General features: G+C 43.1%; 1 protein-coding gene and 2 long non-coding RNA genes across 4 annotated transcripts; 2 read left to right on the top strand and 1 right to left on the bottom strand.

Moving 5' to 3' along the window:
* The first annotated feature begins 1,798 nt into the window (after positions 1-1,798).
* LOC132326302 (uncharacterized) lies at positions 1,799-10,408 on the top strand. Of its 2 annotated transcripts, XR_009486204.1 has the most exons (5): positions 1,799-1,969; positions 2,114-2,225; positions 3,992-4,137; positions 4,345-4,712; positions 7,584-10,408. It is a non-coding gene; the product is annotated as an uncharacterized LOC132326302 (long non-coding RNA). The 2 variants fall into 2 exon arrangements; XR_009486205.1 differs by lacking the exon at positions 4,345-4,712.
* Positions 10,409-13,842: 3,434 nt separating this feature from the next.
* On the bottom strand, positions 13,843-89,136 carry ELOVL6 (ELOVL fatty acid elongase 6). The gene is made up of 4 exons (XM_059844269.1): positions 88,864-89,136; positions 39,227-39,358; positions 18,145-18,296; positions 13,843-16,243 (listed from the first exon to the last, which is right to left on the bottom strand). The coding sequence occupies exons 1-4, from the start codon at positions 88,950-88,952 to the stop codon at positions 15,819-15,821; spliced, it is 798 nt and encodes a 265-aa protein (XP_059700252.1). The 5' UTR covers positions 88,953-89,136; the 3' UTR covers positions 13,843-15,818.
* On the top strand, positions 21,797-33,834 carry LOC132326303 (uncharacterized). The gene is made up of 3 exons (XR_009486206.1): positions 21,797-22,962; positions 23,182-23,741; positions 32,623-33,834. It is a non-coding gene; the product is annotated as an uncharacterized LOC132326303 (long non-coding RNA).
* Positions 89,137-115,236: the final 26,100 nt, after the last annotated feature.

Genomic DNA, 115,236 nt, shown 5'->3' on the forward strand with positions numbered 1-115,236 from the left:
CACTTGTGGAAAAGAACAACAGAGCAGCTGTCACGTTTCAGACCCACATTTAGCAGGGTCGCTTACACTCAGGCTGGTGTCCCACGGAGTATCCAAATTACTTTGGTGCTTTCTTTTGCATTTCAGTCAGGTCAGACATGGCAGGACTGACAGTGCTGCTGTAACAGAGCAGGGCTGTGGCTGCACTGCAGCTCAGATGGGAGCTTCCCACCTTTCTTGGGGAGAGCCTTCAGGTGGCCACCAGGCTGTGCAAGGCAGAAGTCCAGAACTACAACACACATCCTCCACTGGTTTTCATTTTTAATTTCCATGGCAGAGTAAAATCAAGATTCCTTCTCTCTTGAAGTGTCCCCTGAGCTCCTCTTGAGGGCTTCCTACTTGGACAATTAAAGAAAGCCCCAGAGACATTCACTTTCTTCCCATGATACATGTCTTCTTGGCACAGATATTTGTTTTTCACTCATTTGCCATCACTTCCTAGCTCCTGCCTGATCTCAGCTCTCTTGTTTAGAAAGCAGGAGATTTTGGGAATGGGAGGTTTTCCCCTTTATTAGAGGGACTGAGAGGGTTGTCAAACAGGTGTTTTTCCCTGGAAGCTATGCAGCATTAAGCAGTCAGGTACTGTGCCAGTCATTTTCTCTCCCAGTTTTGGCACATGCCTTACAGCGAGCTTTGCTCATGGGTCTCAGAGAGCCGTGGCTGCACAGTGGACACATGCTTAGAATTATTCTCACTCACAGCCTCTCAGGACAGCTTCATCAAAACCCAGTCCTGGTGGAAACTTGTTTCTTTTCCTTTCCTTTAGATTCTACCCAGAAAATCTCAGGTAGTCTTACATGTGAAGGAAGAAAAGGAGCACATGAGAGAAAATACTCCTTCTTCCCTGCTGTGCTCCCAGGGAGTGTCCATATTTTCTTCCATCAGGGCTGACTTTTCACATGAAAATCCCTTTACCTGCTTGAATGTTTGAACAAATGCAAACATACAACAGTCCCTTTCCAGATCCTGAGGAAATCTTTCCTCTGTCCTGTGACTGAGTATGATGACACAGAGTAAGAAATTACATCAGGGCAGGCAAACTAAAGCCCATTTAATGCCTGCTGCAGAGGGTTCAGCACGGGCTTGCTTGTCTCCCCTTGCAGACTGGCCTGCCCAAGCTACTGCATTTCCCTCTCTGTCTGCAAACCCTGGCCTCCTGGCTCCTGCACAGTAACTACCTCCAGAGCTCGGCTGGAACACACTCCCTCTCCTCCTGAGCTGCAACAGCAAGAGCCCAGGCACACTGTGATTTTAGGGTTGGTGCTCTCTGCTCTTAGCCTGGAGTTGGGTAGCAAAATGTATTTCTAGGGAGAAAAAGTACTGCCTGATCAAACCAAGGGCTGCTGTTGCAGCCCACGGTGCCCCTCCCAGCTGCAAGGTGCCCAGCTGCTGCTGCTGTGCCCTCCCTGCCCAGGGACCCAGTGGCACAGGCTCTGCCTGCAGGCGCTGCACCAAGAGGCAAAGCTTTCCCAGCACCAAGGCACATCCCCGTGCTGACCTGCTCATCCAGGTCAGCACAATCCATGTGCTGCCAACAGCTGATGGAAGGCTGGCACAGAGGTTTCACCTTCATGCTGTGTGCCAAAAAGGAAGCTGAAGCTGGGAAGGGCATGGTGTTGCTCAGTTGGGAAGCAACTCAGGAAAAAAAAAAAAATTGGAAGGCCAACGTCTTCCACATACTTTGTGTTTGAAGTGAGTCCTTTGTCTACAAATCTGTCACCCCTCTGGTTAGCTGATCACCCAGTCATGCTCTCTTTTGGCAAGAAAATCCCAGGAGCTACTTGATGGCTTCCTTCATGGGAATAAAGTTTGTTCCAAGAAGGAGTAGAGACAGTTTTTCCTTGACTTTTAAACAAAGACAATTTTTTCTAAGTTTCCTTTAAATCCTGGTGCCAGAGGAAGGGGAAGGAGAATTATCACAAGAACAAAAGTAAGCTTCTCATAGAGTTCAAGCTGAGAAAGAAAACCTACTAGCTTAGGCTCCAAGCTTGTGATGAAAGCTGGGAAGTGTTTTTCCTGAAATGGCAGATTCCGGAAATTTTTAAGGTGAAAAAAAGTCTTTTATTTTTTCCAGGTCCAGCTGGTAGAAGGAAGATAAATAATTCCTCATCCCTCAAAACACCTTCTCTGGAGAGAAGGAACTTGTGAAGAGCAGCAGTCACTGGCCAGCCAGGTGCAATGCAAATGTAGGATCACAGACCATCCCAGCACCCACTGCCCCCTTGGCTAAGCATGTGAGCAGGCAGGCTGCAGCAGCCACAGTGCCTTTGACCCTCAAATCCCATCTTTGGGAGGACTGGAAGAAACAGAGAAAGGCAGAGCAGTAGAGGGTCTGCAGAAGGACACTGCACCTGTGGTAATTTTGTACTGCAGAGCAGAGAGTGGAAACACCAGCACGGCCTCTCATAAATCAGGAGAGGTTCTTTGAGGCATTTTTTGTGCATCTCTTCTAACTCCTCTCCAGACGGAGAGCTGACAGGCTAAGTGAGGGCATTTGTGTCCACGAGAAACATGAGTAAAGTAATGAGTGCTGAGAACTTTGTTAAAAGATGGTTCATGCCTAGAGAGTAGGTCACACAAATCCCCTGCCCTCTAATTAGGACATCAAGATTTTCATTTTGTGTCTTTCGAAATGTTTTCAAGGTCCAAGGGTCCTGATGCAATAATTACCCAAAAGCATAGAATTCATGACAGTCCTGCTGGTGAAATATCTATTTTTAAGAAAAGCACTGGCTCCCATTCTGCCATTGACATGACCAATGAGGAGATTAGCTTCAGCTAAAATACAAAATTATGTTTGTCTGGATCTTTCTTTATATTTGTTTTGGAAGCTTTCCCATTTAATTATAGCAGTATTCAGCTCAAACTGTAAATGGGGACATAAAGAAAGAACTAATGAGTCATTCTTTACTGAATGCTCCTTGCTAAAGATAAAGGTCTACAGTTTAAATTGATTTTTTTATTCTAACTATTCCACCCTCTACAAAGCTGAAATCCCTGTAAGGTATATATTGCTCAACAGTATAAATAGTCTTTGTGAATGCAAGAAGAGCTATTTGTATTCCTCTTGCACAATTTATGACTATTGCTATGGAACAGCTCAACCAAATAGCAAGCAGGCCTGGAAGTTTCACGTTTGCAGCTCTTGTAAAGGATTTTGAAAGGTGGTAGATAATATTACCTTACTTTGTGGAACCAGAGAAAGGCATCTAATTGGAGCATGCCAAGAAAAAGAGTAACAAATGGTGAAACAAAGAAATATCTTGCAGATACCTGACCAGAACTTTGAGGAAGTTAAATAAGTTCTGGAGGCACGTAGAATGACTACTACTGCCTTACCCAGATAAGTGTCTGTTTTATCTAGGCAATCTTAAAATAAATACAAATTAGAACTTTTACCTATCTAATTAACACTGATTGTGAGGATAAAGATTGGGTTCAGTACAAAACAGGACCATCAATGTTGAGAGCTCATCAAAAGTGCACTTAAGCCCAGTGGTATCAGGGGGAGAAATAGAAAGAAAATAACTTATCAACAAACATATTGTGGCTAACAGCAGGTTCACAACTGACCAGCCACAAGCACTTAAAGGCATCTCACCAAGCAGACAGTCACTGGATAGAAATAATCCTAAATGGAGAGTTTGGTAGAGGGTTCAGTACATCACAATACCACAGTCACATCTCTGCAGGCTGCTGCCTGTGCAAAGCCTTTCCTTGTTGTTATTCTTAGTGCTTCCATTTCTGTGGCTTGTTTGGGGGCACACCTGAGACTCACATTTTCTAACTCTTGCAGCAGAGAGGAGCCAAGTGCCCAGCCATCCTGAGCTTTTGGCAGTCCTGGCATTGGTAGCAACAAAGTGGCTGTGAGTGTCTCCTCAGGCATGTGGTGAGTTAAAAGGACTCTCTGGAAAAATAATTCATGTCCTTTCCCTCTTTTCTCCTCTTTTAGGCTTGCCAGTGTATTAGAGAGGAGCTGCACAAGGAGAAAGGTTTGCTCAGAGTAGTGGACACAAAGCCAGAGGTGACCTGTGTGCTTCACTCCAACTCAGAAGGGGATGACTCAGGAACAGGCAGCCCTGTGTAGAATTACAGCAGGTAAGAATTTACAAAAAGAAAAAAGATCCACAAAAAATGCATTACAGATCTTAAACCCAGAGTGTCTGCCATACTGAAGGATGAAGCTTATCAATACAAGTACAGAACAATTTGCTTCAAACATTATTGCTTAATTTCCCAATTTAAAAGTGTCAACTGCAGAATTACCAACTTGCTGGTGTCTGATACACACACTTCACTCTGCAGGCAGCTGACCAGCACTGTGGGGTTGTGACTGCTGAGAACTCCCACTGAAGAATGGATTAATGAAGGACTGGCAAGTGCATGCTGCATACGGAGTTATACAAGTCCTTTTGAAGGCAGAATCAGGAACAAAACTGTATTCTCTAAACTTACTTTTTAGCTGGTTGCCATTTCACAGCACTGCCTGTAACACTGCAAGTTCAAAGTTTGCATGGGATACTTTCAAGCTGTGAGCTGTTATTCATAATGAGTTTTATGTTTTCAAAATCTCCTGATTTTAAGAAAAAAACTCCATTGCTGCATTTTAAGAAAATGACTCCAGGAAGTTCTATACATCAAATATTCACCTGGGAGACCTTTGCAGTTAAAATGTTGGTATTTTATATATATAAATGCACACATACTTTTGATGAGTTTTCTAGAGTTCTACAGAATTTGAGCAGCAAGATTAGCTCCTGGTTCCTCTTACTCTCTTACTGCCACTATTATACACAAAGGAGTTTCAGAAAGCAAAAAAAAAATTAAAAAGACTCTACACAGTTGAGAGCAATTGAGTTTTCGAGAGAGACTTGTAGAGTTTGGAGTTACTGAAGCTGTACATGGTTGAAGTTCAGTTCTTTAAAAGAGTGGAAAGCTCTCTCTGCTCAGCCTCTCTGGGACTCAGGGGTCAGCAGGTGGCTCTGGCTGTGCTGATGTACCAGAGACATCACAGCATGTCCTGGATTGCCAAGCTGTGCCAGAGGCTTTTGGTCAGATGTGCAGTGTCTGCAGTTATAAAAAAGACAGGCTTGGGGAATTCTGGCTGGGTAATGATGGTAACCAGTTTGTCCTCTTTCAAATACCAACAACTTTTTCTTTCTGTTTTACATCTGAAGTTAATTTTTTAGAAGTAAAGTGCTTTTATTTTCTAACCTCAGACCCTCAAGTTCATTAGCATTACCCTACTGAGGGAGGTGGATGGAAAAGGAGCCTTTTTGTTGTCCAGTTTTTGCTGGCTCCTTCACTGAATCCTCCCTGTGGTGCTGTATGATTTCAGAAGACAGAGATGTCTTTGTTCTGAGGCTTCCATGCAATGTTGCCTTGCCAAGCTTGCTCTCTCTGAGCCATGCCATTTTGTGTGGTGCCATTTTGTCCCATGGGCAGCATGCAGGACCTGCCAGTGGCATTTCTGCTGCCCTGCAGGACAGCACATGGCCTTAAAACAGCAGCTACCTCCTTCTCTGCTAGAAATTAATCATTTCCTCTGCTCAGGGAAAAGCCCTTTGCCTCATTTACTTATACACATACTGAGGCCACACCATGGGGTGGCAGAGCAGGGAGTAAACAATATTTTGTCAAGGCAGTGCAAGAAGTGAGCAGCCCCTGAGCACCAGAGTGCTGCTGCAGGTTGCCCACCACTTCCCACTGCACCAGGGATGGGCAATTTAGTGAAGGGAGGTCAAAAGTGCTTAACAGCTGCATGGAAGAGAGCAACCCAGTGCCAAGGCTGTGTAAGCCCATGGTAGCTGTCTACTTGGGATTTCTGCATGGTTTCCTCACACTGAGCAAGCCAGGTCAGTGTGGATCTGCTCCCAGCCTCTGGATGCAGATCCACACAAGCCACCAACATTTTACATGCATACAATGGTCCTGGCCAGCTGCCACATCTCATTTCTTGTGTTCTTCTTTTGCTTGAAGGAAAAGGTGTCCTGATTTAATTCAAATGAGTCTGGGATAAAGCAGGGAAAATAGCAGCTCAAAGGTGTTCTCTCAAAGACACATATATTGCATAGGAGCAGATATTCTGAAATTTTGTTCCCTGGGTGTAGTTCATGCTTACAACTCTTTAGCTCATGCAAATTTTTCTCCTGGCCCACATAGAGTATTACATCGGATGGTTTTGTACTGACAGGGCTGGCTGCAAAATCAGGATGGAAGTTCACAGAGGACCTCAGATAAGACCAAAACCTTAAGCTGGAGTCTTTGAGATTCTTCCCAGTTTTCTCTTGAATGTTCCATCAGCTAAAAACAGCAGACTTTTACAGAAGCCAAGTTTCCTGTGTGTTTTGTCCTTTTCTGATTTAAATTAGGCCTGTGAAGTTCTTAGTGCTATCCTTGTATGACTTTCATTACCAGCCACACAGCTCCAGACAGCGTCTCCCAGCTCCAGGCACTCTGCATGGCTGGGCCAAGGTCCTCTCCTGCCAGCCTGAGCCAGCAGCTGCCCGGGGCAAGCTGAGGGGCAGAAACCCCACCAAGAGTAGCCCACAGACCGTGTCTTGTGGTCAGCCCGTGGTCCAAGGCTGACTAGACCTTCTCCAAGCTCCCTGGGAGCACTGGCACCCCTTTGTGTGAGACTCACTGCCCACAGAGAGGGCCAGGGACCCGTCAGGATTGCCCCCAGGGCATTTCTCACAGCTGCAGGATGCCAGCCCAGCACACCTGCAGATGCACCCTCCAGCTTCTGTGTGTGGGCTCAAGCCCCGTGCCTGCATCATGCTGATTGCCAGGTGGGACAAAAGAGTTCCCATCTGCTTGGGGCTTGCAAAACTCCACCTGAAGCAACAGTTTCACAAGATATACTTGGAGTGAATTAACATCCTTCCAGCCTAAAACTCCATGGACATCAACAGCTGTGAATTAAACACTGAAATGGTACAGAGTTGCCACCATGAAATGCACAAGTGATGAGTGTTACCACTCTTTAATGATAACAGGCCTGAACAGTTTTTCTCTCCCTAGAAAAAGACTCCATTACACAACAGAAAAAACATTCCCAAGCAGACAGTACAGCCCCAAACAGCCATGATCTTACCTACCCTACAGACAGATACCCTTAATGCAGATCAGCCTCTGTGGGCTCAGCTTATCTTACATGGATAAAGCCATGTTGGAAGAAAAGCTGTAGTGAGAAAGCAGAAGAGGTGAACAGCAAAGTCTTTGTTAACTGTATTTTGCTGTCTGTCTAACAAATACTCAGGAAAAATGGTTTAAATGCTCTTAGCAGTTCTAGTGGCACCATTTGTATTCAAGTGCCAGCATTGCATGGGACAAACCTCAGATCCCTGGCATTTCTATTAAAATTTTAAAGGAAAAAATACTGACCAAAAAAATCCTTTACGTGTGACCTTTAAGGTCCTTTCAGCAAAAGCAAATTATTCTAATAATTCTAATTATTCTAATAAAATACCAGTTCAAAAACTGGTAGTTTCTATTACTGTTTCCTTTACTGTAACTTCACCTCCTGCCATTTCTGTGGTTAGATTTTCTTCATCCCCCACCCTGTGGAGGTGCCAGCTGTGCTGGGGGGCAGCAGCTGAGATGTGATGCATGAAGAATATGAAGAATTTCAGTGACCACAGCAGCAGAAAGGATTCGAGCATTGCACTGCAAACTGCAGCTGGCAACAGTGGGATGGGGACTGGAGCAGGTGGACAGAAAAGTCATCCCCTGTTACACAAAGCAATGGATTTCAGCCTGGGCTGAACAGACTGTCAGAATCCTTGAAGCAGCAGGACCCGGGGCTGTGTAAAGCAGAGAGGAAATGTGAAGAGTAGTGTAGATGAGAGGCAAGACAGAGCACTGTGCTCCAGAAGAATTCATCTGGCTTCACCTGTCTCCCCCAGATCAATAATTTAGGCAACAGAGCCTGCTCCATCGCTGTAAAAGTCATTAAAAATAACTCCTTTTAAGCCTTCTCTGGTGAGCCTCTGACAGAGCAGCAGCGAGGGTTTGCTGCCTGACAAGTTCTCAGGCCTCCAAAGGGCTGGAAGGTGGAAGAGAGGCACAGCTGAAGGTGTTTATGTGGGGGTTTCTGGCAGGGATTTTGTGGGCCCATCACTCTGAGGGAGCACAGAGGTCACCAAGCTACTTGGAGGAGAATGGATGAAGAATGTTTTTTCAGCATTTTGACATTAAGCAATGTGGCAAAGACTCAAGAAACTTCTTGGCCAAGTCCAACATCACTGTAGAATCTGTGTTTGCTTGTATTGACTTAATGTGACCTTTGTGAAGAGCTTCACCTTTGTCTCTGAGGCAGTCGCTGTGCATGAGGGACAGAGCAGGGATCAAGGTGAGGCTGCACCCTGCTCCCTGCACAAGCTGGCAGGAGAGCATCAGCTACAGCTCCACGGCTCCCCTCCACTGTGGCTGGGCTCCTGCATGTGCTCAGCTTAGGAAAATGTTTCTTGCTGGGATGGCAATAAACAGAGCACTGCTAGAGCCACGTGGTGATGGACGCCTGCGTGTCCACTCAGTGCCGAAGGACAAGCACGACACAATTTCTTTCATCCTGGTATCACCTTTCTGGGTAAGCAGCAGCCCATGTTTAGCGGGATGCCAGGATGACTAATTCTGCTGCGGACTTCCAAGCACAAGCTCACTGCAAGCCACAGCAGCCTGACAGAAGAAACTAGAAAGAAGAGCTGACTTTCATGCTTGAGGGCATAGACAGTGTCACAGGTACTTATCAGAAGCATAGAGAGCTGGAGGAAAGAAAATGTAGTTTCTGCCAAAAGCCTGAAGCAATCCTATACTGCTCACATCCTGGTTTTTTTCTGCTTGGTTTTTGAACCAGTTATTGAGCCGCACCTACCTTGTAAACCTCCTTCTGCTTTGCTACATTACATTACTCTTTCACTCTCCCTGTGATAATACTGAAGATGGTAGACAGCACTTCCCAGTCCACATGTGCAATTGCCTCTTCTTGCTGTTTCATTTTCAGACTGCTCCTTGGGCTGATTCCCAAGCCAGTGCTCAGGAAGGTCACCAGGTCTCTCACATCCCCAAGTGTCCCCACTGTTGGCTTCCCACTCCACTTTACCCTCCTCCCTCTGCCTCCAGCTTCTGCTGTCTTTGCTCAGAAAGCTGCTGTGGGGCTGGAAGGCAGCAGGGAGTGGTAAAGGTTTAGCAGGGTGATGATGCAGCCCAAACATTTTTCACCTTTGGATCTTGTCTCAGATTTTGGTTAGTCCTGCAATAGATGCCAGATGCCAAGTCACTTCATTGATTTGTGTATATAGGGCAACAAAGCTTTTCCTTTATAGCCTGCTTTAGCCTAACTCCAAAAAAAGAGCAAAACCAGCCATGAACTGCTCTTGCTGTGCAGAGCAGAGCTGGCTGTGTGTCCATCACTCAGCAGGGGTGCTTGTCTGCACAAGCCATGCTGCTGGCAGAGGGATGGGTAGGTGGGACGTCCAGGGAACAACAGATACAGGATTATCCAGAAAATGGCTGGTGAGAGATGCTGCAGAGCATTCAGCACCATCAGTACAAGAGCACAGTGCTGGCAGGGCTCACTGGCAAGTGCTGCTCTGCTCTCATGGTCTCCCTGCACAGATGGTACCATGGTGGACAGGGATTCTGTTTCTTACCACAGATGCAAAGATTAGGATTCCCAAAATGTAGGCGTGTACAGTCAGGACATTTAAGCACCTGTATGATACTCACTCTCATCACACAGATGCATGTGATGAACACAGAAAAAAACCCAAGTGATACTTCTGTGTGGTGCACAAAAACATGAACTTGGTAGGGATCTGCTGGGAAGTGACACAGTAGTCATGCTGTAGTCTCATATCTGGAGAATGACTTCTCTTTTTCAATAGATGGACTTGGTGCCAGTAGGGAGAAAAAAATGGATGCTACAGATTAATAAGACACAGAGACTGATTTTATTTTGAACCAAAAGTTAAAATTTATTTGGAATATCAATATACCCCCAAAAAATAAAAATAAAAACTTCCTTTTATGTAATGAAATAGCCATTTGAAAATGGTAAAATAAAGATATTTATCATACTATTCTCTTCTAGTTATTGTACACATATTAAGGTTGTTTTTCTTTTTCTGAATATAAATCTAGCTTGAGCTTTAAGGCTCCAAAAAGCCTAAAGCATGTAGTGGCCCTTTTGAGAAAGCAGATAAGTCAATCAGAGCTGCATTTTTTCAGCAGACAGGCCTGTTTGAAGCTGTCCAGGACCGGACAGAAGGGAGATTTCTCAGGAAGGTCACTGTTTCAGGGAAGTATTATTTTATACCCATTGGGAAATACACTCTAACCCCTCTTCATGCAGCATTTTACATTATGATGTCCTGGGGAGGGCCCTGGTTACCCTTAGCTGTCAAGTTAATGTGCAGATCCAATCTTATTTGCGTTGGTACAGTTGATTCAATTTAAGAAATCAAATCCTACCCTGTGGTGTTTGCTCTGCTAGAAATTAAGTCAGTAACAAGACCCTGGTCCTGCCTTTGCCCCTGTAAGCAAAAGCCTGTGCATGGTGCACTGGCTGCAAGGGAGCGTTCATGATAGCAGGATCAGGGACTTGTCCTTTAGCTTGCTTTTAATATAATAAATGGAATGGAAAATGTATTGAAATAAAACAGTGGAAACCCACCAACAATTCCGAGTTACAATTCTTCCCTTGTAGAGGGGTCATTGATGCTGGGCTGGAAAATATGACTGAAGACCCACGTCAGAGCTGAGCAATGCCCCAGATGGTTCATGTCACCACTAAGCAAAAAGGGAATTTAGGTCTTACATCACCCTCTGCAACTGGACTCCAGTGGGCTGAAGCAAAGCCACCTGAAGTCACTGGACATCTCACCAACAATCTCACTTTAAGCAGGCATTGGAATAAGTCCTGAACTAACGCAGTATCATCTGAAATTTGTTTTGACTTCTTCCTTGATCAAAGCCATCTTCATTACTTTATGTCTGTGTTTATGGTTTCTACACAAAGATGCTGTACTTCTGCTTCTGGTTCAGAAGTACACGATGGGCTACGACTACTAGAGATATTACAGCACCACTGCATTGTATCTGGCACTCCTTACAAAGGCTGCTGTTTCACAGTCACAATAATTGTTTTCTTATGCTCTTTGTTGCCTGAAACCACCTAAATGTTGCCTGAACCCTAAGGTACCATTGTTTTCAACTAGAACGTGCAAAGTTTTTACTTTCAGATGAAAAAAATAAAGTACACCCAGGACTTGAACAAGTTATCAAACCATGGATGTTCCTCCAAACAAATCCACAGATCCACCTTCGCAATCAGGGAGCAACTGCCTAATTAACTTCTCCAGGAGGGACCCCTACATGGAAGCTTTATTCCACCAGCCACCCCATCCTGAGCACCTGGCACTGTGCAGCCCACCCTCCTTCCACACTGCCTTTCCTCATCTTGGAAAGGAGTGAGTGTTCACCCTGGAAATACTTTGCCCTGGGATACGGAATAGATCTCCCTCTGTGTCTCTCCTGCAACTTGAGTGCAATATTCCATTCCTGCTACCTTGCCTGACTCTTTTGAGTGATTCCTTTTGCACACTTTGGCCCTTATCTTGAAAAAAACCTGAATCATTTTACTGTGAGATGCTGGTGAGAGGTCTCTTTTGGAGGCAGCTGCTCCTAGTTGGGTGTTATCGCTGAGCCCAGACATAAATCATTTGTGATTCAGTTACAGAAGGTCTGTAAGAACCAGGGGTTTCCTTCTCATCACAGGCAGTTTAAGGAGGCTGCAGAATTATCCAAGCTTTTGTTCTTTCACTAACTAGTTTAAAATATTTTCCTTAAAGTGTTTACTACACAGAAGTAGTTTTAAGGAAGAGCCAAATTCTGCTGGCAGCTGCCTAAGCATAAATCCATACTGACCTTTCTGGTTTTATTTCAGTACATTGGATTAATGAATCAAAACATAAAACACAGACATTGACCCAAGAAGGGTGACCTCATCACCAGTGGAACTTTCCTGACTTTAACAATGGATCCCATAACAGCATTTCTAGCATCTCTCACGGCTGTCACAGGTCCTATAATCCTGGGTAAATTTATATGAAGTTTAAGTTCCCCATGGCATGTGTGAATGATTTACAGATGTCTTTAAAATAATTAGGGAAAAAAGAGTTCTGGTACTGGACAGAAAAATCTGAAAATATGACTCCAAGACTCAAGCCAGGGGAAATAAGCAGGACCCAATTAGCTCTGTTTGTGTCTTGTGGCTCAAAGGCTGGAACAGCAGGAGTACTGCTGAGGTGTCATTACATGACAAGCTCAGTGTTTAAGAATTTGGAAGTGGATTAAATGTGATGTCTAAATATGATGCATGTATATTTCAGGGGAACAAAAGTAAGAAAAACAATGTCAGCTGTATTTTGCCTTTGCATCAAATTCTTTAATGCCAGTTAGGCCACTGGGCTCCAGTGGGAAACCTCAGAGGAAAAGCCCAGCGGTACAGTGGGCCATAGGACCTGTGCAAATGTGTGTGTGATGTTATAATTTCCTGAAGCAAATGGCAGTGTCACAGCCAGCTCCCAGTGTGATAACAAATGCTCCCTAAGTTGTCACTGTGCCTTACACGTCTGATCCTGCTGCCACATCCCTGTAAGCACGCTTGTCTGCAGCCCAGTCACCTGCCAGGATGCCCCCTGCAATTGGTGCTCAGCTTCCCCTGCACACCAGGGGCACATCTGCACTGCCTGCTGAGGTCACTCTCACAAGGCTGGTGACTGCACTGGAGCTGCTTCCCAGGCAGCAGGGAAGTTGCACCAGGGAAGCTGCAGCAGGGAAGCTGCCTCCCTCACACCCAGCCTTGTCTGGGAGGGCAGTGGGCATGATGAGGAGCAAATGCTGGGAATGTTGCAGAGGTACCCATGAGGGCTTTGGGACATTGGGAAAGAGCAGGTGAATTTCTTGCTCTGTTGAAATCAGTGTTGGCATTGCCAGCATTGCAATCCAGCACCTAGAAATGTGGGGGTTTATCCTATGCAATTAAGGAAAACAGAGTATGAAAGAGGGCAGATTGTTGTTTGCAACCCACCCTGTTTCATGCCCGTGTTAAAGTGGAGCAGCAAGTTCTTGCCATGCTGTGATGTCACTTGCCATCAATAAAAGTTTTGAGTCATGAGCCATAAGCCTCAAATTCACAGGAGATGTGCAGGGCTCCTTCCCCTCTGCTCAGATAAAGGCAGCCAGGCACACCGGCTCTGTTAAAAGCACAGCAAAGCCTCCACTGACTTCAGGGAGTCCAAGAGGTCTGCTCCAGCTTCAGCTTCAGACACTGGACCACTTTCCAGCCCCTCTTGCTCTGTCTGAGAGACTTAAGACACAAAGGACTAAGACTCTAAATGGCACAATGGTGGGCTCCTACTAACACTTTATCAGCTAATTGTAGTTAACTTTAATTTTGCCTTTTCCACTCTTTACCGGTCTTCTTAACCTGCTTTTTAGCCAGGGCAAAATTAAACATGAGGAAAAAGGCTTATTCAGCATTATAATTATCTACTCCCAAGCTGTATAACAAAATGGTTTACACATTTAATTGGTTTTGTCTAATATTTCCACGTATACAGTAGTCCTATTAATGAATATCATAGCTTCATTACTGCATATCACATTTTGCGATGGTTTGTACCATAAAATAATGTCAGCACATCAATAACTTAAATAACACAAATGTAAACTCATTTTCTGCTTGTTATAATTACGATTTGAGCCTGAAAAGGCCTTTGATTTGTAAGACCATTCACATAATATGGAATGTAACTTTATTTGTTTTTCTTTTGTATATAATGAGACACCGAAAGCCCTTGTCATCTCTTAACAGGATACTAAAGCAGCTCCGTTTCATGAATGACAGCACAATTAAAGCTAAAAATCATAATTAAAAAAACCCTTTGTACTGTACAATCTCAAATTAAAGCAAGAAAGATAATGACAATCTTTTGCATTAGCCAGGAAATGTGATTCTCTGCCACTGGGCTGTTTTTTCTTGTTGACAATTCACAGAATGTGGATATGGGTGTAGTTATAGGTGTGTGTATATTCTATGCAGAACAGCAGTCCCTATTTTGTTGATCTAGTTCTTCTAATTGTTTAGTTAAACTACCTAGCTGTTACAATTTAGAATACTACATTAACACATTTAACATCAAGTTTACATACTTGCGTCTTTGAAATACTAGGAACTTTTACACATTTTATTTGGCTTTGTAAGGACTGGAATATCACATATAATGCAATCTACTTGTCTTTGAAAGAATATGGCTGTTCTCAACTAACTCTCTAAGGTTCAGAGTGAAATACATTTCTCTTTGTATCTGTAGCTGACTTCAGAGAAGAAAGAGTGTCTTCTTAAGCAGTCAGTCTGATGTTACAGTACAGATTCTGCAGAGATATATTTATTTAATGAAAGATTACTCTCTCTGGACTTTAGAGTCAAGCTGTTGCAGCAAAATTACTTGATTTAGACTAATTCTTTTCTACACAAATTTCAAGAAAAACCTATTCCAGGTATGTTTTGTAGTAGTATCTCCACATGACCAGAGGAGGGCACTTTGAACATCTTTGCACTGCCCAGGAGGCAGATGCAGAAGCACAGTGATACCCAATGTCACACAGTCCTGCCACCTCTCCCAACTCAGGCAGGCATTCTAGTGTCTGCAAAAACACAGAATCCAGACTGTACCACAGGGCTCTGTTCTGAAAACAGTGGGCAGATAAATCACTCTCTTCTTGCTAACTGTGATTTCTCCCGATTTCCCCGATTTAATTTGGTGTTGCTGCGGGCTAAATTAAGAGCAATGGATAATTCCTAAAAATCTTGCGAGGGGAGCTGTCTCCCTCTCCTTTCTTAATATCCCTCCGCTATTAGCCCCTGGTTATTTAGCAAATATTGATTGATTTAACCCTCTATGACTTATCCTGCTGCAGAAATTCCTTGCCTTTAACTGAAAAATGCACTTGGAAATGCACTCTCTGAGATATGTATTGCAACAGTGCATCTTTTCACATTAAACTCTTGTAATACTGCTCCTTTCCACCTTCTGAGGGAGGTCACTCTGTATCCCAGATCTGCTCTCCTGGCAGAGTACATAGCAGAGAAATCAATCTCTTCCATACATAACCACAGTGTGGAGTTCAGCCAGTTTCCATGCAGGAAACATCTTTTTGGGCTTCATTTTGGCTGAAGGTATTAACCTTCTATGGAAAAGATTTTAATTCTGCAATCCTGGTGTTATTATAGACAGATTTTTTTGTCACCTCTGCTTTTTTTTGTTTGTTTGTTTAATGCAGAGAAATTATTAGAAAGGATTTAGAAACCTTTTTTCTTTTTTTAAATAAAAGTCTCTACTCCACCTTGGGGAAACTCACTGCTTATTAAATGTACTTTTTTCTCCCCCCTTAACATTATTCCATTTCTCTTTTCTTCTCTCTTTTTTTCTTTCTTTTTCTTGATTTTTCTCTTCTTTTTTCCTTCTTTTCTAGAGCAGAGAGGTACAAGAAGGAAGTTGCCTTTCATCAGCAGTCCTTTGAGATAGAGTAGAATTCAGTGAGTCCTCACCATGATAGGATCATAAACTTACTGGGTTAAACCATGCTAACTTTCCCTAAGCTGCCAAGTTTTAGCTGCACCATACATATATGTGTTTCCTTGTGCCTTTTTTTTTTTTCTTATAATTTTGTTTTTCTTGATGACCCTGAGCTATGGCTTCTCGTTTCTACCTCTAGTCAACCTTCCTTTCTTTTCTGGTTTTGCCGATATAGGCCTCAAAGAAAAAATGGCAGAAGAGCACAAAGTAGCTGAGGTACATGAGAGAGGACCAGATGATGTTCTGCACGTGGGAATGGCACTGGCCATGCTGCATCCAGGAGAAGACCAGGTAATTGATCACGCAACCGATCAACATCTGAGTGATCTGCGACAGGGTGATGAACATGGCGAACTTGCGCGAGACCCTGAAGCCGGCAGCCCGCAAGGCATAGTACGAGTACATGACGGCGTGCACTCCATAGTTCATGGTCATGAACCAGCCCCCGCCAGCCACCATGTCCTTGTAGGAGTACCAAGAGTAAAGTAACACAGTAATGTGATGGTACCAGTGTAAGAAGATGAGCTTCTGCTTCCTAAGAATAATGAATATTGTATCACCTGTAACGAAAACAAAACACACACAAAAGGAAAAAAGAAGAAGGAGAAGAGGGGGAGGAAATGAGAAACATATCAAACAATTCCATACTTAACACAGTGCTCTCTTGCCTTTGCTTTTGCTGGAGTATGTACTACTTTAGAACATGAAATCCACTTCAGCTCTAGATCTGAGAGCCTGTCTGAGAGCCAGTTGGGCTCCTAATCCCTATGCAATCTTTAGCAAACCAATGCATCGACATTTTCCTGTATAGATAACCCCACCTGAAAACTCCACAGGTTGACTTGGTAGCCCTTTGCTGCAAACATTATCCACAAAGGTCTGGGGTGAGGTAGGCAGATGTATGTGTATCATCTCTTACTGTGAGACCGCCCATTATATACTGTGACTGGAAGAAAAATGCAGCTTGACAGAGAGCAGAAAACCCAGAGGAAGCAGCACAGTGTCCTCTGGCTCAAATGCCTATGTGCAAACTGAACCCGGTTAAAATCAGTAGAGCCTTTTGAAATAATACACAAAAAAGCTGTTGCATATGCAACTTACCATACTGAAAGAGATACTTCCAGGAAGAAATTTGGGTTATGTTGAAACATTCCTTTTCTGCAAATCAATCTCACTGTTGTAGAAAAGTATTATTCATCTTTCCTGCTTTTTTTCCTTCTGTCTGCTTCTCTTGATTGCAATGAGCATCTCAATTAGCTATCTGGATATATATGTATGCTACTTGTTTTCCACTGTTGTACACACAGTGGAAAAGTGGAAAAATCTCAGGGATCCAAAAGGATCCCTGAGATTTGAACTGGGGGACTTAGTTTGATGTGTAAGTATCCCAGGAAATCTAAGACTTGAATATTAGTCATGGATGGAAGCAAAATTGCAGTGTCTTCACAAGGTCTGTAATAAACTGTAACGCTGCTATTCACTTCATTAACTACAAGATGTTGACTCATATTTTAATGACTAATCATACGTTCAATGTATTGTTGCTGTGCAGTTCTAGCTGATGTTCCCCATTTTTAACAACTAAATTTCTGTGGGTTTGCAGCAATTTAAGCAGCAGGAAACCCAGGGATCCTGACACAGTAAGGCAACTGGTGTCTGTCTCATTCTAATTTTAATGCTGATGAATCGCTGTCCTCTAATTTGCTGAATTAAATTACCTGCTGAAAGGTACAGTCTCATTTTTTGCTGTACACCTGAACACAGTGTGCAGTCCTTTGGGGTTTAATAAGGGCATCCTCTGAAATGAAAGTTGGAGGGCTGCTCCTTTCCATTAAAACAATCCTTTCTTACACTGATAAGCCATGGATGAGAACACATGAAGCCTGACTTTCAAGTCGGCTTTCACATGGTAAGTACCCTTATCTAGAAACCGCTGGAGAGATATAAGTTTACAAAAATCAAGACTGGAAAAGCTAGGGATATTATGGGAAATTGGTTTCTACTTGGAGGAAGCAGACAGCCACAGCGTTCATAGTCTAGGGAGGAAGCACCTTACTGCTCATAATTGTACACTTAGATGTGTATTAAAGAACGAAAGCTGCAGAATGGAGGCAGAGCCTGACTCAAAGCTTCTTGCTGACACAGCTGCTCTAGCCCACCCTCCACTTCTGTAGGCACAGGGTGTGTGACTGCTGATTATGCCACTCCTATTTGCCTGCAAGTAGCTCAGGAAAAGGTATGGACCAGATTGCTTTTACTTCTTGACTGCCCTGCTGTGTATAATCACTGCAGTTTATTCCTGGGCTAAAACATGTCGTTTGGGCTTGGTTATGCTTACTCAGTTTGTCTGAGACTTATATGGGATTTTGACAGTGAAGAGACCCTTCTTGTGCTGTCTGCATGGACATTTCTTCTCTAAAAATACACAAATGCATATGGGAGAAAGAGAGAGGGTACTCACCTAGTTCGGGTGCTTTGCTTAGCACAAATGCATATGCCCAGAATTTGCTGACAGGTCCAATGTAAAAACTCTGGTCACACACTGACTGTTTCAGGCCTTTGGTCATCAAAATGTACAGCATATAAGCACCAGTTCGAACAGCACCGAATATACTTTAAAAACAAAAAGAGAAAATTAGGAAAGGTCAGTGGACATTTGAAATCACAATGCCGTCACTTCAAACCATTATGAGGAAAAGGCCAAAACGTTGCTGAAAGAGTAAGTTTGAGACAGCTTGAAAGTTGAAGAAGCTCTGCTGGCTTCTTGGAAGTGACTCTGAACTCAGACCTGTAAACTGGACTGCAGCCACATCTCCTGGTGCAAGTCTAACATCATGGAATGCTAACATCAGTGTTTTTTATTGCATTACCACAGGAATGATCCTTCAGCTTTCAGGAGCAGGGAAACATTCTATTTCAGCTCAAAACAACATGCAGAGTTTTAATGCTGATGGCTGGGAAAGTACAAGAAATGGGTTGACAAAATGTTGTATTAGCAATATAATCAGGACCAATTCACTCTTCTGGTTTCCTTGGAGTTTCCTCTCATCTCTCCCTGTACTAGTTACATCCACAGGAGCTCTGAGCACAGCCATACCTAGGCACACAGATTTTGATGAGGAATCTCAGTCAGAGCCAGTGTTTTGGAGCACATGCTTGACTTCATCCCTGAACAGGTCATTGCTAATAGAGGAAACAGGTGGTTAAATCAAGCTGTAAACAGCAGATTCACCTTCACCTCGTCAAAGTGAGATGCAAGATGACAATGTTCTGTAAATGAGAAACTTCAACAGATTTGTAGTATTAATTACTGCAATTACAGAGGGCATAGGTTGACATCCAGCTCATATCAGGAACAAAGGCTTCTGTCTCACTAGCAAGGAGCTTTGCAGAAAGAGTTTTGTCTCATTGTTTCATGGCAAGAACATGCCTGCCCATTGTCTATTACTGCAGCTTGGTGGCCCTGCACAAGTTGTGATGAATACTGGGTGAGGGAAGTAGCTTTCAAAAAGGAATAGAGCAAAGACAGACACAATCTGTTTAGGGGTTGAGTATATCTTACTTTATGCCTACATCATACATCCTCATCCCTCTACCCAGCTGCATCTTATTTCCCCTCTAACTTCTTTGTGACCTTGACCTAACCTGGTTCCCACTCTGCCTCACTGTCTTTCATGACTATTACATGGCGTCAGGCAAAACAACCCACCTAAAACTGGTGTATAAACACATGTGGGTAATGCAAGCTACTATTTATGTACAGTGTGTGAAAGAAGGAACAGCTCCTCAGAAACTGTAGATTCTCTGTTACTTGCCCTTGTCTTGTGAAGTCAATATTCTGTAAAGAACTACTGTTTTACAATCATCAAGGCAACCTCAAAAGCTGAGTTTGATGGCAGTTTTTATGCTTCTTGGTCAGACTAGATGGTTCTAGCAAGCCTACTGCACATTAAAACTGCTACCTAACTAATATATAATATGCACAGAGTATTCAGATTTCCAAATCTGCAGCATTGCTACACCCAGTCAAATCTGCCTGCTGCTAAGGAACAATGCAACTTGCTCTCCCCTGTCCACTGCATGGAATCTGCAGCCCAGTGGAGTGCCACAGTGCCTGCTGCTCCTTGGGCTGTCAGTGGCACCACAGATGAAGCTCTAGAGCCAGGTCATACCCATGGAGGAGTGCTGCATCCTGGCTCCTGCACCATTTCCTTCTGATGCCTGAGGTTTCACTGCACCATAAGGAAATTCAGATGACTGTGAGCACTTACAAAGCTACTATTATTATCTGCTATTTGCACAGTGGTATTTGCTCATTGGCTCTGCTGCCAGATGAGTCTTCTTGTGCTCTGTGCAAGTACAAAACCACCCTGCTGTGGTTTCCAGGTGTGCTGAAGAAGTTTAGCTGAGTCTGTGTTTCCCATTAGCATTGCCCAAAGCAACGCACATATTCCCAGGCTTAGGCAAGAGAGCCACTGCAGTCTCCCACATTCACCCACCCTGCATGCAGAGGAGGCAGTGCAGAGCTCTGAGTATCCACACAGCTCTAGTGCATCCTCTCCATGTAGGGTAGTTTCCTCCCAGAAATGTTCTCTTAGCACACTTTTCTCACGTCTTTCAGGCATCAGTCATTTAAACTCAGCAGAGTGCCAAAACCTGCAGGAAGAGTTTTGAAATGAGGTACAACTCATTCTGTGTCTTCTCTTTGGTGTTTAAAACAAGCCTTTTTTTTTTTTTTTCTTTTTTTTTCTTTTTTCTCAGGATCTGCATTTCTCATTCCCAAGAAGACAGGAGATCCTGACAGAGATGTGATCTGATCACTTCCTGAGGCAGTGAACTCAGGCTAGGCAGGGCATGCTGCTGCCTGTTCCTATGTTTTGGGTGGTTGCAAAACTGGGTGGAGGAAGATCAGGCAGAATACCTAATGATACACTGGTTTCTCCCACTAGCAAGTATCTCAGTGCTGACATTAAAATGGGGGGAGAAAAGGAAATTTTAAATAATGAAATCAAATAGCTGCAAACAATATGTCTTTCTCTATAAAGAAGCTGTATTGCTTTTTTAAAAAATTGTTTGCTACTAAAGTTTTAAAACCAAAGAGAATTCTGTGCCATGAACAAATATGCAAATAAGAAGAACACTTGTTGGAGCAGCAGGCAAACAATGATCTAACTGTGATTGGGTATGGACACCCAGGGATCTAACTCAGACTGATAACAGAGCCACAGAGTCTGTGCCTGGGGGCATTACAGTGTCCCTTTGCTGTCTTTGAGATTACATTAATGTAATTCTGCCTGTCTTTCCATTTTGCAGCTACTGCAGAGCTCTCCTTGGAGCACACACACGCTGATGCACACTCACACACTTTTCCACAATTCCACAGGATGGTGGCATCCTCTAGTTCCATGACTCTAGAAGGGACCCCAATTACAGTTCTACACGGTGCGAGTCAGACTGATCTGTATTTTTTCCCTCAAAATAGAAATCAAGTTACCTTTTCCCATAATTCACCAAGGAATGCTTTATGCAAAAGAAGGACAGCAAACTCCAAGTAACTGATTCAATTACCTAAACAGACACCATGAGCAGGTAGAAGCTTATGAGAAGCGGTGCATGCCAAAACACTGCCTTGCCAAAAAGTATGCACCAGCTGAGACTGAAAAAGATCTAATGCATGCCTGCAAATGTGTCTTGGAGCCAGAGAAATAAGCCTGCTTTCTGTGCCTCTGCCACTTAATCTTGCTTGTTCTGTAAGTAAAATCAACCAACAAATTTCTATCTTGCAAAGACATGATGTGCAGCAGAGTGATGACATTGCTTACTCAGTAAATCACTTCTGCTTCATTCTGTCCTCGCCCTGCTCTCTGCTGTAGCTTTTGTGAGGTATTGAAATGAACTGCTTACCAAAGCAGTCTGTCTGGTGGGAATCATCTGCAGGGATTTTCAAAATAAGGTAGCAGTGAATTACTGTACAATTACAGTCTTTTACAACTAGAGAGACTGATCAGAAACTGCATCATCTAATGCAGCTTTCTTATCTATTCAGGCTCAAAGTGCCCTACATTCTCCTCCCTCCAGGCAGTGACCTCTCTGGTAAGTTAAAAAATTGGTATTTTACTGTCCATGGTATTATCAAAATATATCCATGGGTAAAGTACAAATGAATATTTTTCCATCTCAAACTTGTTTTCAAATGGGGGTTGGTGGGTTGACCGTGGCTTGCCAGGTGCCCACTAAAGCTGCTCTATCAATCCCCTCCACAACTGGACATGGGAGAGAAAATATATCAAAAGGTTCCTGGGCTGAGATAAAGGCACAGAGAAATCATTTACCAGTTACCATCGGGGCAAAACAGAGTCAACTTGGGGAAATTCCTTTATCACCAATCAAAACAGGGTAGCACAATGAGAAATAAAAACTAAATCTTAAAAACCCCCCCTGCCTTCTCTTCCTGGGTTTAGCTTTACTCCTGAATTCTCTACCTCTTCTTCCCCAGTGGCAAGGGGAGGAGGGAGATGAGGAATGGTCATCCTGATACCAAAACCTGGCCAGAGAAATCCAGTACTCAGAGGGCCTCAAAACACATCCCATGCATGGGTTAAGTGCAGAATTAAGAAGGGCTGGAGAGCTGGCTGATGGGAAGACAATGCAGGTGTTATTGTATGAAGCCTATCGCTACTTTCTGCTGTCTCCATCCTACATGCCAGTAGGGAGTGAAGTATGTTTTTGTCAAAAGCCCAAGTGAGTAGCAGGTACCTCAAGCCTTCAGACCAACACCAGGTGGCATTTTAGCAGGCTGAGCTTCTCCTCACAGTGGAGGAGCACTTTTTTGCTAGGGCTGCTTTCTATGGAGACCCATCCTTGCACTTGGCTCCTGACACCTCTGGACACCCCAGTCCAGCATCAACACTGCAGAACTGAGCAGGGAATGTGACTTCCAAATATGAACAAATTTAGAAGTGCAGCACGGAATATAGCAATAGGTCCTAAAGGATAATCACAGAGTGGAAGGTCTCTGCTCTGGTTTTAAAAAAACTTAACCAAACAAACCATGCAAACTGTATATACAGTGCCCAGCTTGTTCAACAAGTTTCTGAGGTGCTGGACTACAGTGTGCAGTGAGTGTGCTGGGCCAGTCCAGCAGCGAGCCAGCCAGCCACCCAGACAGAGCTCCCACAGGTCCAGCTCCAGCTCCCAGCCTGAGGCCCAGCTGGAAAAGAAAAAAAATATGAATTCTGTCTCATTCTGCTTACATGGTGACTCACGGGAGTTCTGGCAGGTAAGTCTGTGCCCTGGAAGCACAAGGCTATGGCAAAAAGAACAATGTCCTCCTTTGTGAAAGCCACATTGAGCAGACAGTGGTCCTGGGAAAGCAGCTGAGATGACCACACTGACTGCAGCCTGCTTGTACCATAACAGCAGTAAAAGCAAGGAAGCAGGTTCTTTAGTTGTTTGGTGACTAATTTTTTTTTTTTTTTACCATGTGAAATATTTACAGAGGCAGAACTCTGAAATGTCTAAAGGGCAGCAGGTGAAGAACGTGGAGCTTCCTACACCTTCCTTCATGACAAATCAAACCATGTTCACCTTCCTGTTCAGGTCAGCAGCAGTACCTTGGCAGTCATTCCAAGCTTCCCTTCTGCTGCTGAAGAGTTATCTCGTAACATAATAAAATGGCCCTGCTGTGCCCTCCTGATTTACATCCCACAGTCCTCAGGAGAGAGGAAGGAGTTGCACTGCTTCAGCACAGGAGGTGGGAAGCACAGCAACCCCTCAGTCTGTCAGTTCCAAGCAGCAAGACGGTCCTGAGAGCACACCTGCAGACAGCAGTATCTGTACAAAGGGGCAGCAGAGTCCTTCTGTGCTTAGCCAAGCAACAGAACACACACAAACCATGAACCAGTGCTGGGATAATGCAGGGAGGAAGCACGTATCAGAAACAACTCTCTGAAAAGAAATGTGGCTTCATCAAACACTGCTGAAGTCTCCCACGGGACAGTAGTCAAACGAGTAAAGAAACTCAGGAACTCCTGGTATTACCAAGCACCAGGTACTAAGGTGGGTGCATCTCCATGTCAAAGAACACCTCACATCACTCAGTCATTCACTTGCTGTGCTTTTAACTTGTTCCTAAAAATAAGTTTGTATTTTCAACATGAGTGGTAGGTTTGTTTTGCAGTCCTCTGGAAGTACTTATAATTTTTCTTCTCTGCCTGGTAAGGGTGAGCTTCTTTCCAATCACTCTCTTCTGCAGTCGCATAGTACCAGCCCATCAAAGACGTGCACCACAAAAATAACACAGCAGACAGGGCTAGGTGACAGACCTCTTAAGAAACTGACAGATTCTGTTGCTGGAAATTAAGCTGTTTGTAGGAGATTTCTATTGGTCTCCCATAAGACCCTGCTTTGGCCATGTGAGAAATAACAGCAGTTTTGGCTGACTCAATAGACACTGGGGCACCTCCAGAGGATGCTGGCATTGAAGGGGGCACTTGCCAACCAGCAGAGGAAAGGGTTTTTTCCAAATTTGTATTATTTTTTCCAGGGTGACTACAGATAAAGTTGGCAGACCAGTGCTGGGAAATGGCCTATTCCAGGGAGGAAGGAGCTGATGACAGTTCCTACCTAGCAAACAGGGCAGTTCTGGGAATGTGCATTTGTATGGCAACCACATACTAAATATATATTTACAGCTGTACTGTAGAAAGATAAACCTAAACTATAACCTGTGTAGACAGGTGAGATTGTCAGATCACAGTGTGCTTGCTGTATTGCTATTGCTGTGGTGATTACACTATCAGCTCAGTGGGAAAGATGGAAGATTTAATGAACCATTGGCCTGCTCCTAATCTAAAATCTGTCTTTATATTTTGTGGTAGTTTCAGGTCCCCTAGGAGCAAAGCACTCTGTGAAACTTCCAACCTTAATGGCAAAAAGAGAAGGCAGTCAAACAAAATTTTAGCAGTTAAATCAGAATGCTTCTGGGAGTCTGCCCTCATCATCTGAAAAAAAAAAAAGGAACTGCATTTTTTTCAGTTCTCCCAGGATGTGGCTATAGAGAGGCTAGTTTCTTTTTAAAGTTGAGCAATACCAAAAGGTAATGTCCACGTTAAAGCTGTTGTTTATCTGGGTAACAACAAGTGAGGAAAGGATACACTACAGCCTGTTTGTGATGACCAGAATTATGGACCAACAGCCTACTGACTTTTACTGGTGCCTGGGTGCTTATTCAAAGACTACTGTTCCAAAAACTTTTGTGGGCAGACGTGCCAGACTGTTTCAAGGCTGGGGAATGAATTAAGACCACAAGAGTAGCCTCCTTAAGAGTCTGTCTGACAGAGACAGCATTCCTTCCTCCATTGCTAAGGGATGGTGAAAAACCCAATCGCACACCAGCCTTCCAGTGTACTGAAGCAAAGGACAAGTGAGAAATATGTTTCCTGGCTAATTAAGTTTCCGTAAACTTTTGTGTCCATGGGCACATGTTTACAGGGTATGACAGAGAGAATGTGGGTTCTGTGGGCCCCACTTTCTGGGGGATTGACATGTGCAGGAAACATGGTACAGAGGCAACACAACCCACCAGAACTTGCAATTGTTTTGATCTTATTTCTGATACCCAAGCTGCTCTTGGGTATTTGTGGATTGTCTGGTTAGATTTCATTGTAGCTGTTCCTCCACTTCTTTTTTTTTTTAATGATCACCTCTTATGTCTTGTTATGACTTTTTTTCTACTGATGGACATATTTGTCCACATCTGGCCAGCTCTGCAGGGGGAAGAGAAGAGCAGCACCAACTTCACTGGACAATGTGCAATATATGATAGTGCAGTACTAAAAATAAAAAAAAAAAGTTGGATTTTCCAGAGAGGAAAAAATCTTGGAACAAAAAAATCTATGGAACATATCTTCTAAAAGAGAGAATGATCCGATTATGCCTACAAAAATCTTAATATATAGTGCCACAAAAAGGTTGTCAGACCACCAAAATGTTATCTCAGATGTGACTCCTCTCTTAGTTTGTCTTGATGGTATTCAATAAGATTTAGGTTACATAAATTCCATGAACTGCCATAAGTCCTGCATCTTCCTCTATTTTAACTGGTGTAGAAACTATATGGTTTCTTTAGACTTACCTTTGATTGCAAAATCATGGTATTTGTACTGTATGGTGAAAAGCTGACCACCAAGCACAAATTAAATGTGATCAATGACTGACTGAAAGCTATCATTTGACTGTTGTTTCACATAGTGACCTACATGGCATTAATGGCTCTTATTTTGATTTCACAGAGTTAATGAGATCTGTTGTTAAGTCACTGCAAAATACTGAGCCCTCAAAACTCACAAAAAACAGCCTAGAAAAGGATCAGGCACCCAACATCCTAAAAGGTCAATGTGACACAAGGGCAGCCTATACAAAATATTCATTTGTATTAATAACTGACTAGAAGAACCAGCTTTGTAAGTCTGTGCCTAGTTATTAAAAATATTTTGCTAGGTTTGTGGGAGAGTGTTTAACTTTCCAAATTAAATTAATCAGTCTCTTGGTCCATGAAGGATACACAGCGATATGGTACTCACAAAAAAGTCTGAAAAGAACGGTACTGGGTATTGATTTGGTCACTCTTAACTCTAAATGTAATATTTTTGAGGTGTTTTATAAGCATTTAAAAGATAGGACTTTGTAACAGTGAGTTCTGGTGAAATCCTAGAGAGACACTTGTTCAAATCACAGCCGCTGAACTCAGCCCAACTGTTATTTTGTAAGAAATGGCAAACAAAATTAATGCAATTAGGCTATTGTTTCATCGCCTTTCAGCATTTCCAAAGTGCTTTCAAGCAATGCCAAGGTTAGTGATGAAGAGGGAGACCTGATCCTGCAGAAAGGCTGCTGTTTTAAGACATTCGTAAAGCACTTCTCTGTTTTACCTCCTAGAACTGATCCAGGTACCTCCCCAGAAGGCTCTGCCTCCTTACTGAATCCACTTCAGATGAAAAGAGCATCTCCATTGTCTCCACAGAGCAGATCTTTCTCTGCCATTCCAAAATCTTGGCCTTCTCTGCTTTCCAACAGCCAAGACCTACCACCTCCAGCCTGGGCTGTCCCAGAGTTACCAACCTAAATAATATTCAGGCCAGCAACTGCTTTAAGTCAGATGGTCCTGTGTGAAGAACTGCTAAGTACAAAGCTGTTCATAAGCTGGGGTCTATTCAGGTAACTTCCTTCCGACTTCTGTCTGTGTTGGCATCTCCAAGGCCCTTAAAATTTTATGCAGGAATTCCTCACAGAACTTTATGGCCTTCACTTATGTGATAGCCTTGTAAGGTGGTTAAGCATAAAATCCATTTCAAAGAGAGGTGAGGCAAACTGAATTTTAATTGTCCTGTCAAAAATCTGTATCCGAGTTGGGATAAGAAATGATGTGCAACTTCATGAGTCCAAGGCTGTGGGTTCAATCCCCATATGGGCCATTTGCTTAAGAGTTAGACTTGATGAACCTTATGGGTCCCTCCCAACTTGCTTAATCTGTGAATCTGTGAGTTGTGGTTCACTGCCCTACCTATGAGGTCTGTTTGATGTAAGCAGAAAGAGGTCTGACCTCACTCTGTATCACTGAAAACAGCATAGCTGAAATAACAGTAAACACACTCCACTAGGAGGAATTTTCTTCAGAGTTCTTTGACCTACTGCAGATTTTCTTTTAACTTTTTGAAGTTGCTCTATAAACCGTCAAGTCCAAAGTCCTTCATCTTAATCACCCGAGGTACACCTATACCTTTCAAGATAAATAGTTTATAGACATAAAAGCGATTGGCACACCTCTTAACAACACTTCATTGCTTGTACATTTGATATTTTGGCAGCACACTTTCAAGACCTAAAAATACAGAGTGATGTGCAGAGACATACAGTGCAAATTTACGAAGTTGTGCTGTCCTAGAAACACCTAACAACTGAAAACGTTCTGACCTAGCCTGAACACCAGATGTGCCTTCCACAGAGGCAGTCAGACCCTTGCCTTCCCTCTGTTTTCCCTTAGGGAAGGACGTTAGGCAAACACCAGGGTAGATTTGGACTGACACAGCCGGACAGAAGTGACAGAATATGTGAACCTACGAAATGAGATTCAAGGGCATCCATGCTTCTACCTCCTCCCCACTGTCACACCTCCTGAGTTTGCACAGGACCAGACTGCAGCAACTGATCTTAACTGTAGCAGAAAATACTTGGATTTTCTCTCTCGTGGAAGTTTTGCAGCTGTTTTAACTACTGTCATTGTTTTGCACCAGTCAGCTGCAGAATTAAATCGGGTACAGATCAGAATCCATGACGGGGTGCTTTACTGCTTGTGACATGAGCAGATACAAAAGTGAGGTGGAAAATTCAATGGCAATATTCTAAAAAACTCCTTTACTTATGCCTTCAATTGATAAAACCACAAAAATTGAGTTTTAATCCTATTCATCAGCAACGGAGTATGTGAAAAATCCATTTTTAAAAGGCTTCTATCCAACCAAATCTATGAAGGAAAAGCCTGAAGACACAACCAGTTTGCAAAAACAGAACCCTAAACTTTCACCATAAAATGAAAAAATCTAATGATTTCTTTCAGAGGACTGCAATGCTTCTTTTTGTATGTTTGGGATTTAGGACCATCATAACTTTACCAAGCACCTAAACTGAACTCTCTTCTGCTCTACATTGTTTGCATTTCACTGGGGAAAAAAAAAAATCACACTGGCTATAATTTTCTCACATTTTCCTTTAAGAAAAGTAATTTTGGGCACAGATGTGAGAAAATGTTACCAAGTTTTCTCTGCTGCTGATGAATTATGTAACTATTTACATGCACATTCTATATCTAGCAATTTTAGTGTAAAACTGTCAAAACAAAGAAAGAAGTTTTTGCCACCATATTTTACCCCTCGTTAACTGTGTTTAGACAACACCTTATTAACTGTGTTTAGACAACCATGGGCTCAGTTACTACAATTCAGTTGCAGCAGATAATTGAAAGCACAGGAACAACTCCCTCATGCCTGTGTCCTTCAAGACCTAGCCTATATATAAAATAATTTGGGACCATTATTTATTCTCTTACAACAGGCAGAAAAAATAAAAAATAAGGGAATAAGCACCTGGCTCCATGATACACTTTTTTCATATGGTAATTGAACACCTTTAAAAACACTTATTCAAAAATTAACATAACAGTCATTTAACAACACTTATTTTAATCTCATTCTTTAAAAAGAAGACAGTATGCATCCTTTTCATCCCATGCGTCTCAAAGGCTACAAGGTATCTTTAAAATGACTAAATCATTATAATCAAGAGCACTATTTTCACAAATGTTTCTGACTAGAAAATGTCTTTAACTTCCTAAACTGCCTGAAAGCTTGCAATGACTAATGCCTTTGTTCCCACTTGCAATTTTACCTTTCCAGTTGAGAGAGGAGAGGGAATGCACTATTAGAAAATGTTGGCTTTCTTTGGGGAAGTGAATGTGGTTACTAGCAATGGGCATTCTCCGTGGCTCTCCTCTGCTCTAAGCTCCTGGATCCATGCACTCCATCCATCCAGCCCTCTCCTGCTGGAGCTCTCCGATCCCTCCACCCATCCTGCAAGCAGGTGCTGCCTGCAGTGCCCTGCTGCCCACCCCGCTGTGCTGCTCTGGCTGGCTCCATGGCCATGCCATCTGCCTGGACTGGTGAATGATGCAGCTAAAAGAGTCTCTCCTCCACTTCTTCATGACATGATTTCATTGCTCTCATTCATTGTGGGGAAAAAAAGACTGCCACTATCCAATCTTGGCACTAGAGAGTTCAAAATGTGGTGCCGTGCTCTGAGCAGCTCTCTGCTCTAGGAAGCCACTGAAAAGGAATTCAAGACAGTGGTTGGCATCTCTGATGGATCTTGTTTTAAATATGCTCCTTTACAGGGTGACAGAAAATCCCAGGAGTGACTCCAAAGCTCAGAAATACATGGGCTACAGTTGAGAATGCAGCAGGAATTGTACCAATGCTGTATTAGGTACCATTATGTTTATTACAGACTCTTAGCTCTATAAACCACTGTTCTGAATAAGAGAAATGGGTCCCTCCAAAACATACACAAATGCAAAGGCATGAAAACACCAAGAATTTAACAAGCCCCAACAGCGAAACCTTCCTTCTGATGTTTTGCTGCCCAGCTGCTCCTCAGCCTCTCCTCCTGACCACCTCCTAACTGGAAAGGAGAACAAATCAATCTTGTAGTTCACTCACACAGTCATCCTTTATCAGACTTGAAGGTGAAGGAGACTCATTCAGGGCAAAGTCCAAGCCACAGCAATGTTTAAAAAAAAAAAAAAAAAAGGTAGGAATAGGGGAAGATGAGGAATAACACTTTTTTCAATATGGTGTCTGCTTATCCTAAAACCTGCTGGTTAGCAGTACTGGAAGTACTTTATAATGAGGTTCTCTGGCTCTCAAGACCATGTGTGTGAGCACAACTTGTGCTGATCTTTGCAGTTATCATCAGTCTTCCTGGCAGAAAATTTCTTGTTGCATAAACTCACACATACTTTGAGGTTTGGGCTCAGTCCTATCAAAACCCCAAAGCAAATTTGAGAGAATTCCTCTTCCATTTCTAAAAAAGATCCCTAGCACTGAACCAAGCACACAAGCCTTGCTTTTCAGACCTGTCTACTGTAGTGATCCAGATGCCTTTCTAGAAAGCTTTTCAATGAAAATCAACTGAGTTTTCAGATGGGATCAAAATCTGAAGTCAGGCCAGCTCTGACTGATTTAGAAATTGTGCAAATATTTTACAGGGCTCCAAGAAATAATATATCATGTGTACAGCTATAGAGACCCATAAGCATATGCATGCATTCCTGGGTGGTGTTAGGATTCCATGTGATAAATTTTGGGGAAGGTAATGAGGTCTATCAAAGTGATGGCTTGCTCTGTGGTTTCCAAGCGAGGGCAGTTACTGTGCATCCTGCATCAGCCCTTTTTTTTTCTTCTCGCAATAAATTCCTCATTGCGGGGCCACTCCCTTCAGCCCTTCCCTCTTGTCAGCAGATTTCTTAGTCACAACTCACCTGGCTACCCAAACCATTTCTTTGTCCTTTTTATTGACAAAACTGGAAGGAAAGCCAGACCTAACTCATTTCTTCCCTCCCCAGGGACCTTATTAAGCATAGCAATCAGTGACATCTCTGCAGGGCTCCCGATCAATGGACACTGTCATCTGGAGATTTTAATCACATTAACACCACAGCAGAGGAAAATCCATCTGACTCTCCCTTGCTAAAGCAGCAAACTCAACAATTCTGCCAATTGCTGCAACTACTACTTGTAAGGCTTATTTGTATGTGGGGAAAAAAAATCAATCTGCCACAGGTACTGCCTTCCAGTCTCTCGTCATGGAGCCTGAATAAATGTAGTTTGATTCTCCAGATCTGCCTTCCTTATGACTGGGAAAAATCAGTAAGTGAAGCATTGTGAGCTGTTGGAAGAACTTGTTAAAAACTTGCTTAAAAAGCACAGAAGAAAAAAAAAAAAGCTGGGGCATAGATCCCTACCCGTATTCTGTGCAACAGAGGGGAGGATAGCTGGTAAAAGTCAAGAGAGTTATTCTTGCATGGAGAGCCTTACCCAGAGCACTCAGCAGCTATGCAAGGCCCACTGGGTTTTGGCAGACATAAGCAGGGATCAGTGGTCACGCTGAAGGGCAGCTGCACTCAATCATCACCCGAGGAACACCAGAGGGACACTCTTGTACCCATACACTGCCAAAAAACACATAACTCTTTTCTTTCAGAGGATGAAAAATAATTTTCCAGCTCTAAGCATGCATCCTTGCATCTTCTCTGCTTTCCAAAGAGTCAGTTATAAACTAATCAGTAGTAATTACCTATCACCTGGTTTTACCCATTCAGTGTGCTGCTACCTGACATTGCTTCCTGGTGATCTAGCACATGGAGGGTAGGAACTTACAGGAACAATACTTCCTGATGAAAGTTGTTACTTGTTGAGCAATACCATCACTAAATAATAACTGGACTTTGTTGTAGCTGAAATTCTCTGGCACCCTGTGAAGGCTGCATACTCAATGAGATATTTTTCTTTCAAGAAGTATTTCCTAGTTCTTGGATATTTATTTTGACAAGTTTAGACTGTGGCTCAACTACCAAAAAGGAAAAAAAAAATCAATTTTTGACTTAAGCCTTGTGTTTGGTGCAAAGTCTCATAGGAATTAAGGAATCCATTTGAGGATTTCTAAAGTAGCCCATGAAGATTCATAAGCACAGTGTGCCTCTTAAGTAGTCCTTAATGAATGCATCAGGGGCATTTGCACTTGTTCCTGTGTTGTTACTGAAATTATTCTCAGCATCCAACATCATCTCAAGGCAATCTTAGAGTAGGTACAGAATTGCAGTGATTTAAATGATAATCCAAAAAAGTGGCATTATCTAGTTCTGCAGGATAAATTAAAGATACTTACAGGATCAAAAGTATCAAGTTGGCAGAGTAACTGTCATGTATAGCACTGAAATTTATGTATTCAGGAGTTTGAAATTATCCTATGCAAATATAGCCAAACAGTAATAAAGTGAAAGATTTAGCAAAGAATCAAGCCAACAAATGAAGCTAGCCATCAGTAAAGCTGTAAAACTGGCAGATAACAAAGTAAGAAAAATCTAAGTTACAGGGAGACACCAGCATTTGACAGAATAAAGGAGGCTTAAAGAAGCTAGAAGTTATAATACAATTGTAATGAGCTGCTCAGATCCATAAATTTAATACCAATTGCTGGCCTGCAGCCACTGATCTTTTCCATTCTGTCCTCAGTGGGGTGATGCTCCTGCAAGCACCTAAAGAAGTTCACATCTCAGGGATTCGCCTACAGTTGGCAAATAATGCATTTTTCTTTTTTAATCCAACAGCCTGGGGGGAGGATGCTGGATGGCACGGGCACAAGGAGACACATTTGCTTAGAAGAAGCTGAACTTGTGACAAAACCATGACTCTGCTACACCGTGGGCCAACACCCGTGTGCAGCCCAGCGCTGCGTGCGAGCCCTGCTGGCTCTGGCAGGGTTTACTGACAGCCCAGCCACGGACAAAGCGCTGGATTTGATAGGTCATGCAAGTGAACACCTCTCAGGGCTGTATTCCCGCTGCCTCCAACAAACACAAGCTGTCAGGGACTTACTCAGAAGGAAACACATGGAGATGCCAGTTCCCCAGGGATTTCTGCAACCACGCTCATGAACCGAGTGTTAAGGCTGAATAAAATGCAAAGTGCCACCACATGAGCAGAGAAGTTGACTGATGGATTTGATTGATTCCTTTTAAATTAATCACATACTTTCTCTCTAGTACAATTCCCTGCCTAAGCCACCAGACAGATGTTCTTTATTCTTCAAATGTGCACTTCAGTCTGATCCCTGTATAAAATTGAGAAGCAAAATTTCACTCTCAGGAGCTTTGCTTTGGGTATTATTCATGCTGGCTGGTGGGTGACCTGTGAGGGCTCCTGTGCGCTGGGACAGGGTGAGCCCATGGGAAAGGGGTAATTCAAGGTGATACACTGAGTGTCAACACACTCATTGATTGTGAGAGAGGGGAAGGAACAGGGGCAAAATGCACACAACAACAGTTTTTCAAATGATGTACTGAATTTGCTTTGCTAAGATGTCCATTTTCCAGCAATAAAGGCAAGCAAGCTAAGTCAGAGAAAAAGAAAAGGTCTTAAAGAAAGGAGGCCCAGCTTAGCACTGAGAAGAGATTTTTCATAATAATTTTTAGACAGTCCTATCCATATCTCCTGTAAAGTAGAATCAGCCAGGTCTCACAGTTACGCCTTGGTTTACTTCTAATTAGGCATGAGTAGGTAAAAACAGTAAAATCAGCTTTACATTCAAAATTACTTTGATGGACACAGGAGTCCACAGGAGTAACAGCAGAGTGAACAAAGGGGTAAGATTTTAGAAGATGGGCACAGCATTTTGTCACATGGCATCAGTTACAAATCTGGAATAAGGTTAGTTAGAATAAATAAGGTAGATATTGGAGATACATCTTCTTGGCAGTTCTTTGTGACAGTCTATTGTTCTTAGTCTGTACATTTTTATCACCTCCACACAGTTTGTTTAATGCCAGCTAGCATCTGTCTTGCACTGTATAAATTCACTCTACACAATGCTGTTTCTCTTTTCCTACTAGAATTACAATAACTTACGGAAAAGAAACTTTTCTTCTTAAACTGTTAAATCTTATCCAATGGATTTTTGTCTTCTCTTCAATCATTCTGAATTTCTACTGTTCACCCAACATTCAACTTCATCTCCAAAATGGTAATTATAAAGATGTTTCTTTATCTGTCATGTAAGAAAATCAGGTAAGTATGTAAAGATGAACATGGTCCTATAGAAGTAAATTGTTAAGTAGGTGTATATTAAGCCTTTTACTGATTTGGGTTCTGAGAAATGTCCTGAGAATAAGCACTACAAATACTTTACAAATATAGGGAATGTTTCACTTTGAATTAACTCACTGTTAAATTTATAAGTGAGAAGATTATTAATTCACCTTAAATGTGCTTATTAATTTTAACGTTATTTGGCAAACACTCCTCTTTTCAGTAATGAATTTTCTCTTTGAATGTACTGTCAGGACCTTATAAAATTTCAGAGTATTTTAAGATTTTGATGTGTTGCTCAGCAACATGTGAAATTAGGTTGTGCTTAAATCTCCACAGCAAGAATCTGTGAACAGCAGTTCTTACGATGGGACACAAATCTCAATCATGGTTGATCGATTTTCCCACTTACATGCATATAACTAGAATGTATTTCAGAGTCACAAATCCAAACAACTGAAATCTTTTCTTTAAATATATGCTTTGTCTTTTCTGTTTAATTCAGCTCAGAATTGAGCTCTTCACATAAAGGCATGTCTCAGATTCCCTTGTCAGGAGCCCTCTGTGGCTACAAACCCCTCTACACGTGCTGCGTACTTTCAGTAGGAAATCAGTCAACACCAGTTCTGTAAAGGCAAAGTGAGTCACCTTCCTTTAGTGTGGCTTTTTGGGGTTGTCTTTCAAGTATAACACCTGTAGTTAAGGGAATTACTTCACTTTTGAGGCTCTGGTTAGGTCTGTGGCAAGCAGGTAGCAACCTTTTAGCTACATTTGATACTATTCCTACTGCTTAGAGAAAGTGGAAGAAAGACATCTGGAAACCCTGTACTGACATCTACTCATTTCCACCACAGCTACAAAGCATAGCTGGGTTTGGATTAGAATCTAAGTGATCTCAGGAGATGATAAGAGCATTATAGTGGTGTGGCTTGGCTAGATGAAGAGATATTCTTCCTCTCACTGCACCCACCAGCCATAGGCAAGCTTAGCCTCTGCCTACAAATGATTGCATCACGTTAGATCTTTTAGCTTCTTTGCCTCCTGCATTGATGTGACAGCACTCCCTAGGGAATACAACCTTTTACTATTATTAGTTCGAGCCTTGACCCTGAAACTTCTGTTGTAAGCCCCTTAAGGATGCATAGGAAAATGGTGCCATGCTGCTGTCCTCTGTGAAGACGAGGAGATCCAACACGTTTAAGCTCCTTGAAAGAAAAGCTACCCATACACAGACTCTGTGGCCTATAAAAGGAATTACAAAAATCCATCCGAGATGTAATGAAAACATGAATTAATGACTTTGTATCCTTCTGTGAGTCCTGGCCTCAGCTTTGATAGACTCCAAGTAAAACATTCAAAGAATGGCCCTGACTTTATGTTCAAAGTGTCACGAATATAAAACTGGCAAGGTTTGATGTGTTTTGCCCCCAAGAAATATTCAGAAATATAGGACTGACTTTCACTTTAATTGTGTAGGCGAAACAGCAATGGTTTCCTTGGGGTCTGATGGGACTGAAGAAAGACCTTCTGTGTAGCTGCCTAACAGCAGGTTCCTGTTAGCACAGGGCAACATGGTTCTGTTCCCCAATGACCTCAGTACATAACCAGGCTGGGTAAACACACTTAATTAAAGTGCAGAAAACAAAAAAAACCAAAACAGAACAAATCTTCCATGACTGAAACAAGTCAACAAACCTGCTAGGGACCAAAAGACCAAACCAGCCCAGCAGCCTCAGTATCTCAAAATGATTTCTCAGCCAAAGATTTCAGGAGATTATGTTTTCAAAGTGGTTTCCAAATGAAAAGCAAGATTTACTGTCATTGCTCCTACCAAAGTTTTCAATGACAAAATGTTGAAAACCAGTCAATGCTTTCAAAGGGAAATAAAGCTGCTTTTTCTCTCAGAAATCCTGCTGGCTGCCAGTGTTGACACAAAACTCGCTCTTGACCAGGCTCCTGAATGCTCAGCAAGCTCAGCAGGGTGGTGTAATTGTTTTGTTTATTTATAAGTGTGGCGAGTTTCCTACTGTAGCAGCTACCACATTTAAATGATCTTGGCAAGTGTGAGGGCATACAGGATACCTTCTGAAGAAGGACCATGTGATTGCCTGGCGGGCAATTTCCTTTTCTTTTAAAGCCCAAAACACATTTTTTCAGCCTCTGCTAAGTGTTACTATTTCTGAGGATATTTGAAGCAGGTAAAATGGTAGGAGTGCTAAAGGGGAGATAAACAAGGAGTCCAGAAAAAAGCCTCACACTGACCTTGAGGCAGAATACTGAGGGCTCTCCAGGAAGGTTTATCTTCTTCAGTACAACCACTTAGGGCAGACAAATACATTACTTAGAATTTCTGCAAGGTATTGTAGAAGTCAGAGCATTTTAGCATCCCAGAAAGCCAAAGAGGAAATCTTTTGAAACTTAAGGAGCATTTTCCTGGATCCATCCAGTACTTTAAATATACCTGAATAGATCTTTGGAGGAAGCTAGAATGCCTTTTAGACCAAGCATATATAAACACAACACCTAGTTACCACAGGAGCCAGAAGAAAACCAAATCCAAGTTACCTGACAGTTTACAGCATTTCAAGTGCTGCTTGCTGAGACAGTCAGTAAGGTTGTGACAGATGGCCCCAGAAAGGACACTGGGGCTGGTAATGGATGTACCAGTGAACACTTCTACAAGTCTTTGTCATGTCCTCATGAATTCTCTGTCACCTCTCCTGTTTTCCAGGCAAGAAGTCAAAGGGGTTTTATATGGGATTGCATGTTGCTATGGAAGCTACAAAGGTTTCATGCTGTCTTACTGCAAACATTTGGGGTTGATTTTCCCCTTTCCCTATTTCACTCTTCTGCACACTACTCAGCACCTCAGAAGAGCAAAACATAGTCATATAATTTTCATAATCAGCTGACACCCACAGCAAACCCAGCAGGTTAAATGCACAGTGCTTCTGTGCAGGCCAAACATCTCACACACCCCCTCCACTCTGCTGTCTCTTTTCCTAACATACAGAGGAGAGGGTGAGCTCTGCAGGGTGGGAACCCCTGTCCCTGAGTGGTGCCATTTGAGTTGACAGAGGAAGCAGACTGTGGAGTTGTGAATCCCTCTCCCAACTGTGTCCTTCTGGCCAATGCTTCTCATTTGCACAAGCAGAGCTCTCCTTGAGTGCCTGCCCTGAGGTGGTCTCTGTGGTAGATTCATCCTGGCAACTTGAAGCTTCAAAAAGTGAAGTCCACATTTTTATATCACCCAGCATCACTCAGAAGCTCTTGCTGGCCATGAGTTAGCTACTTCATATGATTATGATGGGAAACTCCAAACAGCAAGCAATGAATCTGCTGATTTCCAAGCCCATCTAGGCAGTGCAGTGTAAATTCATGCTATTCATTGATCACTGCATTGATCACTTGAGATTTTGGCAGGAAATTAGCCAGTGAAATTGCTTTAAAATTCCACATTGTGAATGTCAGCCAAATCTCAAAATAATTTGATTTTTAAATTCTCCATAGACATCTCATGCAAAGGAGAGTTCCAAAATCATGGTTCCCCACCACAGATTGAGAATTAAACTACCAATGCTTTGTGCTAGTTCCTACTGTCCACATTTATTAAGAAAGTGCTATCAGAATTGGGATCCTGCTGGCTACAAACAACTTTACAAACTGATCCAAAACCAAAATGTCTTATAGGAACCAATTTAACAGCTGCTGAGATTCAGCCATTTCTGGAACAAACAATGATAATTGCTTACAGGACCTTAAAGCAAAATGATGTTAGACACACAGCCAGAAATGCAGCACCAAGTGCAATCAAATGAAAATTACAAATTTCCACAGTGTTAGAACTTGCTCTCAAAGTTATCCAGACCACTATAAGTTTTGTCTGCTCTGAGATATTCTTTGATGTGTTGATGAATTATTAAAACCAAGCCAAAATAAAGTTCTTTTGTTAGCATCCCCTAGCTATTAGAAATACAATTTGTTTTCCCCTGCCAGAGTTTTGGAAAGTTTCAAGGTGATACAATTTTGGAGAGCAAAAGGAAAAGCCATGAAAAAGTCAAAACTTCCCCATTCCTGCTTTATTTCATTCTGTAGAGTCTCTCAGCAAAAACTATTCCCATCCTGTGAAAAGCAATGCACCATTCACACTGGCTCCATAAGCAAATGTGTTTTACGTAGTTGTGAAGTAATAAAATCAGTAAGTATTATAGTGAAATTAGAAAGATACAAGAAGCAGTGTCTGATAATGGTTTATGGATGGTCTGTATGTTGTTCAGTGAGCTCTAACTTACAGTCCCAATAGTCCCTGAAGTGAAGGATAGTCCTCAGGTTATCTGTGTACTGTTACTAGTAATTTGTACAAAAACAATTCCTATGTTTGTAAGGGCTATTTTTATAAGCATTTGTTTCTTCATTCATTTATCTTCAGCCTCATTAAAAATTAAGCATATTAAGCATATAAAGTGGAGTTCATATTGGCCAATTTTACTTCTGACTTCAACAACTACCAACAATCCAAACATGACATTCCCCATACTAAATATGGAGTCAACACACAGCCAAGAGATGTGTGTCACTAAAAAACAGCCTTTCCCTGTGGAGCTACCTTTTTCCTAGAGTCACAAGCAATTTGTGATGGAGTAACCAGAAGTCAGCTCCTGATATCAGTTACAGTGGTCTAATTTACCTGTCATCAAAGCAGTGGCTTTTGTTTTACCTCACTGTTGTGGGGATCAGAGTCCTGACTAAACAGTCCATATATATACACACCACACAAACATAATACTACTAGCACGCAAGACAAGACTAACATCTTCATGTGTTTATTGCCATTTGGAGCTTGCATGGTAAATGTATTGCAACGATAAGCACTTTTTCTCATGTCCTCCTGTATTTTCACCTTTGTTATCGATTTCTCCCCTCTTCAAACGCTCTATGATCTGCTAAGTCAAAGGGGATAATTTCAATGTTACTGAGCCGATCAGGACACAACCCTGAATAGCAGAAGCAAAGAAATGCCACTTCTGTGTGAGCCTGTTGTTGCATTAGCAGTGCTGCTGCCAGTGAAGAAGCCCAAACCTCTTCAGGGCCTGGTGTCAGAGGCAGGTGGTGTGAAGAAGTGCCTACCTGAAGACGGCGAGGCTCAAAGACCAGAGCACTAGAGGCTTCCTCAGTTCAAATTTTGCTCGTTTGTTCATTAGGTGCCGACCACCAAATATAAAGGCAGCGTACAGAGCTGAAAACAAGAATGATTTCTTCCTGCAAAACAAAACCAAAAAACACCTGTCAGATGTTTAATTAATATTAGATACACAGCAGAGTCACATATGGACATCACTGCTAAGGGCTTGTGCGCTTCCTTGAAAGGAAACTCTTTCAGAGACATTCCTGCATCCCAGCTGAGCTTATCATTTCTGTATGAAACTACACACCTGCACACACTCAGGGCTGGGTGCAGGCAAAACTGACCCTGGGGAACTTCTGGAAAAGGACAGACAAATTTGGCTCCCATTCTTCACCAGTTTCAGAAGACTGAACTTCTGTGAGGAATAGAATAGATATGGCAGAGCCCAGACACACTTCTGCAAGCAAAACATGGCTGGTACTTGTACCAGCTGATCACATTCTGTGCCCCATTTATCTTTTTCATACAAATTTTTGCTTCCTGGAGGATCCTCCCTACGTGGCAATTTAGTTTCCCACTGTTTCCCCTAAAAAGACACTTAAAGATCGTCAGCACTGCAACACACCATGACGACTCTCACAAGAAGCACGGGATCAGCAAGGAGAGGTCAACATCCCCATTAAGCAGCAGGACCATGCTGGCTGCCATGGCCCTGTGGCATTGCCCTGCCCGTGACTGCTGGTTCAGGAAATCCAGTGCATTTGCTGAAAGGTCAAGCAGAGCTCTCGAAAGGAACTTCAATTATACTCTTCAAATTGCAAATTTTATTTTTAAAACTGCCTGATAGTAGTCCAGCTCAGCAATAATCACCAAATATTTTAACTCTGCTACTATAACTCATTTTAAATCAACCATTAGAGGTCTAAAATAGACTTAGCCTGGGATTCCTTCCCACACAGCACAACATTATACTGACTAAGGCTTAATGATGTACAACATTAATGGTGGCCTAACTGGAAGGGCTTCTATTCAAGAATAGAATTTTCTCTACATAATTTATCATTACATTCACAAATATAGGGTGGACTATGGTTTTGAACCAGGAGCTTCTGGCTCCTATTGTACACCAAGAAAGAATGACAGATACTCTCAAGAAAGGTAACTACTTCATTAACATGACTGATAAAACAGCAGCAGGCTACAAGACCTTTATTTCTTTCTGACACTGGAGGGTAGCAGTGGCAGACAGGCCTATGATCAGGGCATGGCACACTGCCCATGCTTCCCATTGGGAGAGAGGCTCACCCATATTGAGGTCTTCAGAGTTTTCACAGGATTTTCAACTGGATGTTTAAATGCCAAGTATGTTGCTACACCTCAAGATAAAAACAAGTATGTGCCATGGTGTCACTACTGGCACCACGCAGATGCCACCTCTTGGCTCCTCCACTGTGACTGGCCAGCTGAGGTTACCCCGTGGCAAGGAATCTGTCCAGCACAGCACAGCATGGTCCTGAGGGCCAAGCAGTGTGCACAGCACAGCATGTGGTAATGCATCACGAGACCCTCAATGGCCAAGGGTCTTCCTGGAAGGTTCAGAAAAACTATGAAAGCTGTAGCACATCTGACTGGAAACACGAAGAAAGCACATGCAACCTTCAATCAAGATGAATGAATTGAATTTTATATAAGTTTGAAAGCTAAGTAAAAACTAACCCAAGAGAGACAGATGCATATCATGTAAGCATTCTGCAGTATGCCATTTTCTGCCCGCTGAGAAACTCTGTTTCTACTGATATATTATTAGCTCTGTGCTATAAAATGCAGGTAACTGCATGAAAATACACCTGATGCTCTGAGAAGGGAGGACCCATGCCTGTAATCCTCTGGGTGAGCTTTAGCATCCATGCTGGTAAAAGCCCCAGGAAGACCCAGGAGCCAGCACCCTCTCCCCTTGTGCACTGAGATATCTATTTGCCAGGTTGATGGTTATCATGCCCAGGGTTTGAAAATGACAAAGTGTTGGCCCTTATTCATATAATACAGGAAAAAACCATTTATTTTTACTTCACTGGTCAGGGAAGGGACAGAATCACCAATTTGAAAGCATGACTGCACTTTAACTTGGCTGGAGATCAGTAAATATTTGTTAACCAGTCTGGGCAATGATGAACCACCTCAAGCTTGCTTGTACTGAACCACCTAACTGTTTACACAAGATTTATGGGTAGAAAGATTGAAGCAGGCTCTTAGTTTGAGTCTGGACTGCATTCCCATCTCCTTCCCTCTGCAGCCTTTTCAGCAGCAGTGTGAAGCCCAGCCCACTGCCACCCCGGGTGTGGGTGAGGTCTGTCTTGCACTGATCTCCAAAGCAACTGAGAGCAGTGCAGATGACATCCCAAGTAGTGCAGGGGAAAAGAGTGCCATGCAGTGCTGCCATGCAGCTGCCAACACAGCACAGCCCATGCAGGCTGGCACAGGTGGGTGTCAGGATTCAAGAGCAGTAGCTAGAAGACACTTTGCAGGAAGGCAAGATGGAAACAGTTCAGTTCTAGATCAAACACAGCCGAGACTTTAAAGTAATGATTGAACTTCAGCTCCAGTCTGAATGAGTTAGCAGTTCAGGACTATGTTCTGTCTCTCTCCACTTCTTTTTGAGCCAGATCATCTATATATTTACATCAAGTAACATTTCATTCGGTTCTTATTACTGAAACTACCTTTTGTGAGTTCAATCAATTTATTGAGGTCAATAGTTATGTTACAGTATTTAGAAGAGATAAATTTTAGGTCACATTAAAGCTTTGTAATGAGTAGAGCACTATTTACAATGCTGGTAAATAGTACTCCCAGAGTATGCAGCTTTGTATCAGCAGTGGCAGACATGGCAAGATTTGACTGCACACATGATGTGAACTGCAGAGAGCAGCTGTAAGCAGTTTCAGACAAGGAGGGACACAGTAGTATTATCTCCCCTCAGAGGTAAGCACAATCCTGGATAATGATTAGGCTGATCTTGAAATCATCCACTGTTTTGATCCCTGCTACTTTTTGCACTCAAAAGACTTTGAATTTTCCCCATTTTTTCAGCCCAACAATGGTTAAAAGAACTGGACAGGCCAGGTGATAGAGTTACAAAGGGGTTGCAGAGGTATGTACTCTTAAATCTGATAAACTGCATTAGACTGGTATTAACAAGTTTCCTACTAGTGTTTTTATGATGCATTTTCCCAAAGGTTCACACTACAGTCTGGTGCTGGGCTAGTGACATAAAGCAATGGCAATCTGACAGAATTCAGTTAGGTCTGGTATGATTTTAGCCAAAGGAGAGCAATATTGAACAAGCATTTTGAAAGACAGAGGTTTGGAGTTGTTCTGCAATGTACCTTTTCAAAACTATTACCTGAAGAGAAACCAAATAGAGCAGAATGATGACCAAAAAAATTAACCTTGAAACTAAAAAAATAAAATCCCTCAAAGTAATTCAGTAACAGACTTGCATCAATAACTTAAATGTTAGCACATTCATATGTTTGTCTTCAATTCAGTTCTGCAGGGTAACACAGTAGACATAAAGACAGGGCTGCCAAATCCTCCACATTTTTCTGGCATTTCTGTTTCTCACAGTTGTCTCCCACCTTCCTACATTTTCAGACTTCAGGGACTAAGTACTATCTCTACTGAATACAGCTCCATGTTCCTCTGGCAGAAGTTGCCAGCTCTTTTCCCCTTTACAGGTTTCTGGAGAACCTATTAAAAGCTCTGTTTGGGCTTATTACAAGAGAGGGAGGCAAGAGGGGCTATGGGCTAAAGATGTGGGACAGATCTTCCAGGACAGCAGCAGAGAGATGGCTGTGTCAGGAGGCAAAGGGTCAGGAAGAAGCTGGGAGGTGTGATGGGAGAAAGAGAAGAGAAAGGATGAACAGTAAGCTTGGCAGCTAATGATGGGAGCTGGCAGCCATGAGATAGACATAAAGCTGGGACAGCATGGAAGGCAAGGAGGCTTGAAGTTCTTTCTGTGTTGGAATCCCTGGAAGGATGCTTCCTGCATCCATGGGCATGCCTGTGGCAGAGGAACAGAGACAGGAAAGAGGAAAAGGAAAAATATAGCTGAGAAGAGGGAGGCAGAAACTGAGAATGATAAAGACAGAAAAAAAGCTTCTCCTCATTTCCAGCCAGGGAGTCCCACACAGGAAATCCCACTCAAAGCACCATGGAGTGACCAGAAGAGATCAGGCACCCCAGCCTCTGGCAGGAAAACACAACACTGGGAAGGGGCAGCAAATAATCCAAAGAGGAAAGCAGTTGTAAACAAATGGCAAAGGATTAAGAAATCCTGACTTCCACAGAAGCACTTATTTATAAAATGCTGAAAATGTAAGAATTACCACAGTATTCTAAAATGAGGGGCCAAAGCCTGAGGGTGAGCCTCATGTGCAGCAGCGTGAGACATCCCCCTGTCTCTGATGCAAAGTGAAATAGCCCTGAATACTGCAGTACTGCTGAAGGAGGTGGTTTCAAGTCCAGATGCACCGTTGCCATTTTTTCCCCTGAAAATAGCAGCCTGACTCATTATTGTAGAGTTCTCTGATGTTAATGAGTAAACTGAAACAGATATATATGTATGTGTGTGTGTGTGTATGTGTATGTGTTATAAAATTGACTATTTCCACAGGATTTTCCTTAATCATTAAGGAAAGTCCTTACAGAAATGCCCAAAAGACAACCTTATCACAGATTGTTTAACTATCTTTTATCATGTAATACAGGATTATCTGCATAACAGCCTTCAGTAAGGGAGTAGTAAAGTGATGTTAGCCCCCTCTTTCTACATTCCATAGGATTTTTAAAGCTTTTTTAAATCAAGATTTATTTACTTTGCACATTCAAGGCTCATTTTTAAATTCACTAGCACTTCTTCATCTGTTGTAAAAGGAGCCCAACGAGTTTAAAAAAAAACCCACTGCAGTTGCCAGAGCAGAGTGTTTCTGGAAAGTAAATAAGCAGTTTCAGGTTCCTGACGTTTTTCTCTTGGCCTTCTTCATCACCATTTTATTGATGTAAAAAAAAAAAACCAAACCAGATTTAACTGAAAAAAAAAAGGAAATAAAATAATGTCAGGCTATATGAAATATAAGGGAATTTTCCTACTGCTTTCTCCCAGCTTTCAGCAGAAAATAACAATAACTTGCGTTTACAATTGAAACTGCTAACTTGAGAGTCTAGATCAAAGGCTTTAACCTGGAGCCACGCGAATCACCCAAGATACCCATGTCCACAGATCAGGCACCAGGGCTGGTAGCCTTGGCAATGTTACTTTCTCCCTGGTGCTTATTTAAAAATCACACATTCTGTATAAAAAAGGGTGTGAAAACACTTCTCAGTCTCTCAGTGTTTCTACCTCAGAAATACTGTCAAAGCAAACCTTTCTCTCTCTCTTCACTGATATAATTTTGACAGAACCAGCAAGAAGAGTTCCAATGAGTGGATATGCCAGATCTGTGTATGAAAATATAACCTGTACTCCTGGCTTAGATTTGAGTTCCTGCAGCTGCTTCCCATTGACCGTAGCAGCCTTCAAAACAGAGAGAGAAGGACACACAGAAAAGGAAGACCTGTCTGATACACACATGCCAAGAGTCTGCTTTATTCCTGCAGCTCAATACCCTTTGACATTTATATTTAGCACAGCAATGATGACAGTCACACACATGTAGGTGATTCACTGATGATGGTCTCTGACGCAAAAAGCCATCAGAGAGTAACCACAGACGTATCTCTTACCAATCATCTGATCCCTTCATTTCTAAAGCCTGTGTCTCAAAGGCCATTCAGCCTCCTCGTGACAGGTACTGTTGGATGTGCAAGCCTGTGCTTCCCCCTAGGCTGGAGCAACTCTCCAGGCACCTCTCTCCTGCCTGAGAGGAAGGGAAGAGGGGTCAGGGCCCTGGGAACACACATGGGCCAGGGACAGTTATTCCCTCACATGTGCGTTCTCTCTGGGGTGCTGTTCCCATCGCCCAATTTGTGTGATTACTGCCAGACAGTAGTTGTGTCACTGCCCCAACCCCTTAACCCACACAAAGGAAAGAAACATGGGGCCAGGAGGCTGCCAGAAGGACTGCTGTGGGAACTGTCCCAAGCACAACATTGCTGAAAAGGATGGAAGATGAGGAAGACTTGTGTATGCACTTTTGCTCTATGAGTGCCAGTGGCTGAGCTGAGGGGCAGCCTGAAGACAAGGTCCCCACTGCCCAGATCAGAGTGCTAAAGGTGAGAACTGCAGGGGCAGCAACCTCCGAAGAGCAGAGCAACTATTTTTTTGTGGTATATCACCAGCTCACAGCCTGCTCTGGTCCAGTGGAGACAGCCCCAGCTCACCACCAGCCAAGTGTCCCCTGGGAGCAAGAGGCTGTGCCCACCTGAGCCTCTGCCCACACTGCATTCAGTCAGACCCAGGGGCAGGAAACCACTCCTGCCTTGGCAGGGCAGCCAACAGCCCTAAAATTACAGAGAGGAGAAACAAGGGCAGGGAAGTGTGGAGGCACAGGGAAAGGTGGCTCATGTCCTGCACCTCCCTGATGGTTGCATCTGTTTTGTTGAAATGTTTGCCAGTAATTTGTAATACTCATGTTTGTAAAACATAGGTGTTAGAGAGTATTAGCCACACACCTCAAATGTGGGCAGCTAGGGACAAAGAAAGCAGAAAAGTTTTGTTGCTTTCTCCGTGAGTGAGAAAATATAAGAAAAGCATAAGGGTGGGAAAACAAAGTTAAAATTCAGGAACAATTTGGGTTTTTTTTTTCAGATAGAAGAGGCAAACTCAGCTCTGAAGCACAGTCCCCTGTTCTTTATAAGTCTCATACAGGCTTGATGGAACAGACCATGAATCTGTAAGAAACTCATAAGTTACAATCCCAAATTTAAGCCATGTCACAAGAGAAAAGAACCTCTCAAATAGAAAGCACTTCAGAAAAAGACCCCAAAACAAGTCCCATAACTTTGGGTTTTGAAACCAAGTTGCCAAAATCATCACTGAAGGAAAATCAGCTTCATCTCCGGCTCTGCCCCTGACTTCCTCCACTTAAACTTTGAGTGGGGACCCACCCAGTGGAGATGGCAGGTGAGTGTGCTTGCCATGACAACAGCCATCCCTGAAGTTTTCACCTGGCACAGACAACAGCGGAAGTTGCAGTGGGTTGGGTGATGGGTGAGCCACACCATACCCTCCTACCCAGTTGGCATCCCAAGTACACAGTTCAGCCTAAGTCAAAGCCTGCACCACCCCATCCTCAGTGCCACCACACATCCCAAGGATAGGCCACATCCCAGGGATGGCATCTGCCCCCACTGTTACTGACACTGATCATAGGTAACAACCATTTTTGCACAACCCCCTCCAAGATTTACATGGCCAGTGCTAAGACTTGAATCTAGCCCCACAGGTCCCTACTGGAAAAATGACGACCATCCCTATCCCTGTTAAGAGCCTTTACAGAAGATTGGTGTAGTCAGAGGAACTCCTTGATTGGGAGCCTCTGCTAAATCCATTGATAACGCTCTGACAACATATATAGTTCTTGAGACGAAGATCTGGGGTTATAACAGGCGACAAGTCAGGGTGTCCCAATTCCACTTGGTTTTTCCAGGCTCTGCTGAGACTTTCAGGCAGTTGGTGGAGAGATGGCAGAAAGCAGAGAAGCTAATGTAGGTCATAGGCACTGCAGTTCTGATGAAAAGCTACAGTACTTTCACTTTTAATTTCATCAATGTTAACTTAAACCTCTGGCCTCCACCATAAAAACCTGGAGCTAGTAAACACAACTGCAAGTGAACTTGGGGACTACTAACCTACATCCTCCCCAGCTGAAATCATTCTGTTTGTTCCTACCTCTCACCTGAAAGCAGTTAATGAAGATGCTAATAGAGGTATGTCATACAGACAAAGCTGAAAATAACTAGATTTCCAAACTGCCTTACTCCTTTGATCTGCTTTATCTGATCAAATTAATCAATGGTTATGACATTTCATAATTTTACACTTAAAGGCGTACACTGATACGTCAATGTAAATCCTTCAAATCCAAGAAGATCCCTGAAGAAACTCAAGATGTTATTTATATAGACAGGTGCTGCTTTTTTAAACAGCTTAGCAGATAGATATTTGTTTATTAAACAGAACAAAACACAACTCAACTAACAGATCAGTAAGAATACTTTACTGAAGATGCCTTTGCTTGTGCACCTGAAGAAAGCCTCAGCACCACAATGGCAAGTTCAGGTCCCTCTACCATTGCAAAGGCAATTTGTAACTATTCTGGGAAAGTGTCTGTTGGATCTCAAAAAATATTTAAGTAAAAATAAAAGCAGTCATTCAAGATGAAGCATGGAAAATGGAGGGGTTGCAAGCAGTGTGTGATTTTTCTATCTATCCACCCCAACAGACATTCCAGAAGACATTGCTCCCTTCCAGCCTTCTGCAATACAGCCCCAGAAAATGATGTTGCTACAACTGTCAGTGGATTGCAAAACACAAACAAATAAAACTGTTCTGATTTCACCGAGAGTGTTCTCAGCCAAAGGAGTCATGCATGATTTTTCCATAGAGCAGAGAGCAATGGTAGAAATAGGACAGCAAAAAGTAATACACAATTAAGACCTTACAGCCAGGGATTTTTGATCACCTTATAAAAAGCATCACCATATAACTTTTTCAGTGCTAGAAAACATTAAATTATCCTGGAGGAAACCAAACTAAGGGGATGCCTAAAAAGCATAATAATTTAGAATACTGTCCTGGGTCTGGCCAGGACAGGGTTAATTTTACAGTAGCCAAGAGGGGTAACATGGCTGGGACCCAGAGGTTATTCTGTACCACCACATGTCACTGCTGAGGTTGGAGGTATGGGAATGTCTTCTGGGAAGAAGGGGTTCCTCTTGGTCAAGTGAGCATGGCAGGGGGAGCTGTCCAGTCCTGTTGGCTGCTGGGGGTTTCGTGTGTGAATCCTTCCTTTCCTGTACCTTCTATCATTAGTATTGCTGCTGCTACTGTTTGTTTTCTCTTCTCATTGCTCTTTCCAGTAAACTGTTCTTATCTCAACCTGTGGTGCCTCCAATTCTCCTCTGCAGCAGGGGAGTGGGCAGGAGGGGAGTGAGTGAGAGGAGCATGGGTTTTAGTGGGAATTCTAAACTGGCACCTACCATTCCTAAACCATGTCAGATATACACTTACTCCCCTTTTCTTCCCCACCTAAAAACCTAAAGCCATACACATGGATGAGAGCAAGCCAGCAACATCATTTGGTGGCCTAGTTCTGATTAAAAGGGGATACTGGTACCAGTGACGTTGCAGTAATGGAACTGTGGAATAAAATGTCTTGCTTCCAAACTTTCTGAAAGGCCAGGCAACCTGTGGAAGAGAAGGCAGCAAATGGAACTCATAAAAAAGGAGATTTTGGTGGAGAAGCAAATGAAAGAACCTTTCAGCATCCCTTACTGAAGAAAAATCAGGTCATCTTGAGAACAACTGCCTGCTCTGACTGGTCCCACAGTAGTTTTTGATGCATGATGTCAAGGACTGCTTGATGTATATCTAATAGAATCTTCAAGGACATGTGACCTTTCTCTATGGGTAAGAGAGCAAGTGACAAAGGATGCTAATGGACATGCTGCAGTGAAGCCAGACCTAACTCTTGACCAATTGGAAACCGGCAAAATCCAGAAAAAAATGGGGCAATCTTTTAATAATCTTTTCAATTACCTCTCTAAAACAAAGAGCTCTGCCAACAGCCATTCTGCTTCTTAATCATCTGGGAATCAGGTCAGAACAAACAGAAAGGTGTTTCAGCAGAGCTCAAAACTTGCAATAGAAAGCATTTTGGAGTAGCTAGGAGGCAGGTTTACGTGCTGCTACCTCCTTCCAGTACAATGCTTTGCCACTTGTCCAATGTGTGCACTGGCAGGGAAGGTAGCATTATCTGATTATGCTGTCATTACCAAATGGCATTTTAGTGAACTAAACGTCACTACTACTTACTGAAGAGTTTCTTGCTTTTCATTCCCAGTGGAGGCTTCAATACCCAGAATGATCTGCTAATAAATTTCTGGGTACTTTCAACCTGTCCCATGTGACTGACCGTGACCTATAGCTTCTCCATTAAATCCAGAATTGTTTTACCTGATATCAGTCAAGGCAGTATCTTTAAAGGAGACCCTTTCAAATGCAAAGGTAGAGGCAAGCTGCCCTGAATCCAACTAATAAGTCTTTGAGGAGTATATTAAACACTATGAGAAATACTGCGAGCAATAAACGAGTGGAAGTAATTTTCCAATTGCTGTCAGAATTTTCAGGATCTGAGGTGGACAAAATTTAAGAAGCAGGATGACATTCCTAAACCTGTAGTGGAAAAAATGGGACAAAGGAATGTAGCAAGAGCTGGACAATCACCAGCACCACAGTTGTTTTTTATTGCTGTGATATTTAGTTGTTCCTCAACTAAATATCACAGCCTGGCTGTTTTTTGACCGTTTCCTGCAAATATCCCACTTGCACTCCTGAACAACTCCAAAACAATTGGCATAAACCAGCAGGAGTGGCACAAAGCAGTACAAAGTACAAGGCATTAATGTAGCTTATCTCCATCCTGTCAGCAATATGGTTGTGACAGCTTGTTCTGCCTTTCCACCTCTGCCTGCAGCATCATGCTTGGCACAAGCCCCTCTGTCTCTCTCAACAGGTGGAAGGACCCACTGGGTCTCCCAAACTAAAGAGTCTGAGTCTCTCTTTGCTTCCAGCCACGACTCTTTGACTGACTGCATTCTGCCCTCAGCCACCCCCTCACCTAATGAGATGGGATACTAAACTGCTTAGCCGTATTTCACTTTCCATCGCAGCATAAGAAGACCAGGTTACTGAAGGATTAGGAAGTGTAACATGAAAGCGTTATATATACAAAGAGAGCTCCCTGTCATAGTCTCTGCTAAATCTTGCTCATAGGGGACCTGTTAAAAGACAGGAGATGCCAAAAGGAAAGAAATCACAGACAAACAAGGTGATGAATCTGGACTAGGGTGGAAGGGGCTGACCCAAGAGAAGGAAAAGGAGCATTATGAGGAGAGAGCAGTGATCGACATCCAGCTCTTCTGGACAGGCAGACAAATGGAGCAAGCAATAGCATAAATATGAATGAATTTTTAAACAATTTGCATACATCAACAGTCAGAATTCAATGGCTCTGGTCACTAAGGGACAAAAAGCAGAACCTTCAGATTCTTTCCAAACAGGAAGCAGCCTCCTGTGAAGGTAAAGAACTTATTTAAGTTACCTGATCTTGGTTTGTTCTCAAAAGTCACATAAGCAAAATTTGTTTTACATCTCTTAATGTATTCCATTTGCTGTTCTTTTCTTCATTGGATTGTACACCACTGTAACTTGTGGATTTTGCTCAAATTTCCCTCCATGGCAGGTTTACTAACTTATGGGTGGCCTATAAAGAGGTTAAAAAAAATCTGTTCCAGTCAAAAGCCAGGCTAGTTCTACATTAATTTCTGCATCACACAGCTACCATAGTAGAATACTCTCCACTCTCACCACCTATGCTTACCACTTTTCTTTTGTGGGGCTTTTGTAAAGTCAGCAGTAAATCTGCCTCCTGTATCTGCCCGCTGTTTCTCTCATGCTATGATCAGATGACACATGAACACATTTGCATCAGTATCTCATTCAAGGATGCTCTATTCCCTTTGCAAACAGAACACAAGAGTCCCTTGGCCCCTGTGTGCAGGATTTGGTGGGCAAGAGAGGGGGAAGAAGGTGATCTTCCCAAAGACATTGTTTTTTCAGAGGACACCCTGAGGTGCTCCAGTACTTTGCAACTCTTCCACCAGAGCCCACCAGCTGAACAAAATCAACACCCAGGCACTGGTCACCCTCACTGCACCTGCACCTGGTGGCCCCATCACAAAACCCACACATGCAACTGGGAAATATCTGATGCTTTCTTGCTAAACCTGCATGATCCAAGCACAGTCTCCAGGGGTGGGGCACTCCAGTTTCTGGGCATTAAGTACACATTAACAGTAGCCTGTGTTTATGAGTCTCTCCTTGGGACGGTAAATGCTATCTATCTCTTTGAGGTTGGTAATGATCAACGCAACTGCATATTTGCCACCCAGCAAACATAACTGCCTGGAGAAAAAGTTGCACAGCTGAGCATTCAACAAGCTTTTCCACTTCTATGATACCCTAGAGCAAATGGCAGATTGCTCTGCTTTTGGTTTTGCTTCCTCTGTTGCTGTAGTTTGCTTTGAGATTTATGCGTGTAAGCATGCTATAAATGCGTATAAGAGACTTCCACAATTATTCTGCATCTGGACTGACACTTCACTCCAGCCTGTTTTCCAAAAGGCAGAGTCTTGGAATTGAAAGCTGAGGGGAAAGAGTTTACTCACATTTTAGGGAGCTATGCCAGTGATTCCCCTTCTGCCCCATTGCAAGGGGTTTTCTGCTTTATCCAATTTCTCCAAATCACTGGGACTCCAGCTCACTAAAAACAAAAACATTTGAGAGACCTGGACCTGCACCACCACCAAGTGACCACCAACACAGACACCTGTGTTTGCCTGCATCCTGGCTGTGGTTCTGCTGTGTTGCAGTCAGCCTGTACCTGCACTGATAGCCAGCAGCAATGGTCTCAGGCACAAGCTCTGCTTTGCTTCTTTGGGGCTTCAGGCTGCTGTGTCCCCAAAGTCAGCAAAGTGCAGGGGTACACCAGCTCATGTGAACATGTGCAGTGCAGCCCTTAATTCTGGTCCTTTCCACTAGTCTGAATCACCAAGGTGACAGCAAGTACAGAGGGACAAGTGACAGAGAGAAACCTCTGGAGAAAAATAATGGAGTCCTCTGTCTTTTTCCAAGAAGGAACAACATTACGCTCAAAGTTTTGGTTTAGCAGTTTCAGTCCCGTTGGCAGAACAGGTTGGACCAAGCAATAACACAGTTAGTTTGTGATTCACTGCAAATTTTTTAATTTCAGCATGTAGTTTATGTTTTAGTTGCTCTACCTGTCTATCAGCAAAAACAATCAGCAACTCCCTGCCTTAGACATTTAGCAATCTCATAGGACCCTGGTGTTGTTCAAAGATACATCAAGCCTGCAGTTGCAGAAGTTTGTTCTTTTGGGAACTGAATTCTCATAAATACAGCTTTGAACTTCTCATCCACATTCCTGGAAAATGCTGGATCTGTGTTACAGCTGCCACTGCACCCATCCTGCCCCACCCCTGGTAGCTTTTGCTCTAAATAAAACAAAGGTATTAATGTGGCTACAAATCAGATGATGGACATAACTAGACTTTAGTCACAACTGTACCAGTCCTTACTACTTAAATCAGGCTGTGCTTCCTTGTTCTTCTATCTTGGTATTTAAACAATGTGCTGATATACACCAAATTCCCTATAGCACTATAACACACTTTATTCATGTCTCACATGAGACATGAATAAAGTTTGCTTGGCTGGTGTGAAGAACAAATCCCACTTCTACTCCTCACTCACTCCAGTTAAATAACACCAGCACTATGGATAAAAATTAAATACTGCTGATAATACTACTACTGGTAACATGCTAAATGAGCCTCTTAAATAATAATTAAAGAAAATGGATTTACTCACAAAAGAGGTAACTAGTTGAGAATGTGGCACCATGTAATTGAAACTAAACCCCAGTGCTAAATTTGCATTCACAGAAAGACCATGATCTTTGAGTAAAACTGTATTCAAACCACTTGGCTAAATTTCCTGCTCACAGGCTGTTCTAGGCTGACACCTTTCTGAGAAGGCTCATGAATTAATTCCATTAGACCTAAAATATATTGATGACAGGATGTGTTAATAAGCAATGGTTTGGGAGCTCCTTGAGACCAAGAAAAATCTGGTAATGTGTCTGTGTGAATTTAGTGGCTGCACTGATCCAAAAGAGCAACAGTGCAAAAACATTCTCAAGCAGCTGCTTCTCTTCCTCAGCATTGTACACTGAAGCACTTTAAACCATAAAGTTGTTTAAACTATAGGAGTGGCACATAAAGCACCCTTCCGGCATACATCCTGCAGCCAAAATGAAAATGTGAAAATCCTGGCACAAAACCTAATCATCCTGCAGCTAATATAACTGGAAAGTAACAGAATAATGTCTTGATGTCCCTGCATTGCTTATTCTTACATGCTAATGCACTTTGGAGAGAGAGAGCTGTCCTGGAAAACTGTCTGCATCCAAAGCTCCACGAACCCACCAGGACTAGGGCTCCTTCACAAAAGGAAGGCTTCTCCACTATTTAGCTGGTTTTCCAGCAAACTCTGTGAGCATTCTGAATGGTATCTTTGGGGGCAGAACTTTAGACTTAGAGCTGCAGTTCTTTCCTGTAACTAGTCAAAAGCTTTTCATGAGATGTTTCCATGACTTCAGGTCAGCAACCTGCAAGGGAGTTCATCCCAAGTGCTCCCACACCCACTGCGTCTTAGTCTGCCTGGAAAAAAAAAAAATCTCTGCTTCCCCCAAATTAAACATTTTATGGAGAGGTAAAATGGGCTGGGGAAGTATTTGTCTCTGATGGGTCTGAGGAAGAGGAAGTCAGACAGGCAGTGAGAAGGTTGGGAAATTAAAGTCCCTGCAGCTGCCTGCCAGCAATGGGCACGCATCACTGCTCCCGTGGCTCCCTGGGCTGCAAGTGTGTGTCGCATGAAATAAGTCCACACTTAACTTGACGATTAAATTTCTAAATTGGCATTTCCATGTGGTGCCTGGGGGCAAAATATAGGGCTCTGTCGTCTTTCCTGGAGCTGTCAATACTGGACCAAAAAAAATGGAGGAGAAATGTGGAAACAAAAAGGTGGTGGAAGAAAACTAAATTCAGGTCATGGCTGTGAGTTGGATCAAGCAGCTACAGAGTGAAAGCAGGTCCTTTTCTTTGCTGTCTTTCCCCACTCAATGCCAGACTTGTTTAACAAGACTCTCCTTGGTAAATCTTCTTTTGTAATTAACAAATGAAAAGGAAACATGCTTCTCTGCATTAAAAGAAAAAACAGACAAACAATGCAACTGCTTTTTGTAATCCATTTCTATTTTCAATACTAGGAAAAGGTTTTGCTACCTCTGCTTAAGTACAGTCTTACTTTTCAGCCTTCTTTAGTTTGGGAGGGAGAGGAGGAACAAGCTAGCATCTTAAATGATTAAAGATTTCTGCATACATATTCAATGATAAACACTAACAAAATAACAGTGAGAAACAGTTTCTTGCACAAAGGCTGGCAAATCTATCCCAACAGACATAGTGGATGGCTGATCTCACAAGGTCTAAAGGATTATCTTGCTCCTCGGCCTGCACTAACCACACATGTTTTAATTTTTTTTTTTTTTTTTTAAGTATCTTTTGATGCCTTACATAGGCTCACACAACTCTTCCCTGATTCATGTCTATTAAAAAACCCTGGCAGGTTGAGTCTGCTGTCATGCAAGAGGGAAGGTGAGGAAGGTACATAATCGCTTCAGTTTTCTTGGCAGCAGAACAAACCCACAGACGCCAGCCACCACTAAGTGTAGGCAGGAAGATGACTCCCCATCATTAGGACACCCATACTCTGGGAGACTCTGCTTTCCAAGTGCAAAAATGTTTGTCTGCTTCAAAGATGGGGCTTGTCAAGTTTGGGGGAAAAAATAATTAAAGACTAGGTGATGGGCTGCATGACCCTTCAAGCTCCTTACAAAATTAAACTGGGCTTGGGCACTCCTGCACCCAATCACCTCCTGCATGACTGTGCTGAAAGTGATCACTGGGAACACAGACCCAGGAGAGGAAAAGCTCGGTGCTGCTGGGTACAGCTGGGTGTGACGCACAAAGGTGGCAGACAAGTCTCGCCTCTACCCTACAACAGAGTCATTCTGCAAACAGAAGCATGCAAGCCTAGCACCTTTAATTTGCAAAAGCTTCTCCTTTGCCTTCCAGCACTTGCAGTGCCAACCCAAATCCCCCAGGCTGCAAGGCTGGGACTTGTTGAGCAACATGTACACAGTGAAACTCTGACTGAGACTCCTGCACAGCACAGCAGCATAAAAATGATATACAGCCCTCCTCTGGGCAGGAAACTTCCTACAAACCGCATACCTACGAGAGCTGCAGAGCTATCAGCAAGGAAGGCAAATCGAGAGAAGGAAAGAAGGAAAGGAAAAGTAAGTTTACAAGCATTAAGAGACACAAAGATCTGCTCTTGCACAGCCATATAGTGACTGCCAGCCTATCTGCTACATCATCTTTTGCATCCTTGTAGACCGGTGACAAAGGATGGTCTCTCTCTGCAGGGCCCCTGCAGATAAGTGCTGTCTAAACCACTCAGACACAGAGACCAGGATGTAGGATGAGGCTTGAGAAAATCTCATTACTCTAGACCTTGAGATGGGCTGGAGTGGCTGCAATGGCAGTGGGATCAGCAAGGATCCCAAAGTGGTTCTTGTCATGGTATCAAGTCTGCCTCCAGCGCAGTGCTCTGCAGACCCAGGGGTTTTGGCTGCACTGATAATAGCTGGTAGCTCAACCTAAAACTAATAAATTAAAATTAAGATTCCTTTGGGGCTGACTCATAGCAGAAATGTAGTCTTTTACTGGCCTGTGCTTCTCTTCCCCCACGTGCTCACCTCCTGCACAGCAGAACAGTGAAGAACTACAATTTACCAGCGAACAGGCTCCCACACCTCCCCAAGCCAAGCCCAGCTTTGCTCAACGCTCCAGATCCCTGCAGCTACACACACATTTTAAAGGGCTCCAGTTTAGAAGGCAACTCAGAGCCAAATGTTTAAATCCCTTACTCAAAAAAGCTCACTGAGCAGTACCCCTGCACAGATTCCTCCTTTTTCTATTTGTTTTGCCAAAATGCTTTGCTGCATCAGTGCATTGACTGGGCTGACAACAGTGTGTTCCTGAGAACTAAACAGTAAACTATTAGCTAGCCCACTCCTAGCAAATATGTCAGTTGTAGTAAGAGCATGTTTTTGTCTGGCTTGGTTCGGATCAGTGGTATTTGTTATGCATTACCACAGAATAGAAAGAGGATAAAGATTTCAGGGTTTGGCCCTACACTTTGTGTGCAGAAAGGAGAGAGAAAGGGAGCCTGGCTCTTAGTGATAACGGCATTTATCTGAGCTCAAGACTTGGTAAGTCTTGGAAGTTTTTACCAACAGATGTTGACAAGTCTTTTGTAGTTTCATCCCCTTTCCCAAGAGACTCCTTAAGGACAGCACGGCACTGCACTGACAGCACTTGGCAGCTCAGCCATTGTGGCAGCCAATGCCAAAAGGGCTGACAGGGAATTAACTGAGTCACTCTCTCACTTCAGTTCATGTCAACCCAGGTCACAGCTGAGGTGATGTAGAGAGACCTGCACTGATCAACCTGTAAGGGTGGACAAAGTGCTGCCAAGCTGGTGTTTGCTCCCAGTGCAAAACGCATTTTTCCACATAATTCTCAAGCTGTAACCATGCATGTATCAAGAAAAAATAGAATCACAGAACCTTTGAGGCTGGAAAAGACCTTTAAAATCATTGAGTCTAACCATTAACCCAGCACTGCCGGGTTCTCCTCTAAACCATGTTCCTAAGTGTGACATCCACATGACTTTTAAAACCACCAAGGACAGTGACTCAGCTACCCCCAAGGCAGCCTGCTCCAGTGCCTGTCAACTATTCCTGTGAAGACATTTTCCTAATATCTAATTGAAACCTCTCCTGGTGCAACCTGAAGTCATTTCCTCTCGTCCCATCACCTGTTATTTGGGAAGGATGCAAAAAGGATAGAGCCAGACTCCTCCTGCTGGTGCCAAGCAGCAGGATGAGAGGCAATGGGCAGAAACTGGAAGACAGGAAGCTCCATCTGAGAAAGAATTTCTTTGCTACAAGGGTGACTTAGCACTGGAACAAGTTGTCCAGAGAGATTCTGGAGTCTCTACTCTGGAGATATTCAAAAGCCATCTGGACACAACCTGAGTAACATGTGCTAAGGGACTCTGCTTGAGCAGGGAGGTTGGACTAGATGATGTCCAGGGATCCTTTCCAACATAAACCACTCTGTGAAAAAAGACCACCCCACAACTCACTCCAACCTCCTTTCATATAGTTGTAGAGTGTGATAAGGTCACTCCTGAATTTCCTTTTCTCCAGGCTACACAACCCCAGCTACCTCAGCCACTCCTCATGGGACTTTACCCTCTAGACCCATCACCAGCTTTGCTGCCCTTCTTTGGACACACTCGTAAGTTAGTACAACTTACTGGGCAGAGAGGGTAGGGAACAACCCTCTCTTAAGGTATAAGGTGGGAGAAAGCACCTATTTCTCTATCTGAGAAACATAACTCAGCAACTCCAAGCCAAACATAAATGCTGCAGGCAAAGCTGCTCTACTTCCTGACAAAGAACACACACATTTGTATCCCGTCCTTTTTATCTGCACAGGCCCCGTGGGAAATAACAGACAGAGGATGTCAAACGCTGCCAAAATATGTGGTGAAACTGCACAGAAGCCAGAAAAGATTTCATCTCCCTCTGACTGCCAGAGAAACACTTAGGTCTGGTGCAAACTTAGGGGCATCAATGAGAAATTCCTTAAAATTTCAGAGCACTTTGAAAACGTTGCACATTAATTGGTGGACCCTGTTTTTTGACATCCCTAAGTCAGACAGCAAAACTCAACAACTTTTATGATCTTATTTTATTTCTTAGCCCCACAAGTCCCTACCCAGTGCTTTTTCTTGGTTAAGCAAACTTTCTTAAGGGACTTAGCAGCTTTCAGTGATTTCTCTTTCTGTGTGACTTATTCACAGGCAAAAGTGTGTTGAACCTTATTCCCTTTCCCTGGGGTTTCTTGCAGTACTTCTGAAGGGTTTTATTCTGCCTTTTCCTGACTGGATTGGCAAGATTACCACTCCCTATGTGGGTGTGTTGACTATATCTGTATTGCTTAGTAAGTGAAAAAGAAACAATTCAAAAACTATTCCTCATCTAAAACATTCACGCAGCCTGGCTTTCAAGAGTGAATTAAACAAAGGTATCTCAAGGGCAGAACTACACATCTGACCATGTTCCTGCTGTGGTCAACCACAGGAGTCAATCCAAGGCATTTACAGCCTCTGCATCCTTACAACAGGAATTAGCTGGGGGTCAGAAGGGATAGACATCAATGCAGGCTTGCCTTCCTGCTTCCTTGCAAGACTCCCACTCACTGCAGAGAGGCGGCATCATCCCTGCTCCCACTACAGCTTAGCTTCTTCCCCAGAAAAACTGGAAGTCCCCAGGCTGCTAAAGAACATTCCATACAAAGTAGGAGCAAGTTGAATTCTACAAAAGAAAAAACCCAGTTTCTCTCTTCTTATTAATCTTTGGCCTGTACAACCCAGCTGTGCCCATTAAAGTTCATTTCACTGACATCTGTGGCAGTGCTACAAGACTGTAATTTGCATTGGTGCCAGGTTGTCTGCACTGTGAACCTGCATTGTACAACTCCATTGTACACTTACCCTAGTGGAGGTTTCTCTAGAGTAGGTGTGAAGAACAGAAATAAAACCAGAACTTACCAGGAGCAAAAGTAACTGAGTTTCATCTTTGGTTTACAACAGCTTACTGGATGGAGCATGTATGTTACATATCAAAGTACTACCTCATGAACTTCACTGTAGGTCACTTGAAGTATCTCAATTTAGTTATGCAGAAGTAAAATAAATAGGAAATTATATTTTCTATCTCTGTATCATCTTCTTAAAACTTCGGAGACCCCCACCTCCTGTAATGTCCTGGAACACAACAGTTTGCTGGAGCCTGCTTGCAACACAAAAATCAGAGACAATAGAGCCAAGAGGGAAAACTAAATTTTTCTGCTAGTTTCTCACACCTGTGCAAAATGCCACAGCATTATGAGACACATAAAGACATGTCAGTACAGACAGATTGACATTAACAACTCCCCACATACAGTACTTTTCCTAACAGTGGACTGTTGATAAACGCAGCCGACTTCTGGCCATAATTACTATATAAGGTGGTTCATCTACTTTAAAGGCCTGTGTAACCTCATTACTGCTCACATTCTTCTCACACGCTTTTTTACTTCAGCCCAGAACAGGCCAGTGCCATTTTACAGACAGAAGACTGTGTTACCAACATAGGCCTGGTCACAGTGTTACCTGTGCTTTTGAGTCTCTTCTGTGGAGAAACGCTGTCCAACGGCAAAACTTAGGAGGAACATATGTAAGACATCTTCCCTTTTCTCTCTCCTCCCTGACTCACTCTCATTATACCCAGGTCTCTCTATATCCAAACTAGTCTTGATACTGGGGTGCATTTGGTTTTACAAAATGTGAGGGTTGTCAGTAACAACACTCCTGCCCCATTACCCTTCTTACCTTGCAGAATTTTTAGTGTCTGTGGGAGGAAATAAGGCACAAAATATTGCCCAAGACCCCGCCTCTACTCAAGCGCACTTCTGATTATTCACTTCATTAACTGACTGTATTAGGGAGCTGCAGCATCAAGCACATCTACATGTAGGGCACATCTACATTCTCCCTTTTAATACATCTTCATGATTTGCAATGTATTTATCTCATTTAGAAGCAGAATAACATTTCCTGACACAGACTGAATTTATTCAGATGCATAGAAATCAGCTGTCTTTACCACTGACAGATGCACTTCAATGTAATTAGTTTCATGACTATTAATGAAATAACTCATTTGAACTTTTGCCACTAAAATGTTAATGAGTAAGACCAGATAGTGGCTTGGTAATGGGATATAGATCCTTTTACAGTTTGCTAGTTTAGATCTGGCCCATGTCCACCATGACCAAAGGTCATTACTACCTGAAGACTATTTGATAATCCACACGAGCCAAGCTGGTAGCACTAAGCCCGTGCTTAGCAAGAAACAGCCTTATCATTTCCTCTCAGCAGAAATGCAAAGCTGAGGAAGGTCACTGCTACTTTTACACAGCTGTGGTCAGAACATTTCAGACATTAGGACTGTTCACCCAGCATCTTTCACCAGTAATGAATTCAATGAATTGAAAGAGAAATAATTGGAGTTGAAAAACCTTGTGGATTTTCTGTGCAGGACACCATTAGCCTCTCTGACTCACTGTCACAGATTGTTTGCTTTTAGCATGCTTGCAAAGAGAACAGGAAAAAATAAGAACTACTAAACCCATAAAAGATCATACTGCACCTAAGGTTTAGCTTGCCACTCATTAGGTTCAGAAGTACATTTAGGGATGTGAACAATGTTATTCCTGGTATATTGTGCCCTCCTGACAGCCCAGCAAACCAAAATACACACAACTTTCAGCAGTAGCCAACACATCCTGTGTCCATCCCTTTAAAAATTTATTCTCTTCTGTTTGGTACCGATACAATTCAGCCCATACATAACTACATACTAAAATTAATAAATTCACCCTGACAGCATTCCAGTGCAAGCGTTAAAAGATATTGCGACCTCTTCACAGACAGTAAAATGTGACATGGAGGTGCAACAAAATTATTTGCTCAAGGACTTAAATGAACTGGGACTTATTACATTTTCATGGGGAACTTTAGGACGGGTAGGCACACCATTAACAGAAATTCTGAGCACTCAAGCTGGGAACCCTTCTCTTGTGACTGCACATTGGCTTGACCAAGGTTCTGTGCCTCACTAACAGGATGTTAGTGAGACACATAACCTTGGTCAAGCCCACACAACCTTAACTCCAGCACCATGTTCCTTCACCTTGCCATCTAACTCTTGCTTTTACATGGAGTCACAACAGACACACAACGAATCCTGAACAAGCACCCTCCTCCAGGACTGATTTTGACAAAATAGGCAATGTATGCAACAAATGCAATTCCCTAGCTTACCTCAGCTTTACCCTCCTTTAGTCTCCTAAGAACAGTTTTATTTGGATTTTCTAAGAGATTATTGGTGGGAGATCTCATAAACCCTCACCATTGTTTTGCCCACGGAAGATAAAATTAAAACTGCTGAGTGGCACCCAGTCCTCTGTGGATTGGACATTATGATCAGAGCACTCTTTCAAATGTAGTTACAGCCTATAGCCTTCCAATTTTCATGGGTGCAGATGCAGGATAAATTAAATGCTTGCAGGATGTTTTTATTTAATGAATTTTTTAAAAATAATGATCAATACATAGCATTTAGTGATGTCATATAGAACAGTAATTCTAGCTCAACCTTTTTTTTTTGAAGAAAAAGGATTGCAGCTTGGGTAAAAACCAGTCACTGATCTAACTGGGAAGTTGTAATATATTTACATTTACATACATATGACTGAGCCTCAACAACTGGCAATAAATGAAAGAGCCAAGAACAATTTTTTGAGCTGTGTTGTCTTAGATGTCACAGGGAACAGTGACTGTAAATGCTTGTGGCCAAGATCTTGGCGGCCAGTCTGGCTTTCAGAGCAGAGCTGCTCAGTACCTTCTGCAGACTCTCATAAGGTGTTTCTGACTAGGAAACTCTTAGGGAGATATTATAACCATTAGTCACTTTGAAAACCTTGAGACACAGTAGATATCCAAGCATCTCACTTCATGCAAATTTCAAAGGGAAACTTTCACATTACATGGTGCAGCCATGACTCCATGGATACTAGCCTGCTCACATTCTTTTCCCACCATTTCCAGATTTCACACAAATACTGCAGCAGAGTAATGAATGCCATGTGTTAAGATTCAAACAAATAATTCTTCAATTACTTAAGAACCCTCCAAATGTGACACCACATAAACAAACACGGCTTTCCCCAAATTACACATGCACCCTTCAGTAATAACCCAGCTGCTCCATGCTTTCACTTGCTTGTCTCCAGCTGGGTTATGAAGTCACCCCTGCAGTCCTTGCATAAACCTACTCGTGCACAGACAATCTTCCTAGGTAAAACCCTTAACACTAAAAAAGGCTCCAACCAAAAAAACCTTTCACACACTAGAGTGTCTTGATGAGCGGCTAGCGCTTTACTCTAGGAAGCCACACCATCAGTCATCTTAACTACAGCTACATTCAAATTATTTATTGACTTTAATAGTTACTCTAAACAGATTGAATGGCAGCTTCCAAAACATATTGATATTACAAGGCAAAGGCAACAGAAGAATTACCTCAATGTAGCAAAACCAAATCTGTCTGAATCCAGAGACTTGACAGGAAGAATGTGCACTTTTAACAGCACTGCTTGAACACAAAGCTTTGATTCTCTAGAAGTGGGGCACTTTATTCTGTATTTATATTTTTCCTCAAACAGCAAGGTATGGCACTGCTATACAACTGACAGACCTTTTTATGGTTTGCAATGATAATTTCTTTTTTTTTTTCCAAATATTTGGGATTCTTCTGAAGTGGGATCTTCTGCACTTCACAGTGACATTCTTAAAATAACTTTGAATAAGAAATAATGAGCCTCCCCTTACTTTACAGGTTCTCTAATACAACATAAGCAGCTTTACAAGGCTTAGCTAGTCTCTGCTGACCCAGCTGCATATTTTACTCCTACAATAAACTAAAATAAGCAGCCTGCTTCCAAAACAATTGACTAATTGACATAGTGCTTTTGTTAGTTTCTTAATAAAAATCAATCCTAGTCTTTCAAAAATCAGGCATACCAAGTAACAGTGGAGAAGATTACTAGAAAGAGAGAGAGAAGGACAGACATACACACACATCTCAAAAAGCAGATCAGTGTGCTATGGTTGTTATGTGGGTCTGGTTTTGGTTGCTGGGTTGTTTTTTTTTTAATTTCCAGCCATTTAGGGTGGTTTTTTTCATTGCCTCTGATTCATTTTCTCAAGCACAGACACTGTTCAGATCCCCGCTGGCTGCTGTGTTTGAGCACTCTCCCATCAGTGCTACGGTGTTTGTATGGGATGTGTCTGCTACTGAGTCACTGTGTCCCTACAGAGAGCATGAGGTCACTTGCTGCTGGAGCAGAGCACCCACAGGGACTGCCCAGAGCGCAGCTGGACTGGGGAAACATCTTTTACATAAGGCACAGGCTCCTCTCTGCTGCCCACCATCAACTGTCCTGCCTCTGCTCCAGAACCAGCCAATAATGGGCTTTTTATTAACATAAGCATTTAGGAAAGACAAGCTTGCAAAATTTACTATCTGGAACATCTATGTCTCTTGCACTGAGCAAAAGCAACACCTACACACACCCTATATACACACTGTGTGCATGCTGATATTGGGATGTATGGGGAGGAGAGGGAATTTAATTGGAACAAACCCCAAAACTGCTTTCTCAGACCCAGCCCATCACACCTGTGATGGCAGACAGCATTCAGATGCAATATCCCCAGTCCACTTCTTTTGTGTTTGCCCACAAAGGAATCAGCAAAGAATGCTTTTAAATTGTTATTCTTAAACTCTCAGAAATAGAGCCTTATGAAAAAAAGAAAAAATAGGCAGCATTCAATCCAGTACCAGCAATGGGGCAGAAAATTACATGTTGATGCAAACTTAATTCACAAGGGTTTAATAATTTTTTCCCAAGTATTTAGTTCTATTTTGATTGAAAATTTGGTTTCTGAAACCCAAGTGGCAGTTCTGAGCAGCAGTATTTGATCAAAAATTCTGTCATCCCCCGGCTTTACCCACTGCAAACACTTTTTGCTTTCAGAAAAAAAAAATGGTTTGCTACCCATTCCAAAGCTCAGTGGCCTCAGTATTTTTAGTTTCCTCAATTTCCTCATTCTAGCTTCACCTTCTGGCTGAATAATTTGGTCAAAGGTAAACAAACGTGACAATCCAGTGGAAAATTAAAGGCAATGATATCTCTAAATATTGTTACATCCACAGCAACAAAAAAATAAAACTAATAAAACTATACAGGTAACAGACTGAACATACATTTAAGTTGACCCTGTGAACAACAGCGAGCAAGAGTAAAGAAAGGGATGAGTCTCATCTCCAGCAGCTGTTTACATGACAATGAGTCCCAGAATGCCATCATCACCACTGGGAACACATGAAATGGTACACATGAAGAACTGTGTATAGCAGTTAAAGTAATACCATTTCTGAACCTTCCTTCACTACTGAAATTCCAGAAATTCTACATCAAAGGCTTCTTCCTAGGGACTGATAAAAATATATGCTTTTTCTAAAGATGTGATTATCACAAGAACTGACAGAAAACACTTAAGGAAAGGACAAAATTTTCCTAGGTGCCAAAACATTTTACAGTAGTCTCCTTATGTAGGTTACTAATTTGCTCCAATGCATAATCAGGCTTATTACCAGCCACAAATGCTGTGCACAGGACTTCACCTCTCAGGCACAGACCCTTGCTCATCCTCCCTTTATGAGATGGGAGAATTCTTCAGTGCTCAGTATTTTCTTTCTTTTCTGGTGCTAACATGGCAATTTTGGATAAAATCATCAGGTAAATGCTTACATTTTTCCTCAGAGGGCATCTTCTGTGAACCTTGAATAATCTGAGAGCTCTTTCACAACTTTTCCATCTCTCCAATAACACAGTCAATGCTGGACACATATAATTTTTTTTTTCAATATCCAAAACAATTTTTTTACTTTATTCCATGTTTGTCTCTTTGGACATTGGCTTGAGCATGTTCTGTGGAAGGAAAAACCTGACCGGTCTATAACAACAACCGCTGATGCACTGGCACATTCTCCAAAAGAGCTGTTTGAAATCAGAGGACCCCCAAGCATACTGGAGGTACCATTAAACATGGGCTGTGTGTGCTTCATTTCTCTAACAGGCACTTCACCAAAGATTGAAAACAATCAAGAAAAGCTGGGATTTCCTCCTTCTTGCTATAAAAAACAAATACCAAAGCACTCAAGAGGCCGAGAGGCACAAGACTAACTGCAAAATGGTTAAGCTACCCACACATGTTTCACTGGAGGTTATTCTCAGCCCTTGGGAAGAAATATGAAAGCAAATTTAGGATGACTACACCTGAAAGCACCACCTGACACCTTAACCACTACCTCATCAGAAGCAAGCACCGCAGCCCAGGAGAGCTCCAAACACAGTGCAGCTCAGCACCTGTATGACACATGTTTTACATAACTTTCTTGGAATAAAATGGCTGAAGAATCAAAGGAAATGCTTTGCAAACAACTCACTATGCAATTTTGAGGTGAAATTTTAATTGCACAAAAATAAAGGCCTTTGGCATTATCATTACAAAACCAAGTTTATCTTTGTCCTCTTGCCTTGTTTGAATTGCTCTGGATTGTGCAAGTGAACACATCACCAGGTTGTGCAAGTTCCAGCAAGGTGACATTTATTCAGCAAATAGATTTAAGAAACTGAACTTCTAAAACATCAGATGCATGAATGTAATTGTTTGTTCTCCTGTAATTATTCTAGGCTGTAATTTAAATGCCATCCCTCCAAATACAACTACATAAAAAGAGTTAATTCTGCATCATGTGCACAGGTTCAAAAGGTATTGTTTTCTATAGCTATGGATATATTATCAATACAATCTCATATTTCATGCTGGATGATCATAAAATGCTTTTTAATGAAAATTTTGGGAGCAGAAGCCAAATGGAATTTCACACAGAAACTTCTAATCCAACCAGTGATCTTTACATACATATCTCAATCACACAAAAAAAAAAATCATCTTACCAAAGAGTGCATGTATCATCAGCTAGCTAAACTGACAAACCAACATAAAAGAATTTATTTTAAGTTTGACCATGTATTTATTTTTTACTTACCTTTCTGTGGCTTAAAGCATTTTTTGGCAGTAATCCCCATGCTGTGTCATTTCATAGTTTTTCCATTAAAATTGCCTTTCAAAAGTTTACATGTATGTGTGCATCCACCCCTACAGCACAGCTAAATCTTCTGGATAATCCAGATGAATAATCCAGCAAGTATCACAAAACCCTATAGATTTTAATTGCAGATTTACAGGAGCAGTTTGAGAACAACTGCCTGCATCTTCCTCTGGACCAACACTACAGAAATCTGGAAAGATCTTACTCATCTTGGGCAAATCTAGAAGCTTTTACCATATATGCAGTCAAATTAATCCTTTGGATACCTCAGAACTAATGCATCTCTGAAGGCAAATGCAAGAACACAATTCTGAGATCTTCAACAGTGATAAAGCTTGCCAGTGGCATCGGGTTGAGTTTGATAGCAATGAAACCTGCCTTTAGCCTTGCTCCTTCTCAGTCAAGAAAATGGACATACCAAGCAGTTGCCAAAACAAAGCCAAGACCAATGTTCAACTGCTGCTCTGCTTTGGTTACTGCTATTAATTATGCACAAATTCCTTGAACTTTCAAGGGGTTATGGATACCCTGATGTCCTAGTTTCATTTTGCTGGCACTCACTAAACTTTCAAAGGACTTGCCTGCCTCAGACAGTCTCTTCTGATTTGAAGTTATGTCATTACTATTACTAGGGCAACACGGCAACAAACAGGAAGCCCCAAGGCAAGCAGTGCAGCTCATCCCAGAGAGCTTAGAGGATTATATATGGCAAGGTTTATTTGTGCAACACACACAACTTCATCTGTGACCAACGGGCAGGGGTGTGTTCCCCAACCATACAGAGTGGCTACCTGCAACCAGCAGAAGCCATAATCATGAGGATACTTCTCCGGGAATGCCTGAAGGGAGGATGATGCCAAGCCTATACCATGCTGTCCTCCTCCCACGGCTGGCAAGAGGGTCACAATCTCTCTGCAACTCATCTTGCATAACTGAGGACTGAATTCAGCCCTCAGTTTTTTAGACAGCCAACTGAGCTGAAACACCATTCCTTAAACACAGCAATTTGCCCTAATCACTTCCAAGCAGGTGTGTGTGTTGGCATGTGTGCGAGGTAAAAACAGCCACAGAATCACAGAGTCAGGTTCGGAAAAACCTCCAGGATCATGAAGTCCAACCTTCAAACGCCACCATGTCAACTAGACTACGGCATGAAGGCATAGTCTCGGCACCTATGTCACTATGGCACCTCTTCTCCTGTCACTTGTTGCCCAGGAGAAGAGGCCAACCCCCACAAGGCTGTACCCTCCGTTCACATAATTGTACAAGAGAGCAATTAGGCCCCCCTGAGCCTCCTTTTCTCCAGGCTAAATAATCTCAGCTCCCTCAGTCGCTCCTCATAGGATTTAACTCTCCAGACCCTTCACCAGCTCCACCATCTTTCTCTGCACTCACTCTAGCACCTTAATACCATTCTTGTAGTGAGGGGTCCAGAACTGGACACAGCACTTGAGGACCTCATCACTGCCCTGGTCCCACTGACCACACTATTGCTGGTACAAGCCAGGATGCCATTGCCCTTCTTGGCCACTGGGCACACGTGACCTCATGTTCAGCTGGCTGTTGACCAGGATCTCCAGGTCATTTTCCATGGGGCTACTTTCCAACCTCTTTTTCCCCCAAGTCTGTTGCACTGCCCAGGGTTGTTTTGGATGAAGTCTGGGACTCAGAACTTGGGTCTTGTTGAAGCTCAATCTACACACTTCTCACAACCAAGGTTGCAATTAAGGGGAAATTTGCAAATGGCTCAGCCCACAGTGTTGCACAGGAAATGCAATGGAAATAGAGCACTGGATTTCTTCTCCAGTTGTTTCCTGTTTACATAGCCCAGCACTGAAGAGACCCTATAAAGAGAAACCCCATAATTGCTAAGAGCTCCCCAGGTTAATCAGGTCTGCAAAGAAAGGTCCAGATCATGCTTCATAGGTTGTTCTCTTCTTCTCTTTCTAATTCTCTCCATCCTGGACTGAAAGAAGAGGTTAAAAAATACATAGCCCTTTTCTACATTAAGCAAATTTAGTTTTAGCCACCTTTACACTTTGGAGCCATAAGGAGTGATCCAAAAAGATCAGACAGATACAGAAAATTTCTTTTGGCCTTACAGGAAATGGCAGCTTGAAGTTCTTTACAAATAAGCTAATTTTTTAAGCCTTTGCAATGCTGACCAGGTTTTGGTGACTTGTTTTTTTCTCTGGATTCATTCTCCAGTCTTCCTGCTTATTTCCCTGCTATTTTAAGTGCCTAAACTACACTGAATTGAACTAAATCTAATATAGAATTATGTAATCATTCTAACAACTGAAAAGTACAGGGCTAGCTGATTCATTCATTATGATCTTCTAAAGCGACTTCAAAATTTGCCTTCTGTGAAGACTGTGACTGAGCCTAAAAACATTGCAAACCTGTGATTTTTCTCTCCCCACATAGACACTGAAGTGCAAAGAAGAACAGATGGATCTCTGCACAGTTCTGTAAGCATGGGAATGGGGAAAGAGCATGCAGTGTCTACATGAGTTTGCAGTTTGGGCTGTCCATCATTCTTCTATTGATAATAGGTAGTAAAGGGACAGTATTGTCATTCTGTATTGGACACTCTAGTCTAGTCACATCAACCTGGAAGGTTCCTGCATCACCTTGTGTTACTGAGGAATAGCTTATGTAAATGTTAAGATATTATTTTATCACCTTCTGAAAGATCACCATTTAAATACAGAGTCTGTCTCCATAGTAAACTCCAATGTGAAGTCCTGTGCAGAGCATCCAGATTCCCACACATCACAGGTTGAAGTTGCAATGCTCTCGGGAATTTGGCTACCTGATTTTGCCTTATTTGATCTATCAGAAAATTGGCAAAACACTGCTGTGCCTGTATTTGGTCTGCTACGTCTGTTGTGTAGTAGGACAGTTATTATGGTCCCACCTGTGGAGAGCAAAAACAAGAAACACTAAATAAGAGAAGAGAGCCTTCGTGTTTCAAGGAAAATTATAACTGAACAGCAATTGTATTAGATATTAGCTGTTAGTAGAAAAATATGACTCTAGATAATAACCAAAAGACAACAGTGATCTTTCTCTAGAGAGCTCTTTCTGCAAGGCAAGAACATTACATCTCATTAAAGCCTGTGCTTTTTTCTTATTAAACCTTTGTGCTTTTTGATTCTGGAAGTCTGTACTTGATACTTTATTTCTTACTTAGTTGACTTAGAACTTGGTTCTGATTTATGAATCTACTTGCAGAAGACGACAAATTTAAATGCTGAAAACTCTGCTAATATATTCCAGACCACATTGCTAAAATGACAGAAGTTTAAAAATTAGGTCTTCTAAATTAACCTCTTATCAGACTGAGGAATGTTACCCAAGTAATACCAAAAATGTACTGTACATAACTGAAGAAGTCACAGAACAGTACTATATACAAAAGAACAGTAACAGCATTGTTCTATATTTCACTTAGAAAAAGTAACCCTAAAAAGTTTTAAATCTTCTCTGAATTCAATAACATCAACTTATATGAACTTTAAAATGTACAGGATGTTGCAATTTTAGACCTAGTTCACATTCACTATAGAAAACTAGTAAGAATGTAAATCAAAGATTTTCAATATTCAAAAACTCTAATATGGTTGAAACCTGGGCCTGAATGTTTCACTTTTTGCATGCAGATTTTCTGCATCTTCAGTATGAGATGAACTGGAAGCAGCTTCCAGAGTGAGAGAAAGGATACTACCTCATGCAGGACCATGGCCCAGGCTGGTACCAAGTAAAATGCAATGATATAAAACACAAGAGTACACACCATGCATAGTGAAATGGAAACAGGGGTTATTCCCATGTGTCAGTGACTGCAGGCACAATAAAAACAAAACCATGCTCATTACATCTGCCTTTGAGTGGTGCCATAAAATTGAGATACTGCATGATGCTACTCAAGGATGCCACTATTTCTCTACTCAAGGGTGATAAAACAATGTCTGACATTAGTGTGACTGCAGCCTACTGGATAACACACTAACATTTGGTGAGGAGTCCAAATACAGTTATTTGCCTAACCTGGGTTAGAAATAAGATTACTATTTCAATGCATTTCAGTGTCCAATGGGATAGGTGATTTCACTGAACAGTTACCTACAACAGACTCCTCTCTCTACAAAGCCCTTGACACATTACAGAAGTGTTTATTGCTTCTGCTTACAAGCCAAAGATCAAAAGATATCTTAAGATAAACAGATCGTAACATGAAAAAGTGAGAGGCAAGCCATGAAAGTCATACAGACAAAGCACTGACACCAGGAACCAAAGACTACAGCTTTGGTTAGATGGGTTTCTTCATACATGCCTAATCACTAAATTTAACCAGGGAAAGTGCTGTGTAGCCCTTTATGAACTAATAAGCAGCCAGGAAGAATTTAGACGAATACTAATTATGGTGTATTTATGGAAAACCATAGAATCACAGCATGGCTTATGCTGGAAGAGACCTTAAAGATCATCTATTTCCAATCACCCTGGCTGTGGGCAGGGACATGTTCCACTAGACCACATTACTCAAAGCCCCCTCCAACCTGGCCTTGAACACTTCCAGGGATGGAGCATCCACAGCTTCTCCAGGCAACCTGTTCCCAGTGCCTCATCACCCCCACAGCAAAGAATTTCCTCCTTATATCCCATCTAAATCTACACTCAGTTTAAAGCCATTACCCCTTCTCCTACCACTATATGACTTTGCAAACTGTCCCTCTCCAGCTCTCTTAGAGCCCCTGCTGCTCTAAGGTCTCCCCAGAAACTCCTCTTGTCCAGGAAGAAACAAGTCAAAATCAACCTGTTTTCACAGGAGAGGTGATCCATTCCTCTGATCATCTTCATGGCCTCATTTGGACTCACTCCAACAGGTTCACGTCATGTACCCCAATCAGCACTCCCACGTGGTAATTTGTTGTAATTAAACAAAATTTGTCATGTGCAAGTACCTGAAATACATCCACAGGGTATCAACATCCTCACTGCTTAAGACTCAAGCAGATATAAACAAACACTGAGATGGATTTACTCATAAACCAGTCAAATAAATAAAGTCCAGGATTTGCACACATTACCTGAAGTTATTAAACAATAAAGTCCAAGATCCAAAAAAGTCAGCAGACATGTAGTGCCAACATACACTAAAGAAAACAAGAGACAGAAAAGCTTGACAAAATATTTAGGAAAGTCACATTGGGATAATCTTGTAAGAGAAACAAGTATTCATATGGCCTCGAGTCTCTTCTCGAGTTAGCATTCCTTTATGGTTGCTCATGGTATAGAAAAAACTTGTCCTTATGGCATTAGTGAAAGCTTTGCCTGGGTTTGCTTCCTGAAACACAATAGCAAAAATGCAGCAGCCACAGGTAAAGACTTACAAACTGCTCTTGTAGTTTTCTGATGCCAGCCACAAAAGATGCCACTGGCCAAATGAAAAGTACTCTCTCATTGTGTGGCTACAGCTATACAATTGCGAGTAAATCAGAAAACCATCAATAGTCTTTAGATTAAAAATGAAATTCTGATTCTGTTTTTTTAGAATAAATGTAATGTACATTTAGTTTAAAATCTGACTTAAAAGATCAAAATGCCTGAATCCTGGAGTACCACCAAATCCTATCTAGATTACTTTTTAATCATTGCAAATCAGGATAGAAATTGCCAGCTAGTAGAAGGCAGATTAAATGCTAAAGTAGACTAAAAACTTTGAAACTTAAAACTGAATTAGTGGAGAAGCACTTTTAAGCCTAAAGAAAAGATGTTTAACTAACACAAAAAAAACAAGTGGTGGTTGATACTTATTCTGTTGTGCTTTAGCCAGCAGGATGTTTCTCCCAGGGATTCTGAAGAGGGCTGAAAGCATCTTGCGCTAGGCTTCACTTCAGTGAACAAGGTCGCATGGTCTGTTGGGCAGCTTCTTAGGCCTCCTTGGCTGGTACAATATTTTATGCCTCATTTGAACCAAACCAAATCTTTTTCTTTCTCTCTCAACCAGCCTTCCACCCAATGCCTCTGCCTGGCAGACACATACAGGCACCATTTTCAAAATCAGCCAATGATGCTGCTTACAAGAGCATCAGGCTTCTTTCTGCAGATGGCTTTCAAGTTTAGTCCAAATGCAGCTACAAAGTCTGCATATATTGGTTAACAGTAGCAGAAAGAAATTCATCCAAGTATCTGAGAAATACAGGTACTCTTTCAAAGAGCTGCCAATCTGACACTTCAAAAAGTATCAACATACAATGTAAGCCAATAAGTAGTACTGGATCAAACAGGAATGCTACAGGTCTATTAAAATCATTAAAATTAACAACTTGGACTTAATAACGTCTAACTGCATTACGATGTCACAACAGGCTTGTAGAATAAACAGCTGGAAAATCTGACCTAACTATCCATATAACTAATATATGGATATTTCCTTGACTCTGCCTGCAGCCTAGAGCACCTTCCAGAGGTACACACCTCTTTCTTTATCTTACAGAAAAAGCCAACTCGCCAGGGGAAGGCATATGGCAAAAAACTGAAGGGTCAGCATGGAGGCCAACCAGGGTGGGAGCAGGCCTTTAGGGTTTCCAGGCTACTGGATACTCTGGTAAGGCAAGAAATCCTTCTCCTTAACTCTCTAAAAGAGTGGATTTGAAAGCTGGGTGGCAAAGTCCTGGTTTCCATTTTAAACTCTGCACTGAAGCAGCTTTTCATCCCAGAAATTCACCATCCAGCTGCACAAAGGAACGTAAAACATTACTGGGAGCAGGTGCTGCAGTCTGGAGGTGGATCATCTGTTCCAGCACCACTGCTCACCCAGTCCTGTGAGAGTGTGTCACACTGAAGAAAGAGTTTACAGCTCACCTTAGGCAGCAGAAATTAAGAAATATTTCAGTAGAGCAGACCTCACCAGGATACGCACTACCACTAACTGATAAACATAAGGCATCATTATTAAAGCCCTCATATTATTGTCTGTTCTGGAACTGGCTTCTGTTCACTTGGGCAATATAAATCTAAATATATTACTTACAAATGGGTCATGCTAGATGCTCTTTGCCAGTAAGTATAACACAAATTCAGAGGAAGCTGGGATAGAGAAGATGGGCTAATTTAACGCAAAACAAAAGCTCTGCTCATCATTTAGTTCTCACTGTATGGGTTCAAGGTGCCAGGCACTGCTTTTGAGACTCAGTAAAAACAAGTGGCTTTCAGAAGGATTTGGACAATTTTTTTCTCTTTTTTTGAAAAACTTCTGCTTTATTGCCCCACACAATGTACTGCAGATGTTCCAAAGCTTTATCCCACTCCAGTGGAGTCTGGGGAAGTCCATGGCAGATGGTAGGGCTGTATTTCTGCTACTGGGGCAGTGGATTTCAGGCATACTGCATGCCCCTCCAAGTGAAAGCAGACTGTAGCCTGCTTTCTCCTGTCAAAGGGATTGAGAAAAATGCATTAACAAGTGTACAAAATTATATGTAAAAGCACACATTGTCCTGATACTGTTTGAATACATACTCGGTCCATTATGTATTCAGAATCAATGACAAAAATGTAAATGCTCAAGTGAGTAAAGCTGGGCACAAGTCCTCAGCATTGCCACTGAAATGCCTGGAGGGCTTTCAGAGCTTGATTCAAGGATCTGACAGTGATTTCCACTATGAATAAACAGATGACAGAAGATACCAGAGAAGCTGCATGTTTAACTCCCTCCAGCACTTACAAAAGTCACAATCAAAAATGCCAAGATTTTTCTGAAGTTTCTGTTTGCAAATGCTAAATATCACTGATCTCACTGAATCTGGAATACTGAAACCTGCAAAAAGAAATCCTATAAATACTGTCTAACTTGAGAAAAACAATCATGCCTAAGAAGAACCAAAAAGGCAGTCCTTTCCAGGCTAAAGCTCCTCAAAGTGTCCAGGCACTCAGAAGCCTGGCTCTGCTCAGCTGCTGATGTGCAGAACCAGCACAGAGAGGCTGCAGCTCCAACTCAGGGAAGGTTTCAAAGGCACCATGGAAGCTGAATTCCTCTTGGTGATGTTGGGGAGCGCCGTCTGTCAGCACCTAGACTGACACAAAAGTGGTGAGCAGGAAGGAGAAGGAAGAGAGGCAAACAACATGTTTTGTTTACAGCAATGCTGCTGTAAGGTGGTGCTGTGTGGTATGATCTTATGGGAACTTATACATAGTGCTCTTTGAACCACGAGGAAGAAGCTGCTAATTAGTTTCCCGGTAATTGGCCATGCAGTGTCCTTGCATGAGGACTATGTGAATACACTGAACATCATCTGATTAAAACAAGAGAAAGGAGCATCATGTGATGACAACTTAATGAGATGGGCTTCAAACTAGAGCTAAACAAGCTGGACAAGAAAAATAAATGGTGGCTTGTTTAGAAGCCATCAAGAAGACAAGATAGTTGCAATCACCTGTGCTACTCATACAAAAAGCTTAGGAGACTGGGATTTAAAGGGAAAGAACTTGAAGATATAATGTCCTTGTATACTAACCTGAATCCTCAAACATTTTAGGACCATCACTTAGGATCACTGGTATTTGAAAAGACGTGTCAGAAATGAGCTGTACCTCCAGAAGTATATGGACATTGCATATCAAAAACAGGCACTCTTTGAAGTGGCAAGAGACATGGACACTAAATGGCTCTGGGTGAGAGATTGGAAGTGGGAAAGCACGCTGGGATGTGAGGAGGCAGGGCTGCTGCAGCACAGCTGGTGAAGAGCAGCCAGATGAAGCCCTTCCAGGAGCAAGCTACAACCAGGGCAGGGTCTCTGATCACCCATACTTGTCCTAGAAAAGCAGAATGGTGGGACGCAGAAGCTCTGCTGACATTCTTAGCCATGCCCATGTATGGCTCCCACTTAGAAAATGTAGCAGACAGGCTGCCTGTGTTAGAGTCTTCTGCAGGTGAAACACGAGGCTGCTCACAGGCCATTCACTGAAGAGCTGGACTTGATGGCTCTTATGGGTCCATTCCAGCTCAAAATACTCTGTGATTTTGAATTTGAATTCATTGTCCAAAACAGTTTGGGCAAGCAGGGCTTGAAGAGACAGCAAGACTGAATGCAGGTGGTGGAGTGAAATGCCAGGCAGTGATGCTGGAGATGGCCCTGCCCAAGAGCAGAGTGTCCCTGCACTCCTTCCCATGCCAGGGGTCTTCAGACCCCCGTATTTCGTTGCTGTTATTCACTTGTGGGTGAACGATATTAATGTATGTATCCAAATGTAAATACCTCCCACCGACACAGGAGCCAAACACAAACATGATGATTATACAGTGTCTGGGACACAGCCCTAGTAACAGAGATAAAAATCAACACATCCAGGGAACAAGAAAGAAAAGGCAGTGCAAGAGTGAGTCAGCAAATGTAAGCAATATGTTAGTCAGGCAAGCATTTCTGAATGCACCACCAGGCTGCTCACGCTGCAAAGTCACAGCCCTGATAACCTGGAAGACCATCCTGGTGTGAGGGCCCCCATCCTTTTGCAGAGGGACCTCTAAATTTTCATACCGCTTTTGGGAAGGCTTTAATGTAGATTTTTTCCACTGCACCCACCTTCCCCCCATCCTTAAGCCTGAGAGAGGAAAAAATCTGTGTCATGTTTAGAAAGACAGAGATGTGAGCATGGAAATCTGGCAAAGCAGAGGAGGCTGGCTGTGTCAGGTGTCACAATAAAGGCTGCAGGTTTCCAGGATTAGCCCGGTCACTTTGCAGGCCATGAAATGCTCCACCGAGCCTTTTTAGCCTGTGGTTTGGCTCTTCCTCCTGCCAGCCTGCTTTTCTGCAAAAGAAGCGACTGAGTGCCTTAGAGCACTGCCATGTCCCCATCAGTGCTGAACCTGTGCAACTGCCACGGGGAATGGGACTGCACCGCTCCTCTCTGGGGCCACACACATGACAACCCACTGCACAGAGTCCAAGGGACACAGCTACAGAAAACAGTGAGGGGCAAGAAAAGGCGAGGCACAAAGCCAGGAAGTTTTACAGAAGTCACTGGATTTCACGTCATCAGCAAACTTATTGCAGTTTTTCTGATCTAAATCCTCTTGTTCCACTACTTTGAAAATGCAAGCTCTAATTAACTCACATGCTGGTGCCTAAAGGATACTTGCTTTTGTAAATGATATTTATAAAGCAAGAGCTATTTAATACCTGCTTAACATATATCCATAACCTTCAGAACGTCTCCTATGAGTCAACACAGCCTGACTTCAAATGACATCTTTCCCCTTTCTGTTCTGTAAGGCTTTCGGCAGTGTACAGCCACTACCCCAGAACACGGCAGAAGGCAGCCTAAGCTGCTGCTCATAATAACTCGTTCAGCACTGGGTAGTTTTATGCTGGAGGAGGAGCACTTGCACCGAGAGGATTGCATCTAAGCCTGTCTCTGGGAAACAAGCCCTTTTCAGTTTAGTCTTCATGCTTTCTAGTGATCTCCCATACTTAATCATTTACTCCACAGCCAGATCCTGCATTTAAAACTCTTCACTGGTATTTCTGCAGGAAGCTTGTGGGATGGTGGCTTAGTCCAACTTCAGCAGCACTCAGATTTCTGTCTGCACCAAAGCTACAGGTAATCGTAGAACCATCTCATTACTCATCCACAAAAATTTACATTCTCTTCCCATTCCCAACATAGATATGCCTCCCACTGATTTGGATGAATCCCAGGCCCCAATTTTAATAATGAAGGTCCTTGACAGTCTCTAGCTCTCCGGATGGGTGCCTTACCCACTCACTAAATGAAGCAGGTTGAGCAGGATAGCCTAGGAACCACACCACAGGGCATCATCACAGCAGGCCGTGGGATCCAGTTAGAGAGGGATGTTTGTTCAGTTCACAACTTAAGAGTGTTTATCCCCACTCATGCAGCCATAATGAAACAGCTCAGACTGCACGGGTACAACGTTTGGGCACACGAGCACCTGAGCATAGATGCCACCATGAGTACTACCTAGGACACATCACCTCCATGCCGTGCTTCCTCCAGGACTGCTTTCAGGACAGCTACACAGGCAGCCTCCAGGCAAGGCAGCTGGAGCTCTGTGGTAGTTTACTGCCTCTGCTGGCCCCTTCCACTCTGCCACAGGAGATCACAGTCCCAGGAGGAGTCATGAAATGCAGCTCAGTTTACCCAGCTGTGGCAGTGCTTCCACATGTGCAGCATGGGGCCAAAGTTCAGCCCTGGGAAGCTACTCCACTGCCAGCAAATCCAAAGCATCCCACCCAGGTATCATCCCCTTGTGCAACCTGGCTGACCAGGAGGCTGTCCCTTTTGCCTCACAGACTGGCTGACATTCAAGAGGGAGCAATTGGTCCAGCAGCCAGGAAAAATGCATTATGGTACCAAGTTTATGTCTGTACATGCAATAGGAGACTCTCCAAAGTTTTGGGAACCAAAGTATTGCTTTCTTTTACTGTCACACAGGACTTGGGAGCTAAGATGAGAGACCTCTGCTGAAAGGCAGTGGAAATGGTAATTTTCATTTGGGAAGACTTACAGCTGCAATGGCTTCAGGCAGCTCTCAGAGCAGCCCTCATGGCTGTGCGGATCCACACTTTCAAGGCATCCTTCCTGTTCTTAGAAATGCTACATTACAGAACTTTGTGCCATTAAAGCATCTAACTCACCAGGAATTTGACTGTGGGATTCTGTCTTGATCTTAGCAAAGGGAAAAAGGAATCTTAAAATACTACAACTCTTCATGGCAATACAGTGAACACAAGTGTCCCTCTTTCAAGATGTATAGCTATTTTACAACATGAGAACTACCTGAAACTCCAAGTCAAAACTCATTCTTGAAAATTTAAACAAGGTAAGTTGGTTAAAGATGTCTGAAGCCAAATTTGTATCCCCTGTAAACAGATACAACACTATCTAGTTTATGGAAAGGAGTCTAACTCTCCACCAATAAATATGGATCGTAACTAAGGTCATCAGGACACAGCCTGTAAAGACAAAATGCTGGACCACAATCATAAAAGCACAGGCAAGATACCTGTGGTCTGTCAAAAATGTCCCTCGATCCTTTATGCCATTTTATTGGAAGCAATGAAAACTGGTCACAGTACCTGCAACAGAGGCACAGCAAAGGACCACCCTCAGCAACTTACACACTTAGCATGCCTACCCCAGAGCCACCAGAATTTATATGGGAAGATGCTCCATGGCACCCCAAGAGCTGAAATCACAAGAACTGCTAAGCCAAGAACATTTGGAAAGCCTGAGGTCAAAATCTGCATTCCCAGCTTTAATGCCGATACATGATCAATGCTAACAGATCCTGTTTTGTTACCCTCATCCAATTTTCCTCTCCATCAATGGCGTGCCACTACAGAAAGCAGAGAAAGGAGCTCTGCTTGTTCACCCCACAATAAAAAGCTGTGGTAGCTCTTCCAGTTATGATTTCTCTCTGATCTCCAGATTGCCCATATTATCAGCCTGGTGCATTTTTTTCTAAATGTAGGCACAACTTCTTTTCTCTTCATTTTCTCCTAACATCTTTTCCAATTATTCCATTTACAGTAATGACCATTTCAAAATATGTGAATTGTCATAATTGTTTTACATACCAGATGCTACATTACATTTAGCCAACACACATAAGTTTAGGAACTAAATCTTTTACACTGAAGCCAACTGCCATTTTACCGTGGATGACTTTAGTATTTTTCCACTTAGTGACTGGGAAGTGGCTTTTAAGAGAGGGTCCTTTTACACCAGTATACCATGGGGCTGTGGAAAGGTACAAGCAGGTACTCTTCCTTGGTTATTATTGCCTTATTCTAGAAACCAAGTGATTTTATTAGAAGATGGCAGTGGGAGTACCCTGATGCAGTGTTTTTTACGCTCAGCCAGAGACAGCTCAAGGCCAGGCCTGTGCTGCCCAGCTCACCAGCCCAACATCAAAATATGCACCAGCTGTTTCCCACCATGCAGGGTGTTCTGCAGAAACATCCAGGCCCTTCCCCAGCCAGCTGGGCTGCTGACTTAACTGCTCCTAAAGGGGAAAAAGATATACACAAAATGAAAGAGGAATGGGAAAGGGTGGGAGAAAGTTAAAACCAAATAGGTACCTGAAAAAAGAAAAAAATGCATTATGGGGGAGAAGAAGGAAGAAGGATCAGGAGAAATAACTATGGTCTAGTTTGCTCCCTGAGTCTCTACATTTGGAAAGAGAGGGAGTGGTTTTACAACAAAACTTAGTTCTCTCAGCTGCCCACTTCCTGATGACTCAGACACCTCACATAGCAGGCATCTGTGGTCAGACAAATGCCATCACCAATGCCTGCAAGATGCTCCTAGGACCTGACTGAGTGATCAGTAATAAAAATTGTCTGAATCATCAAATACCAGAATCTCGGACATTAAACAAAACATCCCGAGCAGGATCAAAAGGCATCACATGTGGAAGGATCTGGGAAGCGCACCCACTGTAACTACTATCTTTTCTCAGGGGCACCATTACACAAGGACCACTCTCACAAACATCAGGGGACTGCTTTTTGGAATCCTTCTTTCAGCAAAATGTTTTCCTTTATTTCCTAAGAAGTGTGAGCATCCTCAGTACAACAGCCTTGAGTCACTCAGGCTCCAAGAGCTACAATAGGAATAGCTGGTGTTGATCCTATCTTTCAAACAAAATTTTTAAATTTTTCATGATCTAAGCACTGATATAGGAGAGGAGCTCTTGGAAAATGCTGGAAAGCTTATGTGAATTTCTTATATAAAACCGCATATGCATTTGAGTCCTGATGTTAGAAGTTAGTGAACAAAGACACTGAAGATTCCTTTCAGTGCTATAACATTACTTTTCTTCATGGTCTTTGGCTGTTTGGAGCCATTCTCTTCCCAACAGAACAGAAGCAAAACTCCCCACTGGGTCACAGAGATGGTGGCAATGTAGCAGCACAGATCTGGCTGTCACAGTCCAAGCAATAATTTGCTTAAACTTTTAAAAAATAGTGAGTTTTGTCTGCTTGCAGTACTAGTCTTAAACGAAACCCAAAATTAGGGGCAAGACAAGAGTTTTTCATTGCATCCATGGGCAGTGCCTTGCCCAGAAGGCATCTTGCCTAGTATGAGACTCCCAAGCAAGATTTAAAAAGAATTATTTAAATCTATAGTACTTACAGAGTTCTAAAACAACAAATAATGGCATAACAAAATAATCTGATCATCTGTGTACATTGCCATTTCAAGAGTTTTGGTCACACAACTTCCAGACAGTTGTGTGACCAAAAATAGTATTTTCATTATCAGACGTGATCAAAATAGGATATTTAAGCACACAGGAGCAGTCAGGGCAGATCAAAGGTTGAATTAGGCAGTATCTTGTTTCAGACAGTGCCAACAGCAGTATTTTGTAAAAGCTTATAATGGGGAAATGCCCTCACAAAATAATGTAAAGATAACCTTATGCATCCTGAAATACTTCAACCTGCTAAACAACCTGTTTCATCATGAGTCTGAAATGAAAGCTGTACACTCTCATCAGCAGCTCCACTCAGCACATCTTCACAGCTTCTCCTTTTACCTAGGAAAGGCAGTGAAATCACCCATGGGTTTGGCTGGGTTTGGACTAGATGCTTATGAGCATGGAAGATGCCATGAGCACATGGAACAGGACGGATCCTTGTCCACAGCTGGGACCAGGGCTGAGGTACAACAGGGTCCAGGGCAGCCGGCAGCCGCAGAGCTACTGTGCCAGCAGAGCAAAAGTCTTTGTGAAAGTTGAGGTAGACAAGAGCATCTAGGCATCCATGTGCTGGACAAAACAGCTTGGAGTTTTCTGCTTGGCTGTCAAACCAAGGTGAGTGAGGAAACAAGAAGGAATTGAAATGCAAGGTATCTACGTAATCTCCTGCTAATAACTAACATTTCTTTTGCTTGTGACCTGCAAAGACATGGAAAAGGAGTTGGACAGCCAGTTCCACCAGGGAGAACAAAAAGGAAGACAAGTTACAGCTTTCAGCTGCCTGGAGATGATGTATGTTGGCAACAACAAAATTCCCAATTATGTTTACAGAGGACCTGCATACAGAAGAATCACATCAGGAGACTTAGAGGGTAAAGTCCCAATTAAAGCTAAAAGGAAAATCACATAAGGAAAAAGACAGATCTCTAAACATTTGCTAATAAACCCACTATCTGAATGGTGCAGTGCAACAACTTTGGCATCCCACTTTTGTTTATACTTAGGGGATTTTACTGCTATCTTGAGTAGCTCTTAATGGCTCTAAATAATTTTTTTAAAAAGAAAAAAAAAAAAAGAGAACTGAAATCCAGGAAATTAGTCAAAAGATGAGAGTCTTCTTTTTTCAAAAATTAACTTGGCCCATTGTTTCTTCCCCTTAAAACATTAAATGGCACTCCCTGGGATTGCTCTTTCCAAGTGTATTTATACTACTTATGGCTCAAGACATATAGAGCAGACATTTGGCCTTAATAACACTCTTGACTGACCTTAAGTTTTATGTTCAGGGGTAACTGAGGCCATCAGATACCAACATCAACACATTCAATCTGATGAGCTCACAACCTGGATGACGTCCAATTCATTTTTTACTCAGTTTGCAGACTTCACACACTGAAACTAATTACCAACAAATTTTAAAAATTCTATTTAAAAGTTATCATCAGATGTTGATGCCTGACGTCGTATTGGACTATTTGAAGGAAAGTTCCTTTCATAAATTTGCAATTAAAAATGGTCTGGACTTTTGCAGTTTAATCCCATGATACCAACACTAAACTGTCTTGCCTCTAATATTACAGCAACTCTTCTCAGTCCTTGGTTACCACATTCAAGGAGACAAACTCTGCCCCATATCCTTGGCAAGAACAAAGTATTCTTTGCTGCTAGTACAAGTGTAAAGGTGCATAGCAGTAGTGTAAGACCAGCATGTTTTCTGTACTGCTTTACTGTAGTTACATACAGGTCTTACCACCTCAGGATCACCTTTGCGACATGGCAGAAAGTAATTATTCCCTATTTCACAGCAGAGGAACTAAGGCACCTGACTGATGCCCAGCTTCTAAAAAGTGGCTATGGCTGCCTTCAGTTTGAAGTCAGGCTCTCCACATCCTCAGAGATATCATTCCCCTGCATGCTATGCACCCCATAAACCACTGCCTGCGCTCCGCAAGGTCCAGCTCCCCTGGCATGAGTTAAACCACTGACTTGCATCTCCCCCTCTTCTTCCCCACTCTGAACACCACCAGCTCTTCCCACAGGAGGTCAAAGACTGCCCAGCAGATGCAAGCTCTGCCCATCATTTCATGGCATGTCTGCTCTGTGGTACCTGGGCTCCTTCTCCAGGCAAACTGAGGCCACGTTGTTTTTGGAGTCCTTCCACCTTGCTCCTAGTATGTAAATAAAATTCACACAAAAAAAGGTTTGTGTCCTCACAAAAGTCAACAAGTCTTGCAACTGACGGTTTGCAACAGAGCACATAGTACAAGGCACACCGTGAAGGGCAGTATCAGGTGCCATTGCTACTTTGGCTCTGAATGCAATCATAATATTTGCAAACCTTGCACACAAACTGATACAATTTTCTCCTTCTATTAGCCAGGGTGCAGCCACTGCCTCACTGTTTCTTCCTCTGTTGACAGCTTGAGAAATGTTTACCTGGCTGTCCCTGTAGAGCTTCCCATGGGGCTGCACCAGCATTCCCCAGTGAATCCAGGAAGCCCCAGGAGATGTGATGCTGGGATGCACACAGGAACAGCACAGCTTGTAGTAGCAGCAGTCTGGGACACTTTGGTGATGGGGCAGCACTGCAGAAGACAAAACCCTACCACTCCAACCCAGGGCAAGGCTCAAGTGGGCTTACAAAACTGTTGGTAAGAAAAAATTTACTGGGTAACACTACAGAGGTAATGTGGTTACACAAATATCTCACATGTTGGTATAGCCTAAGCCAGTGAAAAATTTATATTTCAGACTAATTTACAGTTAAAAATAATGTTTTAATCTCTGCTATTTTCCATGAAAAGTAAAAGCAATTAAATTCTTAACAAAGCTTTCCAAAAAGTCTTTTGGATCATCCACATCCTTGAATGTCATATTCACTTCTAAAGATGATAGCAAGCTCCTAAACTACTCCTGGCTCCACTCCTATAAGTTTATTATTCCCAGAAGTATGTGGTGTTTCACAAAGTAGAAGAGAAGTTGTCACTCTCAAGAGGTTTAAAATGATGGAAGCAACATGATGACTGATACATTCGTACTCTAGGAGCAGAGGTAAACAAAAGGCTAATGCCTATATTTCAGTGGAAGGCTGACTCAAGAAGACACTGATGTTTTTATCTTCAGGATGACATTTTGGTGGCCACCATATTTTAAAAATTTTTCTTCCCCAACTCATGCAGACAGAAAACACCTGAACTCTGAAAGGACATCTACTGTTATTCCTCATAGACTCCATTCTTTTTTTTTCAAAGAGCCAAAACCCTGTGATACTCCAAAGCATCAGGGTTTGGCTCAAAAAAGCCTGCAGGATGAAATAAAGGCAAAGAAGTGGGATCCTCTAATCTCTGCCATGCACTGGTGGCTCTGTCAGCTTTACGGCCAGTTTGCACAAGAAAGCAGGAAAAATCCCGTCTGGAGAATGACATGTGGAGGAGGCAGGCTAAATGTCTGGGCCAACCAAATTCTGCTCAAGTCAAACAGTCTCTCTGCTCAAAAGAACCAGTTCACATCTTCCCTTTGAGTCCTTGCTGCAGCACAGAGGAAAGTACAGGGTGACTGCAGCATCCCTCTCTACATCCTTCACTTGGCATCTAGCAAGAACTCGGGGGGGGGGGGGAAGGGTGGGGAAGTAATTTACATCAGTTTTTGGCTGCTACGCACATATGCCTGGAGAGATACGCTCACAGCCTCTCACTCTTGATTTCTGCATGAGGTAAGAGCAGCTTAAGTGGATGAGGAGAGCTTGTTCTGCATTTAGGAAACAAACCTGTCTAGGACGATGGTGCTTGTGTGAATTATTAAAAGGCAAGTGCATTTACAAATCCAAATTAGCTGACCCTCTGCCCTTCCACATTTATCTCTAGTTTTGACTTCAAAGAAAATCACACCAAAGGACAAATTTCTCCCAGCACTGGTTCCATTTTCTGCCTCTGTCACATAAAAGTTTTGGTAACAAAAGGTTAAAAATAACTTCCTGCACAGATGTTTTCTTTCAAATACATAAACAGTTATCCTCATCTAAGGTCCACTAAGTTGATTTCAGAACTGAGCTGTCAGATACCAAAAAATTCCCTGCAGTCCTTATGCAGTCCTTCTCTCTTTACTGAATCATTACTTCAGGTAATGATAACAAAACCAGCCAGTTTCTGCAGCAAAGCCCAGCAGCATACTTAGGAAATAACCAGTTTCACTTTCATCCTGCTAGTCCTCTTCCCAGTACTACTACCTGTGAGCATGCTGCCAGCTGCCAAGGGTTAAACCACGGCTTCTTAGGAAGCAAAACAGGAGAGGAATGAGAGAGAGAGAAGTGAGGAGAGCATGCCCAGGGCAGCAGCTGGCAGGAAGACACCAGGCAGGAGCAGGGATGTCCGGAGCGCTGCAGCAGCCGGCGGAGCAGCAGAGGAAAAGTTTCTGTGATTTTAGGCAAGCCCTGGTGTGACGTCAGCTCTCCCAGATAATCTCAGCGCGGTCGGCACAGGCCTCCTGCCTCCCCATTGGCGAGCCCCTCGTCAGCAGACATCTGAAGATAATTATTATTGGCCAGACAATTATAACAGGAACGACTGTCACTTCGTGCTGCTGCCTGAACCTGGTGCTCTGCAGCACGATGGAGAAGGACTCCGGCGGTCACTACTCCATCCAGGCATTTCTGTCACTTTGCCTTTCCTGAGCACCAGCCAGCTTTTTGCTGCCTCACTGGCTGCAGCTGGGAATCAGGATCTCAGTGCTACAACACTTTCTGCTGCATGTCTGACAGAACATCTGTGAATTTTCTCCACAAATATTAATATACTTACCCACAAGAAATATAGGACTAGAGTTGCATTAATTCTCCTGCAGCAGTTTAAAGAAAAAAAATCCTTTGCAAACCATTTACTTCATATCACTTCCCTCTTTGAAGAAGTTTGGGAGGAGGTGCTGAGAGAGTTTGATTTGAGAAATCATTTAAAGCAATTATTTTAATAAACATTTGACTTAATCCTGAACATACTGAAATCACACCTCACATGATTTGAGCACAACATGACAATATCTTAAAGTGATACTGTATTTTACATGCAAAGCTCCTCCTTGGCACTATACTTAAACATGTATCAACAACAGCTTTCCCACAATATAAAGTATAAGGAGTTTCATGAGAGTAAACAGACCTGCTGTTTTTTAACCTCCTGAAATCCCACCATTGTTAATTTAGGGAAGGCAACTAATTGGCAGCTCTTATCATCAGAGACCAGCAGGCTGCAGGTCCATCTTTGCAGTCTCCAAGCTGCCTCCCTGCATGAGAACCAGGCAGTCTGAGGGCTGTACTGTAAAGGTGTAAATATAAAGCCAGGCATTCAGGGAGGCATGAAACCCATCCGCTCATAAGTATCAGGCAACAGACTATTCATTTCTCCTCAAAAACAGCACCCTCTTTACAGCACTGCTAATCCAGGCCCAAGCTTTAAAGAGGTCTCAGTGCCATGCATGTTTCAGGATGGGGTCCTCCATCTAGTGAAGCAGGACCACCTGGAATGAAGCAAGGAGGAGCTCATTCACTGCCATTAGACCAACAGACCCTCAGATGGGATTTTCAGGGGCAAATGGCAGTAAGGAAACAAGCCCTGGGATGGGAAAGAAAAGACTGGGTGCCAACTACTGGTGAGGGCAAAGGACATACACTTGCCCCAGGGAGTGATGAAGCTCGGAGGAGGCTCAAAGGACCAAGGCAAAGAGGGGCAAGCCTCAGCTGAACAGAACCAGACCTTGCACCATGATCCTTCCTGACCAACCATACCAGCACCTAGGGCTGTATGCCACTACCCCTAGGCTTTGAGTTCAAGCTTTTCCAGCTTTAGGCTTACACAGTTTTAATTAAAAGGGCATGATGGTGCTTTAACCAGCTCAGAACTCAGAGGATATGTAAAAGGATTCACATCCATCCTCAAACTAGGCTACATCTTCATATGCAACCTAGTTAGACATTTCAAAATCCAAAAGTCAGGGTCAATTCCATTCCTTAGAGCCAATTCATGCCCCCTAACACCCCACAGCCTTTTTTTGTGTGTGTGCATATTGTAAGGTAACAAGACATAGTTCTGAGATGAGTAAAATAGCAAATGCCACACCTACAGAATTTGTTTACCTTCATGTAAGACATTGTAATAGTATTGCACCCTGATTTAAATAACAATTACAGTAGAAAATCCTGCCACAGTCTTTCCTTAAGCATGTCCCCCACTCTGTCTTCCTGCTCAAAGAGCAAAGGAACATGTTTTTCCCTACGTACTACTACTACCTGACAACTTCATCTCGGATGGCTCTTATGTTAAGGATGTGTACATTAAGGCTACACCTACGAAGTGCAGGAGCCATGTACTCTGCCATTGATGTCTGCATACACAAACCTATTGAGTCATCCTCAAGGAAGTAAAAAAAAGTGCTATATTTTACCAGTTCAGCTCCCTGCAAAACCCAAATGCTTGAACAGGACCTGTTTCACTAAGCAAGAGCGTTTCTTCAAGATAAAAATGTACAATTTAACCTGAAACTTGGAAAAGTCTTCAGCAGCATTTTTAGGAAAAGCCTGCCACAACAGAGACCTCGGAGGGCACAGCTCTATTTAATGCCCAAAAACATTCCCAGGACACAGGAAGATCATTCTCCTTCACTTTCACAAGAATCAAAGACATAAATTCATCAGTTCCCTCAGAGAAGGTGAAACTAGACTGAAAAGCATGCAGATATGTATGATTGCGCCTCTCTAGCTGTACAGCAGCAGTGTAACACTGACAGTCTCCTCCTCTGAACCAGGAAAGTGGAAGCCCAGCGTTACGGAATCCCAGCTGACAACCTCTGCAGCACATGAAACTGCCAGAGAGATTTCAATAACACTGCTTGGTATTTATGTGGTACCTGACATCTTTAAGGCACTTGGTAAACATTACTTAAGTCATTAAAGCACCTCATAAGGGCACTTCAGCCTTATTACCTCCCACTCCCCTGGTCTTTCTTTGCTGGGGAAACTGAGGCCTAGGAGAGGTTATGTAATGTTCCCAAGGTCACATCATGAAGCACAGGAGACTCAAGGAGAAGATGCAGGAGTGCTAGTTGCTAGGCATGTTCTTTAAAATAAACTGTATCTCTCCTGGGTTATTTGATTATTATATATACTCATTATCAATCCCTCCATCCTCTTTCACCAGCATGTCCTATTCTGATGCCAGTTTTCTTCTGGAACATAGACAGAATGGGAAGCATCCAATACTCCCAGCCCAAGAATATCTATGTGGACTCCTTTCTCCTGAATGAGTGACACTAGGCACCCCTCAAGAGGTGATGAGCTCACCTGCAGAACAGAGGGAGACATACATGCACTTAAATGGTAATTCTAATTATACTGCCCAGACAAATCACTAAAGGATTCTAGCACATCCCTGGCTGAGATCCACCTAGGATCCTGGACCATTCTGTTCTACAAATGTAGACACCAAAGCCTGGGCCCAGAGGCAGTCCTGTACTACCACTGTCCCACGAGGGTGGCATGGGGAAGGTCCTCACTCAGGAGCTCCAAAGGGCACACAGCCATGCCAGGGGAGGGCAATGCAAAAGCTGGGGGCTAGCTGGAGAGAGAGACCACAGGAGCAGCAGAAAGGGCAAGACTGGGCTCTAGGAGAGGGTGGTCAGGGACAGTGCACCAGCAAGGCACAGGTGAGTGGGGGCAGATTGTGAACACAAGGCCCGTGCAGGTGGACAAAGCCAGGACAAGGACTGGGGCAAGGTGGGCAAGTGTCATCGAGATCCCGGCCCCGAGGACAGCTCAGAGGGCCCCGCGGAGGGGAGAAGAGCAGCTGGGGCGCTCTCTCCATCCTCGTCTCCCTGCTACCGGCCAAGGCCCAGGGATGCCCCCGGGGCAGTGCCTGGCAGAGAGCAGCCTGCCGGCACAGCCACTCCCCTTCGGCGGGCCAGGCTGTGAGCGTGGGTCCCTATGCGGGGCCGTCAGGCTCCGGCTCGCCGCCACCCGGGAAGCCCCGACGGGTCCACGAGCAACCCCGGTCCCACCGCGGCTCGGCTCGCCCCGGCTCCCCGGCCGCACGCACACGCCGGGAAAGTTAATAACCGCATGGCTGCAAATGAAGTTTAATACGAGCTGGGGGAGGGGAGGGGAAAGGCAAAGGGGCTCCGCGGGGAGCGCGGGCAAACGCGCAACTTCTTTGAACGAGGCTGCCGCTCGGGGAGCGGCAGGGTCGGGCAAGGATGGAGGCGAGGGAGGCCGAGGGCAGAGCCGGGGCACGTGTGCGGCTCTGCGCCGCCGGGCCAGCCGGGGTGCGGCGGGAGGGGGCGGCGGTGGGGCTCGGGCCCCACAGCGCACCACACCGCGCCCGCGGCGGGATGCTCCGGCCTTGTAGACCCCGCCCGGGCGCGCAGGTAGCCCCGGCGGCAGCGCCCGTGTGCCCGTGCACGGCGGCGCAGAGCCGAGCCGAGCCGCACCGCGCCGGCCGGGCGCAACCCGCGCACCCGGATGGGCTCAGCGCCTCCCCGATCCGGCCGAGCGGCGGGGCCCGGGGACGGCACTCACCAGTTCTCCTGCATCCACTGGATGGCCGCATGCTCGTTGAACTGCTTCTCGAATTCGTATTCCTGCAAAGTCAACACTGACATGTTCATTGGCCCGGTGGCTGCGGAGCCGCTCCCCGCGCCGAGATGCTGCCTGCCGCCGCCTCGGGAGCCGGGCCCCTGCGCGCCCGCCGCCGGAGAGCCCCCGCCTCTGGCCTGGCCCGCCCCGCCTCAGCGGTACCCCGGGTTTAGCATAGCTCCGCTCCCCTCCGCGCCTCTCCTCCCGGGCCCGCCGGTCTCCTCCTCTTCTGCGGCCGCCGCGCAGCGCCCGGGGGCGGCGCGGTCTTAGTGCCCGCCCGCCGCCGCCGCCGCCGCCGCCGCCGCCGCCCGGGACACCCGCCTCCCGCCGCCCCTCGCACAGCCCTGACACTCCTCCGTAGACCGCGCCGGAGCTGCGCTCATGGCAGGGAGGAAACCCCCCCCCCCACACACACCGCAGGCTGTCAAAAATGGCTACAAAAATAGGAAGCCCCCACCCTCGTGTTGAATCCATGCCGCAGCGCCCTGCGTGCCCTTGCCGGCCAGCCGGGAGCTAAAAAGCACAGGCTCGAATTTAGCCAGAAGGGCAGACGCATACCCTCCCCCAGAAGAAGCCTACACACCCCGGACGTGTCCTTTTTTGCATTTAGATCCCAGCGCACCTGCTGCGATTGCCTCCATCCCGAGGGAGTGGGCTCTCGGCCCCCTTGCTCAGTCAGGTCCAGCTTGCTGCGGGGACGGGGGCTGTAGCTGAGTATCCCCATGCGGGGTGTACCGTCCTCCTCAGCAGCCAGGCTGCCCCGAGCCCCTGCTGTGCACAGACACGCTTTTGGATGTTGCAGTATGCATGGGGCTGGTGGAGCATGGGGCAGAGACCCTCAGTCTAACCATCACCTGCTGAGCTGCTCTCGAAGTTGGGTCACACGGTGTTTATGTAGCCTTAATTTTCCTTCCCGTCTCATCTGCCACTTGCTGATGTTTCCAGCTGTGCTCTTCCGACTTCAGCAGCATCCTTAGATGTGCATTGCAGTACGAGCCGAGCTAAAAGAGTGGTCCCAGCCCCCACTAAACTTGGAGTCTTAAGGCAGGAGAAAAACAGGGTCAAAGAAGCCAGCATAAGTAAGCAGGTCCAGCAATGTCAGCACGCTCTTGACTTTGCTGGACTTCAGTTCTCACTGACATGGAAGTTTTTCGTATCATTAAACCCAAGCACTGAGAAAATGAAAAAAGAGAGCCCTCAAGTATTGGGACATCAACAGCTAACCAGTCTGATGATTCTGCTTGCAACTGGATTACCACACTCTTCAGAGTCATGTTTTTCAGCGCATTAGCCTGGAGGTCTGAAGACCTGCTCCCTTACACTGCCAGCTTCCTAATTTTGGTGTCAGAGCTGGTGGAGTGCGCAGGATGAAGTTGAAGGTTATGAAATGTTATGACAAGGGCTCCTTTAGTGTTAGGATGGCCATGGGGCTTCAGATAAGGTTGACTATTGCCCCTGCAGGGTTTCTGTCTACCTGGGAGCTCAGCTGCCAACCAGACTTGCAAAGCATCCATGTGGCATTCAGCATTCATTGCAGAGTGCAAGACGTCAGGTAGATGGTAAGTCATAGCAAGACTTGAAAATTTACTGTAACAGTTTCAGAAAATGCATAAACAGGGTGGAAATACAAAACCCTACTGAGATTCATGTGAGTCTCAAAAGCTCATTGGGGACTTTTCCAAGCTTTCCATAGCTCTCACGACTTCTGCATAGGTTAAACAATCTGCAGTGAATCTTACTTCCTTTCCTGTCCTGCTCTACCTGAAAATTTCCCCTAGCATGTTACTATCTACAAGTTTATGCTCAAGCTTGGGGTCACTTGCAAAATCTGTGAACAATGGAAGAGCACAAAAACCTTAGCCTTGAGGAGTTTGTAAGACCTACTTCTAGTTGATTAAACTGATCTCAGTCAAGAACAGTAAACAAAAACATGTAGTCTATTTTAAAGGAAAATAACTTTTATGTAACCTTTTTTGAAGTAATTTAATTACCTCTCACATAAAAGCACAAACTTGAAGTGAAAGTAGGAAATGTCTCTCAGGAGAAAGGGTGTGGGGAGAATTACGTGGTCTCAAGAGGCAGGGAATACAATGTTAGTCCCCCTGTGCTTGTTCATGTGCATACTTCTATATTGTTGTGGGTTTTTATAGGGAGCCTATCTCATTTAGTTAGTGGATAGTTATTGAGCATTACTTTTTATTCCCTTTATCTAGCATGTCTCCTAAGGCTGTGTAGAAGGCAGGTAAACGATACATTTTCTACCAGATACATGTTTATGCTGTTTCTGTTTACCCAAGACCTTTTGGTTGAATAATGCAAGCAGCTTCATTCAAGATTTACAGATAACTCTCTAATCAGGTTGGGTACCTTACCATTATCATTTGCTACAAAGCAAATACTTTTCCCTCTGTGTCACAGAGTTAATTTATTGCAAAAACCATTAGGCTTCTATTGCTGTAAGAAGTAATTTTGAATAGTTGTCTTGCTGATGTATAGCTAGGTCTCAACTAAACTCTTAGCAGCTGCTGGAAAATGAGATGCTATACTGCTGACAAGTCAACATAAGGTATAGTAAGTGACACTGAGAGTTGACATTGTGATTTAAATGTGACATCGATTACTAAAACACACAAAGACTTGAAGGAGGCCTGTGTGCTCAAGAGCTTATTTCCAGCTATATCAATTAATGCATCAAATGTCTGTGATTTGGCATACTTGAAACGAAAGCAACGTGCAATAATGGAAGCCATGGAAAACTGGGTTCTTCTATATACCCCATAATTTAGAAACAACTCAGTGATGCTCTTGGATAAGGTAATGGGAGTTAGAGTCAAGAATGAATGGTACTAACACAGAGAAAGATTTCATCAAGAGCCAGGCAATGAACAAAAAATGGACAAAGGGCATTTATGTCCATCTCAAGTCTACCTGGCAACTCAGGCCTGCAAATTGTTAGTGCCACTGCATTTCTCCTGATCTCAACCATGGGCAGCTGGGAAGCTGCTTGAATGGATTCCATGCAAAGTCTAAGCAACCCTGTGAACCAACCGTTGTACACAGGAAGTGGTGGCACATAATAAATTAATAGTAAACATTAACCTGAATTACAATGTTACAAGGGAATGTAAAGCAGGATTATTGTGTCATCTTTACGGCCTGTAAAATAGTCTATGTCTTGGTGTACTCCCTTCTGTCATGCTACAGAACCCAGGGACTTCACCTTGATCACATGCTGAGAAGTCGCCTGTGTGCTCTGAAGCCACCTAGATCTGAGCTCTTCTGAAATATTTTTAGTGCAGCTCATGCCAGTTACCACAGAAGAGATGATGGGCAGGAGCAAGCTGCAGAGTGCATGCTAGGCCTGGGCAGCAGCTCCAGGGTGCAGCCCTTGTGGGCAGCTCAGATGGAAATCTGCCCCTCCTCATGATCAGGGCTATGGTTTAGACTGGCTTGATAAAAGCTTACTGTTGAAAGTGGGGTAATTTTATCTTTGTCTTCACATGGTTCACCTCCTCAGCCCCTCTCAGTATTTTCTCCACAGCCATAAGAATGAGAAGCGTTCTTCACTATGAGCTGAACCTCTAGCCTGTGGTTTGTGGCAAGAAGTGGAAAATATTTGTGGGTTTAGATCACATGACATCTTGCATATAAAGCACAATCCAACAGCAAGATCTCCCTCCTTACAGCCATTTCCATATAAATCACCAAATTTGTATTTGCTGTCTTTGCACACACTAGTAGCAGTTCTCAGCACATCCCAGATGGTATTCATTCATAGGCAAAAAGACACAAGTCTTTTTCTGCATTATCTGCCAGTACATCTGCAGACCTGTGGATTGCTTCAGCCATACAAGCTGGGGAAAGCACAACACCAACAGTGTCCTTCCTTCCCTACAACCTTGGGTAGGATGACATCAGTAAATGGGAGAGAAAATAAATTGACTTTTGTTGTTCAGAACTCAACAAAAAGAATCTGTTTTATAAGGCAAGGAGGCAGGATGCAGAAGCAAAAGATGAAAACGTTCAAATATGGGCACATAATCTTGGACCTGGATGCCTGTGCTGAACTACCTGTTTTCATGCTGAGGACATGATAAAGGTCTGTGGCAGAGATTGGAAGAGGAACTGACTTATGGTATTTGATATATTTTCTTGACAGTCCTGTGTACTACTTTTTAATAGAATTAAGTTAAAAATGGGAAATATGGTTGAAGTAATGGGGTCTGTGCAATCACATTCTACAGACTATTTTAATTTTACATTACAGTCCAAAAGAGACAGAAGCAGAAAACATGGTTTCAGATGCCTAGTGCTGTTATTGCTAGTGTCTGGGTAGGTATGCCTGCATTTTGGGTAAAGAGTGAAAAGATGTAAATATAGCAACAAGTGTATGTACTTCAACCTTTACCTTCCATCCTTTTTTATAGTTTAGATTCCTTGAAAACATGCTTCTGCATATTTCATGCTCTTGGAAAGTGAGCAAAAAGCTGACAGGTGCTTTGATAAAGTAGCCACAGAGCAAAATTCTGGGCATCCTGAAAATCTTGTGCTGGGGTTTTTTTCTTCATGATTTCACTCTCTAGCAGTGAGATTGCCTGCCAGCTGTGATTAGCAAAGTGTCATCAAACAGGCTTGGACTTTTCACCTGTTTTTGCTCTGTGCAGGTTTAACTGCTTCCAGAGCCAACGCAACTGATACTGTTATCATTCCTGAACAAATCAGTTCACTCCCTTCCCTAAAAAAAACTGATCATGCAACAGTGGCATTGCCAAATGGCTTACAGGCTCTATCCCAACTGTTTCAGCTTACAGTACAAACAGATTGTGATTCTGCTGCAGAGTTTTGGGCTGTATCTTGCAGTGGGTCTGGAAAGACCTGCTGGTCTCAGCAGGGACTAGATGTGGTGGCACATTTGCTGTCTGAGGCAATGGATTTAGAAATGGGATTTGGAAATGGTGCCCACTTGCTGCCTGTTATAGGTGAAAATTATCACTGGGGCTCCTTCACAGCAGGAGTAGGATTAATTCCTGTTAATTATTGCTTATCTGTTAAGGTTATGATTACTTACTGCTGATATTAGATCAAATGTGAATGTGCTACCCAAGTGCCTTGTAGAGATTACCAAAATGAAGGACAGGACTAAGTCATAGGTATGCTGCATAATCTTCCTGCTGCTGCTGAGATCATACAGGTATGCACAAAGGCTCACTGATTAAAAAGAGGAAAAAGAAGGTCTCGCTCTTCCATGTAATAATGAGACAATTAACCATACAAATATTTGATTATATTCACTTTTAGGGAATTATCAAAAAAGTAACAGTGCCTCAAATAATGCTTAGGCCGATTCTTCAAGACTGAAAATGTGGAATGATTGCTGAGCTTTTCTCTTGTTCTTTCACTTCATCAGTCAGACGAAACCCTGCAGACAATGAGGAAGGGGATGCAAAAGATGAAGAAATCATTATAGTCACCTCCTCTGAAACCTTTAGTTCTCAATAGCAAAGTCACTTACTCTGTGCCATCTGGAATCTGTGCAAAAATATTATAGAAAAGAACTTTACTTTGCATTTTAGAGATGCATGCATTTTAAAGTACAAGAAAGAAATGCTTTAGTGAAACAGTTGCAAAGATAAGCTGTTTTTAAAGGGCTTCTTTTAATTTTTAAACACATCTTTGAACATCTTCTGCACATGTATTTTTTGGTTTCATAAGTTCTTTTTGTTGGTATAAAAAATGATCTATGATAGCATTAGATTGAATACATGAAGAAAGGAGAACAAATTATGATGCTAATAAAACTACAAGGAAGTCAGTGGGGTCAAGGGTAAGTTTTTGTATCCAGCTGTATGTTAAATCTGCTGTCACTGTTTCAGAGGTTTGGGAAAGTCTGTGTGCAGGCTCTGCCCCTGCTACTTAAGCCTTGGAGTATCCTATAACTGAGCAGTTTCATCAGTGTAGCTGGAGCTATGTTACATCATGGCTGAGGACCCTTAACATAAGTTGCTTCAGTCTCAATTCATTTCCAGAGAGATAGTTGTCTGGTACTGCTATTTGAGATATCCTCCAGTATTCTTCTTGGCCTCCAGCAGCTGTTCCCCTAAATCTCATGTCCTCTGTGCCAGCCCCAGAAATGCGCTGGATACCCTAGCCCACCTACCCGTGGATGCAATCACCTGCAGTTGGGCACATAACCATGCCTGTGTGCCTCAAGCTGTTTGCATTCCAACAGAAGAGCCACAGGAATTACAGTTGTTTGGAGGATGAATGCTATTTGGGGAGTGTTCCAAAATAACATGTCATCTTGCTCTCTGCACTCCAACCGATTGCCACACTGGCAGGAAGGCCTGGGTGGAAGGGCTGAGCCAGCCTGGTTGCCACAGAAGGGGAGTTTCTGCTCCTTGCTCTCCTGTTGGTCATACATTCTCCCTGCTTCTGCAACCCTGGAATTCCCTTGGTCCCTCCATCAGCTGATGCTGCTCACTACAGTGGGTGGGTAATTAATCTAAAAAAAAAAGGTAAATAGCTTGTGCAATGAATTGTGTTGGCTCCCTGAAAGGTCAGGTCTGGCCCATAGAAAGGGTGAGTAGTGTCCTTGGTGGTGCAGCTGGAACTGGGATGCTCCCTTGCATTCTTCTAAAGGGGCCAAGTGAGCCAGCAAGTTGTAGTGGCCAACTCTTGAAACATCTCCAGGGGCTGTGGGATGGGCAAGGAAGAAAGACCACCTGCTAAGTATGGCAAGGGTGCTAAAGTGTGAGGTGTCAGTTCTCTCTGGTTTTTATACATTACTGAGCAGACAGGTTGTTCCTCAGTTTCAGCTATCAGCTTGTTTTAATTTTGTTTTCCTGCTTCAGTAGTCATCTATCTACCAATCTGTAAACTGGGGAATGCATATTGCTACAGCCAGGTGCTGTCCAAGGATAAGCCCTCAGCATTGCAAGCTTACAGCAGACACAACTTCTCACTCAGAGAAGCAGAGTGCTTGAAATAGATTAGCCATGGGCCAGCTATTCTGATCAGAAAGGGATAGGTTCAGGTTTGCTCAGCTTAGTTAACTTATGCTCAGTGTGGTAAAGGGCTCTGTTTAAAGTCTGGCTCTAAACTGGGAATGAGGGGTTTCAGAGTTCTGGTATGAGGGTCATATATAAGTTGTCATATGGACATAAGGTAGGATGTTATTATATCACTTTAAGTAATATTGAATATGAAAAAAAGGATGATAAAATCTGGAACTATGGGGTTTTTCTCCAGCATTTTCAAAAGTGCAGATATTGGGAAAGATCCTTCCAGGGATAAGAATTACCTTCCCATAGGAAGATATAGAAATATGCCACTGTCTTTGATCCCAAGATCCTTTTTCCTGTAATTTCTCTCTCCCTTGTCCAGGACAGTCCAAAGAAGAGAGACAGATTTTCCAGCATGCTTATACAACTATACAATGAAAGTTTGAATACACATAGGTCAGATATGAGCGCTCATCAGCATGAGGAACTGACCAGAGGAAGATTCTTTGCATTTCTATCTGTGGCTCTTCACTAGCTTCCTTAGGAAGGACAGCAAATCAATGTATTTCCTATCTGAACACTGATCTGTTCAAATCAACAGCCAGAAGACAGGAAATTTCATCACTTGCTTCTAATAACTTGTGTCGTGGCATGATCTCTGAAGGTCAAAGTGCTGATTCTTTATTACAGAAATCAACAGAATATTTGTTGGGCTTCAGTCAGGCCCCAGAAGCAGGCATGTGCAAACACAATTTATGGTTACATGCCAAACCTGTGAACTTTATGGGTTTTATTCATTAAGCCTAAACGGGTCAATGGCAGAGTTTCCAAGATGCTTCTGAAAAGTCACTTCTGTGCTTCATTTTCTCTCTAAAGAGCAAAACTCTCCCATCACAGCTGATTCAGAAGGCTAAATTCATTACTGAGGTTTGAATGTAGGGAAAGCCTTAGGAGGAAAGTGTATATGTACAAAGCATATTTGTTATGCTGCATATCTGTTACATACGTTGTACACTTAATTAAAGTGTGCCCTATTCATAGTGCTCATAGTGTAAATGCTTGTCTGTGATTTGTGGTCATCAGTGGAGAAAGACCTAGATGCCATAGTGCTGTAGCTAGGTGTTAATTGCTGTCATGTTGTATAATATGACAATTGCACTTGCCATGATGCTCTACTGAGACAAACAGAAATCTCAAGTGTGCTTTCAATCATGTCACAGAGGGAGAGCCCCGACTGGGAAGAGCACAGAGCTAAAATGAGCCCTGGAGGCATCTCAGGAAGAAGTGGTCCCTGAGCTCTCCCTTGCACAAGGAAGGCACATCTCCTGATTTGTAACTCCCTGAAGGATGTTTATCACTTTCTCCTCACATGTTGGTTGAAAAGGAGGAACGGCCTCCCTTTGCTTTGGTCCCTTTGTAAGGCTGAGCAGGCTAATAGTGAGGAAAGGAAGCAGAGTTGTCCCAGCTCAGAGAGGAAGGGCCTCCATGCCCCACTACACCTCGGGCCCATGGCTCCCTCTTGAACTAGGCAGAAAAGGTAGTTACAGGTTAGAGCTGGTGGATTTTCTGTTTCTTGCAAGGCAAGAAAATTTCTAACCAGGTAATGGTCAAATATCCCTGAATCTAGAACCTGAGTTTAGTGGGAAGAAATGGAAAACCTCAGCTGCCAGCTTAGGAAGACTGCCTGATGCACGTATCCAAAATACGATCAAATATAACAGTGCGGAAAAAAAAAAAAACAACAACCAAAAAACCAAAAAGCAACAACAACAACAACAAAAACCCCAACCTCCCCCCCCCCCCAAAAAAAACCACCCAAAAAAACAAAACAAAAAAAAATTACCCCCAAAAAACCCACCCTAACATTCTGGCTGTGCTACCTTCCTTTAACCTGCCCAGACCAGATGCTCATATGCTGTGATGCTAAAAGCAGATGCTGCACCTCTCTTGGAAGTGGCAGGGACCAGGGTGTTTTTAGAAAAGGACTCCAGCTCCTCTTGGGGTGCATCTGGAGCCAGTTCTGCTGGGCATTGAGACTTCACCAGCCATATGAAATTCAACAAGGGAAAGTGCCAGATTTGGCATCTCAGATGTACATGCAGACTAGGGAACAAGAGGCTGGAGCAGTGCTGCAGAAAGGGAGCTGGGGATCCTGGTCCATGGCAAGTCACTGAGCCCGGCAGCCAGGAGAGCCAACCCTGTCCTGGGGGCTATCAGACACAGCTGGGCAAGGGAGGGGATTGTCCTGCTCTGCTCTGCACTGGCATGGCCTCACCTCCAGTGCTGGGGGCAGTTTTGGGCGCCACAATATAAGAAAGACACTGAGCTGTTAGAGAGTGTCCAGAGGATGGCAATGGAAATGGTGAGGGACCTTCAGGGGAAGCCTTAGAAGGAACAGACTTGGTTTGTTCAGCCTGGAGAAGAGGAGACTGAGGAGACCCTCATTGCCGTCTACGGCTTCCTCATGAGAGTACGAGCAGGGACAGACCCTGATCTCTTCTCTGTGGTGACCAATGACAGGGCCTGAGGGAATGACCTGAAGTTGTGACAGGAGACTTTTATGTTGGATGCTAGGAAAACATTCTTCACCCAGAGAGTGTTTGGGCGCTGGAACAACTCCCCAGGGAAGTGGCCACAGTGCCAAGCCTGACAGAGCTCAAGAAGCATTTGGACAATGCTCTCAGGCACAAGGTGTGATTCTTGGGGATGGCTCTGTGCAGAGCTGGGAGTTGGTCTGGATGATCCTTGTGGGTATCTTCCAACTCAGCAGATTCTGTGATTCTGTGATCTTTGCTCCCAGGAACATCCTGCTGCTGGCACTGCCTCTGCTGTGGTCCAGCTCTCTGCTTCTGCTGGGTGGCTGTGCCCTCTGCTGGAGCCTGCGTTTTGGACACTACTGGGTAATGACCAGACCCAAACCCAGGCTTGGACAAAAGTGCCAGTCAGTGCTAAAATCCAAGCAGGCCTTCCACAGCCCCCCTCCCAGCCACATGTGTCCCTGAGGGCTTTCCCAGGCTGCTGATTCAAGGGATGGGGCCGGTAACAGTTCTCCCCCGCTGGTTTTAAGGTCCTGTTGGTTTCAATGGTGCCACTGTTTGGTTTGGGATAGACACTGCATAAACCCTAGAGCCAGGCACCTGAGCTCTGGTGTTCTGCTCCCACCTAAATTTTAGTTGCAGAGCACAAGAGCTCTCACTATTAGTTCCTCTCTGCTCCAGTGGAAGTTTAATTAATTCCTGCAGTCTATACATCAATTTCCAGCCTGTTAGCAGTCTTTTTTCCCCAGCTCCAACTCCATTTCTCTCCACTGAATAGATGGATGGCAAGCACCAGCCTTAGGACTGAGAAACCCTGATAATTGGGCCCAGCTGCTGAACTATCTTTTAGTGTTGCTTCCTCCTCTATTTTGCAGGGACAATCAAGACTCTTGCACCAAGAGGTAATTTGGAGGTTGGCTCTGTAAGCTGTGGTCTGTGAGAGGCTTTTGTCACAGCTTCCCTGAATGTTTGAGCTGTGCTGAGCTTGTTACTCGGTACAATCTTTTGTACTGTCTTGAGTATTGTTAGGTACTTGCAGGCTATTTCCTGCTGCTTCCATGCAAGGAAATACAACTGAATTGTATTGAAATAAATGAAGCAGATACAGCAAATAAGATGCTGTGCTTATGTGACTTATTATTTATAAACCTCAGGGGAATGAGCCTAGTGAAATGTGTCCTACCGAAGGATGTCTTACTCTGGAAAATATTAGATAGGAAGAGAGGCGCAAGATGGATGAAGGTGCTTCAGGAAGCTCATTTGCTAATAAGAAACAGATTTGGAGAAGGACCAGAATTACTGGGGCAGATTTTTAATGCGGGTCAACCACTATGGCTGTGTGGAAGTCAGTGGAGTCAGGGCTGTTGACATCAGCTGGTTCAAGTCTACTATGAATTCCATCACAGCTTTTTCCTCTGCTGACAGCGATGTAGAGAAGGACTCTCTATCACCTCCACATCCAGTGCAAACATCCCAAATCACATTTTCACTCAATGATTTTGCAAAGACCCCTGAGAGATCAAAATGAACAATAAAATGTGTAACTGACTTATTCTTTCTGAGATGCCTTCACTGACACTTTCGTTGATCTGCATTTTGGGGCTAGCTTCTGCCCTCACAATCAAGAAGGGTTGTGGGTTCTCTTTGAATTTGCCTTAGAATAATAAGGCATTTTTGAAGGGAGACTCCTTGATAGAGAGATTGTGCTCCAGCAAAGCTACTACTCATGCACACACACAATTACTATGGTCTCTGCAGTGATGGGAGAGATTTTGCTCCAATTGCAGAGCAAAACTGGAAAACTTTCCGATATTACGGGCATTCTGGAATCTATAAATAAAAGCTTCTAGACTGACTTGCTGTTGCCAGGCTAAGGTGTACCTTCAGGAGCCCTGAAGAAAGTGCTCTATGTGTCCATGCTGTGGTTGGGGTCTAGACAAACAGACCTTGTCCTGTCCACAACTTATGTAGGTCACAGTCACTGTTTTGCTCAGATAAATAAGAAACACAGGCATATTTTTTTCATATTTGTTCTTCAATGTTCTGATAATAGCAGTCCTTTAGGAGTTTTTCCTGGTGGTTTACTTCTACAGGCTTTCTAGTTTCATTTCATTTCCCAATTTAGTGACCTGAAATGTGCCACCCAAAGCTTGTAAGTCTTGACTTTGGAATAATTGAAGGAATAAGGATGACAAATAGCACTGCATGCTGCATAGAATAAATTACTACTCCAAAAATTTTAAAAAATAAAACACCAAATACCAAACAGAGCAGAAAGAAATCACATCCTTCTACCCATCTGAGCACACATGCCCCAAAACCTTTCAACTGAGCTTGGCATTTTGTACTTCTACACCACAGATTTCTCTCAGCATAAATACATCCCTGCTATAACTCCAGTGACATTAATGACTGCCTTTCAATACATTTAACCTCAAAGGCCTGATGCACTTGTTGGGATCAGCCCTGCTCAAAGGAGATCCTCGTGATTTTCAGTTTCAGGCAAAGTGGTCAGACTGGCTGTGAGACTGTACTTTTGATTTCTATCATCTGGCTGAACCTTTGGAAATTTCCTGTGAAACGCTGCACCTGAGTGCATTCAGAATGAAAACCTGAATTTCCATAAAAGCTCCTAGACTGTGTGTTTCAGCCTTTACTCTTTTTTGTGAGGGCCAGGAAGATGATCTGGAGTCAAATCAAGTCCCTTTTGAAATCAATGGCAAAACTCCTTTCATGTGTTTTCTCTGCAGGGAAGCCATGCTTTGAGCAAAAAAAAAAAAAAAATAGCAGGGACAAAAACTACTGAGGGTCTGTGAAGAGTGGAGAGAAGGGAAACAGAAATAGAAGGGGAATTATTTTTGGGAAAGAGTTAGACAATTATATGCATTCAACTTTGTCACCACTGATTTTTTTGTATAGAAATAATTAAAAAATAAATTTCTTTTTTAGGCCTGTGTTTTTAGTTACTGTGCACCTTGCTTTGCCATACACATTATTGAAGGTAAACAACATTAACCCTCAATGTAAAATATCTCCTAGCAATTTGTGTATTGTAACCTGTTTGTTACTCCTAAGTAGGACCAGAGATCAATTCAGAACTGTGTGTGCCTATATATACCATGACTGACATAGACATGCCTTTCATTTTTGACAGCTGAAACTAAGGACAGTTTTCCTGCTGCCTTTCCAAAGGCATTCATCTGTAATTCCAGCCTGGAAGGTCACCACCCTCTTTTTCTAACAGAACAAACTCTGTCTGCAAAAAGCTGCTTTGTAGCTCAAGCAGCAGGGAAGACTGAGTCAAAGTACAAGCATGATGATGAAAATGCAGGTTTCAGGCTTAGCAGCACATCTGTAGCCCCAGTCCACCTGCTGGCCATAATAATGTTTATGTTTCTTCACATCTGTTTCTTCACTATCTTCACATTTTCAGAGCCTGGCGGACAAATCTTCCCCACAGTCACATGTTAAGGAACTGGTTGATTTCCCCTTCATTCAAATAATTCATAAATACAGGTGACATAAGAACCTTAACTGTAAAAGACATTTTAAGGGCAAGTCCTACTATATAAATTATAAGCATCTCTCACCACCTAGATAAAACCTAATTCATGGATCTTCTGGCAAGATTTTTTTAATTTGTCCAAACCCATGTGTATTTACTGAAATCAAATCTTTAAACATTCAATATGTCATTTTTTTAGCACCTTTTCTTCAACATCTGGAACTATTTAATATCAGAAATAGTTTTCATTTAAATAGTAAGAAATGAAAAATAAAAAGGAGTCCAAATTTATTAGAAATAGAACTATAACCAGACATCCACATGTGGGAACTATCTAGGTTACATCATGAGGATAGTTGTACCATAAACTTTAATTATTAAACAAAAAAGAAAAAACAAGACTGGATTAAACTTTGTTAGCAAATGCAGATAAATGTAATAGAGAATTCAGTCTCAAGTGATCACACATGAATTCAGCTGAATCAGGTCGGATCCCATGTTTTCCTCTGCCCCAATAACATATTTTAGGGTAAGCCAAAATTTCATCTCAATGCCTTTGAAACCTAAAGGTTCAAATTTCCATTCTGAAATTTTTTTTTCATTACTTTTTCAGCTTATGAGTAAAATTAAAGACCTCAGTTACCAGAAAACTAGAGAAATATTAATTTCTTGTCCCATTCTTTACCTGGGGAGGAGAGGTAAGGAAAAAAAACCAAACAGATTATTATAAATCAACTTCAAGCTTATTGCTTCTATTCCCAACCTCTCTCTGGCCCTAAAGGTCTGGCCTGGGTCCCCCACTGTATCACTGGTGCTCCTTCCCTGCTTTCCCAATTGCCTGTGCACATCCCAGGCCCTTTCTACTACCCTGGATCTTTCAGCCTGTTCTGTAGATAATACAATGGGAAGCAGTGACCGGTGTTACTGCAGGTCTCCTTTCTGGTTTTTCTGCTCTCTCTTGTGAAAAGGAGTCTTTTTCTTCTTTCTTTCCACATCAGAGTGTTGGGAATAGGCACTGGCAGAGGCAGCACTGAAATGTCTCAGCTCCCCTGTACACAAACAAGCCTAATTGAGCCTGCATACAGGTACAGCTATAATTTGTGAGATGTGCACTGAAGCATGCAGACAATGATCCCGGCATCGTAGCTGACAAGCAGAACAATAAGGTGTTCTGTACAGCTTGGATGCCAACAACTTCCTCAGCTCCACCAGAAAAACAGCAACTCAGATTTTACAAGCAGGGTTTTACTGCTGAAGGTGCCAGGCTTTTAAGAGCTACATGAACACACCTGGGAACTGACAGAGTTGAAGTACTGCTCGTTTTCTACTGCATTAGTATGAGATACTCAGTCTGTAAGGGTTTTGTTTATGTGCAGTCAGAGAGTTAAAAGTGTGTGTGGGAAAACAGGCTTTTCTACTGCATGAGGTATTCCCTTCCAGCAAGGCCGAGAGGTGTCTTTGAGAGCCTCAAATAGGACTGAAGGCAAATCATCTGCCTCCAAGAAAGAAATATCAAAAGCAGTATGCATGATCATGCTGGCCTCCAGAAGTGGAAATGCAGATCTCTTCCAGCTACATCCCTTCCTTGCAAATGCAAGTAAAGCCAGTCATGGTGACCTCTGGGACCTGGACATTTATCTTACCAGAGCCTGGATGCCAGCATTGGTCATGTGTGCCAACAAGCACCTGTCACACAGTCATGAATTCTGGCCACAAGAAACTGGGATTATATTTAAACCAACAATTTACAATGGCAAGATTTTCACTCCTGTTGTCCCCTAAAATGACCTGGAAAACCTAAAGTTCCATAAGTAAGTTCAGGAAGAATACCAAGGCTCATCAAAAGTGAGGTCAAGGACAAAACCTTCATCATTAGGTGTTATTACTTAATGGAAGCTGGTCACTGTGGGAGGCCCTTCCTCCTCCTGTACTTTGCACTGCGCACTAACTGTTATGTGTGACTTTGTAAGGGACAATCAGTGTGTTGCTGAATTGCTTTTCTAAAATTTTAATTTCATTAAGGTATTCTGGTAACATTTCCCATCCATTTTCTGTATCCATTATCTTTCCATTCCCAAGTAATTTAGTTAGTTACAGCATTACCACTAAGAAGGAAAAGATCAACACTTTGATCTCAGCTTCTTTTATCAGGCTCAGAAATACATCTTCTATCTAACCTACCTCTAAGGAGAAAACAGTAGCAGTTAAAGGTAGAAATCACAGTCCAAAATGTCCTCTGTCTCACCCTCTGCTCAAAGGGAAGAGGGGAGGTCTGCTCCCCACGGCCACTCAGTACAAACACCGTAATGTGCTGGTTTTAGCAGCAGCAGCAACAACAACAACAACAACAACAACAACAACAACAACAACAACAAAACAAAAAGCATAGCATTCCTGTTATACAAATACTATATCCATATAACTTTGGCAATGAAATGCTCAAATGCTCCTCTGGCTAATTATGGGTGATCTGTGATAAATTATGTAAATTGATGTCTGCTGCCTCATAAGTATAAGATATCATTTCTTCTGAAGGGCAAATCTGTGTGTCTTAACATACTAAGTCTCAACATTTGAGTGGCTACTACATGTACCTGACTGCAGGCAAGAAATTGTGTCTGCACTCTTAGTCAAAACCAGGGCTTTGCTTCCTCTTGAATTCAGCCTGTCCCATGTCTAGTAAACAGCAGAATGGAAATGATTGGCAAAGGAGGATATCTGCCAAGATATGTGAAGAATGGAAGCCCTGTTAATATTACAAAAGTCCATGGTCTAGATTCAGTATATCTGAATTTTGCACAAGCCCCACTTATATCTTTAATTATATTATCTAAAAAGCAAGCTAAACCGGATGCACTTCTCTGGGAGCAATGGTAGCTGCAGTTTCCCAGACACAATTTATGCAGTTATGCATTTGCAAAAACCTTCCAGTGATTCTGACAGGAGACAGGCACTTGCATTCCATAACGAGGTGGCAGCTGACGAATATTTATTTTTTCCTTTGGTACCTATCTTGTCTGCTTTAATTGGCTGCTTGGGAATGCACTTGGAAACCCAGCACAGAGTACTGACACTGTGGTGCTCTGAGATGGGGGTGGGTGCCATCAAAAACATTTCCTTTTTAAACTCGAGTGGCAGTGGGGGAAAGTTAGAAGATGACTGATAAGAAACAGTAAGGCCTATACATGTGATCCTATGGGGAAACTGCAATTTTCCTCTCTCCTTTCCTTTCTTTTCTGTGCTTTGCTCTTTTTTTCCTGAGATCTACCTCCTTTGATGTAGGGAGTATTTTTTGTTTTATATTACATAACATAGTGGGACTGCCATACAGAATTAACAGAAACAACACCACTACCAATAATAGTAACAACAGAAGTTTTCCTGGAAAAAAGCCACTGGCTTCCCAGAAAACTGAGTTCCCCTGTAATAATACAATTACTTCCTCCCAAGCTGAATTTGGCTTATTTTGAAAGATACTGAAACAGGAAAATAACCTAATTTCTTCAAGCATGTGCACTCCAGTGGGAAAGTTTGCAGTCATTGCCTTTTAAAAATCAGGCTATGAATTTTTCTCTCTGACAGTTTCTAATGAAAGGTAATACTCAGTAATTTTAGCTATCTTCTGGTAAGATTAGAACCTCTGTGGGGAGGGCAGAACAGAGAAAACTCTCTTTTCACTACAAGTTGCTGAATTAACTGAACCTGAAATGCTTTGCAAATGTGTGCCTGTGCCAGTGAAATTTAGAGAGAAAGAAAACAAACAAGGCCTCTTCAGCAGGTTTCTTGCCTGTCCCATTTCCCAGTCAGTTGGCAGCTCTCTTCAAAAGGAAAAGATGGAGGTAAGCTAGTCTGCCTGGAACACAGATCTCTGGCAAGCACAAATTTTGGGTACTTGTAGGACTGAAGGCTCTGGCGATGTCTGCTATGCAGACAACATAAGTCAAGAGTAAGGATGCCTTCAAGTGCTGACATAAAGGACTCCAAACAAATTTTGTTTTTCCACTTGAATTAGGACAAAAGCAAACTGTGTAATCTCCAAATCCTCAAAGGCATAGCATTACGTTTCTGAGCATACGTTTGTAGCTTTGGACAAGCCACGCATTAGATTAATAACGGATTTCTGAATGATGGTCAGAAAGACAGAAATGTTCTCCAATGGAAAAAACTTGGCTTTCAATATGAATGCTTCCCTTGCTTGTCAGCAACCCTCTACATTCAGCATATTGTACATGAAAACATAAAAGTGCTCGTATAGGCCTGATTTTCCCCCCAATTTAAAGGTTATTCAACCACAGCAACACAGAATTTCACCTCTGTAACAATGGCAACAAGATGACAATAGAAGTTCATTCTCCCTTGTTATTGTCTTCCAGTGGCAATGCTGTCAGCATTGCTGGGACAATAAAATATCAGGGTTCATTAAGCCAGTACTAAACCTAATAGTTACAGGAAAATTGCTCAGAGAGTAGCAAGACCATGCAAATATTACTGTTAATGGAATATTCTAACTGTCAGAGAATTTGAGAAAAAAGATTTACAATTGCTTTATACTGCCCCTGGGCAATGGCTACTTACTTGCATGCTGTAGTGACGAGCATGTCTTTTTAGCAAGTCTAGAGTGTAGGTGCATCAGGAATGTTAACTCAGCACAACAAGTGTGCCACCTCTCTCAGTTTCGAGGACAGTGGCATCTCGCGGTCAGTGGCTGCGCAAACAGTGTGCCCCTGGTCCAGGGCCAGGGCAGATGTGTCCCTGTGTGCCTCAGCAGCTGCAAACAATCCAGGGGCAGCAAGCAGAGGCCTGTGTGCCTATGAATATCACTGTGCTGGGCACGGACCTCTGAATAATAGCCACTCTAACTGCTTGTGGCAGATCTGAAAAATGAAGAAATTGTGACTGATGATGCAGTAGAAGTTACTGCTATGGAGGGAGAAGCAATTCAACATTGTGGTCCCAGGACAAGTTTTGGCCTCATCAGTATGCAGGGCAAAGCAGCTGCTGTAATCACGAGTGATGGCTGGGGATTCCTGAGCTCCTGAGGTCTGAGAAGACTTGCAATCACAGGCTGGCCTAGTTTCTCCCTCTACCAGAAAGGTGGAGCTCATACACCAATGCTTGCCTCAGCGATAGAGGGGAATATCAATGCCGAAGCCCCCTAAGTGATGAGGAAACTCCTTCCAAGGACTGCTGGCCCCAGCCAGGAGTTATCCAAGCTCTCCTTAGTGATGTGCAGAGGCTGTGCCTGTGCTGCTGTGGATCACATTGTACCAAACCAGCACAGGAAGGCAGCCTGCGAGTGCTCACAAGAGGAAACAATGCTTCTTCTTCTGTGTGTGCTGGATCTGCCTTTGTTAGTTCAAACAAGTTCAAACCAGTCCAAACCAGTCCAAACCACTCCAGACCATTTAAAATTGGTTCTAACAGGTCCAAACCAATCCAGACCAGTTGAAAACGGTTCAAACCAGTCCAAACTGGTTCAAACTGGTTCAGACCAGTCCAAACCAGTTCAAACTGGTCCAAACCAGTTCCAACCGGTTCTAACTGGTTCAAACCAGTTCAGACCTGTCCAGACAAGTTTAAACAGGTTTAAACCAGTTCAAACCAGTCCAGACCAGTTTAAACCAGTCCAAACACTCCTGCGAGCCAATTTATGTGGTATATAATTTTTTAAATACTGAAAATTGTGAATAGTTTGAAAATGTCTACTGATTTTGTTCTCTCAAGGCTGCATATTCTCACATGTATGAGACGGGCATTAGGTGGCAGTGTGGGCTGGAGACTTCAGCATGGGGCAACGGGCAAGACATTCATAGTCCTGATTGCAGTTGGAAGATGGAAAGATTCTCTAAACTTTCTCTTCTGCCTAAAAAATGAAAGTGTGAGTAATGGTCCCCTGACATCTTGTGAAGATTAATTAGCTAATGTCTTCACAGAGCTCTGTGTATGAAAAATGTACTCTATGAGTACAGAAATAGTCAAGTAAAGAGTTTTTCTTTTACATCAGTTTAATGTCATACATTTTGTCCTTGATTTCTGCAGTGACACATTTGATCCATAATTCAGCCCGTACATTCTCAGCTATTCTATTTTTAGATTTCACAGAGACAGTTTGGAATTTATAGCTAAATCTAACTTCCCAAACCATAGACTGTCAGGACAGATCAGAGCTAAGTACACAGTAGTTACTGAAGGGCTGACAAAGTGCTTTCATAAAGTCATCACAAAGGTAGAAAAAACCCAATGGGTATTCTAATCCATCTCCTTGCCTCTGAAGCATTTTTATGGTACAGTTGTAGAAGTGCTAAATCTAAGATGGTGAAAATGTTGTTAGAAGTTTTCTAAGGAAATGCCCTGTCTGGCAACCAAGGAAGACTCAGATCAGTTTCAGATCTAATTTTCTCCAAGTTTCAGCCTGTAGTTTCCTGAGCAACATGCCTCAATCCAATCTGTGCCACTTTTCAATGCGCAGATGGGAGTTTGGCTAGAGCCTGTCCAATATCAAAATACCTCAGCTAAATTCTGATCCAAATGTATTTTGACCCGTATCTGGATCCTGCTAGAACTAATTTCAGTTACTCCAAAATTGCCTTGTATTATTGATATTTCAACTCCCAGCATGGTATTTTTCTTCCCAAGAAAACAACATTAGGAGGACATCTTTACCTCGTGCTGTGCTTAGGGCCTGGCAGCAGACTTTCCTACAGGTCTAGACTCCGAATTTGTGGTTTTACATGTGAAATCCAGAACTAATGCCATCTTTTAAGCTACCATATCACACTGCAGACTCATTTCACTGACTCTGTATTTCCATCTTCGCACATTTCTTATCTTTCAGCATAGCTGCTCTGTACAATTTTTCCTTCCTTTGGATTAATTCCATCTTTTCCTCTGCCTCAATGAGTTAATTTACATATTTTCACTCTGAATCTCACACTGTTATTCTGTGCATGTGTTATTATCCTCTACCACTTTTTTGTATCTTCTTTTATATTCCTCCAGGGCAGTTACTTGTACTTTCACATCATCTGCAGTTCCCCTTACTCTCACATTAATGAGAATACCTGCATAAAAACTGAGCCTAACACAAATCCCTACCTCATCCATTTTCCTTTCAGGATTAATTTTACCCTTATATGCTTGTATAAAACCCCACTCTTCTCAGACCTCCTTTCATAGGCAGGGAGTTTCTTGGCTTCTCTGCTACTCTCATTGCTCCACACCTTACACATGTTATTTGCCCAACCAGCTCTTTTCCCTTGCAATATTGGATTCCTTTTTCAGTCTCAAACACTGGAACTGTCTTACCTCTCTCTTGGCAGCCAGTGTGCCATAAGGTGCCTGTTTTCTATGTACATGTGAACAGTCTAGAACAGTTTTCTCAATGTTCAAAGCATTTGGTTTCAGGTAAGACCCTGACCTCATGCTTGCATTTATGGCTCTGTGTGGATGCTCATGCAATTTTAACTCACTTATTGTTTGAGATACTCTCTGTAGTTTTCTTAGATTCGTGGCTCCCGAGGCCAACGGGGATGATTCTGGAGTGGCACTCCCCTGTGTTGACTCTTATTAAAGCGTAGCTTTAAGAAAAAAAAACAAGAAAAAAAAAGTTTTACAATTGCTACCACAACTTTTGATGAGAGCCTTACTGTTAGGTCCTGTGCCATGGTTCTAGTTCCATTTTTTTCTGGCTTCGAGGCTGCAGGAAGCCATCACCAAAACTTTCCTCCCTGGTAAACTCATGGATTGCAAAATAGGCACCCTTTAACTCTCTTTTCATAAAATACACACTAGCTCCTGGCTTGTGGGTTTTCTGCCCATAATAAATATTTTCAGCTTCTTAATTGTTCTCTAACCCATTTCAGTTTGCCAGTATCCTTCTCTAATGACTGAACTGGACACAGATTCCATTAGTGCTCTCTCCAGTGCCAAATACAAATACCATTGCTCCATTGCTATTTGAACTACCTCACTTTATACATCCAAGGACTGCATTAGACTGTATCCTGTCAAGGAGAAGCTTATTACCCCAGCAGCTCAAATTACCCTTCCCATCCTTTAAATAAATGCTGCTTTTTGAGATGCAGGAAGATTTCCTCCACTCATTTTTATTATTATAAATTTTTGCACCCAGACCATGTATTTGAGTAATAAACTTCAGTTTAAGACTTACACTGTTTAGCTTATTCTCAGTTTATTCAGAAAACCACATTGTTCTGTCTGGCTTTTAAGCTCAGCATTGCTGTTGTTGTAAACCTCTTTGGTTTCTGGCAGTTAGACAGTGATCAAGAAGCAGCCACCAGCTGACCGCTCTGGAAGAAGATATGCTTGCTCATGGTTACCTGCTTATATGTCCTGAAGACTTGTCACCCACCTTATTTTTTTAAGATGCGCTTTGGTAATTTTGTGGCAGTCTTATTTAGTATCAAAATATTATGTAAGATCTAATCAAACTCTTACCAGATGTTTGAGCACATTATATTCCCCAATTCTAGCCAAATTTATCCTTTTATCTAGCAATCTATTTCAAATATGAAAGCATCCATTTAAGCTCCTTAATAAATAGCAAGAAGTAATAATTATAAACTCATTAATTCTCTCCTCTATTTTATTATTATATCCCATTTAAAATACTTTACACAGAATGAATTTCAGGATGAGAAATAGCAGTTGAAAGCATCTGAATCATGCCATCTTCTGATTGTAAACATTGGCATAGAGCTGAAGATGCCTCTGTCTCTAAAGTTGTTTAAAATTCATCTTAGAAATACTGAGGTCCTCAACCAGCTCATTTAAAACTCTGGGCTGTTGAGAAAGCAAAATACTCTCTTTCTCTCATTTTAATGAATATTTCAACAAAGTTTTTGTCCAATGTGTCCCAGACTTCTCTGGGAACACAGTCAGACTGTCTAACAAAATTATCAGTGATGGCTCCATGTTTCAGGCAGGTGCCCTCAAGATTTCTCTCAGTTGCCACCTACCCCTGGAAGCAGTAGTCCCAATCGCATCTGTATTTCTGTCTCTCAAACTAATCTCTTCTGAACATTCAAACTGGTACTTTTGCTTGTGTATCATACTTGCAAAAGCAGCTCTCACTGGTGTCATCTTGGCAAACACTCCAGGCATCTCCCAGCACCCCTTGAGCCTGCTTCTTGCAGAAAGCTCAGTGGGGACTCTGAGCCCTCACATGCCCTTTCCAGGAGGTGGTCTGCAGGGTGAAAGACAGAGGCACCTGCTCCTGGGGGTTTTTCAGTTTGATTTGAGGAGATGGGAGCTAGCTGTTGCCCTTATCCTCAGAGGACATTCCTACTTGGAGTGTCCCTAGCAGATTACCACCAGTCTGGAAAATGAGGTGAAGGCTTCAAGCTGCACTCCCTAAAGCATTCGTCCACACAGCTGGGGCCAAGGTCTAGCAAGGACATTCTTCCAGGAGTTGCTTATGGCCTAGCTGTTCCCACAGCTAAGGGTGTGTGGAGCCCCACCAGCAGCATGCTTTAGACAGAGCCCATGAAACATCTCTAAGAAATTCAGCCTCAGGGAAAGCACATTTCCTCTCCTGAACTGCACCATTTAGTGCATGCTTTCTGGTGGGAAATGAAGGATGAAAGAAAGATATAGACTTCTAAGTTTATATCTTCAGTTAAGAAAAAAAGGTTCAGATCCTGTTTCATACAAGTCTTGTCCTGTTTCATACATGACTTGGCCTTTAACTTTATTCAGCAACTTCCATGTTAAGAAAACTTTCAGCAGACAGGAGAAGGGAAGAAGAGGGTTAGAAGCTTAAAGTTATTCTGCTGCTACACAAAAGATGGGTGTGAATAAATTATATAAAAATAATCCACCTAAAAAATAAGTAGAAAAATAATGCTAATCCTATTTAGACATGGTAATTCTCACTATATGTTTTATTTATGAAACTGTAATCCTAGAACAGTAAATAGTGCTATTCTTTATCCTCCCATGAAGATAATGTGGTAGAAAGAAAGGCACGTAGCATGCAAAAAAAGCACGCTGAAGAAATTGATCATGTAATTAAAAGAGATTTTTTTCATGGAGCTTAAGAACGTTTTAAGACAGCATTACATAATGGAGATTTCTAAGTAATTGCTTTCACAAAACATATAGTACAATAAAAATGGGGGAGAAAAACTCCAAACCTGTTATGTTTCAACTATTTGGCACTGCACAAACACCCTTTGTCAAGTTTAAAACTGATGGTTACAGCTGAGACCTTGTTTGTAGGCACAACTTCAGCTACTGCAACTGAGAGCAGGCTTGTGTATGCCTGTGTGAACGGGCTCCACACAAACTCCTCATCTGCTTCTCAATTATTCTTTCTGCACTAGTTCCCAAGAACTATTTAGCAGTCCTGGTTGCTCAGCAATCTCCTGTGGTTTCCACACTGAGGTAAACACTGTCATGTGGGGCCCGAGTCTTCGCTCGCAATGCGCTAATTGAAACTTGGCTTTGGGAAGGAAACAAAATGAGGAGAACTCTGGCAGGTCAGAAACCAAACGTGAATTTTTCTGACTGGCCAAAAAGGTGAATTTTTCTTGCTGAATGAGGTATGTCCTGATTTTGTGCCAAAACAGGGCTCCAAGTTGAGCTGGAAAAAAATGTAAACATCCCCCACAGTTTTGGTCTGCCACCCAGCAAAAAGCACATGATTAGCTTATACAAGTAAGGCCCCTGTTCGTGGCTTTGTTCATCCAAAGCTTGATTGCACCCTATGAAGCAACAATTAGTGATGGCACAGAATTAAGCAGATTTGATCGGTGAATTCAGCCGTTATAATAGCTTCTGCTCAGGATTCCCACTTTTATCCATTTAATAGTTGGGATTTTCATTTGACATCTTAACCTGTGTGGTAAGGAATACTGTAAAAGCACTTTCTCTTGTAAGATGCACCACAACCCTCTCCTTTGCTGTGACAGTGGTATTTCTGGGAGAAGAATTTCTTGCACTCTTCCTGGTTCTGTGGGACTCCACTGGCAGCTCCTCCATAGCCTTCTGCCCTCACCTTTTTTTGGAGGGTATATTCAATGAGTACACCACCCATGACATCCTTACTTGATCTGCTGTGCCATTTAGAAACTCACAAGTCTCTGGGGCCAGATGGGGTTCACATGAAGGTACTGAGGGAGCTGGTGGAAGAGCTGGCCAGGCCACTCTCCATCATTTATCATCAGTCCTGGCTAACTGTGGGGGTCCCAGATGACTAGACGTTGACCAGGTGACACCCAGCTACAAGAAGAATGGTTAAAAGAGGATTGAGAGAACTACAGGCCTGTCAGTCTGACCTCAGTGCCAAGAAAAATTACAGAACAGATCATCTTGAGTGTGATCATGCAGCATGTACTGGAAAACTGGGGGATTGGGCTCAGCCAGCATGGGTTTAGGAAAGGCAGGTCCTGCTAGGTCAACCTGCTCTTTTGTGACCTGGTGACCTGCCTAGTAGATGAGGGAAAGGCTGTGGATATGTCTAGCTGGACTTAGAAAAGCCTTTGATACTGTGTCCCAAGGCATTTTCCTGTAGGAGCTGGCAGGTCAAGGCTTACACAGGTGCACTCTTTTCTGGATTGAAAACTGGCCAAATGGCTGGAACCAAAGAGTTGGGGAGAATGGATTTCATCCACTTGGTGGCAGGTGACTAAGGGGCTTCCCCAGGTATAAGTGTTGGGGCCAGTTCTGTTTAATCTTTATCAATTATTTGGACAAGGGGATTGAGGGCACCCTCAGTCAGTTCACAGATGACACCAAGCTGTGTGGGAGGGTTGATCTGCTGGAGGTTAGTAAGGCTCCACAGAGGGATCTGTATAGGCTGCATCCATGGGCTGAGGCCAACAGTTTGCAGTTCAATAAGGCAAAGTTCCCTGTCCTATACTTGAGCCACAATAACCCTAGACGGTGCTACAGGCTGGGAACAGGGTGGCTGGAAATCTGCCTAGAGGAAAAGGACCTGGGAGTGCCAGCTGATAGTGGCTGAGCATGAGCCAGCTGTGCCCAGGTGGCCAAGAAGGCCAATGGCATCCTGCCCTGTATCGCCAGGAGTGTGGCCAGCAGGACCAGGGCAGTGATTGTCCCGCTGTACTCAGCACTGGTGAGGCCACACCTTGAATGCTGTGGTCAGTACTGGGCCACTTACAACAAGAAGGACATTGGGGTGATGGAGCATGTCCAGGGAAGGGCAGTGGAGGTGATCAAGGGTCTAAAGAGTAACTCACATGAGGAGCAGCTGAGAGAGTTGGGAGTTGTTCAGCCTGGAGAAAGGGAGGCTCAAGGGAGACCTTATTGTTCTCTACAACTCCCTGAGAGAATGTGGCCAGGTGGGTGTTGGTCTCTTCTCCCAGGCAACCAGTGATAGGATGAGAGGAAATGGCCTCAAGCTGCACCAGGGGAGGCTCATATTAGGCATCAGAAAGCATTTTTTCCCTGAAAGGGTGGTTAAGTGTTGGAATGGAAATTGCCCAGGGAAATGTGGGACTGATCACCGCTGGAAGTGTTCAAGAAACATCTGGACATGGCATTTAGTTCTATGGTCTGATTGACATGATCGTGTTTGGTCCAAGACTTGGTCTTGGATATCTTTTCCAAGCCTAATACTTCCATGATTCTATATGCAGAAGTTCACAAGCAGTCCTACTCATTCACACATCCTGGCATATGTCTGGCAATGACAAGAAATAGGTGGTGATTTACTTCTATAAACTCGCAGTCACAGGACATACAAGAGCATTTCATAAATCTATATTGATGGTGAAAGGCAAAATTTATCAGTATTTTAGTTGGACTTTTCCTTGAACCTGGAAGAGGGCATAAAGACTATTCCAGCCATCTAACTTAAAAACAACAATTCAATCTAATTCCTTGGTGTATTTTCAAGCCCACTCTTTCTATGGATCTCTGAAGGCTTTAAGGCGATTGCTGACCCATCAGCATTGAGGAAAAAGAGAAAGGGGAACTAGAGTTCTGGGAACTCTAGGCATCCTCATTTTTTCATAACCAGAAATGCCATGTCCCTCCCTCAGCAGCATCCCGTGCAATGCAAACACAGAGTCACAAGCATCCTTTGCCTCACCTAGAATGAGAAAGAAGGAAACAGTCCTTGGGAATACTGAATAATGAAATAGCACACCTATTCACCTAGACTACCTGTGATTGCTGTGAGAAGCAATGCTGCACACACACACACCATACACACACACACAGACTGATGGCTTGGAGCTGCATCAGAAGCAAAAGTGACACGGGAACGGAGAATGGTTTGGGATTCTGT

Source organism: Haemorhous mexicanus, chromosome 4 (assembly GCF_027477595.1).
Source record: "Haemorhous mexicanus isolate bHaeMex1 chromosome 4, bHaeMex1.pri, whole genome shotgun sequence".
NCBI lineage: Eukaryota > Metazoa > Chordata > Aves > Passeriformes > Fringillidae > Haemorhous > Haemorhous mexicanus.

Excerpts from the sequence above, each read along its gene's own strand:
- ELOVL6 (XM_059844269.1), bottom strand. The coding sequence starts at position 88,952 with ATGAACATGTCAGTGTTGACTTTGCAGGAATACGAATTCGAGAAGCAG. Across the intron at positions 18,297-39,226 it reads TTGAGCCTCGCCGTCTTCAG|TATATTCGGTGCTGTTCGAA; the intron begins GTAGGCACTTCT and ends TTGTTTTTAAAG. Across the intron at positions 16,244-18,144 it reads AAGCAAAGCACCCGAACTAG|GTGATACAATATTCATTATT; the intron begins GTGAGTACCCTC and ends TTTTCGTTACAG.